The sequence below is a fragment of the Bombina bombina genome, chromosome 1 (assembly GCF_027579735.1).
Source record: "Bombina bombina isolate aBomBom1 chromosome 1, aBomBom1.pri, whole genome shotgun sequence".
NCBI lineage: Eukaryota > Metazoa > Chordata > Amphibia > Anura > Bombinatoridae > Bombina > Bombina bombina.
This window is the reverse complement of record NC_069499.1, coordinates 205,245,428-205,389,606: the sequence shown is the minus strand read 5'-3', so window position 1 is coordinate 205,389,606 and position 144,179 is coordinate 205,245,428.

Below are 144,179 nucleotides of genomic sequence, written 5' to 3'. Positions count from 1 at the left end.
ACCACAGCCTCCCAGACACTGTTCAGAGAGGTGTACTGTTTTCCCTCCTTGTAAATTTCACATTTGATGATGGACCACAGGTTCTCAATGGGGTTCAGATCAGGTGAACAAGGAGGCCATGTCATTAGATTTTCTTCTTTTATACCCTTTCTTGCCAGCCACGCTGTGGAGTACTTGGACGCATGTGATGGAGCATTGTCCTGCATGAAAATCATGTTTTTCTTGAAGGATGTAGACTTCTTCCTGTACCACTGCTTGAAGAAGGTGTCTTCCAGAATCTGGCAGTAGGACTGGGAGTTGAGCTTGACTCCATCCTCAACCTGAAAAGGCTCCACAAGCTCATCTTTGATGATACCAGCCCAAACCAGTACTCCACCTCCACCTTGCTGGCGTCTGAGTCGGACTGGAGCTCTCTGCCCTTTACCAATCCAGCCACGGGCCCATCCATCTGGCCCATCCAGACTCACTCTCATTTCATCAGTCCATAAAACCTTAGAAAAATCAGTCTTGAGATATTTCTTGGCCCAGTCTTGACGTTTCAGCTTGTGTGTCTTGTTCAGTGGTGGTCGTCTTTCAGCCTTTCTTACCTTGGCCATTTCTCTGAGTATTGCACACCTTGTGCTTTTGGGCACTCCAGTGATGTTGCAGCTCTGAAATATGGCCAAACTGGTGGCAAGTGGCATCTTGGCAGCTGCACGCTTGACTTTTCTCAGTTCATGGGCAGTTATTTTGCGCCTTGGTTTTTCCACACGCTTCTTGCGACCCTGTTGACTATTTTGAATGAAACACTTGATTGTTCGATGATCACGCTTCAGAAGCTTTGCAATTTTAAGAGTGCTGCATCCCTCTGCAAGATATCTCACTATTTTTGACTTTTCTGAGCCTGTCAAGTCCTTCTTTTGACCCATTTTGCCAAAGGAAAGGAAGTTGCCTAATAATTATGCACACCTGATATAGGGTGTTGATGTCATTAGACCACACCCCTTCTCATTACAGAGATGCACATCACCTAATATGCTTAATTGGTAGTAGGCTTTCGAGCCTATACAGCTTGGAGTAAGACAACATGCATAAAGAGGATGATGTGGTCAAAATACTAATTTGCCTAATAATTCTGCACTCCCTGTAGTGGCGGCGGTGTAGGGGGGGAGATTAGGGGTTAATAAATATAATGTAGGTGGCAGGGGGTACGGGAGCGGTGGTTTAGGGGTTAAACACTTTATTTAGTTGCAGTGGGGTCCGGAAACGGCAGGATAGGGCTTAATAACTTTATGTAGGTGGCGGCGGTATAGGGGGCCGAAGATTAGGGGTTAATATGTATAATATAGGTGGCGGTGGGCTCCGTGAGCGGCGGTTATGGGGTTAATACATTTATTAGACTTTTGGTGGGCTCCGGAAGCGGCAGTTTAAGGGTTAATAAGTATAAAGTAGGTGGCAGCGGTGTAGGGGGGCAGATTAGGGGTGTTTAAACTCGGGGTACATGTTAGGGTGTTAGGTGTAGACATTCCCTTTGGAATCAATGGGATATCGGGTAGCAGCGAACATGAGCTCTCGCTGCTTTCTGACTCCCATTGATTTCTATGGCATCCGTGGCCTCCAGGGCGGCGGATTGAAAACCAGGTACGCTGGGCCGGAAAAGTGCCGAGCGTATCTGCTAGTTATTTGATAACTAGCAAAAGTAGTCAGATTGTGCCGAACTTGCGTTTGGAACATCTGGAGTGAGGTAAGCATCGATCTGTGTCGGACTGAGTTCGGCGGATCGTATGTTACGTCACTGAATTCTACTTTTGACGGTCTGTAGGGTTTGATAATTAAGGCGAATCAGGCTCGCCACAAATACGCTGTGGAATTCCAGCGTACTTACGGTTGACAGCTTGATAAATAGAGGCCAAAGTCTGGTCTACAGTTTTGGTATGATAAAATAAAAAAAATGCACTCACACCTCTTGTTAGAGTAGTAATTAAATACTGTAACAAAATAAGGTTAAAACATATAATAAAAGGTCACCACCCAACATTTAGAAGTAAAGTCCTTGAACTGTATAGTGAGGGAGGAGACTGGTAAGAAGATCAGGGTCACCTCAGGATGAGGTCTGCATAACCCAGGAATAGAGCCAGGATGTCCAGGGGAAATATTGTTCTAGAGCAGTGTTTCTGAAATCCAGCACTCAAGTATCCTTAACATACCAGATTTTTATTTTATTTTAACTAGAACACAGGTGAAATAATCAGCTGATGGGTGAGAGCAGTTTAATAGCAATGGTTAATAACCATGGTTACTGATTAGCTGATTTTTTTCACCTCTTTTCTAGTTAAGATATTAAAATCTGGCCTGTTAGGGATACTTGAGTGTAGGAGTTGAGAAACAATTCCAGAGTATAGTTTGGGTATTTCTTAGTGGCGTTTCAGAGGTCTCATATATCACTGAAAGAAACTGGAACATAAATACAGGGAGGAGGAAACTTTTTTTGGAATTTTACTTACTACTGCTGTGCAGATTGTACTGGAGTGCTGAACAGCTGGAAAGAGCTGCCATATTGGGAATGTGCGAGTGTTATGCCATCTTCTGGGAAGTATATTTAAATTTTATTAACCGTACTTTTGCATTGTAAACAATGTAAGAGAGCATCACAGAAATGTTAAATATACAAAATCCAGAACATTCTAAAATACTAGAAGTACTGGAGTGAGCACTCCTAGCATAGTAAAAAGACAATGTAAAAATCAGGAAATTAGTAGATTATTAGTAGATTTTTTGACAAATTTTAAAGTTAGTTTTTCCTTCCCCTTGCATCACATGACAGTCATCAGCCAATCAAAAAATGCATAAATGTTATACTGTGAATTATTGAACATGCACAGTAGGAGCTGTTGTCTCAAAACATTTGTATATAAATAGTGTGCATATTGTAACAATGGAAGTGATTTGGAAAGTTGTTTACAATTGTGTTCAGTTAATCTTAATCATGAAAGTTTAATTTTGACTTTAGTATACCTTTAATGGGATGGGAGCTACATGATGTCTCAGTTTAAATGTATACATCATCAAGATGTCCCACTTTACATACACAAATATATAAATACTAGTCCTAAAGCCTGTGTACATGGGTCATTTTTTGCAGTACAGTGGTTCAACCCCTTGCTCTCCCCCCCCTCTTCTGTTCTCTCTCACCCCCTCTCTATTTTGCTCTCTCTCTCTCCCCCCTCTCTTTTGCTCTCTCTCCCCCTCTCTTTTCCTCCCTCTCTTTTGCGCTCCCCCCTCTTTTGTGATATCCCCCTCTCTTTTGATCTCGCTCTCTCTCTCCCTCTCTTTTGCTCTCTCTCTCTCCCCTTTCTTTTGTTCTATCCCTCCTCTCTTTTGTTCTCTCTCTCTGTCTTTTGCTCTCTCTATCCCCCCTCTTTTGCTCTCTCTCCTCCCTCTCTTTTGCCCTCTCTCCCCCTCTTTTTTGCTCTCTTTTCCCCTCTATTTTGCTGTCTCTCTCCCCCTCGCTTTTGCTCTTTCTCTCCCCCTCTCTTTTGCTCTTTCTTACCCCCTCTCTTTTGCTCTTTTTCTCCCCCTCTCTTTTGCTCTTTCTCTCCCCCCTCTCTTTTGCTCTCTATCTCTCCCCTCTCTTTCCCCATCCTCTCTTTTGCGCTCTCTCCCCCTCTTTTGCTGCCTCTCTCCCTCTCTTTTGCTCTCTCTCTCTCTCCCTTTCTTTTGCTCTCTCTCTCTCCCTTTCTTTTGCTCACCCCTCTCTTTTGCTGTCTCTCTCCCTGTCTTTTGCTCTCTCTAACCCCCCATCTTTTGCTCTCTCTATCCCCCCTCTCTTTTGCTCTCTCTCTCCCCCTCTCTTTTGCTCTCTCTCTCCCCCCCTCTTCTGTTCTCTCTCTCCCCCTCTCTATTTTGCTCTCTCTCTCCCCCCTTTCTTTTGCTCTCTCTCCCCCTCTCTTTTCCTCCCTCTCTTTTGCGTTCCCCCCCTCTCGTTTGTGCTACCCCCTCTCTTTTGCTCTCACTCTCTGTCTCCCTCCATTTGGCTCTCTCTCTCCCCCCTCTCTTTTGCTCTCTCTCCCCCCTCTCTTTTCCTCCCTCTCTTTTGCGCTCCCCCCTCTCTTTTGTGCTACCCCCCTCTCTTTTGCTCTCACTCTCTGTCTCCCTCCATTTTGCTCTCTCTCTCCCCACTTTCTTTTGTTCTATCCCCCCTCTCTTTTGTTCTCTCTCTCTGTCTTTTGCTCTCTCTATCCCCCCTCTTTTGCTCTCTCTCTCCCCCCTCTCTTTTGCCCTCTCTCCCCCCTCTCTTTTGATCTCTCTCTCTCCTTTGCTCTCTTTCCCCCTCTCTTTTGCTGTCTCTCTCCCCCTTGCTTTTGCTCTTTCTCTCCTCCTCTCTTTTGCTCTTTCTCTCCCCCTCTCTTTTGCTCTTTTTCTCCCCTCTCTTTTGCTCTTTCTCTCCCCCCTCTCTTATGCTCTCTCTCTCCCCCTCACTTTTTCTCTCTCTCCCCCTCTCTTTTGCACTCTCTCTCCCCTCTCTTTTGCTCTCTATCTCTCCCCTCTCTTTCCCATCCTCTCTTTTGCGCTCTCTCTCTCCCCCTCTTTTGCTGTCTCTCTCCCTCTCTTTTGCTCTCTCTCTCCCTTTCTTTTGCGCTCTCTCTCTCCCTTTCTTTTGCTCACCCCTCTCTTTTGCTGTCTCTCACCCTGTCTTTTGCTCTCTCTAACCCCCCATCTTTTGCTCTCTATCCCCCCTCTCTTTTGCTCTCTCTCTCCCATCTCTTTTTCTCTCTCTCCTCCCTCTCTCCCTCCCTCTTTTGTGCTCTCTTTCTCTCCCCTCTTTTGCTCTCTCTCCCATCTCTTTTGCTCTCTCTCCCCTCTCTTTTGCTCTCTCTCCCCTTTCTCCCCCATCTCTTATGCTCTCTCTCACCCTCTCTTTTGCTCTCTCTCCCTCTCACCTCTCTTTCCCCCCTCTCTTTTGCACTCTCTCTCCCCTGTCTTTTGTGCTCTCCCCCTTTCTTTTGCTCTCTTTCTCCTCCCTCTCTGCCCCCTCTCGTTTTTGCTCTCTTTCTCTCCCCTCTTTTGCTCTCTCTCCCCTTTCTCCCCCTCTCGTATGCTCTTTCTCACCCTCTCTTTTGCTCTCTCTCTCCCCTCTCTTTTGCTCTCCCTCTCTCTATCTCCCCTCTCTTTCCCCCCTCTCTTTTGCACTCTCTCTTCCCTGTCTTTTGTGCTCTCCCCCCTTTCTTTTGCTCTCTCTCTCTCTCCCCATCTCTTTTTCTTGCTCTCTCCTCCCTCTCTCCCCCCCTCTTTTGCAGTCTCTTTCTCTCTCCTCTTTTGCTCTCTCTCCCCTCTCTTTTGCTCTCTCTCCCCCTTCTCCCCCTCTCTTTTGCTGTCTCTATCTCTCTTTTGCTCTCTCTATCTCCCCTCTTTTGCTCTCTCCCCTTTCTTTTGCTCTCCCTCCCCCTATCTCTTTTGCTCTCCCTCTATCCCCCATCTTTTGCTCCCTCTATCCCTCCTCTTTTTTGAGCTCTCTATGCCCCTTTTTTTTAGCTCTCTCTCTCTGACATCCAAACGCCCCATACAGCCCTGCCCACATCATGCCCGCCCCCGCCCATGTCACGACCGGCCCCGTCCATCCCTGCCCACATCATGCCCAGCCCCACACCATCACACACGGTCATCCCAGATGTCATGCCAGCCAGGTCAGTCTTCTCGAAGGCCAGGTGTGTTTGTCCTTGCGCAGTTTCTACTGTGCATGACAGCTTCTGACAAACACACTTGGCATTTTATAGAATAGGATTATAAAAGACAAAGTATTCCAAAATAAAAACCTTTTACAGTCCCAAACAGTTTGGGTAAAGAGTTTTGTACCTGCAGCACAGTGACATATTTATTGAACTGATAAGGCTTTACAAAGACACATGCCATTTACTTACATAGAACCTCACTATGGTCTAGAGTACAAATGGTGCTTTATTTCACTTTCGCTCACACACAAACACCATCAGAAGCACATTTTTAACATGTGAGTTAGCATGCATATTACAAGCTGAAAGTAAATGGTTTGCATGTAAGTAAAACCCGGTGCGAGCTAATTTCAGGACCTCATATATAGAAAAACGTATCGCTTGCACGCTAACCTGAACGTAGTTATAATTATTTTACATTACAATGTTCTTCACAAAGAAAAAAAATTCTTTTTTATTTTTAAATATGTATAAATCACATATTAAATATTTACATTGAATAAAACTTATTTTTTATGTTTTAAGGTATTTGAGTGAAGAGGGCTCAAAAGTATATTTTTTTCTGGGGGAGGCAAACCCCCTATAAATATGTGTGTGTCCCATCTTTTGCTCTCTCTCCCCTCTCTTTTGCTCTCTCTCCCCTTTCTCCCCCTCTCTTTTGCTCTCTCTCTCTCTCTCTCTTTTGCTCTCTCTATCTCCCCTCTTTTGCTCTCTCCCCTTTCTTTTGCTCTCCCTCCCCCTATCTCTTTTGCACGCTCCCTCTATCCCCCCTCTTTTTTGAGCTCTCTCTCTATGCCCCTGTTTTTGAGCTCTCTCTCTCTCTGACATCCACATGGCCCATACAGCCCTGCCCACATCATGCCCACCCCCACCCATGTCACGCCCAGCCCCGTCCATCCCTGCCCACATCATGCCCAGCCCCACCCCCATCACACACGGTCATCCCAGATGTCATGCCAGCCAGGTCAGTCTTCTCGAAGGCCAGGTGTGTTTGTCCTTGCACAGTTTCTACTGTGCATGACAGCTTCTGACAAACACACTTGGCCTTTTATAGAATAGGATTACAAAAGACAAAGTATTCCAAAATAAAAACCTTTTACAGTCCCAAACAGTTTGGGTAAAGAGTTTTGTTCCTGCAGCACAGTGACATATTTATTGAACTGATAAGGCTTTACAAAGACACATGCCATTTACTTACATAGAACCTCACTATGGGCTAGAGTACAAATGGTTTTATTTCACTTTCGCTCACACACAAACACCATCAGAAGCACATTTTTAACACGTGAGTTAGCATGCATATTACAAGTTGAAAGTTAATGGTTTGCATGTGAGTAAAACCCGGTGCAAGCTAATTTCAGGACCTCGTATATAGAAAAATGTATCGCTTGCACGCTAACCTGAATGTAGTTATAATTATTTTACATTCCAATGTTCTTCACATAGAAAAAAAATTCTTTTTTATTTTTAAATATGTATAAATCACATATTAAATATTTATATTGAATAAAACTTATTTTTTATGTTTTAAGGTATTTGAGTGAAGAGGGCTCCAAAGTATGTATGTATATACATGGGCGTCTGCAGAATTTTTTCTGGGGGAGGCAAAACCCCTATAAATATGTGTGTGTGTGTGGATATATATATATATATATATATATATATATATATATATATATATATATATATATATATATATATATATATATATGTATATATATATATATATATATATATATATATATATATATATATATATATATATATATATATATATATATATATATATATATATATACAGGGAGTGCAGAATTATTAGGCAAATGAGTATTTTGACCACATCATCCTCTTTATGCATGTTGTCTTACTCCAAGCTGTATATGTGGTCTAATGACATCAACACCCTATATCAGGTGTGCATAATTATTAGGCAACTTCCTTTCCTTTGGCAAAATGGGTCAAAAGAAGGACTTGACAGGCTCAGAAAAGTCAAAAATAGTGATATATCTTGCAGAGGGATGCAGCACTCTTAAAATTGCAAAGCTTCTGAAGCGTGATCATCGAACAATCAAGCGTTTCATTCAAAATAGTCAACAGGGTCGCAAGAAGCGTGTGGAAAAACCAAGGCGCAAAATAACTGCCCATGAACTGAGAAAAGTCAAGCGTGCAGCTGCCAAGATGCCACTTGCCACCAGTTTGGCCATATTTCAGAGCTGCAACATCACTGGAGTGCCCAAAAGCACAAGGTGTGCAATACTCAGAGACATGGCCAAGGTAAGAAAGGCTGAAAGACGACCACCACTGAACAAGACACACAAGCTGAAACGTCAAGACTGGGCCAAGAAATATCTCAAGACTGATTTTTCTAAGGTTTTATGGACTGATGAAATGAGAGTGAGTCTTGATGGGCCAGATGGATGGGCCCGTGGCTGGATTGGTAAAGGGCAGAGAGCTCCAGTCCGACTCAGACGCCAGCAAGGTGGAGGTGGAGTACTGGTTTGGGCTGGTATCATCAAAGATGAGCTTGTGGGGCCTTTTCGGGTTGAAGATGGAGTCAAGCTCAACTCCCAGTCCTACTGCCAGTTTCTGGAGGACACCTTCTTCAAGCAGTGGTACAGGAAGAAGTCTGCATCCTTCAAGAAAAACATGATTTTCATGCAGGACAATGCTCCATCACACACGTCCAAGTACTCCACAGCGTGGCTGGCAAGAAAGGGTATAAAAGAAGAAAATCTAATGACATGGCCTCCTTGTTCACCTGATCTGAACCCCATTGAGAACCTGTGGTCCATCATCAAATGTGAAATTTACAAGGAGGGAAAACAGTACACCTCTCTGAACAGTGTCTGGGAGGCTGTGGTTGCTGCTGCACGCAATGTTGATGGTGAACAGATCAAAACACTGACAGAATCCATGGATGGCAGGCTTTTGAGTGTCCTTGCAAAGAAAGGTGGCTATATTGGTCACTGATTTGTTTTTGTTTTGTTTTTGAATGTCAGAAATGTATATTTGTGAATGTTGAGATGTTATATTGGTTTCACTGGTAAAAATAAATAATTGAAATGGGTATATATTTGTTTTTTGTTAAGTTGCCTAATAATTATGCACAGTAATAGTCACCTGCACACACAAATATCCCCCTAAAATAGCTATAACTAAAAACAAACTAAAAACTACTTCCAAAACTATTCAGCTTTGATATTAATGAGTTTTTTGGGTTCATTGAGAACATGGTTGTTGTTCAATAATAAAATTAATCCTCAAAAATACAACTTGCCTAATAATTCTGCACTCCCTGTATATATATGGCAAAATTAACAAGTGGAGTACAAAGATTTGCACCCCTAGCGATAAGAGATTTATCATGGGTGTTTGCGCTCATTGTGTTTACCGCTCGTATTACAAGTTGAAGGTAAACTTAATCAGTTGAGCGCAACTGCAATTTATGCTTGAATGATTATCGTGACTTCAAAGTTCTAGTTAACTGTTTTGGGAAATGAAAAAGTTGCACAAAACACACCAAAAATACATTACAAAGTAAACTTACCCTTATATTAACACCATCTAATAAAAAAATATAAAAAAAAAAATTTGCACAAAACATTTATAAAGGCTGAAAGATTTGAGATCTCAGGTGCTAGAACAAAAAAAACAGGCAATGTCCTTTAACATTGAGATATATACATATACATGTCTAAATATGTATATATATATGTATGCATATGAAAAATATAAAGGAAGGATCAGTGCTCAGTTGTTCCACCAAAAGGTAGGTAAGATTATTACTGAGAAAGTGTAAATAGATTTCTACACCTAGCTGTGAGGTATATACAGGTGAGATGTATATGTTCTCTGTAAGCTTGATGGGTGTAGGTATGTGAGCTGCTTGAACAAGTACGATACAGTGTACCCCTAACACTGACAGAAAAAATAAAATACAAGCGGAATGTCGAAAGAAGTTCAGCGCTACAAACACGTGGAATACAAATACAATGTTACTATGTCCAATTTGCTGAATGTCTTTCAGATATGATAGACAATTGTTCTATCTATCCCACTGGTTCTATATGAACCAATTTAAGACAAAGTCCGGTGAATATAAAAGTTCAACAATAGTAGTGCAATGATTAGAATTGATAATACTAGGTGGAACTCAAATTACAACAATTGCAACAATGGTGCTGGGGGATAAGTGGTATACCCTTACCAGAGGGTACCTCAATCTTATGAGGTAATGTCAGCGCGTCTGTTTGGATTCTCTCCAGTCAGTCTTGGATTTTCCTCCTGTGTGTGAAAAGATCCAGGTCTTTACATTCGTGCCAACTTGTGTATGGTGCTTTCAAACTAGGAACTTCCTTGTTCTTTATATCACTGGCTTGGTATCTCCTCGTAGTATGGTGGTTCCGTCTGGACCTTGGCTCTCACCGTATTTAAAGGGATAAAGCAAAGAAAAGGAAAGAGCACATAGCGTGATACTGTATAATAAAAATTTATTACATACAAGAATGAGATAAGAAATGCACTCACATTCAACAACCTCAATCCTTATGAGGTAAGTAAGAACTTGTACATATATTTTTATACACCTTACCCAGGTGTTGCTATGCCCGGTGTCGTTACAGTTCACTTGGTGGTGGTTTAGACTTCACTCAGTGTGGACTGTTAGAGTTGAAACAGTAGTGATAAAATAGGATACTGGTGGTTGATAGGGCCTGTCGCCAGGTATCGTGACAGTTCACTTAGTGGTGATTTGCACCTGATTCAGTGTAGACTGTTCAAGTTGAAAACAGTAATGATAGATTGGGATACTAGAGCATGATAGGGCCTGTTGCTGATAGAATTACAGCAGCTGCGGTCTCAGTTATACAATAAAGAGACTATATAGAGACAGAGAGCCTATCCCTCAGATTTATGACACTGGTCAACCGGCAGAGTTAAACCGGAATAAATTAAATGTATCAGAGCCTGCTGTGTGAAGTTGGTTAAGGCTGCTGTTTTGTCAGGACCTATCTGGTAATTAAGTAGGCAGGTCTGTGTTTGCAACTACGATAGCCAAATCAGTGGCTTGGTGTGTATTGCGCTGATTATGTGTGTATGTAGGTGAGAATAAAATGTCAAAAATTGCAAAGTATCAAAACTCCAACTACTGGTGTGTATATAGTGGAGAGATAGCACTCTAGGACGTGCCTCTAGTGTCGGTCAAATGGACGAGCCGTGTGAGTATCGTCAGGGACCGCTGTGAGTCACTGTGCAGATGTCAGCCGCTTCGGAAACAAAGAACAAAGCCACTCTCAAATATTGAAATCCTTACGCGTTTCGAAGCGTGCAAGATGCTTCTTCATCAGAGGGAGTTTGTGGCTTGTTTGCAGAAGTGGCTGAAATTTAAAGGGCTGTGAGTGGGCGTCTTGGTTCCGTCTGACGTTGTGCGTCATAGCGTTTGCGGCTGCGGAGTGACAGAGACTCACGTGTTGTCTTGGAAACAGTTTGTGTGTATATGAATTCCTTATGTGTGCGGACTTGGTTGATAAATAGAATTGTATTTTTCAACTGGGTAGAGAAAGGGAAAATATATAATTTTTCATTATTGGTATATATTATTCCCTCGAAATGATTGTGTCCTAAGTTTTATAAGTGCAGACTAAAATGAAATGAGATATTCTAAAAAGCGCTTGTTATATAAATTGCTAATAGAGACTCACTCATGTTTTTTCAGACAGGTGTGAGTGTATACATAAAACCATAATCATTGGTCTTAATGGTTACTATGGGGGTTTATTCAAATTAAAATTGAAATTAAATTCTAGTGGCCGGCTGCCCGATTAATGTTTGAGCCTGTATAAAAACTTATTCTTCTCCTTTTTCCCCCTATTTTGCGAATGCCTTTGATGGAGGAGTTGGAGGAATGTTCTATCATTTCTATAAGAATAAAAAACTAGAATAATGAGAATAACCACTTTCTGAGATGGAAAGAGGGTTTTTTTAGGGGATTTTTTAGACCTATGGGGAGTGTTAAATATGTTATACTATGCCAACCCCCCTTTTTTCCAAAACTCTAAAAACAAATACCATAATTACAGTATTTGTGTAGTGAGAGATAAAAATGTGCTGTCGAATGGATCAAGAAAAGATAATAATCAGGATGTGACCCCTTGTGAGATATGGACAGCATAAAGTTACTAGTTAAAAGTATGTTTGTTTTGGATAGAGAGAGTACTGGTTTAAAGTGTGATTAATGTTACTGTTTATAGGAAAGCAGCTAGATCTATATCTTCATTCATACCCCTTGGGGTCATGGTGCCCATATAGTGTATCCAGTATGATTCTCTTTGTCTTAATTTTTGAAATCTGCCCCCCCCCTCTATCTGGGGCCAAAACCTGTTCGAGAATAGTGCCCTTTAGAAGTGTAGGGTTTTGTTGATGGAAATGCTTAAAATGTCTGGATAGGCTATGGTCTTTATAGCCTTCTTCAATGTTTTTCAGATGTTCCAATAGGCGAGTTTTGTAAGTCCTTTTCGTGCGTCCGATATATTGGAGTTTACATGGGCATTCCAATAGATATACCACAAAGCTGGTTTTACAGTTAGTGAGTCTGTTGATATTGCATTTCTTATGTGGAAATGTACGAGACTGTACTATTTTGGTGGGTTTCTTTGGGTCATATGCATGTTCACATCCCTTGCAATTCAGGCGGTTACATTTGAAGAAACCTTTGCTTTTTGCTGTTAACCAATTTTCTCCAGACTTCTTTTTAATTTGAGTGGGGGCCAGCATTTGTTTAAAATTGAGATTTTTCCTAAAAATTATTTTTGGTGCTGGACCTATGGCATTTTTCAAAAGTTTGTCCTGCTGTAGTATTGGCCAAAATTTTCTTAGGATCTTTTTAATCTCTGGAGCCGCTTCATTGTATGTTGTGATCAACGAGATCTTTTGAGGTTTATAAGAGTTGTTTTTTGATTGACCTTGTAATAATTTTTTTCTTTCTAATTGTCTCACTTTTTTTCGGGAATTCTCAATCAATTTTTTTGGATATTTCTTTTCGATAAATTTGGTTTTCAGGATGTCTGATTCAGTGTTGTAATCTTGGATCTTGGAACAGTTCCTTCGCACTCTTTGGAACTGTCCGAACGGAATGTTATTTATCCATGGTCGGTAATGACCACTGTCGGCTCTTAAATAGCCATTGCAGTCAGTTTCTTTTGTGTATAATTTTGTTAGAATCTCTTCATTTTCGTGGAATAACACTAGATCTAGATATTCTATACTTGTATCTGAGATTTTAGATGTAAACTTCAGATTATAGATATTTGTGTTTAGGTAATTGATGAATTCACTAGTAGTTTTTTCGTCTCCTTCCCATATGACCACGATGTCATCAATATACCTTCCCCACCAAATCACATTATGCTGGAAAGGGTTGTTGGTATAAATGTATGCTTTTTCCCATTCCCCCATGTAGAGGTTTGCATAGCTGGGGGCCATAGTGGTCCCCATAGCTGTCCCACTGATTTGTAGAAAAAATCTGCCATCAAAAAGAAAATAGTTTTTTTCAAGGACAAACCTAATGCTATCTAGGATGAACTGTTGATGTATATCTGTCAGGGATGTCTCTTTTAATACTTGTGACATTGTCTGTATTCCCAAATTATGCGGAATACAAGTATATAAGGAAGACACATCTAGTGTCATCCATTTGTATGTATTTTTCCATTCCCTTTGTCCCAATTTTGAGATTAGATCCGTGGAATCTCTTATGTATGAGGTTAATTTTGGAACCAAAGGTTTCAAGAAATAGTCGACATATTGTGATAATCTTGCAGTCAGGGAGTCAATTCCTGACACGATCGGACGTCCTGGTGGGTTTTGCTGGTCCTTGTGTATTTTTGGCAGGTGGTAAAAGATTGCCTTCCTGGGATGTTGGTGGGTTAAGAATTTTAATTCATTTGTGTTGAAAAGTTTGTTAAACTGCGCAGTGTCTAAAAGAGAGTCATATTCTTTTAGGAATGACTCCGTAGGGTCTCCTCTAAGTTGGACGTATGTAAGAGGATCATTCAGAAGTCTATATGCTTCTTTGATATAGTCAGTTTTATTCTGGATGACCAGACCCCCTCCTTTATCTGCTTCCCTTAGGATAATGTCATCCATATCCATAAGAGTTTTTAGGGCCTCTTTTTCTTTTTTGCATAAATTATCATGTCTGATTTTGAAGTTTGTACAGAGGTTGTCTAGTTCTTTGGTTACTAGATCATTAAATGTTGGAATGAAGTTTCCTTTGGATTGTGTCGGATAGAAAATGGATGAAGGTTTTAGATTAGAGTTATTGTTCGTGTTGATAATAACATCTTCTGGGTTATTGTCATTATTGGAGTATAATTCTTCCAGAATGTTAAGTGTTTCGTAGTCCATTTCTTCTAGTTGTTCTCTCACATTCGTGTTGTCTTTTACTTTGATTTTTTCAAAGTGTCTACAGAGGGTGAGTTTGCGGATGAACTTGTTGAAGTCAATAAATAAAGTAAATGGATTTGGGCCTCTTGTAGGTGCGAAACTGAGGCCTTTGGATAATATTTCTAGTTGTGTATTAGAGAAGTTACTGCTGGAGAGGTTAAATATTTTTAGAAATCCCTCTCCTGTTTTCCTCTCTTTGGGGTTCTCGGCACTTTGTTTCTTCCTTCTGGATTCCACCAGCCCTCTTCCTCTTCGTCCTCTTCTGGTCCTTTTCTTTTTCTGTTTTGGTCCCTGGACCATTGTGGTCTGAGATTTACTTCGTAATTTGTGGATTCTATCCTGTTTCTTTTTGGTATCTCTGTAGTATTTTGTCTGATTTGTGGATGATGGTAGCCTGTCCATTCTTCCTCTAAAAAATTCCGTTTGTATTCTCCGTTATTATGTGTTCTATACATGTTATCTTCTTGTCTGTGTGTGGTATACCCACTCGGACCTGGATTCGAATTTCTCCAGTCACGTTCAGGATTTGTCTGGTATCTATGTTTCTGGTTTTGGTATTGTTGGTATGTAGTTTCTTTCTTATTGTGTACATTTTGATAGTGATGTTTATTATATGTATGGTCCATGTTGCTGGTCTGTCCCCTTTGTTTTCCATTATGGTTATTGGGGTTCCATGTAGTTTGTTTCGATGGGTAATGAAAGTTATCTTTGGTTTTGTTTTTATTGAAATTGGGATATTGATCTCGCCGCTTTCCATTGGAATGAAAAGTATCTGAATTAGTACTGTTTGTGCGAGTGTTGTATTTAAAATGATTTGTAGAAGCTTTGGTGCTGTCTTTTCTTTTTATACCTTTTGGAGGGAGTTTAAAATTAATTTGTCTGGTGCCCTTATGATTTTGGTTATTGTTAGAATGTGGTGTAACCTGGGTATTTGTTGCGGGATTATCATTACCTGATGTTTCTATGGACGTAATGTCTTCCCATATGTTGTCTTCCCCATCAGGACCCCTAGACTCTTCCCCCTCTTGCATGTCTAAATAGTCTCTCAGAAATGTTTTTCTTTTTTTTGCTTCTAGAGTGGTTTCGAAGCGAGAGATTTTTTCTTTATTTATTTCATCTAGTTCTTTTACCCCTGGGTCCCCTTTGAATTTTTCCAAACTACTTTTTAGTTCTTTTATCTCTTCCGTAATATTCCCTATTTTGTAATTACGGTACTTGGAGGCAATTTTTATTAGAGTGATAGAACACTCCTCCAATGCTGTATCCCACTCAGAGAGATACTCTACGTCCTCAGGGTCAAAAATGGACGATTTGTAAAGTTTTAAGCCTTTGGGGACTATCTTATATTTAAGGTATCTTTCTAAGTTCAAATTGTCGTACCAGTGTGTTAGTTGTTTTTTACTTAATTTCTCTAAGTTTTCGAAGATTTCTTTGGGATTAGCATTTTGTTCTATTATCAATTGACTTTCATCGTCCAAATTGAACGATAATTTTTTAATTTTAGTAAATGGGTCAAAATAGTTTCCAAATTCGAAGTTATTGGAATTCATAATTATTATTGGTTGATTAATTTACCTGTAAGTGTTTCAACGAGCTGCTGATTAGGGTACACCACTCGAAAGTGGCGGATTCGATGAAAAATATAAAGGAAGGATCAGCGCTCAGTTGTTCCACCAAAAGGTAGGTAAGATTATTACTGAGAAAGTGTAAATAGATTTCTACACCTAGCTGTGAGGTATATACAGGTGAGATGTATATGTTCTCTGTAAGCTTGATGGGTGTAGGTATTTGAGCTGCTTGAACAAGTACGATACAGTGTACCCCTAACACTGACAGAAAAAATAAAATACAAGCGGAATGTCGAAAGAAGTTCAGCGCTACAAACACGTGGAATACAAATACAATGTTACTATGTCCAATTTGCTGAATGTCTTTCAGATATGATAGACAATTGTTCTATCTATCCCACTGGTTCTATATGAACCAATTTAAGACAAAGTCCGGTGAATATAAAAGTTCAACAATAGTAGTGCAATGATTAGAATTGATAATACTAGGTGGAACTCAAATTACAACAATTGCAACAATGGTGCTGGGGGATAAGTGGTATACCCTTACCAGAGGGTACCTCAATCTTATGAGGTAATGTCAGCGCGTCTGTTTGGATTCTCTCCAGTCAGTCTTGGATTTTCCTCCTGTGTGTGAAAAGATCCAGGTCTTTACATTCGTGCCGACTTGTGTATGGTGCTTTCAAACTAGGAACTTCCTTGTTCTTTATATCACTGGCTTGGTATCTCCTGGTAGTATGGTGGTTCCGTCTGGACCTTGGCTCTCACCGTATTTAAAGGGATAAAGCAAAGAAAAGGAAAGAGCACATAGCGTGATACTGTATAATAAAAATTTATTACATACAAGAATGAGATAAGAAATGCACTCACATTCAACAACCTCAATCCTTATGAGGTAAGTAAGAACTTGTACATATATTTTTATACACCTTACCCAGGTGTTGCTATGCCCGGTGTCGTTACAGTTCACTTGGTGGTGGTTTAGACTTCACTGAGTGTGGACTGTTAGAGTTGAAACAGTAGTGATAAAATAGGATACTGGTGGTTGAACAGTCTACACTGAATCAGGTGCAAATCACCACTAAGTGAACTGTCACGATACCTGGCGACAGGCCCTATCAACCACCAGTATCCTATTTTATCACTGTTTCAACTCTAACAGTCCACACTGAGTGAAGTCTAAACCACCACCAAGTGAACTGTACCGACACCGGGCATAGCAACACCTGGGTAAGGTGTATAAAAATATATGTACAAGTTCTTACTTACCTCATAAGGATTGAGGTTGTTGAATGTGAGTGCATTTCTTATCTCATTCTTGTATGTAATAAATTTTTATTATACAGTATCACGCTATGTGCTCTTTCCTTTTCTTTGCTTTATCCCTTTAAATACGGTGAGAGCCAAGGTCCAGACGGAACCACCATACTACGAGGAGATACCAAGCCAGTGATATAAAGAACAAGGAAGTTCCTAGTTTGAAAGCACCATACACAAGTCGGCACGAATGTAAAGACCTGGATCTTTTCACACACAGGAGGAAAATCCAAGACTGACTGGAGAGAATCCAAACAGACGCGCTGACATTACCTCATAAGATTGAGGTACCCTCTGGTAAGGGTATACCACTTATCCCCCAGCACCATTGTTGCAATTGTTGTAATTTGAGTTCCACCTAGTATTATCAATTCTAATCATTGCACTACTATTGTTGAACTTTTATATTCACCGGACTTTGTCTTAAATTGGTTCATATAGAACCAGTGGGATAGATAGAACAATTGTCTATCATATCTGAAAGACATTCAGCAAATTGGACATAGTAACATTGTATTTGTATTCCACGTGTTTGTAGCGCTGAACTTCTTTCGACATTCCGCTTGTATTTTATTATATGTATGCATATATATATATATTTATAAATGTGTACATATGTATTTATGTATTTATATGTGTATATTTTTATTTATATACATATATACACATATAAAAACATAAATACATATGTACCCATACATAGACATAAATAGAAGTGAATTGGAGCCCTTTTCGGTTAAGTAGATAAAAATGTGTTATGCTATGTATTTAATATAAACATTTCACATTCCAGAGATCTGCACATAAGTATCTTTTAAAAAGACATTTATTTATTTACATGTATATATATATATATATATATATATACACACAGTATATCTATATATACACAAATCAGTGACGTGCAGTGATAGGAGGCAGGAGAGGCAGCACCTCCCCTGTCAAATCATAAAAAAATAAGTTTTTATTAATTAATTTAAAAATAAAATAATTGTGTAGTGTTGTGCATGAACTTGAATCTGACCATGTCCCCCAGGTACACCCCCTGCCACCACCAGGTGATGCGATGATTGCAATCCATGAATCTATCTCATCCATGTTGCACAATAGGATGCGGCAGTGAGCCTTTCAGCTGCCCTCCATTGATTGCGCAAAATGTATGCTTGATAAGCTTACCATCTCACTATGAGCTAGCGCCAACCAGTGGTTTATCTTGTGGCTCAAACACGCTCCAATGGAAGCGGCTCTCCAAACCGCCTATATGATGGAGCTAAAAGGCAGCTAATTGAGTGACCATCATCATGATCATGTGGTGATGGTCTCTCTTGTCTGGGAGGCGTGCCGGGCATGGACGACGTGACGTCACGTGAGTTGGACATACTGACAGGAACTAAGTGAAGAAGGGAGCTGCAGTGCTGACTCATGTGTGTGTGTGTGTGTGTGTGTGAAGAAAGTCCAGAGACATGTGAGTCACATGACGCCGGGGGTTGCACTGCAGGAGAGAGGGTGCCAGTTGTGGTGTGGAGCTACTGCTGCCCAGTTCCCAGCCAGGAGGACTGACAGTAGTCACTGAACAAAGTAGGAGGACAGAACTTGAGTTACTCAGAGTCAGGTGAAGAAGACTAGAGAAGAGTTCCAGAGATGCTCAGTCTGAGCCTGCCCAATCCCAGTCAGTGTGACTTAAAAGCAGTGTGCCAGGCCAGTAGAGGCAGCCAGACCACACGACCCAGTGCCACTTTGACTGACTGCCTGGGCGGCTGGACTCAGGATGCCTCACAGCACAAGTCACGCCGTTAAGGTAACTTAACTGTCACTGACTGTGTCACAGTATCTGGAGCTCATTGCATCATCAAGCCCTGCTTTAATTTATGGGGCTATGCTATGAATTGCTGTAGGTTGACATTTCTTAGAGGTCATAATAGAAAATGTTTACCAGGCCAGCAAAAACATCTTACATAACTAGAGAAAGCAAACATAAATGTGTGCTGTGCCACAGTTAAATGCAGTGTTTGTAAAAAAAAATGCACACCTAATGTTATGTCAACCAATTACGGTCAACCCAGAATGTTCTCAATGTGCTCTCTGAGGTTCTAATGCAGTACATATTTTGCCTAATTGCCTGTATTAGTAAAATTGAAGCTATAAATATTTATGTGTCTATAGTAAAGTCACCAGCTCCTATAAAATATGCCACCCTGCATCTGTTTGTGTCTTCTTGTCACTGTGGGTGTGCCACCCTGCATCTATCTATGTCTCCCTGCCACTGTGTGTGTGCCACCTTGCATCTGTGTCTGTGTGTCACCCTCTATCAGTATCTATGTCTCCCTGCCACTGTGTGTGTGCCACCCTGCATATGTCTGTATCTCTCTGCCACTGTGTGTGTGCCACCATCCATTAGTATCTGCGTCTCTCTACCACTGTGTGTGTGCAACCCTGTATCTGTGTGTGTGCCACCGTGCCACTGTATGTGTGTGTGTAATCCTGACACTGTGTTTGTGTCACCCTGCCTGTGTGTTTGTGTGTGGATCACTATGCCTGTGTGTGTCACCCTGCCTCTGTATGTGTATTTTATGTATGTCTCACTGCCTATGGGTGTGTGTGTGCCACCCTGCCTCTATGTGTGTATTGTATGTGTGCCTCCCTGCTACTTTGCGTGTCTCCCTGCCTATGGGTGTGTGTGTGTGTGTGTGTGTGTGTGTGTGTATGTGTGCCACCCTTCCTCTGTGTGTGTTACACTACCTGTGTGTGTGCCACCCTGACTGTGTGTGTGTGTATCACCCTGCCACTGTGTGTTTGTGTCAACCTGGCTCTGTGTGTGTATCTCACTGCTACTTTGGATGTCTCCCTGCCTCTGGGTGTGTATTAGTTTGTGTGTCACCCTCTGTGTGTGTATGTGTGTGTGTGTGTGTGTGTGTCAACCTGCTTTATGTATGTGTGTCTCCCTGCCTGAATGTGTGTGTCAGCCCTATATTCCATTGAGTCCATATAATACATTATACACTTATATATGTATGTTAATTTTGTTTTCTGGCAGTAGCTCCTGTTATAATCCTTTAAACTAAAATCAGATGTTTACTAAGGTGACCAGTTTTCAAAGACCCAATTTAAAGAGACATGAAACCCACATTTGTTCGAAAGAACATGCAATTTTTTTTTTTACATCTTTTATTTATTATCAGCAGGGATAACATTAGACTTCATAGTAACAAAGAGTTCATAACATAATATTCTTCTAAAAAGATAACATATGATAAGATATTAATTTCATATCAAATACATCAATTCGATAAATAAATAAGAAAGACAAAAAAAAAAAATTCTAATCTTGAACCGTTGATATGAGTTACTACTTAGTTCAATCTGACTAGATATAAGTCTGCTGGATTTTCCTTTTAAAATAACAAAAATAAACCAGAGAGATAATATTCCTGGAATGGATTATCTATTTCTTGTGTTAGATTGTTTGCTTTCCTTTTTCTCTTTCTCTCCTTTTACTTTTGAATGTATCAAATTATGTCCAGAGCTGAGGGGGAGAGGGAAGGGAAGGGGGAGAAAAAAAAAAAAAAAAAAAGGGCTGTTTGTTGTTCAGATAAGATAAGTTAAGTTACCATATGTCTAATAACACAATTTCGGTATTCCGAAATGGATAGATTAAAGTATCAATCTCGCTAGGGGGGAATATCCTAATAAATCTTGACCACTTTCGAAAAAAACTAGTTATCTCTTGCTCCGAATTCAAGTTCATTGCTAGTTGTTCAACTATACATTGTTTCCTAAGATAGTTTTTAATCTCTGTTATTGATGGTTTAATATTCTGCTTCCAGTCCTTAAATAACAAATTTCTAGCTGCTAAAATGATTAGATTTATTATTCTTATTTCTTTTAAAGTTGGACTCTTATCTTTCAAGAAAATTATATCTATGCCTGTAAGCTTTAGAGGAGTTATTTTTAAGACTTTTTCTATGCAAAATTCTATTTTAAGCCAGAGTTGTTGCAGTTTAGGGCAAGACCATAATACATTAATTATGTCGGCCGCTGGTAATCTACATTTAGGGCAGCTATTAAAGTTTGTATTATGCCATTTATAACCTTTATCTGGGGAATAGTATGTTAAGTGTATGAGTTTCACATGGGACTCCCTCCAAGTCTCAGCTATTGTGGTCTCAAAAAGAGACTATAGAGACTATAGAACGTAAAACCTGCTTCTTATGATCAATATTAATCATAAAGAGGTTTGTCCATTTTTTAGCTATTTGTTTGACACACTCTTCACCCTTAAACCCTACCATATATGTGTACAATGGAGAGATAGAGGTAAGTCCGGCTTTAATCAGAACTGGCCAATTCCCTAACCTACCCCATGTCCAGTTCCATGGGAACTTATGAATTAATTGCGTTACGTAGTGTCTAACTTGCAGATATGTAAAAAAGTCACGATTATCCAAGCTATATTCTTGTTTTAAGTCTTCAAAGGATTTAATGTTCCCTGTCTCAAAATTAACCACTTGTCGTGCATAGTATATTCCCTGCCTCTTCCATTTCATCAGAATGGATGAAGAAGTTCCTTCTTGGAATTCTGGATTACCAATAAGGGTTTGATGTTTAGGTATATCTGTGTTAATTCCAACTTTTGCTCCAATCTTTTTCCACGCCTTAATGATTATAGAGATAGTTTTAAACTTCTTTACTTGTTTAGGAATAGAATTATAAGACAAGTGCAGCAAAGATAGTGGAATTAGAGGGAATATTATGTTTGCCTCAAGATCATTGTCTGTGAAATAATCTGCTTCTGCTATCCAGTCAGAAGCTATACGACCTAGAAAAACAAGATTATAGGAATGCAGATCAGAGAGTGCCAGTCCGGCATATTGTTTAGGGAAGGCTAGTTTTTGAAGTGAAATTCTAGGTTTTTTTGAATACCATATAAAACTTCTAAGAGTAGAATTAAATTTCTTTATATCATATATTTTAATCAGAACAGGAAGGTTCTGCAAGATGTAGAGAATCTTGGGAAGGATAGTCATTTTGTAAAGAGCTATTCGCCCTGAGATGGAGAGTGGCAGATGTTGCCAATTCTTCATATAGCTCAGAGCTTGTTTTAATATAGGAGATATATTTAGAGAGTACCAATCTTTAGGATTATCTGATATTATGATTCCTAGATACCTAAAGGAACTTCTAACTAGTTTGTAAGGATGTTTTGTGCAGGAATCTTTCGTTTTCCTCAGCCACAATAGTTCAGACTTTGTGTTCTCTATTTTATATCCTGAACATCGACCGTATAGATCTACTATTTTATTAAATTTGGGAATATTTGACGATGTGTTTGAGATGTATAGTAGCAGGTCATCTGCATATAGGGAGACCTTCACCTCTTTTTTTATGAATTTTTATTCCCTCAATCTGATGTCTAACTTTCAATGCAAGTGGTTCAATTGCTAGGTCGAATAATAGAGGTGAAAGAGGACATCCTTGACGGGTTCCTCTTTCCATTCTAATTGTATCTGATACATGCCCATTAATAACTAGACTCGTGGATGAATATAAACGTATATTTTCCACCAGTTTATAAAATTTGTTATCAATTCCAAAGCATTGTACGGCATCTAATAAGAACTCGTGATTAACACGATCAAATGCCTTTTCGGCGTCTACCACTAATATTGCGGCATCAGACTGTTCTTTCAATGTACTCTCTTCGACATTCTTAAAGTAGTCAATAATTAGAAGTAATTGCCTAATTTTTGCTGCTGAACTGCGGTTGCGAATAAAGCCCACTTGGTCTTTATGAATGACATCTGCTATCCCCTCTTGTAATCTTGCTGCTAAAATTGATGTGAATATCTTATAATCAGAGTTTAACAGTGCTATTGGTCTATATGAGTCCCTGTTCGCTGGATCTTTCCCAGGTTTAAGTAGAAAGATAGTATTAGATTCTAAAAATGTATTTGGTATTTGGACCTCACCTGAGAAATATTGGTTAAAGAGTTTAGTTAAGTGGGGAATTAAGGTAGGTGCCATGATTTTATAAAAATCGTTAGGCATTGCGTCCGGACCTGGAGCTTTCTCAAGTTTTAATGATTGGATAGCTTTTGAGACTTCGAGCTCAGAAATGGGCCCATTTAGTTTCTGGCTGAACTCAGATTTGAATTTCGTGATCTTTAAGTCTTTCCAGAACACATCCCTAGCCAACTTATCCATAGGTGTAGATGAATAAATTATTTTATAATGTTGGTAAAAAGATTCCAATATGTCTTCTGGGGCATTCAAATGACTATCCTTGATCTGTATTGATTCTATTGTTGGTGATTGTTTAAAGTTTTTTACTAGTTTAGATAGCAGCTTACCTGATTTATTTCCATATTTATATTAGTTCGCTTGATATTTTAGTTCTGATCGAATTGTTGAGGCTGTTAAGAAGGAATCCCGTTCTTTTTTCAATTTGGCATATCTAGTCCAGTTTTCTTCTGATTTAAAATTTAAAAATCTGTTATAAGCATTACTTACTGCTGCTGTTAGTTACTTTTCCTTTAATCGAGAATTACGCTTGCCCCTCGCCATATAGGCGATGATTTCTCCCCTTAATACCGCTTTCGCTGTCTCCCAGACAACTGAGAAGTTAGATCATGATCCAATATTAAACTGAAAAAATTCTTCTAGTTTATTTTTTAGCCAATTACTGAATTTCAGATAGTTATTTAAATATTTTGGATAGAAAAAATGCGCTCTTCTTGTAGATAGATTATTTACTGGGATATCTAGCATCACAGGGGCATGATCTGAGATACAAATTTCTGAAATGGTAGCCCTGGCTCCTCTTTGATATAAGCTATAATTTACTAAAATAAGATCAATTCTGGATAATGATTTAAATGCCTTTGAATAACATGTATAATTTTTTAAATCCGGGTTTTGGACCCGCCAGATATCTCTGACGGCTAGATTTTGAAAGATAGTGTTAAAAAGTTTTGCTTCCAAGTTATCTTTTTTAGTTTTTTTTGCGCAGTACCTCTTTTCAGTCTATCGAGGGGACATCGGGGTGCCATATTAAAATCACCTGCAACTATTACATAACCTTCTGCTACTTGAAGTAGTTGAGATTGAAGGGAGTCCCAGAATTCTGGTTTAATTGTGTTGGGGGCATATAAGTTACATATTGTATATATAGATCCTGCTATTTTCAATTTTAGTATTAAATATCTGCTTTCTAAGTCTACTATTGTGAGTAGTTTGTCATATACTAATTTTTTTCCTTGTAAAATAGCTACCCCGTTTTTTCTATTGGAGGTCGGAGCGCAAATTACTTCTGACACCCATGTCGATTTAAGTTTCATGGATTCCTCTAGATTTAAATGTGTCTCTTGAATTAGTGCTATTGATGTATTAATCCTTTGTAGGTGTGATAAAATCATTTTTCGTTTAATAGGGGATGTAATTCCCCCTATGTTCCATGTTGTGAGTCTAAGATTTTTACCCATCTAGTATATATTTATTAGTGTAAGTAGCAGATATGCAACAAAAAAACAAAAAACAAAAAAAAAACCCCATAAATAAATAAGGAGAAAAAAGGAAAGAAATAAAGGTATCCCTCAGCTCTGGAATTACAAAAAGTTTATCTATTATTAATATCATGGTATAGATATGCAATAATTTATTGATGGTATGGGAGAAAAAGAAACATAGAAAAATTTTATCTAAGCGATGGTTAAAACCCATGCTCTGCTAATTTTTTCTCTGCCTCGGCTACTGTTTTAAAAAAAATATTTGACCTTCTACAGTTACCTTGAGCCTAGCAGGATAGATAACTGTGGCTTGCCAGCCGACCTTTAGCATTTTTCCACAGACTGGTAGTGATGTCGCAAACCTAAAATTTTCGGTTCGCGAACCGCGGACTCGAACTTCCGGTATTGTTCGCGAACGCGCGAACCGCGCGAACCGCGCGAACCGCCATTGAATTCAATAGGCAGGCGAACTTTGAAACCTACAATGACTCTTTCTGGCCACAATAGTGATGGAAAAGTTGTTTCAAGGGTACTAACACCTGGACTGTTGCATGCTGGAGGGGGATCCCTGGCAAAACTCCCATGGAAAATTACATAGTTGATGCAGAGTCTGCTTTTAAGCCATAATGGGTCTAAATCAACTAACATTCCCAAAGTGGCTGTCTCAAAACATCCCGGACAGAAGATAGATTGATAGTGATAGATAGGATAGATAGATATACATAGATTGATAGTTAGATAGAATCGATAGAAGAGAAATAGATATATTTGTTAGATATATAATTACCCTAATTAATTCTAATAATCAAACATGCGTTCTTGGACCCAACTAGCTTGTGTCAATTAGTACTTTTCTTAGCACTTTAATCCCTGTCCCCCCCCCCCCTATCGGGGGAGTTCTATATGGCCTGCCAGATTACCCTGAAAAATTATAATAATAAGACATGTGGTCTGCTACCTATTTTAACGAGGTTGTGTTTTAAGTACTACCATTCTTAGCACTTTAATCTCTGTAACTCCCCCTATTTGGTGAGGTCTATACGGCCTGGATGATTACCCATACAAAATATAATAATAAGACATCTGCTCTTGGTCTGCGACCCATGGTAACTATGTTGTGTTAATTAGTAATGTCCTTCGCATTTTAATAGCTGTTACTCATACTCACCCTATCGGTGGAGGTCTATATGGCCTGCATGATTACCCTTACAAAATATAACAACCTCTGGGACCCATGGTAAATAGGTTGTGTTAAGTAGTACTGTTCTTTGCATTTTCATACCTGTTACAACACCAAATGGTGGCAGGTCTATCTGGCCTTCATGATTAGCTGCACCCAAACCCAAAAAAAAGCTGAGTGGTCTTAGACTAACACCCATGGCTAACTCTGTTGTTTCAATTAGTACTATTCTTAGCACTTTCATCCCTGTTACGGGCGGTCTACATGGCCATCATGATTAGCCGAACAAAATACTACAATCCAACCTTTGCTCAGTCTTCATAGGCCCTTCATTGGCTGTATTTTGATAGTACAGTTCTTATTATTTTTATAGCTGATACAACACCGAATTTTGTCAGCTCTATATGGCCTGCATGATTAGCTGCACCCAATACAAAAATAAATCCAAGCGGTCTTGGATTAACACCCATGGCTAACTCTGTTGTTTCAAGTAGTACTAATCTTAGCACTTTCATCTCATCATCCCTGTTACTTCCAGGACTCTCAGTGGTGGTGGTCTACATGGCCATCATGATTAGCCTAACCAAATACTACAATCCAACCTTGGCTCAGTCTTCCTAAGGCCCTTCATTGGCTGTATTTTGGTAGTACTGTTCTTATTACTACATGGTGGTCTACATGGCCATCATGATTAGCCTAACCAAATACTACAATCCAACCTCGGCTCAGTCTTCCTAAGGCCCTTCATTGGCTGTATTTTGGTAGTACTGTTCTTATTAGTTTAATAGCTGATACGACACTGAATGTTGTCAGCTCTATATGGCCTGCATGAATAGCCGCACCCAAAGCCAAAAAAAAGCCAAGCGGTTTTGCACTAACACCCATGGCTAACTCTGTTGTTTCAAGTTCTAATATTCTTAGCTCTTTCATCTCATCATCCCTGTTACTTCCAGGACTCTCGGTGGTGGTGGTCTACATGGCCATCATGATTAGCCTAACCAAATACTACAATCCAACCTTGGCCCAGTCTTCCTAAGGCCCTTCATTGGCTGTATTTTGGTAGTACTGTTCTTATTAGTTTAATAGCTGATACGACACCGAATGTTGTCAGCTCTATATGGCCTGCATGAATAGCCGCACCCAAAGCCAAAAAAAAGCCAAGCGGTTTTGAACTAACACCCATGGCTAACTCTGTTGTTTCAAGTTCTACTATTCTTAGCTCTTTCATCTCATCATCCCTGTTACTTCCAGGACTCTCGGTGGTGGTGGTGGTCTACATGGCCATCATAATTAGCCTAACCAAATACTACAATCCAACCTTGGCTCAGTCTTCCTAAGGCCCTTCATTGGCTGTATTTTGGTAGTAATGTCATCCGTACTGTCATCCTTTTGAATAATAGATTACAGGAAAGGCATTGATTTTAGAATCCCAGAGATCATTTATATGACCCGTGAAATCCAAAAAAAAATTCATTAGATACCCGTTACACAATTATTTATCCTCAGGCCTTTTTAATACGAGGGTCCCGGAGCCTCAACCAAAACAACAGCATGAAAGACGAGATATGTCATCCTTTTGAATAAAAGATTACAGTAAAGGCATTGATTTTAGAAACCCACAGATCATTATTTGCAACCGTGAAATTAGAAAAAAACATTCATTAGACAGCCGTGACACTTATTTATGCTCAGGCCTTTTTAATACGAGGGTCCCGGAGCCTCAACCAAAACAACAGCATGAAAGAGGAGATATGTCATCCTTTTGAATTATAGATTACAGGAAAGGCATTGATTTTAGAAACCCACAGATCATTATTTGCAACCTTGAAATTAGAAAAAAACATTGATTACACAGCCGTGACACTTATTTATGCTCAGGCCTTTTTAATACGAGGGTCCCGGAGCCTCAACCGAAACAACAGCATGAAAGAGGAGATATGTCATCCTTTTGAATAAAGATTACAGTAAAGGCATTGATTTTAGAAACCCACAGATCATTATTTGCAACCGTGAAATTAGAAAAAAACATTGATTACACAGCCGTGACACTTATTTATGCTCAGGCCTTTTTAATACGAGGGTCCCGGAGCCTCAACCAAAACAACAGCATGAAAGAGGAGATATGTCATCCTTTTGAATAAAGATTACAGTAAAGGCATTGATTTTAGAAACCCACAGATCATTATTTGCAACCGTGAAATTAGAAAAAAACATTGATTACACAGCCGTGACACTTATTTATGCTCAGGCCTTTTTAATACGAGGGTCCCGGAGCCTCAACCGAAACAACAGCATGAAAGAGGAGATATGTCATCCTTTTGAATAAAAGATTACAGTAAAGGCATTGATTTTAGAAACCCACAGATCATTATTTGCAACCGTGAAATTAGAAAAAAACATTGATTACACAGCCGTGACACTTATTTATGCTCAGGCCTTTTTAATACGAGGGTCCCGGAGCCTCAACCGAAACAACAGCACGAAAGAGGAGATATGTCATCCTTTTGAATAAAAGATTACAGTAAAGGCATTGATTTTATAAACCCACAGATCATTATTTGCAACCGTGAAATTAGAAAAAAACATTCATTAGACAGCCGTGACACTTATTTATGCTCAGGCCTTTTTAATACAAGGGTCCCGGAGCCTCAACCGAAACAACAGCATGAAAGAGGAGATATGTCATCCTTTTGAATAAAAGATTACAGTAAAGGCATTGATTTTAGAAACCCTGAGATCATTATTTGCAACCGTGAAATTAGAAAAAAACATTCATTACACAGCCGTGACACTTATTTATGCTCAGGCCTTTTTAATATGACGGTCCCGGAGCCTGTAACGGAAACAACAGCATGAAAGAGGAGATATGTCATCCTTTTGAATAAAAGATTACAGTAAAGGCATTGATTTTAGAAACCCACAGATCATTATTTGCAACCGTGAAATTAGAAAAAAACATTGATTACACAGCCGTGACACTTATTTATGCTCAGGCCTTATTAATACGAGGGTCCCGGAGCCTCAACCGAAACAACAGCATGAAAGAGGAGATATGTCATCCTTTTAAATAAAAGATTACAGTAAAGGCATTGATTTTAGAAACCCACAGATCATTATTTGCAACCGTGAAATTAGAAAAAAACATTCATTAGACAGCCGTGACACTTATTTATGCTAAGGCCTTTTTAATACGAGGGTCCCGGAGCCTCAACCGAAATAACAGCATGAAAGAGGAGATATGTCATCCTTTTGAATAAAAGATTATAGTAAAGGCATTGATTTTAGAAACCCACAGATCATTATTTGCAACCATGAAATTAGAAAAAAACATTGATTACACAGCCGTGACACTTATTTATGCTCAGGCCTTTTTAATACGACGGTCCGGGAGCCTCAACCGAAACAACAGCATGAAAGAGGAGATATGTCATCCTTTTGAATAAAAGATTACAGTAAAGGCATTGATTTTAGAAACCCACAGATCATTATTTGCAACCGTGAAATTAGAAAAAAACATTCATTAGACAGCCGTGACACTTATTTATGCTCAGGCCTTTTTAATACAAGGGTCCCGGAGCCTCAACTTAAACAACAGCATGAAAGAGGAGATATGTCATCCTTTTGAATAAAAGATTACAGTAAAGGCATTGATTTTAGAAACCCTGAGATCATTATTTGCAACCGTGAAATTAGAAAAAAACATTCATTACACAGCCGTGACACTTATTTATGCTCAGGCCTTTTTAATATGACGGTCCCGGAGCCTGTAACGGAAACAACAGCATGAAAGAGGAGATATGTCATCCTTTTGAATAAAAGATTACAGTAAAGGCATTGATTTTAGAAACCCACAGATCATTATTTGCAACCGTGAAATTAGAAAAAAACATTGATTACACAGCCGTGACACTTATTTATGCTCAGGCCTTGTTAATACGAGGGTCCCGGAGCCTCAACCGAAACAACAGCATGAAAGAGGAGATATGTCATCCTTTTAAATAAAAGATTACAGTAAAGGCATTGATTTTAGAAACCCACAGATCATTATTTGCAACCGTGAAATTAGAAAAAAACATTCATTAGACAGCCGTGACACTTATTTATGCTAAGGCCTTTTTAATACGAGGGTCCCGGAGCCTCAACCAAAATAACAGCATGAAAGAGGAGATATGTCATCCTTTTGAATAAAAGATTATAGTAAAGGCATTGATTTTAGAAACCCACAGATCATTATTTGCAACCATGAAATTAGAAAAAAACATTGATTACACAGCCGTGACACTTATTTATGCTCAGGCCTTTTTAATACGAGGGTCCGGGAGCCTCAACCGAAACAACAGCATGAAAGAGGAGATATGTCATCCTTTTGAATAAAAGATTACAGTAAAGGCATTGATTTTAGAAACCCACAGATCATTATTTGCAACCGTGAAATTAGAAAAAAACATTCATTAGACAGCCGTGACACTTATTTATGCTCAGGCCTTTTTAATACAAGGGTCCCGGAGCCTCAACTTAAACAACAGCATGAAAGAGGAGATATGTCATCCTTTTGAATAAAAGATTACAGTAAAGGCATTGATTTTAGAAACCCTGAGATCATTATTTGCAACCGTGAAATTAGAAAAAAACATTCATTACACAGCCGTGACACTTATTTATGCTCAGGCCTTTTTAATATGACGGTCCCGGAGCCTGTAACGGAAACAACAGCATGAAAGAGGAGATATGTCATCCTTTTGAATAAAAGATTACAGTAAAGGCATTGATTTTAGAAACCCACAGATCATTATTTGCAACCGTGAAATTAGAAAAAAACATTGATTACACAGCCGTGACACTTATTTATGCTCAGGCCTTGTTAATACGAGGGTCCCGGAGCCTCAACCGAAACAACAGCATGAAAGAGGAGATATGTCATCCTTTTAAATAAAAGATTACAGTAAAGGCATTGATTTTAGAAACCCACAGATCATTATTTGCAACCGTGAAATTAGAAAAAAACATTCATTAGACAGCCGTGACACTTATTTATGCTAAGGCCTTTTTAATACGAGGGTCCCGGAGCCTCAACCAAAATAACAGCATGAAAGAGGAGATATGTCATCCTTTTGAATAAAAGATTATAGTAAAGGCATTGATTTTAGAAACCCACAGATCATTATTTGCAACCATGAAATTAGAAAAAAACATTGATTACACAGCCGTGACACTTATTTATGCTCAGGCCTTTTTAATACGAGGGTCCGGGAGCCTCAACCAAAACAACAGCATGAAAGAGGAGATATGTCATCCTTTTGAATAAAAGATTACAGTAAAGGCATTGATTTTAGAAACCCACAGATCATTATTTGCAACCGTGAAATTAGAAAAAAACATTCATTAGACAGCCGTGACACTTATTTATGCTCAGGCCTTTTTAATACGAGGGTCCCGGAGCCTCAACCGAAACAACAGCATGAAAGAGGAGATATGTCATCCTTTTGAATAAAAGATTATAGTAAAGGCATTGATTTTAGAAACCCACAGATCATTATTTGCAACCGTGAAATTAGAAAAAAACATTCATTAGACAGCCGTGACACTTATTTATGGTAGTAATGTCATCCGTACTGTCATCCTTTTGAATAATAGATTACAGGAAAGGCATTGATTTTAGAATCCCAGAGATCATTAATATGACCCGTGAAATCCAAAAAAAAATTCATTAGATACCCGTTACACAATTATTTATCCTCAGGCCTTTTTAATACGAGGGTCCCGGAGCCTCAACCGAAACAACAGCATGAAAGAGGAAATATGTCATCCTTTTGAATAAAAGATTACAGTAAAGGCATTTATTTTAGAAACCCACAGATCATTATTTGCAACCGTAAAATTAGAAAAAAACATTCTTTAAACAGCCGTGACACTTATTTATGCTCAGGCCTTTTTAATACGAGGGTCCCGGAGCCTCAACCGAAACAACAGCATGAAAGAGGAGATATGTCATCCTTTTGAATAAAAGATTACAGTAAAGGCATTGATTTTAGAAACCCACAGATCATTATTTGCAACCGTGAAATTAGAAAAAAACATTCATTAGACAGCCGTGACACTTATTTATGCTCAGGCCTTTTTAATACGAGGGTCCCGGAGCCTCAACCGAAACAACAGCATGAAAGAGGAGATATGTCATCCTTTTGAATAAAAGATTACAGTAAAGGCATTGATTTTAGAAACCCACAGATCATTATTTGCAACCGTGAAATTAGAAAAAAGCATTGATTACACAGCCGTGACACTTATTTATGCTCAGGCCTTTTTAATATGAGGGTCCCGGAGCCTCAACCGAAACAACAGCATGAAAGAGGAGATATGTCATCCTTTTGAATAAAAGATTACAGTAAAGGCATTGATTTTAGAAACCCACAGATCATTATTTGCAACCGTGAAATTAGAAAAAAACATTGATTACACAGCCGTGACACTTATTTATGCTCAGGCCTTTTTAATACGAGGGTCCCGGAGCCTCAACCAAAACAACAGCATGAAAGAGGAGATATGTCATCCTTTTGAATAAAAGATTACAGTAAAGGCATTGATTTTAGAAACCCACAGATCATTATTTGCAACCGTGAAATTAGAAAAAAAACATTCATTAGACAGCCGTGACACTTATTTATGCTCAGACCTTTTTAATACGAGGGTCCCGGAGCCTCAACCGAAACAACAGCATGAAAGAGGAGATATGTCATCATTTTGAATAAAAGATTACAGTAAAGCATTGATTTTAGAAACCCACAGATCATTATTTGCAACCGTGAAATTAGAAAAAAACATTCATTACACAGCCGTGACACTTATTTATGCTCAGGCCTTTTAATACGACTGTCCCGGAGCCTCTAACGGAAACAACAGCATGAAAGAGGAGATATGTTATCCTTTTGAATAAAAGATTACAGTAAAGGCATTGATTTTAGAAACCCACAGATCATTATTTGCAACCGTGAAATTAGAAAAAAACATTGATTACACAGCCGTGACACTTATTTATGCTCAGGCCTTTTTAATACGAGGGTCCCGGAGCCTCAACCGAAACAACAGCATGAAAGAGGAGATATGTCATCCTTTTAAATAAAAGATTACAGTAAAGGCATTGATTTTAGAAACCCACAGATCATTATTTGCAACCGTGAAATTAGAAAAAAACATTCATTAGACAGCCGTGACACTTATTTATGCTCAGGCCTTTTTAATACGAGGGTCCCGGAGCCTCAACCGAAACAACAGCATGAAAGAGGAGATATGTCATCCTTTTGAATAAAAGATTATAGTAAAGGCATTGATTTTAGAAACCCACAGATCATTATTTGCAACCATGAAATTAGAAAAAAACATTGATTACACAGCCGTGACACTTATTTATGCTCAGGCCTTTTTAATACGAGGGTCCCGGAGCCTCAACCGAAACAACAGCATGAAAAAGGAGATATGTCATCCTTTTGAATAAAAGATTACAGTAAAGGCATTGATTTTAGAAATCCAAAGATCATTATTTGCAACCGTGAAATTAGAAAAAAACATTCATTAGACAGCCGTGACACTTATTTATGCTCAGGCCTTTTTAATACGAGGGTCCCGGAGCCTCAACCGAAACAACAGCATGAAAGAGGAGATATGTCATCCTTTTGAATAAAAGATTACAGTAAAGGCATTGATTTTAGAAACCCACAGATCATTATTTGCAACCGTGAAATTAGAAAAAAACATTCATTAGACAGCCGTGACACTTATTTATGCTCAGGCCTTTTTAATACGAGGGTCCCGGAGCCTCAACCGAAACAACAGCATGAAAGAGGAGATATGTCATCCTTTTGAATAAAAGATTACAGTAACGGCATTGATTTTAGAAACCCACAGATCATTATTTGCAACCGTGAAATTAGAAAAAAACATTGATTACACAGCCGTGACACTTATTTATGCTCAGGCCTTTTTAATATGAGGGTCCCGGAGCCTCAACCGAAACAACAGCATGAAAGAGGAGATATGTCATCCTTTTGAATAAAAGATTACAGTAAAGGCATTGATTTTAGAAACCCACAGATCATTATTTGCAACCGTGAAATTAGAAAAAAACATTGATTACACAGCCGTGACACTTATTTATGCTCAGGCCTTTTTAATACGAGGGTCCGGGAGCCTCAACCGAAACAACAGCATGAAAGAGGAGATATGTCATCCTTTTGAATAAAAGATTACAGTAAAGGCATTGATTTTAGAAACCCACAGATCATTATTTGCAACCGTGAAATTAGAAAAAAACATTCATTAGACAGCCGTGACACTTATTTATGCTCAGGCCTTTTTAATACGAGGGTCCCGGAGCCTCAACCGAAACAACAGCATGAAAGAGGAGATATGTCATCCTTTTGAATAAAAGATTACAGTAACGGCATTGATTTTAGAAACCCACAGATCATTATTTGCAACCGTGAAATTAGAAAAAAACATTGATTACACAGCCGTGACACTTATTTATGCTCAGGCCTTTTTAATACGAGGGTCCCGGAGCCTCAACCGAAACAACAGCATGAAAGAGGAGATATGTCATCCTTTTGAATAAAAGATTACAGTAAAGGCATTGATTTTAGAAACCCACAGATCATTATTTGCAACCGTGAAATTAGAAAAAAACATTGATTACACAGCCGTGACACTTATTTATGCTCAGGCCTTTTTAATACGAGGGTCCGGGAGCCTCAACCGAAACAACAGCATGAAAGAGGAGATATGTCATCCTTTTGAATAAAAGATTACAGTAAAGGCATTGATTTTATAAACCCACAGATCATTATTTGCAACCGTGAAATTAGAAAAAAACATTGATTACACAGCCGTGACACTTATTTATGCTCAGGCCTTTTTAATACGAGGGTCCCGGAGCCTCAACCGAAACAACAGCATGAAAGAGGAGATATGTCATCCTTTTGAATAAAAGATTACAGTAAATGCATTGGTGTTAGAAACCCACAGATCATTATTTGCAACCGTGAAATTAGAAAAAAAACATTCATTAGACACCGGTTACACTTATTTATCCTCAGGCCTTGTTAATACGAGGGTCCCGGAGCCGCAACTGAAACAACAGCATGAAAGAGGACATATGTTTTAGAAACACTGAGATAATTACTTGCAACCGGGAAATAAAAAAAAACATTGAACAGACACCCAGTACACTTTATTATCCATAGGCCTTTTCAGCAGAGGCTCCAGGACCCTTAACAAAAACAAGAGCAGGGAGCTGGGCATAGGAGTACAATGGAGTGTAACAATAATAATCTGAAGGTGAAGATAGTTGTGGCATTTTAATTTTGTTATCGTGGGAACTTAGTACTTGCAATGACCTTGCTCTGGTGAATCCATATCGCAAATGTGTTATTTAAGGCACTGTTTGTCTACTTTTTTTGAATATCAGCATTTGGTAAATGAAGCTCAACTTAAGGCTGAGAAACTACCTTTCTTCTGGCTGTTTGCAAATGTTGTGGCTCTGGACAAACATGTGAATAAGGGGCCATCAGCCATATTCTGCACGCAACCCCTTTGATGATTGACGATAAACATGTGTCACCTGCAAGCAGAGTTCGTTACTTCTGTCTAAATCATCTTCCTGGTATGGACAGGCCACTGTTTCCCACAGCAAGTATGAATATTGAAATACAAGATTGTTTTGAGTATGGTAGGAAACCAAAGTTTATTTAATTCTGTACTATCTATCACCACAAAAAATGAACTTCTTGAAGCAACGAAAATGCCAGCAATTTCATGTGCTTATGGATGACAAGGACGTCCTGTCCCGTGGTGCACAGAGATGGAGACAATTTTTGCCCTCCCTGTACACTACCCAGATGTCTCAAACATCACCAGAAACACAATACAGCCACTCTTGTGAAGTTCCTGGAGTGTTCCGGTAGCCATCTCTTTGCGCTCCTAAAGGAATACTTTATCAGTGTTTTTGTATACATCCGACAACAGCTTCGGAGACTGTGGTGACGCACATGTTATTTACTGTTGTTCCAGCTGTGGCAATATCAATTGGCATGAAAAAGTTAAGATTTGTGGGTGGCGGAGCCTATAGCTGTTGCAGTAGGACGTGTGTTTGAGGAGCTCCAGGTCTTACAAATTACTTTGGAGTTAGTTTTCAACCTTAATTTAATTTTCTTTTTGGGATTCATAGTCACACTTTCTGGGGCTATCCAAGAGGAGCCTGGTAAAAGCAGTAGTAGTCACCCCTTATATCAACGGGTACGGAGACCTGTTTTTTGCATTTCCAATATTGCGTCGGTCCACAAACTAATCCTGAATGAAAAAAAACCCTTAAAATTTGGACTAGTGACGCACATTTTATGCACGCTGTGGCAATTGCAATTTGCAATAAAAATAATCTGTTAACAACAACCACTACCTACGACCACACCTGACTCCTGAAGTCATGCTTCAGTTATTAAGTCAAGTTAAATAAAAAAAATAAAAAATTATGCTCAGCAGAGGCTCCAGGACCCTCGACAAAACCAGCAGCAGGAAAGAGGACATATGGCATCCTTTTGAAAAAATGATTATAGGAAAGGCATTGATTTCAGAAACACAGAGATCATTAGTTGCAAACGGTAAATAGAAAAAAACATTGATTATACACCCAGTACACTTATTTTTCATTAGGCCTTTTTAATAAGATTATGAGGCTCCCGGAGCCTCAACAGAAACAACAGCATTAAAAAGTACATATGGCATCCTTGTGAATAATAGATTACAGGAAATGCATTGATTTTAGACACCCGTGGATAATTTTTTGCAAACGTGAAATCTAAAAAAACATAGATTATACACCCAGTACACTTCTTTATCCTTAGGCCTTTTTAGAAGAGTGTCCCGGAGCCTCAACAGAAAGAACAGCATGAAAGAGGACATATGGCATCCTTTTGAAAAATAGATTACAGGAAAGGCATTGATTTTAGAAAGACAGAAAAAAATTGTTACAAACGGGAAATCTAAAAAAACATTGAATAGACACCCAGTACACTTCTTTATCCTTCGGCCTTTTTAGCAGAGGCTCCAGGACACTCAACAAAACCAGCAGTAGGAAAGAGGACATATGGAATCCTTTGTGAAAAAAAGATTATAGGAAAGGCATTGATTTTAGAAACCCGTGGATAATTTGTTGCAACCGTGAATTTGAATCAAAAAAATTGATTGGATGGACACCCAGTACAATTCTTTCTCCCTAGGCCTTTTTATAAGAGGGTCCAGGACCCTCAAACAAAACACCAGCAGGAAAGGGGACATATGGCATACTTTTGAACAATAGAGTAAGAGTACAGGAAAGGCATTGATTTTAGAAACCCATAGATAATTTTTTGCAAATGTAAATTTGAATCAAAAAATTATTCGATGGACACCCAGTACACCTCTTTCTCCTTAGGCCTTTTTATAAGAGGGTCCTGGACCCTCAAAAAAAACACCAGCAGGAAAGAGGACATATGGCATACTTCTGAAAATTAGATTACAGGAAAGGCATTGATTTTAGAAACACAGAGATCAGTTATATGACCCTGGAAATAGAAAAAAAACATTGATTGAACACCAAGTACACTTCTTTATCCTTAGTCCTTTTTATAAGAGTGTCCCGGAGCCTCAACAGAAAGAACAGCATGAAATAGGACATATGGCATCCTTTTGAAAAATAGATTACAGGAAAGGCATTGATTTTTGAAAGACAGAAAAAAATTAGTTACAACCGGGAAATCTAAAAAAACATTCAATAGACACCCATTACACTTCTTTATCCTTAGGCCTTTTTAGCAGAGGCTCCAGGACACTCAACAAAACCAGCAGTAGGAAAGAGGACATATGGCATCCTTTGTGAAAAAAAGATTATAGGAAAGGCATTGATTTTAGAAACCCGGGGATAATTTTTTGCAACCGTGAATTTTAACTAAAAAAAATGATTGGATGGACACCCAGTACAATTCTTTATCCATAAGGCCTTTTTATAAGAGGGTCCAGGACCCTCAAACAAAAAACCAGCAGGAAAGAGGACATATGGCATACTTTTGAACAATAGAGTACAGGAAAAGCATTGATTTTAGAAACCCATAGAATTTTTTTTTTAAATGGAAATTTGAATTAAAAAAAAGATTCGATGGACAGCCAGTACATCTCTTTCTCCTTAGGCATTTTTATAAGAGGGTCCTGGACCCTCAAAAAAAAACACCAGCAGGAAAGAGGACATATGGCATACTTTTGAACAATAGAGTACAGGAAAGGCATTTATTTTAGAAACCCATAGATAATTTTTTGCAAATGGAAATTTGAATAAAAAAAATGATTCGATGGACACTCAGCACACCTCTTTCTCCTTAGGCCTTTTTATAAGAGGGTCCTAAACCCTCAAAAAAAACACCAGCAGGAAAGATGACATATGGCATCCTTTTGAACAATAGAGTACAGGTACAGCATTGATTTTACAAACCCAGAGATCATTTTGGTCAATTGTTAAATAGAAAAATAAAAATGAGTGGCCAACCAGTACACCTCTTTCTCCTTAGGCCTTTTTATAAGAGGGTCCTGGACACTCAAAAAAAACACCAGCAGGATAGAGGACGTATGGCATCCTTTTGAACAATAGAGTACAGGTACGGCATTGATTTTACAAAACCAGAGATCATTTTGGTCAAATGAGAAATAGAAAATAAAAATGAGTGGACACCCAGTACACCTCTTTCACCTTAGGCCTTTTTATAAGAGTGTCCAGGACCCTCAAACAAAATACCAGCAGGAAAGAGAACATATGGCATACTTTGGAACAATAGAGTACTGGTACGGCATTGATTTGTGAAACCCACAGATAATTGTTTGTAAAAGTGAAATAGCCCCAAAAACCATGCTTGGACTCCCACTCCAGGTTGTTCTCCTTCAGCTTTTTTATAAGAGGGTCCAGCACCCTCAACAGAAACAACTGCAGGAAACACCACCACATATGCCATCCTTTTGCACAAGCGAGTACAGGTATGGCATCCATTTTAGAAACCCAAAGATAATTGAGAGGAACCAGGAACATTTTTCTAAAAACTGGATGGGGCACCCATTACTACAGGTCGTTCTCCTTCAGCCTTTTTATATCATGGGTACGATCCGCAACAGGCACAACAGCATGAAACACAACATATGCCACCCTTTTGCACAATAGAGTACAGGTATGGCATAGATGGAACACAGAGATAATTTAGAGCAACCAAGAGACGGATAAAGATGCTTGGTAGGTCCTACTCTTTCAAATTTGTTGCATTTTGCATTCAATTGAATGGTCCACCAGATATGAGTGGTGTGTAAAGTTGTACAATTTGTAAAAGTTTAATCACTAGTGTTATGTGCCTTATTTTTTTTATTTGAGTTTTGTACCCACAGAGATGCAGCAGAGGTCAGAAAAATTAGGAATGTACAAATGACTGAAAAATTGGGGTATTGTTGTAGCAACTGCTGTAGCAGCGGCCAGAAAAATCAATGTTTGTAAAACATTTATAAAGTGCCCTAAAAGCTTGTGGCTTGAACACTAGTTGTTGGCGGATAAGTCAAGCAAGTCCTCCGTCTTTATAACCAAAAAAAAAAGGCCAGCCTGTGTACCAGTTGTAGCCCAAGCCAGCTCATATCATCATCAGTAGTTTTTTATTCAAATGTATCGCCCAATGTCAGTCCCTTCGGTATCCAGCCCTCATTCATTTTTATAAAAGTGAGATAGTCAAGGCTTTTTTGACCTAGGCGACTTCTCTTCTCAGTGACAAAACCTCCTGCTGCACTAAAAGTCCTTTCGGACAGGACACTTGAAGCGGGGCAGGCCAGAAGTTCCATTGCAAATTGGGATAGCTCAGGCCACAAGTCCAGCCTGCACACCCAGTAGTCAAGGGGTCCATCGCTCCTGAGAGTGTCGAGATCCGCAGTTAAAGCTAGGTAGTCTGCTACCTGTCGGTTGAGTCTTTCTCTAAGGCTGGATCCCGAAAGGCTCTGATGGTGCATGGGAGTTAAAAAAGTATGCATGTCCTCCATCAACAAGACGTCAGGAAATGCCCGGTCCTTGCCGCCGTGGTCGTGGGAGGGGGAGGATTAATTTCATCTCTTCCCCTGTTACATTCCCGTGGTGCTGTGACATCACCCTTATACGCTGTGTAAAGCATAGTTTTTAATTTATTATGAAAATGCTCCATCCTTTCCGACTTGCGGGAATTTGGTAACATTTCAGGCACTTTATGCTTATACCGGGGGTCGAGGAGCGTGGACACCCAGTACAGGTCGTTCTCCTTCAGCTTTTTTATACGAGGGTCCCTCAACAGGCACGACAGCATGAAAGAACCCATTTGAACAAGGTTGGATGCTGAGCTAATCATGTCGCGTTCCTCCTCCTCACTGATCTCACTGATGGTATCTTCTTCCCTCCCAGCCACGTACAACACCACGGGTACCAGAGAGGTGACAACAACGAGCACCCTGGGATGACTGTTGTGCTCGGTCTTCCTCCTCCTTATCCTCCCCAAATCCACATTCTTCCTCTGACTCCTCTTCCTCACAATCCTCTTCCTGCGTTGCCGCAGGTCCAGCAAGCAATGCTGATTCGGCTGTTTGCGGGGGTGATGGACACCACAACTCTCCCGCTTCCTCTTCACGCTCATCTACTGCCTGATCCAGCACTCTTCGCAGGGCACGCTCCAGGAAGAAAACAAATGGTATGATGTCGCTGATGGTGCCTTCGGTGCGACTGACAAGGTTTGTCACCTCCTCAAAAGGACGCATGAGCCTACAGGCATTGCGCATGAGCGTCCAGTAATTTGGCAAAAATATCCCCAGCTCCCCAGAGGCTGGCCTAGCACCCCGGTCATACAAATACTCATTAACAGCTTTTACTTGTTGGAGCAGGCGGTCAAACATTAGGAGTGTTGAATTCCACCGTGTCGGGCTGTCGCAAATCAAGCGCCTCACTGGCAGGTTGTTTCGACGCTGGATATCAGACAAGTGCGCCATGGCCGTGTAGGAACTGCTGAAATGGCCACACACCTTCCTGGCCTGCTTCAGGACGTCCTGTAAGCCTGGGTACTTATGGACAAATCGTTGTACAATCAGATTACACACATGTGCCATGCACGGCACATGTGTCAACTTGCCCAATTTCAATGCTGCCACCAAATTACTTCCATTGTCAGAAACAACCTTGCCAATCTCCAGTTGGTGCGGAGTCAGCCACTGATCCACCTGTGCGTTCAGGGCGGTCAGGAGTGCTGGTGCGGTGTGACTCTCCGCTTTCAGGCAAGTCAACCCCAAGACGGCGTGACACTGCCGTACCCGGGATGTAGCATAGTACATGGGGAGCTGGGGGGGTGCCATAGATGTGGAGCAAGACGCAGAAGTTGAAGAGGACTCAGCCGAGGAAGAGGTTATGGAAGAGGATGGAGTAGGAGGAGTAGAGGAGGTAGCAGCAGGCCTGCCTGCAAGTTGTGGCGGTGTCACCAACTCTTCTGCAGAGCCACGCATTCCATGCTTGTCAGAAGTCAGCAGGTTTACCCAATGCGCAGTGTAGGTGATATACCTGCCCTGACCATGCTTTGCAGACCAGCTATCCGTGGTCATATGGACCCTTGCCCCAACGCTGTGTGCCAGACATGCCATAACTTCCTTTCTCACAACAGAGTACAGGTTTGGGATTGCCTTTTGTGAAAAGAAATTTCTGCCAGGTACCTTCCACTGCGGTGTCCCAATAGATACAAATTTTTTGAAAGCATCAGACTCCACCAGCTTGTATGGTAAAAGCTGGCGGGCTAAGAGTTCAGACAAGCCAGCTGTCAGACGCCGGGCAAGGGGGTGACTTTGAGAAATTGGCTTCTTACGGTCAAACATGTCCTTGACAGACACCTGACTGTGGAAAGATGACCAGGAACTGCTACGTAAGAGAGACTGAGTGGAGGATGGTTGAGAGGGGGCAAGGAGGACAGCACTGGTTGACGTGGCTGAAGATGCTGGAGCAGGAGGAGGAGGGCGGCTTTCACTTTGTGTGCTGCTTCTACTCATGTGTTCTTCCCATCGGCCTTTGTGATGGGAGACCATGTGCCTTCGCAAAGCAGTTGTACCTAGGTGGCTGTTGGACTTCCCATGACTCAGTTTCTTTTGACACAAGTTGCAAATGGCATCGCTGTTGTCAGAGGCAGACACACAAAAAAAATGCCACACTGCTGAGCTCTGCGATGACGGCATTCTGGTGGTGGCAACAGCATGCGTTGATGGGCGTCGGCGGGCTGTCTGACTGACCCCTGGTGACGATGCATGCTGTCTGACTGTGCCACTAGCTCCTTGAGACGACCTCCCCGTGCTTCCAAATCGTCTCCTCCTCCTCCTCCTCTCTGTCTCCCCATCTGAACTTTCCCCCTCTTCTTCTTCTCTTCTAGCAGGCACCCACGTGACATCCACCGACACATCATCATCAACCGCTTCACTTGTATCTGAAACATCAAGAAAGGAAGCAGCAGCGGGTACAACATCATCATCATCATCACACCGTACCTCCATGTCGGTAATGCTGCCTGACTGAGACTGATCACTATTATCTACATCCTCTGTCAATGATGGTTGCGCATCACTCATTTCTTCAAAATGATGTGTCAATAACTCCTGTGACAGATCAAGTGAAGCGGCTGTGGTGCTAGTGTTGGTGGTGGCGACAGGCGGCGGAGTGGCACTGGTCACTTGAGACCTGCCCAAAGCACAGCTGGACTTAGATGGTGCGTCAAGGTTAGGAGGACTAGCAGCGGAAGCTGAAGAAGATTGGGTTTCCTGTGTTAGCCATTCAACTAGGTCCTCCTCAGAAGTTTTTGCATCCCCCCTGGCACCCGGCGTCTGAACAATGTGCATATTTGTAGGGTCTAAAGGAATCACAGCACCACGACCACGACCACGGAACCTGCGGGGTGGCCTGCCTCTGCCTGTCATTTTTTTTTTAATGGACACTAACAATACTATTACACCAATTGAGTGGTGGCACTGTGAAAGTGGGCACAGTATACGCTGTGAGACTGACAACAACAAAAAAGACAGATGTTTTAAAAATCACAAATTGTTAATTTTTTCAAATATTACTAGTACTGTGGCAACAAATATGATTGTTTGGCACTATTTGGCAAATGAGCCTGTCTGGCACACACGCTGGGAGAAAGGAAACTGCAATTCAATGGCAATAGGAGACTGAAGAATCACAGTCAAAACAGTTATGATTAACAAAAATTCCAATCCTGTTACAATAAATATGAGTGGTGGCACTAATTGGCTAGTTGGGACTGGCACACAGGCAGGCAGGCAGGAGGAAAATGCAATTCAAGGGCACTAGTAGACTGCAGATTGACAGTCAAAACAGTGTTGATTGACAAATTTTGCAATACTGTTAAAAGAAATATGATTTATTTTAACAGTATAGTTGGATAGTTGGGCCTGGCACACAGGCTGGCAGGCAGTAGAAAAGTGCAATTCAATGGCACAAGCAAAATGAGGATTAAGATCAACAATCAAGATTTTTTTTATTTTAATTAGTAACTATACTGTGACAACAATTAAGATTGGTGTAAATAGTTGGCAAGACGGCCTGGCACAAAAGGATGGCAGGCAGGAGGGAGATGCAATTCAAGGACACTAGGAGACTGATTACTGACAGTCTAAACAGTGATGATTGACAATTTTTGCAATACTGTTAAAAGAAATATGATTGCTGACAAAAATTGGCTAGGTGGGCCTGGCTCACAGCAGGCTGCAAGGCAGGAGGAAAGTGCTATTCAATGGCACCAGCAAACTGAGGTTTCAAATCACTGCAACTATTACCAAAAATTTTAATTTTTAATTATTAGAATACTCTCACAACAAATATGATTGGTGTAAATATTTTTTAAGTAGGCCTGGCACACAGGCTTGGAAGGCTGTAGAAAAGTGCTATTCTAGGGCACGAGCAAACTGAGGATTAAGATCATCAACAATAAAGATTTTTTTAATTGTAATTAGTAACTATACTGTGACAAAAAATTAGGATTGGTGTAAATAGTTGGCAAGACGGCCTGGCACAAAAGGATGGCAGGCAGGAGGGAGATGCAATTCAAGGACACTAGGAGACTGATTACTGACAGTCTAAACAGTGATGATTGACAATTTTTGCAATACTGTTAACAGAAATATGATTGCTGACAACAATTGGCTAGGTGGGCCTGGCTCACAGCAGGCTGCAAGGCAGGAGGAAAGTGTTATTCAATGGCACCAGCAAACTGACGATTCAAATCACAGCAACTATTACCAAAAATTTTAATTTTTAATTATTAGAATACTGTCACAACAAATATGATTGGTGTAAATATTTTTTAAGTAGGCCTGGCACACAGGCTTGGAAGTCTGTAGAAAAGTGCAATTCAAAGGCACGAGCAAACTGCGGGTTAAGATCATCAACAATAAAGATTTTTTTAATTGTAATTAGTAACTATACTGTGACAAAATATTTGGATTGGTGTAAATAGTTGGAAAGACGGCCTGGCACAAAAGGATGGCAGGCAGGAGGGAGATGCAATTCAAGGACACTAGGAGACTGATTACTGACAGTCTAAACAGTGATGATTGACAATTTTTGCAATACTGTTAACAGAAATATGATTGCTGACAACAATTGGCTAGGTGGGCCTGGCTCACAGCAGGCTGCAAGGCAGGAGGAAAGTGCTATTCAATGGCACCAGCAAACTGAGGTTTCAAATCACAGCAACTATTACCAAAAATTTTAATTTTTAATTATTAGAATACTGTCACAACAAATATGATTGGTGTAAATATTTTTTAATTAGGCCTGGCACACAGGCTTGGAAGGCTGTAGAAAAGTGCTATTCTAGGGCATGTGCAAACTGAGGATTAAGATCATCAACAATAAAGATTTTTTTAATTGTAATTAGTAACTATACTGTGACAAAAAATTAGGATTGGTGTAAATAGTTGGCAAGACGGCCTGGCACAAAAGGATGGCAGGCAGGAGGGAGATGCAATTCAAGGACACTAGGAGACTGATTACTGACAGTCTAAACAGTGATGATTGACAATTTTTGCAATACTGTTAACAGAAATATGATTGCTGACAACAATTGGCTAGGTGGGCCTGGCTCACAGCAGGCTGCAAGGCAGGAGGAAAGTGCTATTCAATGGCACCAGCAAACTGACGATTCAAATCACAGCAACTATTACCAAAAATTTTAATTTTTAATTATTAGAATACTGTCACAACAAATATGATTGGTGTAAATATTTTTTAAGTAGGCCTGGCACACTGGCTTGGAAGGCTGTAGAAAAGTGAAATTCAAAGGCACGAGCAAACTGAGGGTTAAGATCATCAACAATAAAGATTTTTTTAATTGTAATTAGTAACTATACTGTGACAAAAAATTTGGATTGGTGTAAATAGTTGGCAAGACGGCCTGGCACAAAAGGATGGCAGGCAGGAGGGAGATGCAATTCAAGGAAACTAGGAGACTGATTACTGACAGTCTAAACAGTGATGATTGACAATTTTTTAAATACTGTTAACAGAAATGTGATTGCTGACAACAATTGGCTAGGTGGGCCTGGCTCACAGCAGGCTGCAAGGCAGGAGGAAAGTGCTATTCAATGGCACCAGCAAACTGAGGATTCAAATCACAGCCACTATTACCAAAATTTTTAATTTTTAATTATTAGAATACTGTCACAACAAATATGATTGGTGTAAATATTTTTTAAGTAGGCCTGGCACACAGGCTTGGAAGGCTGTAGAAAAGTGCAATTCAAAGGCACGAGAAAACTGAGGGTTAAGATCATCAACAATAAAGATTTTTTTAATTTTAATTAGTAACTATACTGTGACAAGAAATTTGGATTGGTGTAAATAGTTGGCAAGACGGCCTGGCACAAAAGGATGGCAGGCAGGAGGGAGATGCAATTCAAGGAAACTAGGAGACTGATTACTGACAGTCTAAACAGTGATGATTGACAATTTTTGAAATACTGTTAACAGAAATATGATTGCTGACAACAATTGGCTAGGTGGGCCTGGCTCACAGCAGGCTGCAAGGCAGGAGGAAAGTGCTATTCAATGGCACCAGCAAACTGACGATTCAAATCACAGCAACTATTACCAAAAATTTTAATTTTTAATTATTAGAATACTGTCACAACAAATATGATTGGTGTAAATATTTTTTAAGTAGGCCTGGCACACAGGCTTGGAAGGCTGTAGAAAAGTGCAATTCAAAGGCACGAGCAAACTGAGGGTTAAGATCATCAACAATAAAGATTTTTTTAATTTTAATTAGTAACTATACTGTGACAAAAAATTAGGATTGGTGTAAATAGTTGGCAAGATGGCCTGGCACAAAAGGATGGCAGGCAGGAGGGAGATGCAATTCAAGGACACTAGGAGACTGATTACTGACAGTCTAAACAGTGATGATTGACCATTTTTGCAATACTGTTAACAGAAATATGATTGCTGACAACAATTGGCTAGGTGGGCCTGGCTCACAGCAGGCTGCAAGGCAGGAGGAAAGTGCTATTCAATGGCACCAGCAAACTGACGATTCAAATCACAGCAACTATTACCAAAAATTTTAATTTTTAATTATTAGAATACTGTCACAACCAATATGATTGGTGTAAATATTTTTTAAGTAGGCCTGGCACACAGGCTTGGAAGGCTGTAGAAAAGTGCAATTCAAAGGCATGAGCAAACTGAGGGTTAAGATCATCAACAATAAAGATTTTTTTAATTTTAATTAGTAACTATACTGTGACAAAAAATTTGGATTGGTGTAAATAGTTGGCAAGACGGCCTGGCACAAAAGGATGGCAGGCAGGAGGGAGATGCAATTCAAGGAAACTAGGAGACTGATTACTGACAGTCTAAACAGTGATGATTGACAATTTTTTAAATACTGTTAACAGAAATATGATTGCTGACAACAATTGGCTAGGTGGGCCTGGCTCACAGCAGGATGCAAGGCAGGAGGAAAGTGCTATTCAATGGCACCAGCAAACTGACGATTCAAATCACAGCAACTATTACCAAAAATTTTATTTTTTAATTATTAGAATACTGTCACAACAAATATGATTGGTGTAAATATTTTTTAAGTAGGCCTGACACACAGGCTTGGAAGGCTGTAGAAAAGTGCAATTCAAAGGCACGAGCAAACTGAGGGTTAAGATCATCAACAATAGAGATTTTTTTAATTTTAATTAGTAACTATACTGTGACAAAAAATTAGGATTGGTGTAAATAGTTGGCAAGACGTCCTGGCACAAAAGGATGGCAGGCAGGAGGGAGATGCAATTCAAGGACACTAGGAGACTGATTACTGACAGTCTAAACAGTGATGATTGACAATTTTTGCAATACTGTTAACAGAAATATGATTGCTGACAACAATTGGCTAGGTGGGCCTGGCTCACAGCAGGCTGCAAGGCAGGAGGAAAGTGCTATTCAATGGCACCAGCAAACTGACAATTCAAATCACAGCAACTATTACCAAAAATTTTAATTTTTAATTATTAGAATACTGTCACAACAAATATGATTGGTGTAAATATTTTTTAAGTAGGCCTGGCACACAGGCTTGGAAGGCTGTAGAAAAGTGCAATTCAAAGGCACGAGCAAACTGAGGATTAAGATCAACACTAAAAAAATTTTTTATTTAAATTAATAACTATACTGTCTGACTGTGACAACAATTATGATTGGTGTATATAGTTGGCTAGACGGCCTGGCACAAAAGGCTGGCAGTGGCAGGCAGGAGGTAAATGAAATTCAATGGCACTAGGAGACTGAATATTTGCAGTCCAAAAAATTATGTTTTTTTTGTTTTTTTTACTGTTACAAGAATTGTGATTGGTGCCACTAATTGGCTACTTGGGCCTGGCAGGCAGGCTGGCAGATATGAGTCGTGGATGGTAGGTAGGGCAGCAATTTAACACAGTATGCTGTGTAAGTGGCAAAAACACAGGACTGATAGAAAATTAAGTTACATTACACTAGCAAAATATTTGAAAATTTTAGAATTTAAGAAGTGCAATGCCCATATGACTCTATGAGTGGTCGCACTGGCTGGCTGCTACGTAGGGCAGCAATTATAACAACAGTATGCTGTGTAAGTCAGATAGACAGTTAGACACAGGCCTGATAGAAAATACAATTAGATTACACTAGCATAATGATTTAAAGACTTAAAAGGTTAAAGGTTAAGCACATACATATGAGTCGTGGCTGATAGCCTTGGAAGGGCAGCTATTAAAAACAGTAGGCTCTGTATGTCGGATACACACACGCCTGATAGAAAATACTATTAGATTACACTAGAAAAATGATTGAAATTATTTTTTTTGGGGGGGGAATTAAAAAAAGGTTAAACACATATGAGTCGTGGCTCATAGACTAGGGAGGGCAGCAAGTAAACACAGTAGGCTCTCTATGTCAGCAAAACATACAGGCCGGATAGAAAATTATATTAGATTACACTAGCAAACAAATTTAAACTTTTTTTTTTTTATATTAAAATTAAGGTGAAAGAAAAATAGATATGAGTGCTGGGTGGCTGCCTGGCACAGACCAATTAACCAAAAGACTTAAAAAAAAAGAGGTATATTAATGCTGAGTGAGCCTGACAGACACAGGCATGATAGTAAATGTAATTAGATTACACTAGAAAAATATTTTTTTGTGGTTTTTTTTTAAATTAAAAAAAATGTTATAAATGGATATTAACACTGCTGGCTGCTGGCTGGCACAGAGCAATGAACCAGAGTATATGCTGTGTGACACTGGCCTGAAAGAAAATGAAAAAAAATTACACTAGAAAAATAATTATATTTTTGGGTTAGTTAAATTTAAACTAATGTTGTTAGGGAGATATCAGTGGTGGCAGTAGTCACAGCATATGCTGTGAGCCTTAAACACACAGCTGAAAGCCAGGCAAATGCTAATAAAAAAAAAAAAAAAACGGCACGAAATATAGCCCTAAAAAGGGCTTTTTGGGGTGCTGTGCTTGCAGCAGAGATGAGTGGAGTCCTTCTGGACTGTAAATACACTAGCCTAGCTATGTTTTTCCTATTAATGTCAGGAGCAAAAACACAACACGTCCTCTCATTAAAAAAGCAAGGTCGTTATGAGTCTAAAATGGCAGATTCCAAGTAGCTGGGAGTGTCTGTGAGGGAGTGTCTGATGTTGATTGGCTCTAATGTGTCAGGCGGCTGTGACATAAAGGGTCAAAGTTTCCACAATGATGACACATAGGGGCTGATCGAACATCGCCATGTGTTCGCCCACAAACGCGAACGCGAACAACCTATGTTCGCTGTGAACCGTTCGCGGGCCAACAGTTCGGGACATCAATACAGACTGGGGAGAGATCCTTTCTCTTACAAGATATCTCCATAGAGAAATCTTGAAATAACAATATCTTTGAGCCCTCATAGACCAGGAGCTGCTTTTTTCGGTAATATTGCATAAACAGCAATTTATCCTGATAATTTAAAAATTTTGCGATAATTGGTCTTGGTTTATAGACATTTGGAGATCTCCCCAATCTGTGAACTCTCTCTATCAGAAAAGGCGTGAGTGGTGGGGGAATGTTCAGCAAATGAGGGAGTGTGAGTGTCATGAATTTCATTAGATCTTCTTGCTGTACAGATTCTGGGTATCCTATAATTCTTAAATTATTCCTCCTTGCCCTATTCTCAAGATCATCTATTTTAGCTTGGAGTTTATTTATTAACTTTTGGTTTCCCTCAATTTTTGGGGTCTGAATATTTGTCTTATCCTCAAGATCAGAAATTCTCTGTTCTATTTCTTGTAGTCTACCAGCGAACTGTTTCACTTCTATTGCTAGTGATGCGATGTCCTGCTTTATTTCATTTTTAGGGAATCAAATTTAGGTGATATGGCCTCTAGGATACTAGAGACTAAAGATTGTGTGTTTTGAGATTCTATGGAGCTTATGCTCTGTGATTGAGCAATAGAGTCGTGTGGTGCTACAGGGGTCTCTATGGGGTTTTTTGTTCTGCGCTCCTTTGATTTTGCTGCCATACCTGGATTAGTTTTGGGAGTGCAAGTGGGGAAAGTGATATATTTGTCCATATACTCAGAAAGAGAGAGAAAAGCAAAAGGGTTCAATCAATGTGTGTGCGTGTGAGAGAGGAAAAAAAAAGAAAAAAAAAAAAGAAGAGGTGCTGAGAGTGAAAAAAAAAAGTGCTGGGAGGGAGTGTGGGGATAAAAAAAGAGAAGGGGTGATTAATATGTTCTTATGTGAGTTTGGACCAGAGTTGGCAGGGAATGTAAATAGAGACTACTGTGCTAAAGAAAAGAAAGATTCTCATTAAACCATGAGCTATTAATTAACACAGCCAGTTCACTAGCTCCAAAGAAAAAGGCAGAGATCTCATGTAGAAGCCTTTTCTAATTGCTTATACGATTTTGGAATACTAAATTTCAACTTTGTATGCTTAATATAGATCTGTTCTTTAAGAGATATTACAGCCTCTGCAGCAAGATCTTAATTTTTTGAGTAACTATTGTATCAGTATTCTTACAGGTGCTATGGTTTATAGTGTGACAGATTTCTGGCCCTTTAGGCTCTCAATTAGTTAAAATACAGACTATTTGTAAGTTATATATCACCCCTATAAATCTCACCTCTATAGTTTTTCCTTTAAATATCTAGTAAAGAAATTTACGGCTAGATTTGGAGTTTTGTCGGTAACGACCCGAAAAACCAACGCCGGCTTTTTTCTGGCCGCACCATAAAAATAACTCTGGTATTGAGAGTCCACATAAAGGCTGCGTTAGGCTCCAAAAAAGGAGCGTAGAGCATTTTTAACGCAGCTTCAACTCTCAATACCAGAGTTGCTTACGCAAGCGGCCACCCTCAAAAACGTGCTCGTGCACGATTCCCCCATAGGAAACAATGGGGCTGTTTGAGCAGAAAAAAAACCTAACACCTGCAAAAAAGCAGCGTTCAGCTCTTAACGCAGCCCCATTGTTTGCTATGGGGAAACACTTCCTACGTCTGCACCTAACACCCTAACATGTACCCCGAGTCTAAACACCCCTAACCTTACACTTATTAACCCCTAATCTGCCGCCCCCGCTATCGCTGACAACTGCATTTTATTTTTAACCCCTAATCTGCCGCTCCGTAAACCGCCGCTACTTACATTATCCCTATGTACCCCTAATCTGCTGCCCCTAACACCGCCGACACCTATATTATATTTATTAACCCCTAATCTGCCCCCCTCAATGTCGCCTCCACCTGCCTACACTTATTAACCCCTAATCTGCCGAGCGGACTTGAGCGCTACTATAATAAAGTTATTAACCCCTAATCCGCCTCACTAACCCTATAATAAATAGTATTAACCCCTAATCTGCCCTCCCTAACATCGCCGACACCTAACTTCAATTATTAACCCCTAATCTGCCGACTGGAGCTCACCGCTACTCTAATAAATGTATTAACCCCTAAAGCTAAGTCTAACCCTAACACTAACACCCCCTAAGTTAAATATAATTTAAATCTAACGAAATTAATTAACTCTTATTAAATAAATTATTCCTATTTAAAGCTAAATACTTACCTGTAAAATAAATCCTAATATAGCTACAATATAAATTATAATTATATTATAGCTATTTTAGGATTAATATTTATTTTACAGGTAACTTTGTATTTATTTTAACCAGGTACAATAGCTATTAAATAGTTAAGAACTATTTAATAGCTAAAATAGTTAAAATAATTAAAATTTACCTGTAAAAGAAATCCTAACCTAAGTTACAATTAAACCTAACACTAGACTATCAATAAATTAATTAAATAAACTACCTACAATTACCTACAATTAACCTAACACTACACTATCAATAAATTAATTAAATACAATTGCTACAAATAAATACAATTAAATAAACTAGCTAAAGTACAAAAAATAAAAAAGAACTAAGTTACAAAAAATAAAAAAATATTTACAAACATAAGAAAAATATTACAACAATTTTAAACTAATTACACCTACTCTAAGCCCCCAAATAAAACAACAAAGCCCCCCGAAATAAAAAAATGCCCTACCCTATTCTAAATTACTAAAGTTCAAAGCTCTTTTACTTTACCAGCCCTGAACAGGGCCCTTTGCGGGGCATGCCCCAAGAAATACAGCTCTTTTGACTGTAAAAAAAAACATACAATACCCAAGCCCCCCAACATTACAACCCACCACCCACATACCCCTAATCTAACCCAAACCCCCCTTAAATAAACCTAACGCTAAGCCCCTGAAAATCATCCTACCTTGTCTTCACCTCACCGGGTATCACACCGATCCGTCCAGAAGAGCTCCTCCGATGTCCTGATCCAAGCCCAAGCGGGGGGCTGAAGAGGTCCATGATCTGGCTGAAGTCTTCATCCAAGCGGGGCAGAAGAGGTCTTCCATCCGATTGAAGTCTTCATCCAAGCGGCATCCATCCGGAGCAAAGCGGCAGCATCCTGAAGACCTCCACCGCGGAACATCCATCCTGGCCGACGACTGAACGACGAATGACGGTTCCTTTAAATGACGTCATCCAAGATGGCGTCCCTCAAATTCCGATTGGCTGATAGGATTCTATCAGCCAATCGGAATTAAGGTAGGAATATTCTGATTGGCTGATGGAATCAGCCAATCAGAATCAAGTTCAATCCGATTGGCTGATCCGATCAGCCAATCAGATTAAGCTCGCATTCTATTGGCTGATCGGAACAGCCAATAGAATGCAAGCTCAATCTGATTGGCTGATTGGATCAGCCAATCGGATTGAACTTGATTCTGATTGGCTGATTCCATCAGCCAATCAGAATATTCCTACCTTAATTCCGATTGGCTGATAGAATCCTATCAGCCAATCGGAATTCGAGGGACGCCATCTTGGATGACGTCATTTAAAGGAACCGTCATTCATCGTTCAGTCGTCGGCCAGGATGGATGTTCCGCGGTGGAGGTCTTCAGGATGCTGCCGCTTCGCTCCGGATGGATGCCGCTTGGATGAAGACTTCAATCGGATGGAAGACCTCTTCTGCCCCGCTTGGATGAAGACTTCAGCCGGATCATGGACCTCTTCAGCCCCCCGCTTGGGCTTGGATCAGGACATCAGAGGAGCTCTTCTGGACGGATCGGTGTGATACCCGGTGAGGTGAAGACAAGGTAGGATGATCTTCAGGTGCTTAGCGTTAGGTTTATTTCAGGGGGGTTTGGGTTAGATTAGGGGTATGTGGGTGGTGGGTTGTAATGTTGGGGGGCTTGGGTATTGTATGTTTTTTTTTACAGTCAAAAGAGCTGTATTTCTTGGGGCATGCCCCGCAAAGGGCCCTGTTCAGGGCTGGTAAGGTAAAAGAGCTTTGAACTTTAGTAATTTAGAATAGGGTAGGGCATTTTTTTTATTTTGGGGGGCTTTGTTATTTTATTAGGGGGCTTAGAGTAGGTGTAATTAGTTTAAAATTGTTGTAATATTTTTCTTATGTTTGTAAATATTTTTTTATTTTTTGTAACTTAGTTCTTTTTTATTTTTTGTATTTTAGCTAGTTTATTTAATTGTATTTATTTGTAGCAATTGTATTTAATTAATTTATTGATAGTGTAGTGTTAGGTCAATTGTAGGTAATTGTAGGTAGTTTATTTAATTAATTTATTGATAGTCTAGTGTTAGGTTTAATTGTAACTTAGGTTACGATTTCTTTTACAGGTAAATTTGTAATTATTTTAACTATTTTAGCTATTAAATAGTTCTTAACTATTTAATAGCTATTGTACCTGGTTAAAATAAATACAAAGTTACCTGTAAAATAAATATTAATCCTAAAATAGCTATAATATAATTATAATTTATATTGTAGCTATATTAGGATTTATTTTACAGGTAAGTATTTAGCTTTAAATAGGAATAATTTATTTAATAAGAGTTAATTAATTTCGTTAGATTTAAATTATATTTAACTTAGGGGGGTGTTAGTGTTAGGGTTAGACTTAGCTTTAGGGGTTAATACATTTATTAGAATAGCAGTGAGCTCCGGTCGGCAGATTAGGGGTTAATAATTGAAGTTAGGTGTCGGCGATGTTAGGGAGGGCAGATTAGGGGTTAATACTATTTATTATAGGGTTAGTGAGGCGGATTAGGGGTTAATAACTTTATTATAGTAGCGCTCAAGTCCGCTCGGCAGATTAGGGGTTAATAAGTGTAGGCAGGTGGAGGCGACGTTGAGGGGGGCAGATTAGGGGTTAATAAATATAATATAGGGGTCGGCGGTGTTAGGGGCAGCAGATTAGGGGTACATAAGGATAACGTAGGTGGCGGCGCTTAGCACTCGGCAGATTAGGGGTTAATAAGTGTAGGTAGCTGACGGCGACGTTGTGGGGGGCAGGTTAGGGGTTAATAAATATAATACAGGGGTCGGCGGTGTTAGGGGCAGCAGATTGGGGGTACATAAGGATAACGTAGGTGGCGGTCGGCAGATTAGGGGTTAAAAAAAATTATTCGAGTGTCGGCGATGTGGGGGGACCTCGGTTTAAGGGTACATAGGTAGTTTATGGGTGTTAGTGTACTTTAGAGTACAGTTGTTAAGAGCTTTATGAACCGGCGTTAGCCCAGAAAGCTCTTAACTACTGACTTTTTTCCTGCGGCTGGAGTTTTGTCGTTAGATGTCTAACGCTCACTTCAGAAACGACTCTAAATACCGTAGTTAGAAAGATCCCATTGAAAAGATAGGATACGCAATTTACGTAAGGGGATCTGCGGTATGGAAAAGTCGCGGCTGAAAAGTGAGCGTTAGACCCTATTTTGAGTGACTCCAAATACCGGCGGTAGCCTAAAACCAGCGTTAGGAGCCTCTAACGCTGGTTTTCACGGCTAACGCCAAACTCCAAATCTAGGTGTTAGTGACTACAATAACAGGGATAAGCCATTCAACTATACAATTATTATAAGTTGTAACAAATTCTGGTATTTTTTCTAAAGAGTAATACAAATTCCCTTTTTAGTGAGGTTAACAGGCTTACTGGAAAGAATGGGTTCTATGTTTGCCAATAAGTAGAAAATATATCATGTTATAAAGATAGAAAAAAAAAGGCTGCACAGATACTTAATTTTTAGATATTAAAGTAATACCCAGTTCCTGATTTCGTTTAAAAAATAATCTAAATTCCTATAGGCCAAAAAGCCTTGCTGCAGTTCTTACTGAGATTAATAAATACAAAGGTAGTTCTTATGCCAGTTACATATGAATCTAGCTTTTAAGCATACTTTAGTTCGTTATCAAGGCAAAGATAGAAAAGAGTTCTTATAGTTTTTGTAGATAATTTTGCTTCCTTGATATACCTTTTATTCATAAAAGGGGAAGTTGTTCTCGTAGTAGCTTGATTTTAACTTCTTAAGCAGGTTTTTTTTTTTTTTTTAAGCAGCAAAACTTGTAGGATAGAAAAGTCAATTTCAGTTAAATGCCTTCAATATTTCAACTTTAGCATAAGCCAGAGAACAGAGTTCTGCCAAGTATGGATCAGGTACAAAGACACAGATTATTCCCCCTTACCCCAATATGTTCCTTGTGCTTCAAGTTGAAGTTGGGTATGGAGCAAAAAAGAAAGTTTGTTCTGAATTCCAACATTTCAAACTCTTTGCAATCTTTAGACGCTTACCGGGCTTAGCGGGGTGTCCTTCCAGCTGGTCTCAGCAGGTCCCGGTATGCTGAGTGCCTCCGTCTCCGAATCCCTCCGCGCAGTTCCGGGGGTGGAGAGGAGGAAATGAAGCCAGGTTCACTATCCTCTGCGCTGAGCTCAATGATCCATCCGCTCACCACACGCAGCACCGGTGGGTGGGAGCGGGCTTGATTGCCCCCGAGGCAGGTTAGGTGCCGGTAAGTTGCTGTGAGGGTCCGCGCTTCAGTTTAGCAAGGGGGAATAATTCAAGGCAGGCTGCTTCTTGGTGCTGTTATGCTGCAGATTGCTAAGGCTGGTTAGCCCGGCATTTCCTCCATCCAGATTTGTAAGAAAAAAAAGTCAGCGCTTCCCTTGTGCTGCTAGCCAGGGTATTATTCTTTCATTAAGGTAAGTTTACCCAGTAAAATGCACAAATGGGTTATTAGTCTCTCCAGAGAAAGGTCTTTTATCTTAAGCGTATGATATCAGTTTACACTGTGGAGGGTAGCTGGTGTGTTGGCTTTAACCAGCTGCAGAATTTCCTTCTAACATGAAGGATCCAAGCGCTACAAACCGCCAAGGTGTAACTGCAGGGGAGTGGTGTCTGTACAGGTGCTCAGGTGCACTAATGCACAGGTGCAGCCTATGCACAGTCTCCTCCTCTTCCTCCAGTTAGCTCAGGGCATGTCCAGAACATGCAATTTTAAACAACTTTTCATTTTACTTCTAATGCCTAATTTCCTTTGTTCTCTTGATATCCTTTGTTGAAAATCATACCTAAATAGGCACAGTAGCTGCTGATTGGAGGCTGCAAATAGATGCCTTGTGTGATTGACTCACCCATGTGCATTGCTATTTGCTTCAATCTAAAGAATGAAGCAAATTTGATAATAGAAGTATATTGGAATGTTATTTAAAATTGCATTCTATATTTAAACCATATAAGAAAAATGTTGGGCATCATGTCCCTTTAAGGACACCTCAGTCACAAATTCTGGACAAATTCTGGATTTTGAGGAGATGGTTAAAAAATTCCTGTTTCATTGTATACAGGCATGTGAAAATAGTTTACCTCCAATTAAATACAGTAATAAGAGCTAAGCTACCTCTATTGAGTTCATATATGTGCTATTCGGGCGTATCATAGCTAGTGCCTCACTAGCCTCTGACCTCACCGCACCTCACTGATATACATATATGTAATTATATATATATATATATACATATATATATATATAGTGTACCAAAAAAATACAAATATGTATTTATGAATAAATAAAGAACATATTATTCTATGCTTAGAACATTGGAATAGGAAATATTAATATTTTCATTTCAGGTTTTTTTTCCACATTTTTTCTCCATTGACTTCTATGGGGGAATACGTGCTCATGCAAATGATATTCTAAGTTTGGCTTTTAGTGCTCATTGAGTTACACGCGAGCTATAACAGCTTAATTTCAATTTATAATACGAGTGCAACCCGATGACTGCAAAAAGCTTACTTCTAGCACAGTTAACAGTCATGCGGGAGCATTAATTAGAGCTCCACTTGTAATCTGCCCCATAATGTCAAATGTAGTAGCATATACCACACTAGCTAAAAAAAAAAAATCTTCATATTTTATTTACATATTCTGACATTTCACCCCTTCCTCCCCTTCCTTGTACATATGCAGTCACCAATCAGCAGCTAGCTCCCAGCATACCTAGGTATGCTTTTCAAGAAAGGATACTAAGAGAACTAAAAATTAGATAATAGAATTAACATTTTGGGTTTCATGTCCTTCGAATGTGACCTCTTAAACATTTCAAATAAGACTCAAGATTAAAGGGACAGTAAAGTCAGATTTAAACTTTCAAGATTCAAATAGCTACCCAGGGTGCTGAGCCAAAATTAGGCCATCTCCTAAGTTTACATTCATGCTTTTTTTTAAAAAAGATACCAAGAGAACAAAGAAAAATTGATAATAGGAGTGAATTAGAAAGTTGCTTAAAATTGAAAGAAATCATTTGGGTTTCATATCCCTTTATTTGCTGGTTTCCAGATGGATGGATATCTGTATGTAAATTACATACAGATATCATGAAGCAGCAATCACTGAATTGTCCCTCCCACGTGACACCTTGATCCACACGGAAGTATATCTAGAGATATTAGCACACAGAACAAAATTAACCCTATGGATGCCAAAAAGAGCTGCAATAGGGACAATTTGAATGATCTTACTTTTTTTTAAAGTAACAGTGAATCTACTGCTGTAGGATTTTCTTGCACACCACTTCTAATTTGTAGTAGTTTGTTATCTATTACATACCACCAACATAAAGATGATAAGATCATTTTGATCATTGATGTTGAGGGAATATAGGACTAAGCTGTATAGGCAGTACCCTCCCAGATTTTAAATCTGAAACACAAATAAAAGAAACATTAATAAATAACTAAAGAGTTGGCAACAATCTTGTACTTGCTTTTTAGCAGATGATTTCTGAACTTTGGTTGGTATTGCCAGTGTGTTTTTCAGTGCTCACAATCCCAAAATGCTTCTGCCATTAAAACCACTCAAGCATGAAATTGTGCATGATTAAAAACAAACCAAAATAGATTTTGCCAGTTAAAGGGACACTGTACCCAAATTTTTTCTTTTGTAATTCAGAAAGAGCATGCAATTTTAAGCAACTTTCTAATTTACTCCTATTATCAATTTTTCTTCGTTCTCTTGCTGTCATTATTTGAAAAAGAAGGCATCTAAGCTTTTTTTGGTTTCAGTACTCTGGACAGCACTTTTTTATTGGTGGATGAATTTATCCACCAATCAGCAAGGACAACCCAGGTTGTTCACCAAAAATGGGCCGGCATCTAAACTTACATTCTTGCATTTCAAATAAAGATACCAAGAGAATGAAGAAAATTTGATAATAGGAGTAAATTAGAGAGTTGCTTAAAATTTCATGCTCAATCTGAATCACAAAAGAAAATTTTTGGGTACAGTGTCCCTTTAAGTAATTACACAACTTACTATATGACCTCTATGTTGACTGATTGATTTTTATAGTGTGCATAAACTTTAATAGGTGGCATGTGTGCAATAAACCTGTTGTGCTCCAAATCCTTAGAAATATGTGTGTATGTCTGTTTAAGGGATTTGAACAGGAACATTATTGGTATAGTGGTAGGCTTACCAGAAGTCCCAGTTTTACTGGGATTGTCCCGGTTTGGAGGCACTGTCCCAGTGTCCCACCCAGTTGTTCATTCTGTCCCAGTAGGGTTGCCACCTCCAGGTTTCAAATCATGTGTCCGGGTTTCAGACCACCTGAAACCCGGACACATTATTCAAAATGACTGGACTGTGGCTCTCCAGCATAGTTGGATGCTGGTACTTTGTTACATACAGCCCTGCTTAGCTTAACGTTCGTGTCCTTCAAAGTTTACATTTAGTAATACAGGCTGAGTGAGCAGCGTAGGGTTTTTTTAAATTTTGTAGTACTACTTGGTTTATTTTTCTAAGAATTTAACACCCCAAGACCCCTGGTGACATTGCCGGTAATACACCTTTCTTTAGGGGAATCATATGGGTATGACTAGGAAGTACAGGCAGGCAGGATTTTTAGCCTTGATCTTGCTTTACTTCATGCAGGATAGCATTTTGGCTATAATCTTCCTGCATTATGGTATAGAGTAGCCTCTTAAACAGCTTTAGCAGGTATGTGTTTCTTTTTTACTTTCATTCAATGTTGTATTTATGCCTTATCAGTATTTGGCTCTGTTCCTTAGACACATAAAACACATATTACACTGCAGATATTAAATTGTGAAATTGATAAAGTGATAATTATGCTTGATGTTTGGCATTATTTAGAATCTGAGATTTAGATTAATGATTTATTTGCCATGACAACGCAATGGTGCCTTTTTCACTAGGGGGTGGTCTTATGGTCTATTTAAACTGTGTGATTCACTTGTTTGACTGAGGAAGGGTAGAGTATCCACAAAACATTACACACATAAAAGCTACTACTTTAAAAGGACCGGTAATTGCCACGCCCCCTTGACCACGCTCCTGACCACACCCCCACTGGCACCGCACCAGGTGGTCCCAGTTTCACCTCTAAAAATTATGGTAAGCCTATATAGTGGGCATGTGAGTTTGCTTATTTATTGATTTTGCTATTTCTTGCTTATAATTAGAGGGATAGAAAGTACAACATTGAAATGTGCATGAGTGAATTTCAGTTTTAAATAATGCTTCCATTACTCCTCTAGTAAAAATATGATTAATCTTGAGATAAAAAAAAAAAAAAATCTATTATGAAATCAAAGATTACTTTGAAATATCCATAGGGTTGCTGTCAATAGAAATAAAAGGAATTATGTTTTACTATTTTTATTATAGAACTGATGTCAAATTATAACAGAATAGAAATAAGGTCACAGGATGTGATCCAATTGCCCATTATACCAAGAATAATAATAACAATGACTAAAGTTTAGAAAAAGTTTTACATGGAACAAGATTGCTGTCAAAAACGCAAGTGTGTGTGATGCTTTAAATTGTGACATACAAATACAAATTTAAAGTTAGAAATACAATTGTATTTTTTTTTTAACACAATTTTTTTTTTTAGAATACAAATGTTCAATTTCTTTCTTTCTTTCTTTCTTTTTTTTTTTAAGTAAAAGCTTTTTTGGAAGTACAATTCTTTTTGTATCAAAATAGGCTAGTTCCCATTTTGCTAAATGACTTATGATGTCACAGCAGGAATTTCAGCAGCTTCACTGGGTACTAGAGACTGATTTGCTTTCAATTAAAGTGAAGGTAAAGTTTTGTTAACTAGCAATTGTATTTATGTACCTTTTACTCAGTCAAATCCAGTCGCTAGGTTTGTTTTTAAAAAAAAAATGTATTTATTTAGGTATATTTTTAACTTTATTTTTCATACCGTTCCCTGCAGAATCTCCTCCCATCCTCCATTTCCTGGTTTATGATACTGTGACGTATAGGGTTGCCACCCATCCCTTTAAATACGGAATTGTCCGGTATTTCTGGTTAAAATACTGCGTCCCGTATTGAATCAATACGGGACGGGGTTTGTCCCGTATTTGAAGTTACTGGATAGATTGGATCATTTTCTTCCTGCGCTGCCTGCGCCTGTGACCTGCGTCGACTACTCGACTCGTCTCTGACTGCTGAGAAGAGTCCTGACTCAGACTGTGGTCCGACGTCAGGTTACCAGGGAAGCTGTTACCAGGTAAGCTGTTGAGGCTGCGAATGGTTTGCTGGCGCTGTTACACTGCGCACATCACTTGCATTAGCTCTCAGTCCTAAGCCTCCATAGTAGGCAGCACGGTAAGTTAGTCAGTAGCTGATACAGGTAACAGGACAATCACATATACTCTGTAATTAATTACCTATTACAGTTGCTACTTGCTAGCAAACGCTGCCCGCCCACGTTACCTAAATACGTTGTATTATTTTCAATCATGAAATAAATGCTTATCCCGCAGTGCACTAACATGTTTTTACTTTAGCGTTGTTTGTGGTGGGGGCCTGGGGGGTTCGTACGAGTTAGCTTAATAATAGTTTCCCCCTCTCTCCATATCATTTAGTACGTTTAACACACACAACCCTTGGCATTTGCAAGATAACTAACACCCCCAAAAACTGCCTCTAGTCCTCTGGCTACGGTTGTTCAGGTATCACCAACATGCCAAAAAATAACATGGATTAATTTATAAAGTAAAGTTGTGTCATTGAACACAGCCTTTGATCATCTATCCTAAAGTGCATGACTAAGATATTAGCAATTCATATATTTAACCGAGTGGACTTAAAACATTCAAATATCTATCTAATCTATCTATTATCTTTGTAATTGGTGAATTGTTAACAAGTTAGGTTATATATTTCACTAAGTAGACTAGTAGTAAATATTAGATATGGTTGAAGTGTGGTACTGTACAAGTTAGGGACTTAAAAAACTAATCCCCACTGGGTATGCAAAATATTAGCTTCTTTAGGTTTCTTGCCATTATTTTAACTCCTTCCTAATTTCATGCTGTACAGTAGTTAGTTACCTGAAAGGCACACACGCACGCACCTGACCTGCCATCCCCTCCCCGGGCCCTCCTGTCCTGTCACTGCCACCATTACCGTTAGGACTAGACAGTCCTTCCGAGTCCGACAGCAGCCCTTCACTAATGGCACTAAACCTACTTATCCCTTCATCTACCCTTCTGGATTATTCTCCCTGGCCTGCACTGACAAGATATTATAATGTCTCCCTGAAGATGTCATAGTAATCACTATAGAAAGCCAGAGGTGATCCTGAAAATGTCTTCTCCTTAGCGGACTGCGCTGCCTAAAGAGGTATGATAATGATGATGACTGATGATGTGATAAGATGAGACAGGATTTGTCATTGTGTGGCAGTACAGTTACAAGATGTGGCAAAGTGTGACAAGAACATGGTGTAAGAAGATGTGATATGGTGTAAGAAGATGTGATATGGTGTAACAAGATGTGATATGGTGTAAGAAGATGTGATATGGTGTAACAAGATGTGATATGGTGTAACAAGATGTGATATGGTGTAAGAAGATGTGATATGGTGTAACAAGATGTGATATGGTGTAAGAAGATGTGATATGGTGTAAGAAGATGTGATATGGTGTAAGAAGATGTGATATGGTGTAACAAGATGTGATATGGTGTAAGAAGATGTGATATGGTGTAACAAGATGTGATATGGTGTAAGAAGATGTGATATGGTGTAAGAAGATGTGATATGGTGTAACAAGATGTGATATGGTGTAAGAAGATGTGATATGGTGTAACAAGATGTGATATGGTGTAAGAAGATGTGATATGGTGTAAGAAGATGTGATATGGTGTAAGAAGATGTGATATGGTGTAAGAAGATGTGATATGGTGTAACAAGATGTGATATGGTGTAACAAGATGTGATATGGTGTAAGAAGATGTGATATGGTGTAACAAGATGTGGCATGTGTTTTGACAGAATATGTTATGGTGACAGGATTCTTCTTTTTTTTTCCTTCAACATAAATGTTGTGCAAAGAAAAATTTCATCTTGTCTATTTTCTGATAATCTCTGTGCTAACTACTACATGGAAAGCAGAAATTTCTGGGACATACTTCATCATCTATGCAGGCCATCTGATGCCTGATATAAACTGGCTGTTAGTATAAATCAGCTAGAATACGGAATCTTAAGTAATAGCACAGTACTAAAGTATATATCTATAGATAGATACATAGTAGTGACATTAACTGTTCTACCAGAAAATAGACAAGATGACATTTTTCTGTGCACAACATTTATGTTGAAGGAAAAAAAAGAAGAATCCTGTCACTATATATTCTGTCAAAACACATGCTACATCTTGTTACACCATATCACATCTTCTTACACCATGTTCTTGTCACACTTTGCCACATCTGTAACTGTACTATGCCACTGTCTTGTCACACCATTCAATGTCATCATGCCACACAATGACAAATCCTGTCTCATCTTATAATATCATCAGTCATCATCATACCTCTTTAGGCAGCACAGTCAGCTAAGGAGCAGACATTTTCAGGATCACCTCTGGCTTTCTATAGTATTTACTATGACGTCTTCAGGGAATCATTATAATATCTTGTCAGTGCAGGGACAATAATCCAGAAGGGTAGATGAAGGGATAAGTAGGTTTAGTGTCATTAGTTAAGGGCTGCCGAGGAAGGACTGTCTAGAAGGACCATTAAGCGGAACATCTAGCGGAACATTGCATGCTCATACCCAGCTGTTATGCCGCCTAAAAGGCATTATTCATAACAGTTCTTCCCACTCAAATACAGTCTGTGACATATTTTGACCTAGTGTCAAAGGACCAGTAAACACAGTAGATTTGCATAATCAACAAATGCAAAATAACAAGAGAATACAATAGCATTTACTCTGAATTTCAAATGAGTAGTAGATTTTTTTCTAACAAATTTTAAAGTTATGTATATTTCCACTCCCCCTGTACCATGTGATAGCAATCAGCCAATCACAAATGCATATACGTATAGTCTGTGAATTCTTGCACATGCTCAGTAGGAGCTGGTGACTCAAAGTTTATTTTATTTTTTGTGTTTACATTTTGTTAATGGAAGTAAATTGGGAAGTTGTTTAAAATTGCATGCTCTATCTGAATAATGAAAGTTTAATTTTGATTAGAGTGTCCCTTTAAGTTGTGATTTACTACTGGCATGTCATCGGTCCTGTGATCATCATCGTGGTCCAGAGGGGTGTGGCCCCCGCTGCGGCAGGCGTCCCTTATTTTATTGTATTGAAGGTGGCAACCCTAGTGACATATAGAGCGGTCCCACCCGCTCTATATGTGTCTAGTAAGCTTGTGCACATCGAGCATGGAGTAACTGCGCATGCGCACAATTTTTGGACATGGATAATCCAGAATATGCAGTTATTATTATAATGAGCAATACAATTGTTTCCCTTTTGTTGCCTTTCATGTTGAGATGGGCTTTCCCTGTGCTTGTCAAACAAATGTCTTTGTGCGCATGCGCGAAACGAGGATGCGTTCGCTTGGCCGCAAAGAACTACAAAAGGCTACGCATGCGCATACTTAACTAAACCATGTGGACATCAATTGACGGCCGCCTAACGGCCAGAGAATCAATTGGCTCTTCAAACAACGTGATCGTTGTATAGAAAAAAACAAAAAACGGGTTGATTTACTGGGAGCCGGATCGATGATAATGATCTAAGATATCTAAAGTTATATTGAGGTATAAAAATAATGATGAATGAAAGTACTATTATTTTGCATTGAGATATTGATTTCTTTAAAGGGCCATAATACCCACATGTTTAAACACTTGAAAGTGATGCAGCATAGCTGTAAAAAGCTGACTAGAAAATATCACCTGAACATCTCTATGTAAAAAAGAAAGATATTTTACCTCAAAAAATCCTCAGTAGCCACCTCCCATTGTAAAGGATTTCTAAGCAGCATATTAGTGTGTCTGTCCCGGGACAACTGAAGGGATGAGCATCGTGAACTCTCATATTATTTCACCAATCAGGTAAAGGAAGCTTACTATGAAATCTCATGAGAGTTAAGTGAAATCTCATGAGATCACAGTAAGAGTTCATTACCTCAGCACTGCTGATGCTGATTGGCTGCTGTTCATTTCTTCATTTTTTAATTTTTTTTACCTGCAGCTGGGAGCAGCTGAGTATAACTTTTTACACAGAACTAACTCTACTGAGCTGAGGAAATTGTGAGGTAAAATATCTTCCTTTTTTACATAGAGATGCTCAGGTGATATTTTCCTGTCAGCTTTTTACAGTTATACTGCATCAGTTTCAAGTGATTTAGCATATGAGTATTATGTCCCTTTAATACAGTACGTTTTACTTTACCTTCACTTTAAATGTGAAAAAATAGCTGACAAGCCCAGCACATCAACATCGGAGAAAAACTTTGTAACATTTATCATGTAACATACAACATGGCTTAATATGTCAAGGGATTATTCTCATTTGCATAATACAACACTATACTGATGTAAATTGATTTTGATGTTTTAATTACAGTTTTCATAGCAGCAGGAAAACTCACTGTAGTTTGTGATCTTCTTTCAAAATATAACAAGATATGCTAGGTGCAAAAAGGAGCGAAGTTAATATCTATAAGAGGCACCAAGCTGTACAGTGATGGGCAATGTCACGATAACCTATAAATATAGTGTATAAAATTCCAATAATACCTATATGAAATAGTATGTGTGACTTTGCCTATATAAAATATGTGTGACAAGGTATAAGGTATGTGACAGAGTGATGATACGTCACAAGATACAAATATGCACCACAGATACACAGTATAAGCAACCAGGTTTAAAAACAAAATATGAATATAAAGCCGAAATCAACATCAAATGGACGCAGTGATAGTGATAGCAGTTCAAATAGGTATATAAGTATTAGACCTGGGTCAGAATGTAAAATATGAACTTCAGTCCAAATATATATATGAATGTATTTTTTTTTAATTGTCTGAGGACGGGGTCACTCCCCGAAAACGTTCACAAAAATACACTTTTTTTTACACAAAAACAACGGCGAGTGCTCTCTTTTGCCATATATATATATATATATATATATATATATATATATATATATATATATATATATATATATATATATATATGTATATATATATATATATATATATTCCACAAGTTAGACACCACACAAAGCGCAAAAAATCTCCTCAATAAGATAAAACTTCCTTTATTGTAGCCAAAAGTAAAAACATAATAGCTTAAACACAGCTGTAATAAAGCACTAAAAATCTTGTAACACAATGTCAGCAATCCAGACCACACGCAGACATGTTTCGTGCAGTTGCGCACTTGATCACTGCTTGAAAGCAATCCTGACCGCTCATTGTTTTATAGCACTTTTCTTAAAGAGACACTTGCAAATTTGAAAGACATTGTGTCAATTAGTACTATTCATTACCTATCCTTTGTTGAAAAGCATGCAAAAAATCTTTTTCATTTTAATACAATTAATTTAGGTATTTGAAATACTATCATATGTATTAATTAAACAGTATATAACTGTCCTAATTTTATATTCACTTGTAATTTGATTCAATAATAATTCCTTTCATTATAAATTGAATTCCTTGAACACTTTGATGTTAATTTCTTTATATAAGGGGATATAATTCTGTATTAATAAAACTTTTAAAGTGTAAACATAATTGGATTTTAGCATTATGCATTACAGACACCTTTTCATAGTTTCTAAGTTTTTAAATTCTTCGAAAGAAAATTATGTATATTATGTAGTTATACATATATATCAAATTGTATTTACTCTACTAGTTGTCATAATAAGATAGCTATTGTTATTAGTTTCATTAGACCTGATGGTTAGTTTATTAGTAAGAAAAAGTGTTAAATTTTTTTAATTTTTTGATCCTTAATTTACAAATAGATCTAGGTCCTGCGCATGTTTAACCCTTGTGGATTACATGTTTTTAGTGTGAAAATCCAAAAGACTTCACGTTTGTTGAGTTTGTCTTCTCTGTCTCCTCCACGTTTCCATAGGGGAACATGATCTATACCTTGTATTTTAAGCAGCGATGCATCTGAATTATGTTGGGTTTTAAAATGCCTTGACACTGGTGTATCTGTGTCGTCATCCTCAATTGATCTGAGGTGCTGTAAGAACCTATCTTTAATACTTCTCTTGGTTTTACCTACGTATTGGATGTTACACAGATCACATGTTAATAAATATACTACATGTGTAGTAGAACAATTTATGTAGTATTTAATTTTGTATTCTTGCTGTGTTGCATATGAGGTAAAGATATTACCCTCTGTTACATGGTTACAGGTTTTGCATATGTTTCTTCTACACCTGAAAAATCCTTTCCTTTCTATCAGCCAACATGTGCTTTGTTTAGTTGGTAAATTAGCCACAGCTGCAGATCTCCGCCTTACTTCTCTCATTTTGCTCCCCATCGTGACTGAGAACAACAAACAAGCTACAGGTACTACAGATTTACATTTGTTTATATAGGTACTGTGAGCGCTTTTACTTTGATAGTGTTCTGTTGTATACTTTGTCTGTTGCAAATAGTATTAGCAGCCACAAGAGTACCGGCATATTTGCTTTCCATGTAAGCACGAAGTTATAACAAGGTGCAAATTGTATATAAATTACTGACTACGGATATAAAGGTTTTTCATACGGAAAGCTATATTAATTACACCTGTAAAAACTGTGAAATACGATCTCAGAAAAGGGGAGACAACACAACAATAGACGATACAGGGGATTACAATTTTTTCTTTTTTATTTACACCACAGTAATTGGAAATATAGATAAATTACTGACATTTATCTATAAGAGTACTGTTATATTTGCTTTCCATGCAAGCACGAAGTTACAAACAGGTGCATTTGGTAAATAATTACCGATAAAGGACACAAAAGTTTTACATTTGGGAAAGCTGTATTAACCATATCTGCAGTATACAGTAAACATTTGAGTGAAACCGTTATATTTGTTTTCCATGCAAGCACGAAGTTACAAACAGGTGCACTGGGCAAATAATTACCGATAAAGGACACAAACGTTTTATACGTGGGAAAGCTGTATTAACCATATCTGCAGTATAAACATTTCAGTGATACCGTTATACTTGCTTTCAATACAAGCACGAAGCTATAAACAGGTGCATTTGGTAAATAATTACCGATAAAGGACATAAACGTTTTACCTTTGGAAAAGCTGTATCAATCATATCTGCAGTATAAATATTGTTGTGAAACACGATCTGATAAAAGAAAATAGCAGACCATAATAAATTAATAAGGGATAAGAAAATCATTATAAGCTTTTCACATTATAGTGATTGAAGAGACATTTATAATTCCCTGGTCTGACAATAATAGTAGCCAAACACATAATAAAGCACTTATACACTAATATTGTGTATATTACGGAAAAAAAAAAAAATTTCTACCCCTTTTTTTCACTGTTCTATTGCCTTGAATTAAATGGATAATTTAAGAGAAGAAAGTTATGTATTAGGGGATTTTCAAGATGACATCTCTGAAGCATACAATCAAATTGTACATACTATAGACAGCCTATTTTTTTAAATGGACGCTTTAAGAAAAAAAGATATTAAACTAGACTTAGATCTTAAATCTTTCTCTATATATAAATATGATAAAAGGATACCCAGAGGTCTTCGTATTAAGAAGTTTCCATCTTTTGTGGTTATGGATATAGAATTTGTCTCCAAATGGAATAGCATTTTAGATGCATGTTCATTCGCACTAATTGATTTGCTCATAGAACATAAGAGAAAGCAAAGAACAGAGCTGTTACAGGAGATGAGAGAGGTACAAAACAAACTCAAAGATTTCCAACACCACAAAGATTTTAAAGAGTATGACAAGAAGTTTGAAACAACAATGCATACCTTTAGACAAGAAATATGGCAATTCAAATCAAGAAAAATAACAAGAGATAAGAAGGATTACTATCAGAAGCAAGTTTACAGATGGACGCAAGAGGAATATCCTAAGAGATTCCATAGAAGACAACAAAGAAGAGCAAACAAAGGAGGAAAAACAGTAACCTTCTCAGATACGGAATATGAATTTGACTCATCCGATAATGATACTCAAATTGAGGAAGATATACCAGCAGTTTTTCAGGAATTGGAAGAACAAGCAACAACATCAAGATCTCATAAGGAATCAAAAAACGAGAATCCACAGACTTTCCCAAGAAAAACAAAAAAAAAACCACAGAGGAAGAAGGGGCAAGGGGAGAAAGTGGCAACAGATACAACAAACAACATCAGAAGAAAAGACAACAGAAGAAATACATCACAAGATCACAAGGACAGAACAAACCAAAATAAATGATGATATGAGTGTCTATAATCTATCTGACATTACTCTGGGTCATACAGAAATCAAACTGTTATCTAAAGGTCTCAATTTTGTGCCATCAGCCCACTTCAATCTGTTTGAAACAGTACTAGATGTAAATAAGTTTGTGCGCAAACTTACTTTGAAAAAGCATTTTTTTTCTACTAGTGAGCATATGACACAAGATGGGACCAAAGTTTTAACTAATGAGAGTAACACGATAGCCATTGAAGATGATCTGTTATTTACGGATTTATGTGAATTAAAGATCTACAAGATTTAGCAGAAGAGAGTAATAGGGAATCTGCTGATAAGATAGCAGAAGAAGAAATTATGTTTAGTCATCTAAAGAAAAAAAGCACCTTTTATCCAGTACATACTAGACCAAAAGTGCTGGATATCTTTCAGAAAACAGTAGAAAGTAAGCTAAGAATTTTACATGAAAAAAATCTTAAATGTAAAAAAAAGAAATATTCAAATTTAACAAACAAAGAAAAGGCAGCTTTGCTGGCCCTTCAGGAAAATAAAAATATAATGATCCGTCCTTCAGATAAAGGAGGAAATGTGGTCATTTTAAATACTGTAGACTATCTGAAGGAAGCTAAAAGACAGCTGTCAGATCAGGAAGAATACATTAAGCTAGATGGAAATCCTACAAGAGAATTTAGGAAAGAACTAATAAAAATAACCAAGATAGCGAAACTGAATAACATCATAACACCTTCATTGGAAGAAGTTTTAACTCCATCTAATTCAGTAATCCCAATATTTCATTATTTCCCTAAATTACATAAAGATCTAGTGTGTCCACCAGGACGCCCTATAATTGCAGGGATTAATTCATTGAATGAACCGTTATCTGACTTAGTGGATAGTTTTCTCCAGCCTCTGGTCAAAAATTTATTAAGTTATATACAAGATAGCACATCCCTTCTAAACAAATTACAGAAAATCAAGTGGAAAGAGAACTACAAGTTTTTGGTAGTGGATGTATCATCTTTGTATACATGCATAGACCACAATTTAGGATTAACGGCCATTGAGTATTTTCTAAACCAATATACTGAATATGAACCAGCCACGAAAGCATATATACTCAATGCAATTGAATATCTTTTGTCTCATAACTTTTTCATGTTCGGAACAGATTTCTTTCTCCAGAGACGTGGAACAGCTATGGGGGCAAAATTTGCCCCATCCTACGCCAACCTATTTATGGGTTGGTGGGAGCTGTTCCACGTCTTTGGAGAGAGAAATCCTTACAGAGAGAAGGTTATACATTTTTTTAGATACATAGATGATTTACTTTTCATCTATGAAGGTGACACAGAACAAATTGAGGAATTTTGTATATACCTAAACAACAATAGATGTGGATTGAAATTTATAGGAGAACATAGTTCAGAATCAATAAATTTTTTGGATCTAACGTTAAAAGCTGATGTAGAACAAGAGAAAATAGTATCTACATTATACAGAAAGCCAACAGCAGGAAATTCCACACTTTTGTATAAATCGTGTCATCCAAGACACGTCCTAAGAGGTATACCGAAGGGTGAATTCATTAGGGCCATAAGAAATTGCTCTAGTGAGGATGACTACATTAAACAATGTGCAATCATTAAAGAAAGATTAAAACAGAGAGGATATAGTGAGGAAACCCTTAACAAAGCAAAAGAAAGTGTACAACAGAGAACAAGGGAGGATTTACTCACATACAAAAAGAAGGATACCAAAGTAAGGGACAAAGTGAAACCTAGGTTTATTACAACCTATAGCAAAGATTTCAAAAATATTAGTAAAATCATTAAAGACACTATCCCCATACTACACTCAGATCCTATACTGAAAACAATAACTTGTGAGGGAGTTGATGTAATATCTAAAAGAGGAAAAACGCTCTCTAATTATCTTTCTCCATCTAATTTACCAACTTAACAAAGCACATGTTGGCTGAAAGAAAGGAAAGGATTTTTCAGGTGTAGAAGAAACATATGCAAAACCTGTAACCATGTAACAGAGGGTAATATCTTTACCTCATATGCAACACAGCAAGAATACAAAATTAAATACTACATAAATTGTTCTACTACACATGTAGTATATTTATTAACATGTGATCTGTGTAACATCCAATACGTAGGTAAAACCAAGAGAAGTATTAAAGATAGGTTCTTACAGCACCTCAGATCAATTGAGGATGACGACACAGATACACCAGTGTCAAGGCATTTTAAAACCCAACATAATTCAGATGCATCGCTGCTTAAAATACAAGGTATAGATCATATTCCCCTATGGAAACGTGGAGGAGACAGAGAAGACAAACTCAACAAACGTGAAGTCTTTTGGATTTTCACACTAAAAACATGTAATCCACAAGGGTTAAACATGCGCAGGACCTAGATCTATTTGTAAATTAAGGATCAAAAAATTAAAAAAATGTAACACTTTTTCTTACTAATAAACTAACCATCAGGTCTAATGAAACTAATAACAATAGATATCTTATTATGACAACTAGTAGAGTAAATATAACTTGATATATATGTACAACTACATAATATACATAATTTTCTTTCGAAGAATTTAAAAACTTAGAAACTATGAAAAGGTGTCTGTAATGCATAATTCTAAAATCCAATTATGTTTACACTTTAAAAGTTTTATTAATACAGAATTATATCCCCTTATATAAAGAAATTAATAACAAAGTATTCAAGGAATTAAATTTATAATGAAAGGTATTATTATTGAATCAAATTACAAGTGAATATAAAATTAGGACAGTTACATACTGTTTAATTAATACATATGATAGTATTTCAAATACCTAAATTAATTGTATTAAAATTAAAAAGATTTTTTGCATGCTTTTCAACAAAGGATAGGTAATGAATAGTGCTAATTGACACAATGTCTTTCAAATTTGCAAGTGTCTCTTTAAGAAAAGTGTTATAAAGCAATGAGCGGTCAGGATTGCTTTCAAGCAGTGATCAAGTGCGCAACTGGACGAAACATGTCTGCGTGTGGTCTGGATCGCTGACATTGTGTCACAAGATTTTTAGTGCTTTATTTCAGCTGTGTTTAAGCTGTTATGTTTTTACTTTTGGCTACAATAAAGGAAGTTTTATCTTATTGAGGAGATTTTTTGCGCTTTGTGTGGTGTCTAACTTGTGGAATACATATTGCTCTTCTTTGGATGCTGATTACAGACCGGCTCTGACGCCACAGCTGCAGATCTCCGCCTTACTTCTCTCATTTTGCTCCCCATCGTGACTGAGAACAACATACAAGCTACAGGTACTACAGATTTACATTTGTTTATATAGGTACTGTGAGCGCTTTTACTTTGATAGTGTTCTGGTATATATATATATATATATATATATATATATATATATATATATATATATATATATATATATATATACAGGGAGTGCAGAATTATTAGGCAAGTTGTATTTTTGAGGATTCATTTTATTATTGAACAACAACCATGTTCTCAATGAACCCAAAAAACTCATTAATATCAAAGCTGAATAGTTTTGGAAGTAGTTTTTAGTTTGTTTTTAGTTATAGCTATTTTAGGGGGCTATCTGTGTGTGCAGGTGACTATTACTGTGCATAATTATTAGGCAACTTAACAAAAAAACAAATATATACCCATTTCAATTATTTATTTTTACCAGTGAAACCAATATAACATCTCAACATTCACAAATATACATTTCTGACATTCAAAAACAAAACAAAAATATAGCCACCTTTCTTTGCAAGGACACTCAAAAGCCTGCCATCCATGGATTCTGTCAGTGTTTTGATCTGTTTACCATCAACATTGCGTGCAGCAGCAACCACAGCCTCCCAGACACTGTTCAGAGAGGTGTACTGTTTTCCCTCCTTGTAAATCTCACATTTGATGATGGACCACAGGTTCTCAATGGGGTTCAGATCAGGTGAACAAGGAGGCCATGTCATTAGATTTTCTTCTTTTATACCCTTTCTTGCCAGCCACGCTGTGGAGTACTTGGACGCGTGTGATGGAGCATTGTCCTGCATGAAAATCATGTTTTTCTTGAAGGATGCAGACTTCTTCCTGTACCACTGCTTGAAGAAGGTGTCTTCCAGAAACTGGCAGTAGGACTGGGAGTTGAGCTTGACTCCATCCTCAACCTGAAAAGGCCCCACAAGCTCATCTTTGATGATACCAGCCCAAACCAATACTCCACCTCCACCTTGCTGGCGTCTGAGTCGGACTGGAGCTCTCTGCCCTTTACCAATCCAGCCACGGGCCCATCCATCTGGCCCATCAAGACTCACTCTAATTTCATCAGTCCATAAAACCTTAGAAAAATCAGTCTTGAGATATTTCTTGGCCCAGTCTTGATGTTTCAGCTTGTGTGTCTTGTTTAGTGGTGGTCGTCTTTCAGCCTTTCTTACCTTGGCCATGTCTCTGAGTATTGCACACCTTGTGCTTTTGGGCACTCCAGTGATGTTGCAGCTCTGAAATATGGCCAAACTGGTGGCAAGTGGCATCTTGGCAGCTGCACGCTTGACTTTTCTCAGTTCATGGGCAGTTATTTTGCGCCTTGGTTTTTCCACACATTTCTTGCGACCCTGTTGACTATTTTGAATGAAACGCTTAATTGTTCGATGATCACGCTTCAGAAGCTTTGCAATTTTAAGAGTGCTGCATCCCTCTGCAAGATATCTCACTATTTTTTACTTTTCTGAGCCTGTCAAGTCCTTCTTTTGACCCATTTTGCCAAAGGAAAGGAAGTTGCCTAATAATTATGCACACCTGATATAGGGTGTTGATGTCATTAGACCACACCCCTTCTCATTACAGAGATGCACATCACCTAATATGCTTAATTGGTAGTAGGCTTTCGAGCCTATACAGCTTGGAGTAAGACAACATGCATAAAGAGGATGATGTGGTCAAAATACTCATTTGCCTAATAATTCTGCACTCCCTGTATATATATATATATATATATATATATATATATATATATATATATATATATATATATATATATATATATATATATATATATATATATATATATATATATATATATATGAGAGGGAGTCCTTGAATAGAAAAAAACTCAATCCGATGACCAAGGAATTCCACACCTCCAGGCAGCTCCTCTAAAGTGTCACACCAAAACACAGGAGAGAAATTCTAAAATGCAAAAGATAGAGGGCACCACATAGTGCAAATCAGCTGATAAACCTGACAGTTGTAATAAGACAAAGTCAATCCTACTCACGTGAAGAAAAGCACAAAAGTGCTAGACAGGCAGACCGGATCCAAAAAGTCATCCGGCAGACTCTTTTGCACAACTGGAGCAGGGGATATCCTCGTGCCAAAGAGATAGGGAGTCCAGAGAATCACTAGGAGCCACAGCCTGAGGAAACAGTGCTGTGCCACTGAGAAACACGTTGCTGTTGTTTTAAGATTTTTTTTAAAACTTTTAAACTTCATTCATCTCGCTGCTGCACTTAATTTCATCCTGGATTATTGCTTGCTGACCTCTGATTTCTGTCTGTTGCTGATTGCTGATCTGCTGCCGGGTGCCTACTGTGGATCCTAGTGATTATCTCTGGACTACTTATCTCTTTGGGATGAGGATATCCCCTGCTCTAGTTGTGCCTAAGAGTCTGCCGAACTACTTTTTGGATGTACTAATACTATACACCATGCTTTCTCTGTCTAAAGTGCTTATTTTATTTATTCTGCCGTGTGTTATATAATAATGCACTAATAATATAAACCATGCTTTATATGCAATATAATGAACCAAAGCATATGTAAAAAAGCACCCAGAAATGGTTTAAGACAAAGCGCTGGAGAGTACAGAACTGGCCAGCAATGAGTCCAGATCTCAATCCCATAGAGCATAGAGAGATCTCAAAACAGCATTTAGGAAAAGGAACCCTTCCAATCGGAGAGACCTGGAGCAGTTGGTGAATGAAGAGTGGTCCAAAATTCCAGTAGAGAGGTGTAAGAAACTCATTGTTGGTTACAGGAAGTGATTGATTTCAGTTATTTTTTCCAAGGGGTGTGCTCCAAATATTAAATTGAGGGGGCTAATAATTTTGTCCTGTCCATGGATTTTTGCGTGGAATTTGTCATATTTGGCTTTTTTTCTCCACTTTTTTGTGTCATACCAATACAAACAAAATAAATAAACATGAGACAGATATGCAGAGGTGCCAATATTTTTGGCCATGACTGTGTATATAAAAGTCTCAGTTTGAGTTATAATACTTTATTCACACATATATATATAGTAGATTAAAACACCTGTGGAGGCATTTTCACTATGGCCCTGTTGATCAATACACTATTAACCCCATAAGCGCCAATGCTAACTAAAAATTCACAAAAACCTAAACAGATTTAAAAAAACATTAAAGGGACACTGAACCCAATTTTTTTCATTTGTGATTCAAAAAGAACATTCAATTTCAAGCAACTTTCTAATTTACTCCTATTATCAAATTGTCTTCATTCTTTTGGTATCTTTATTTCATATGCAAGAATGTAAGTTTAGATGCCGGCACATTTTTAGTGAACAACCTGGGTTGTTCTTGCTTATTGGTGGATAAATTCATCCACCAATAAAAAGTGCTGTCCACAGTTCTGAACCAAACAAAATATTAGATGCCTTCTTTTTCAAATAAAGATAGCAAGAGAATAAAGAAAAATTGATAAAAGGAGTAAAATAGAAAGTTGCTTAAAATTGCATGCTCTATCTGAATCACGAAAGAAAAAAATTGGGTTCAGTGTCCCTTTAACTAAAAGTTACCACAATAAACAAGAAATTGAAAGAACAACCATAGGGGTTAATTTATCAAGTTCCTTACGGAGCTCAATGCCTGTGTTTCCAGCAAGCCTTCAGGCTCGCCGGAAACAGAAGTTATGAAGCAGCGGTCTAAAGACCACTGCTTCATAACCTGTCTGCCTTCTCTGAGGCGGCGGACAGAAATCAACCCAATCTGTTACGATTGGGTTGTTTGACACCCCCTGCTAGCGGCCAATTGTTCTTAGTTCTTAGGTAATTATTGAAGTTTATCATTTAGTAGGCCTTAATCACCTAACCACCCCACATAATTGTATTGGGTTGATTAGGTTATTAGGTGCATATTCTTTTAAGTATTGTATATAAATTAATATGTCATTGTTTTTTCTTGTTGTGTTTATTATACACACATGTACACAGACGACACAGTAATCTATGCAAAGAATTCCGATCTGCCGCAGCTTGAAGCAGTGCTCCAAGACCAATTCACAGAGGTAGAAAAATGGATCTCAAAAAACAAACTCTTCCTAAACACTGACAAAACTGTCACAATGATCTTTGGAACGGGACCAAAATTACACAAATTACAAAATTCCCATCTACGCATCAAAACAAAATCCAACTGCACGCTGACCGCAGTCCACTCTTTCAAATACTTGGGTATGTTGTTAGACCCCAATCTATCTTTTGGCCTCCACATAGAAAAACTTGCATCTAAACTTTACCCAAAACTAGGTGCCCTGTACAGAAACAAATCCTGCCTCAGCCCTAGAGTAAAGGAAAAGATTGTACAGCAAATGCTGATGCCTATCATGGATTACGGGGACGTAGTATACGCACCTGCACCGCAAACTCACCTTAATAAACTTAATACTTTGTATAACTCGTTCTTCCGCTTTGTGCTACAATGTAACTACAGGACCCACCATTGTGACATGCTAAAAGAACTAAACTGGCTGTCACTGGAATCCAGACGCACCCTCCATCTTTCCTGCCTTGTGTTTAAGAGCCTTTCTGGGAAGCTCCCACCCTACCTGAGCAGAATGCTCTCCCCGGCTATTCCCACCTCCTATAACCTCCGATCCAATACCAGCACATTATTTAGTTTGCCTCAATACAAAAAGAAAGCAGCTCGATCCTTCTTTTCCTACAGAGCACCACAATTATGGAACAACCTCCCGCACACTTTCAAACCTTCCCCAAGCCTAATATCCTTTAAGAGATCCCTCTCTACATATCTCAAAACAGAATGCACCTGTCATGGTTGATTAATTACCTGTTCTATGTTAAATTTTGTATATATTGTGTATTAATATTGTTTTTGTATTTTATTGTACCCTATTGTATCAATGCAATGTCTTGTGGACCCAGGACATACTTGAAAACGAGAGAAATCTCAATGTATCCTTCCTGGTAAAATATTTTATAAATAAATAAATAAATAAAATTATTGTACACAAAAAATAAATATTTATTTTAACATTCATATTTATGTTACAAAATAATAACACACAAGAATATCTACATTTTAATTTATATCCAATACTTAAACTAATATGCATTATACATGACCATGCAATTTGTTTTAAATATTGTATATAGAATGTAGTCAGGCTTTGCATTGGTATTCAATATTTAAAATAGTATGCATGTTCATGTATATTGCATATTATTTTAAGTATTGCATATAAATTAAAATGTATCTATGTTAGCTTGTTGTTTTTATTAGTTATAACAAAGATATATATGTTAATATACATTTATGTTATAGTAGTCAGTAGCATTAAATTATATTTTTATGTAACAGTCATGCAGTTATGTAGAACTGGAATTTAAAGTATACTGTATTTAATAACAAATTATAAACACAACAAGCAACAATAAGTACATTTTAATTTATATGCATTTTTTAAATAATATGCATTCTACATGCATCATTTTAAATATTAAATATTTATGTGTAGGGTCTTAGCATCTACAGTTCGAATTTTTATGGCGGTTTAGGGGTTTAAATGACATGCATAGTCATTTACAAAGCATATTGTTTAAAGTATTGTATATATCTTTAGAGTAGAAAGTATTTAATGTTGCTTTCTTTTATTTTAAACATAAGCATATTTTTTCAAAAATATATTTATATTTGAAATAATAAACACAGCAGCAAACATAAATCCATCTTAACATATCTACAATACTTTTAATAATCTACATTGTACATGTCAATGCATGTTTTGTCATGGAGATGTGGTAAACGCCGGAGGGCCTGTGAAACCTCGCCAGGCTAGACGGCCTCCTGGAACTGAGCTCCAGACTATATTTGAGCCCCAGTCTGCTGCGTGTTAAAAGGGATGCCGATCAAGCAGGTTTTAGCATATCTCCATGACACATCATTTAAAAATTGCTTATAATTTTATTGACATAGCTCCTATAGTTATAATGGGAGGGTTTACTATTTAGTATAGTTTATTATAGTCAGTTATTTTTCAGACAGTAGACAGTATGAGGAAGTTAGCTGGGGCATTCCAGGAAAGTGTAGGTTAGACATTGCATATATGTAGGCAGTATTAGGGACTTAGCTGGGCATTCCAGGGGTATGTAGGTTGAGCATGACATACAGTAGGTGTAGGTGGTAAGGGGGAGTTAGCTGGGTGGTGAAGGGGGAGTGTAAGTTAATTCTGACACATGTGTAGGCGTTTGGTAGTAGATAGCGAGGTGGGGAAGGGGAGTGTAGGTGAAATGTGAGGTATAGGCATTGAGGGGAGTTAGTGGTGCTTGCTACTAGGAGTAAGTGGCACTTTGATTCTGACATATTGACACAAGGAGGGTAGAGGCCATGTTGGTCTCACCAGCTATAAGCTGTTAAGACTACATCCCCTGAGTTAGTAAGCGTATGTGTAGTACAACTTACTGTAGGTCCTGCCGGCAATATCTGGAGTGTGCCTACATAGAAACTATTTTTAGTTTGGGTGAGCACACTGTCTGCTGTGTGTAGGCCCACTTCAAATAGGGACCATCACATGGCTGCAGCAAAATGCTGATGCCCCTGCACTGCTCAGCCACGCCCCTTTTCTTTGAACAGACTGTGAGCCCAACGAGGCTAGAAAGGCACTTTCTCCTCGGTCTGTCTGAACACCGGGGCCTTAGTTTTAAGACAGAGATTTTTCTGATTCTGACATTGAAACTTTGGTTCATGCCCGTAAACCTGTGAAAAGGAATATTTATCACAAAGTATGGAATGCTTTTATTTCATGGTGTGTGGAATGTGGGTTCAGTTGGCATTCTTTTCAAAATCCTACAATTCTTCAGGATGGTTTGGATAAGGGTGTATCCGCTAGTTCCTTAAAGGCCCATATCTCTGCTCTGCCTGTCTTGCTTCACATATATTGGCTAAGATTAAGCCTGCAATTTAACTATTTTCTCCTCTATGGAATCTTAATTTAGTTTTAAGAGTTCTGCAGGTTCCTCCTTTGAACATGCATGATTTGGATATTCATCATTTGTCTTGAAAGGTTTTGATTATTTTGGCTTTTTCTTCTGCTACAAGAGTTTCTGAATTGTCTGCTCTTTGTTTTGAACCTGTATATTTTGTTTTTCATCAGGGTAAGGCAGTTTTGAGAACTAATTTTGACTTTTTGTCTAAGGAGGCTTCTTCTAATAATATTAATCATGAGATTGTTGATCCCTCTTTTTTCCTAATCCAAAGAATTCCAAGAAGAGGATTCTCCATAATTTGGATGTGGTCAGAGCTTTGAAGTTCTATTTCTAGGCTACTAAGGATTTTAGACAATATTCTAGCTTGTTTGTGTTTTTGTTTCCAGAAAGGTTCCAAAGGCTACTGCCATTTCATTAGCCTCTTGATTTAAGCTTTTGAGTCATAAAGATTACTTGGAAGTAGTGATGTTGCTAACCTAAAAATTTCGGTTCGCGAACAGCAGACTCGAACTTCCGTGACTGTTCGCGAACCGGCGAACCACCATTGATTTCAAAAGTCAGGCAAACTTTAAAACCCACAGGGACTATTTCTGGCCACAATAGTGATGGAAAAGTTGTTTCAAGGGGACTAACACCTGGACTGTGGCATGCCGGAGGGCGATCCATGTCAAAACTCCCATGGAAAATTACATAGTTGATGCAGAGTCTGGTTTTAAGCCATAAAGGGCATAAATCACCTAACATTCCTAAATTGTTTGGAATAACATGCTTTAAAACATCAGGTATGATGTTGTATCGATCAGGTAGTGTAATGGTTACGCCCGCTTCACAGTGACAGACCAAACTCCCCTTGTAACGCACCACAAACACGATTTGATAGATAGATACATAGATTACATAGATCAATAGATGCAATATACATTTGATAGATACAAATTACATAGATCAATAGATGCAATATACATTTGATAGATACGAATTACATAGATTAATAGATGCAATATACATATGATAGATACAAATTACATAGATCAATAGATGCAATATACATTTGATAGATACGAATTACATAGATCAATAGATGCAATATACATTTGATAGATACGAATTACATAGATCAATAGATGCAATATATATTTGATAGATACGAATTACATAGATCAATAGATGCAATATATATTTGATAGATACGAATTACATAGATCAATAGATGCAATATACATTTGATAGATACGAATTAAATAGATCAATAGATGCAATATACATTTGGTAGATACAAATTACATAGATCAATAGATGCAATATACATTTGATAGATATGAATTACATAGATCAATAGATGCAATATACATTTGATAGATACAAATTACATAGATCAATAGATGCAATATACATTTTATATATACAAATTACATAGATCAATAGATGCAATATACATTTGATAGATATGAATTAAATAGATCAATAGATGCAATATACATTTGATAGATATGAATTACATAAATCAATAGATGCAATATACATTTGATAGATACGATTGATAGTTAGATAGATTTGATAGATAAATAGATAGATTTGATAGATATATAATTTCCCAGACAGAGATTTACAAGACGTGCAGTCTGGGACCCATGGTAACGTTACTTCCTTTTGCAAAATCGAGTACAGGTTGGGGTCCGGGATTGCCTTTTGTGCAATGAAATTGTGGCCGGGTACCTTCCACTGCGGTGTCCCCTATCAGGGGACGTGTATATGGCATGGATTTTAGGAACCGGGAGATGGAAAAAGATGCTTGGACACCCAGTACAGGTCGTTCTCCTTCAGCCTTTTTATACGAGGGTCCCCGACCCTCAACAGGCACGACAGCATGAAAGACCCCATATGCCATGACTTCCATTTGCACAATCGAGTACAGGTATGGCATCGTTTTTAGGAACCGGGAGATGGAAAAAGATGCTTGGTCGGTCCTCCTACTTCAAATTTGGGGCACTGCGCATGCAATCTACTGTGCCACCAGATATGAGTGGTGTGTTAAGTAGTACTATTCTTAGCAGTTTAATCTGTCATGCTCGGCTGAGTAGGTTCATGAGTTTGGAGCATGTGCAAGGTGATGGCTGAGTTAAGCTGAGAGGATGTGAAGAGGTGAGTAGGACTCAGTATACCAGAATGGAAACACAGAACAAAGAAGTGTTTTTGTTAAAGTAACTTTACTAAGGTAATGCAAGGAAAACAAGAGGTAAAGCACATCGAGGTTATATTCCAAACTGATAATAAACAAATGAAAGTCTTGTAAAAGAACAGTTCAAGCAGAAGTCCTTCAACAGACACAGACGACCCTTACGAGTACTTGATATTAGGATCAAAGTGGGCATACACGGGTATTAGAGCCAGGGTACTTGGTATCATATACCAGTATCTCGGTAAGGCAACTTGGTTTCAGGAGCGGGCCGAGCGGCGAACATACGCCTATATCTCGGTAAGGCAACTTGGTTTCAGGAACGGTCTGAGCATACGCCAGTATCTCCGTAAGGCAACTTGGTTTCAGGAAGTGGCCGAGCTTACGCCAGTATCTCGGTATAGCAACTTGGGTTCAGGAAGGGGCCGAGCATACGCCAGTATCTCGGTAAGGCAACTTGGGTTCAGGAACGGGCCGGGCGGTGAGCATACGCCTGTATCTCGGTAAGGCAACTTGGTTTCAGGAACGGGCCGAGCATACGCTAGTATCTCGGTAAGGCAACTTGGGTTCAGGAACAGGCCGAGCATACGCCAATATCTCGGTAAGGCAACTTGGGTTCAGGAACAGGCCGAGCATACGCCAGTATCTCAGTAAGGCAACTTGGGTTCAGGAACAGGCCGAGCATACGCCAGTATCTAGGTAAGACAACTTTGGTTCAGGAACAGGCTGAGTATACGCCAGTATCTCGGTAAGGCAACTTAGTTTCAGGAAGACAAATGTCACAGTAGAGTTGCTAAGACTCAGCAAGCAGATAAACAAACAGTTCTTACAGCACTGGAGTTTAGTACCAACAGCCAAGGAAGTATACAGGTACTCACAGCAGAGGTACTTGGCTTCAGGATAAACAGATGTCACAGTATAGTTGCTTAGACTCAGCAATCAGATTAACATACAGTTCTTACAGCAGTGGAGTTTATTACCAACAGCCAAGGAAGTATACAGGTACTCACAGCAGAGGTACTTGGCTTCAGGATAAACAGATGTCACAGTATAGTTGCTTAGATTTAGCAAGCAGATTAACATACAGTTCTTACAGCAGTGGAGTTTAGTACCAGCAGCCAAGGAAGTATACAGGTACTCACAGCAGAGGTACTTGGCTTCAGGATAAATAGATGTCACAGTATAGTTGCTTAGACTCAGCAAGCAGATTAACATACAGTTCTTACAGCAGTGGAGTTTAGTACCAACAGCCAAGGAAGTATACAGGTACTCACAGCAGAGGTACTTGGATTCAGGATAAACAGATGTCACATTATAGTTGCTTAGACTCAGCAGGCAGATTAACATACAGTTCTTACAGCAGTGGAGTTTAGTACCAACAGCCAAGGAAGTATACAGGTACTCACAGCAGAGGTACTTGGCTTCAGGATAAACAGATGTCACAGTATAGTTGCTTAGACTCAGCAAGCAGATTAACATACAGTTCTTACAGCAGTGGATTTTAGTACCAACAGCCAAGGAAGTATACAGGTACTCACAGCAGAGGTACTTGGCTTCAGGATAAACAGATGTCACAGTATAGTTGCTTAGACTCAGCAAGCAGATTAACATACAGTTCTTACAGCAGTGGGGTTTAGTACCAACAGCCAAGGAAGTATACAGGTACTCACAGCAGAGGTACTTGGCTTCAGGATAAACAGATGTCACAGTATAGTTGCTTAGACTCAGCAAGCAGATTAACATACAGTTCTTACAGCAGTGGATTTTAGTACCAACAGCCAAGGAAGTATACAGGTACTCACAGCAGAGGTACTTGGCTTCAGGATAAACAGATGTCACAGTATAGTTGCTTAGACTCAGCAAGCAGATTAACATACAGTTCTTACAGCAGTGGGGTTTAGTACCAACAGCCAAGGAAGTATACAGGTTCTCACAGCAGAGGTACTTGGCTCCAGGATAAACAGATGTCACAGTATAGTTGCTTAGACTCAGCAGGCAGATTAACATACAGTTCTTACAGTAGTGGAGTTTAGTACCAACAGCCAAGGAAGTATACCGGTACTCATAGCAAAGGTACTTGGCTTCAGGATAAACAGATGTCACAGTATAGTTGCTTAGACTCAGCAGCCAGTTAAGCTTACAGTTCTCACAGCATGGTGATAGACACAGTAGCCAAGTAAGCATACAGGATACAAAGAATTGTCAGAATACAAGCCAAGGGTCAGTAGCCAGGAAAGCAGTCCAATCTTTCATAAAGCAAAAAGGGGAATCCAGAAAAATGGTCAATCAGCAAGCCGAGTTCAGATGCCAGGGATCCAACAACAAAACAGGAATGCATGAAACAGAAGCAGCTCATCTCATCAGGTCTTTTTTACTCAAATGTATCGCCCAATGTCAGTCCCTTCGGGAACCACCCCTCATTCATTTTAATAAAGGTGAGATAATCAAGACTTTTTTGACCTAGGCGACTGCTCTTCTCAGTGACAATACCTCCTGCTGCACTGAAGGTCCTTTCTGACAGGACACTTGAAGCAGGACAGGCCAGAAGTTCGATTGCAAATTGGGATAGCTCAGGCCAGAGGTCAAGCCTGCACACCCAGTAGTCAAAGGGTTCATCGCTCCTCAGAGTGTCGAGATTAGCAGTTAATGCAAGGTAGTCTGCTACCTGTCGGTTGAGTCGTTCTCTGAGGCTGGATCCCAAAGGGCTGTGTCGATGCATAGGAGTTAAAAAGGTCTGCATGTCCTCCATCAACAACACGTCTGGAAAGCATCCTGTCCTTGCCGGCGTGGTCTTGGGAGGAGGAGTATTACTTTCATCTCTTCCCCTGTTAGATTCCCGTTGTGCTGTGACATCACCCTTATACGCTGTGTAAAGCATACTTTTTAATTTATTTTTGAACTGCTCCATCCTTTCCGACTTGCAGGAATTTGGTAACATTTCAGTCACTTTATGCTTATACCGGGGGTCTAGTAGCGTGGACACCCAGTACAGTTCGTTCTCCTTCAGCTTTTTTATACGAGTGTCCCTCAACAGGCACGACAGCGTGAAAGACCCCATTTGCACAAGGTTGGATGCCGAGCTACTCATGTCCCGTTCCTCATCCTCAGTGATGTCACTGAAGGTATCTTCTTCCCCCCAGCCACGTACAACACCACGGGTACCAGATAGGTGACAACAACGAGCACCCTGGGATGCCTGTTGTGCTTGGTCTTCCTCCTCCTCCTCAAAGCCCCATTCCTCCTCTGACTCCTCTTCCTCACAATCCTCTTCCTGTGTTGCTGCTGGTCCAGCAAGCGATGCTGATAAGGCTGTTTCTGGTGGTGATGGAGACCACAACTCTTCCTCTTCCTCTTCAAGCTCATCTACGGCCTGATCCAGTACTCTTCGCAGGGCACACTCCAGGAAGAAAACAAATGGTATGATGTTGCTGATGGTGCCTTCGGTGCGACTGACTAGGTTTGTCACCTCCTAAAAAGGACGCATGAGCCTACAGGCATTGCGCATGAGCGTCCAGTAACGTGGCAAAAAAATCCCCAGCTCCCCAGAGGCTGTCCTAGCACCCCAGTCATACGTTAACAACTTTTTCTTGTTGGATCAGGTGGTCGAACATTAGGAGTGTTGAATTCCAACGTGTCGGGCTGTCGCAAATCAAACGCCTCACTGACAGGTTGTTTCGCCGCTGGATATCTGACAAGTGCACCATGGCCGTGTAGGAACGCCTGAAATGGCCACACACCTTCCTGGCCTGCTTCAGGATGTCCTGTAAGCCTGGGTACTTATGCACAAAGCGTTGTACAATCAGATTACAATCAGATTACACACATGTGCCATGCACGGCACATGTGTCAACTTGCCCAATTTCAATGCTGCCACCAAATTACTTCCATTGTCAGAAACAACTTTGCCAATCTCCAGTTGGTGCGGAGTCAGCCACTGATCCACCTGTGCGTTCAGGACGGACAGGAGTGCTGGTGCAGTGTGACTTTCTGCTTTCAGGCAAGTCAACCCCAAGACGGCGTGACACTGCCGTATCCGGGATGTTGAATAGTACCTGGGGAGCTGGGGGGGTGCCGTTGATGTGGAGCAAGACGCAGCAGCAGAAGAGGACTCAGCCGAGGAAGAGGTTATGGAAGAGGATGGAGTAGGAGGAGTAGAGGAGGTAGCAGCAGGCCTGCCTGCAAGTCGTGGCAGTGTCACCAACTCCTCTGCAGAGCCACGCATTCCATGCTTGTTAGCCGTCAGCAGGTTTACCCAATGCGCAGTGTAGGTGATATATCTGCCCTGACCATGCTTTGCAGACCAGCTATCAGTGATCAGATGGACCCTTGCCCCAACGCTGTGTGCCAGACATGCCATTACTTCCTTTCGCACAATCAAGTACAGGTTGGGGATTGCCTTTTGTGAAAAGAAATTTTGGCCGGGTACCTTCCACTGCGGTGTCCCAATAGATACAAATTTTTTAAACGCCTCAGACTCCACCAGCTTGTATGGTAAAAGCTGGCGGGCTAAGAGTTCAGACAAGCAAGCTGTCAGATGCTGGGCAAGGGGGTGACTTTGGGACATTGGCTTCTTACGCTGAAACATGTCCTTGACAGACACCTGACTGTAGGCAGTTGACCAGGAACTGCTACGGAAGAGAGACTGAGTGGCGGATGGTTCAGAGGGGACAAGGAGTACAGCAGTGGTCGACGTGGCTGAAGATGCTGGACCAGGAGGAGGATGGCGGCTTTGAGTTTGTGTGCTGCTTCTACTCATGTGTTCATCCCATCGTCGTTTGTGATGTGAGATCATGTGCCTTCGCAAAGCAGTTGTACCTAGGTGGGTGTTGGACTTCCCACGACTCAGTTTCTTTTGGCACAGGTTGCAAATGGCATCACTGTTGTCAGAGGCAGACACACAAAAAATGCCACACTGCTGAGCTCTGCGATGATGTCATTCTTGTGGTGGCAACAGCATGCGTTGATTGGCGTGCTGTCTGGCTGACCCCGGGTGCCAATGCTGTCTTACTGTGCCACTAGCTCCTTGCGACGACCTTCCCCTGCTTCCAACTCGTCTCCTCCTCCTCCTCTCTTTCTCCCCATCTGAACTTTCCCCCTCTTCTTCTTCTCTTCTAGCGGGCACCCACGTGACATCCATGGACGCATCGTCATCATCAACCGCTTCACTTGTATCTGACAACTCAATAAAGGAAGCAGCAGTGGGTACAACCTCATCATCATCATCACACCGTACATCCATGTCTGTAATGCTTCCTGACTGAGACATATCACTGTTATCTACATCCTCTGTCAATGATGGTTGCGCATCACTCATTTCTTCCAACTGATGTGTCAATAACTCCTCTGACAGATCAAGTGAAGCGGCTGTGGTGCTAGTGTTGGTGGTGGCAGCAGGCGGACGAGTGGTCACTTGAGAGGTGCCTGAAGCTAAGCTTGAGGTGGATGGTGCGTCAAGGTTCTGAGCAGAAGCTGTAGAAGATTGAATGTCCTGTGTTAGCCAGTCAACTAGGTCCTCCTCCGAACTTTTCGCGTTCATGGTACGTGGCCTCTGAACACTGGGCATTATTGTAGGGTCAAAGGGAATCACAGCACCATGACCACGACGGCACCTGCGGGGTGGCCTGCCTCTGCATGTCATTTTTTTTTTTTAAATGTACACTTACGCAAGTGGGCACAGTATACGCTGTGAGCCTGACACAAAAAAGCAGACTGATGTTTCACAATCCAAAAAGTTTATTTTTTTTAAATGTACACTTACACTACTATTAAACAAGATATGAGTGGTGGCACTGGCCAAGTGGGCACAGTATACGCTGTGAGCCTGACACAAAAAAGCAGACAGAGGTTGCACAGTCAAAAAAGTTTATTTTTTTAATATTTACACTACTGTTACAACAGATATGAGTGGTGGCACTAGTTGGCAAGTGGGCCTGGCACACACGCTGGCAGGCAGGCAACTGCAATTTGATTACACTAACAGACTGATGTTTCACAGTCAAAAAAGTTTTTTTTTTAAATATTTACACTACTGTTATAACAAATATGAGTGGTGGCACTAGTTGGCAAGTGGGTCTGGCACACATGCTGGCAGGCAGGCAACTGCAATTAGATTACACTAGAAGACTGATGTTTCACAGTCAAATTTAAAAAAAAAATATTTATACAACTGTTACAACAAATATGAGTGGTGGCACTAGTTGGCAAGTGGGCCTGGCACACACGCTGGCAGGCAGGCAACTGCAATTAGATTACACTAGCAGACTGATGTTTCACAGTCAAAAAAGTTTTTTTAAAAAAATATTTACACTACTGTTATAACAAATATGAGTGGTGGCACTAGTTGGCAAGTGGGCCTGGCACACACGCTGGCAGGCAGGCAACTGCAATTAGATTACACTAGCAGACTGATGTTTCACAGTCAAAAAAGTTTTTTTAAAAAATATTTACACTACTGTTATAACAAATATGAGTGGTGGCACTAGTTGGCAAGTGGGCCTGGCACACACGCTGGCAGGCAGGCAACTGAAATTATATTACACTAGCAGACTGATGTTTCACAGTCAAAAAAGTTTATTTTTTAAATATTTACAATACTGTTACAACAAATATGAGTGGTGGCACTATTTGGCAAGTGGGCCTGGCACACACGCTGGCAGGCAGGCAACTGCAATTAGATTACACTAGCAGACTGATGTTTCACAGTCAAAAAAGTTTATTTTTTAAATATTTACACTACTGTTACAACAAATATGAGTGGTGGCACTATTTGGCAAGTGGGCCTGGCACACACGCTGGCAGGCTGGCAACTGCAATTAGATTACACTAGCAGACTGATGTTTCACAGTCAAAAAAGTTTATTTTTTAAATATTTACACTACTGTTACAACAAATATGAGTGGTGGCACTAGTTGACAAGTGGGCCTGGCACACACGCTGGCAGGCAGGCAACTGCAATTAGATTACACTAGTAGACTGATGTTTCACAGTAAAAAAAGTTTTTTTTTTAAATATTTACACTACTGTTACAACAAATATGAGTGGTGGCACTAGTTGGCAAATGGTCCTGGCACACACGCTGGCAGGCAACTGCAATTAGATTACACTAGCAGACTGATGTTTCACAGTCAAAAAAGCTTTTTTTAAAATATTTACACTACTGTTACAACAAATATGAGTGGTGGCACTAGTTGGCAAGTGGTCCTGGCACACACGCTGGCAGGCAGGCAACTGCAATTAGATTATACTAGCAGACTGATGTTTCACAGTCAAAAAAGTTGTTTTTTTTAAATATTTACACTACTGTTATAACAAATATGAGTGGTGGCGCTAGTTGGCAAGTGGGCCTGGCACACACGCTGGCAGACAGGCAACTGCAATTAGATTACACTAGCAGACTGATGTTTCACAGTCAAAAAAGTTTTTTTTTTTAATATTTACACTACTGTTACAACAGATATGAGTGGTGGCACTTAGCAAGTGGGCCTGGCACACACACTGGCAGGCAGGCAACTGCAATTAGATTACACTAGCAGACTGATGTTTCACAGTCAAAATTATTTTTTTTTTAAATATTTACACTACTGTTACAACAGATATGAGTGATGGCACTGCAGGCAGGCAACTGCAATTAGATTACACTAGCAGACTGATGTTTCACAGTCAAAATTACACAGGCAAAAAAAAATGACTGATGTTCTAGCCTTAAAAAGGGCTTTTTGGGGTGCTGTCCAAACAGCAGAGATCAGATGAGTTCTTCATGACTGTAGTGGACACTGAATACACTAGCCTAGCTATCAATTTCCCTAAAAAATCAGCAGCAGCTACACTGTCCCTCCTCTCACTAACAATGCAGGATCAGAATGAATCTAAAATGGCTGCTGTCCAGGAGCTGGGAGGGTCTAGGAGGGAGTGTCTGCTGCTGATTGGCTGTAATGTGTCTGCAGACTGTGAGATACAGGGTCAAAGTTTACTCAAAGATGACGAATAGGGGGCGGATCGAACATCGCATATGTTTGCCCGCCGCTGCGAACGCGAACAAGCTATGTTCGCCGGGAACTATTCGCCGGCGAGCAATTCGCGACATCACTAAATATAACTCTATCATAAATTTACTCTCAAAAGAGCGATGCTTAGAAGGTAAATACTTAGGACTCTGTGATAGACTCATTCGGTAAGTCCAGTTCCCTATTTAGGGATGATACCAATATTGTTGATTGTCTTTACCTATGTTTTCTATGCATTGCACATATTATGTTCTTAATTACATAAGTGGCAATTTGTATATATATATTGCTTAAGGAACTCTATTAATAGCATACACCTATAGGAGGACAATTTCACATACAAATACATACTCGCAGGTATTCATGTATATGTCTTTATTATTTGTTCAATATCACTGGTCTATGCAATGAGAGATCTGTTCAACAGACTTTCTTTATTGTTCTGTGTGAATTTTTGATGTGACATATTCATGTTAAATTACTCACGAGATGATAATATTATATGTCAGATATTGATAATGGGTTAGTACTGTAATGTATCATGCTGTTGCAACTTTTGTATACTGAGTTTAGCGCCATTTATTTGTTTTAACCAATCAATTTTGAGCATAGCGTTTTTAAGGATACCAGGATGTGCACATATCAGGCTATGATTACGGGTAATACCCCGAAATGCGTAAGCCGTTGTGCTGCACTCCTCAGTGCTATTTGGATTGATGGCTTGTTACGATTTTAATGCAACCAAATAAATGCTATTTTTTATATATTTGAAAGGAGCGTGTCACCCTTTTCTTTTCTTGTATCTGTATGTTAACATATAACATGAGCACAATTTAACCGGCACACAAACGATTGTAAAGTCCAGAGCACAATTGTTTGCACACCACTTGTAATCTAGCTCGTTATACATGGTAAAGCTAATTATTTTTTTTACAACTAATCTACAAATCTTTTAAGAATAGCATAAGTTAGCAATAAATGGAATTAAATAATTGAACATACAATTTTGAGCAGTGTATTTGAATTTATATTTTTAATAAGTATTTTTTAATGTATTTAATGATTGTCAAGTGTTACACATTTAGGGGTATATTTATTAATGTGCGAGATGACATGATACGATGTAGCGTATCATGTCCGCTGCACATCGCTAAATGCTGACAGCATACGCTGTCGGCATTTATCATTGCACCAGCATTTCTTGTGAACTGCTGTTGCAATGCCGCCCCCTGCAGATTTGCAGCCAATCGGCAGCCAGCAGGGGGTGTCAATCAACCCAATCGCATTCGATCGGGTTGATTTCTGTCCGCGGTCTCAGAGCAGACGGACAAGTTATGGAGCAGCTGTCTTTAGACCGCTGCTTCATAACTTCTGTTTCCGGCTAGCCTGAAGGCTCGTGGAAAACAAGGGACATCAAGCTCCATACAGAGCTTGATAAATCAGCCCCTTAGATTAAAAGTTGTATTGTTGTTTATTTTCTAGCTTCTTTGAAACTTTTCTGAAAACTCATCTCTTTAAAGAGACATTCACATATTTATTTTTCTTTAATTATCTTAACAACTTTTGTACAGTCTGCACCTTTATTGCAAATGTACTTACACAGTCTTCATCATTCTCATGTCTTTTTTTTCTTCCTCCCTTCAAGCTCTTTAGAGGAGGAACATTTAAGCAGAATATTTGTGCAAGGCATTCTGAATACATATTACAAAGAATCCTTTGGAGCTGAAAAGAGCACTTGTACAAAGCTTCAGCCTTGAACGAAGACATGTTCTTAAAATAATAGACTATTAAAGTTAGGGTACAAATGGTGAGAAATCTATTATTTTTTTTGTTTACTGGAGTCTGTAGCATAATGCTTGTGTGGTCATGATTATATACTTTAAAATATGTTGGAACCTTTTCATCTTCCTTTATTAAATATAAATAAAATGACTTTCTTTCTGGAAACACTGTCAACTGTTTCAAAAAGAAGATGCTGTGTACTTTCATACTAATGGGAATATTTACTACAAAAAATGTATTGTTTGGTAAAGAATAATAGTAGAAAGTTTATAGATTTTAAACTAAAGGAGTGTTTAAAACCCCATTTAAATAAGAATAGGTTTAAATATGAGGAAGCAGAGGGAAAAGGAAATGCAAATATGTTTTGAGTGACATAACAGGCATAATCAACCTGTCATACTGTTGCAGATAAAGTTGAAACAGGGAGAGGCCTGCTCTAGGGATACAAAGAATAAGGGGTTCCCCTAAGGAAGCATGCTTGTCATTGAACATTGTAAGGGCTTCATTTATTAAGCAGTGCTTCAGAGACCCATTGTTCCAAGATTTGCTTTGTTCTGTTTGTTTTTTTGTATTTTTTTCCATGCCACACAGCCAGGTTAATCAAGGTGTGGATGGAGGACAACCAAATCAGGACTCTGTCAAGGCCAGTCCAATCTCTAGACCTGAACCTCATTGAAAACCTCTGGAATGGGATAAAGAGGAAGATGGATGGTCACAATCCATGAAACAAAGCTGAGCTGCTAGAATTTTTGTGTCAGGAGTGGCATAAAGTCACTCAACAGGAATGTGAAAGACTGGTGGAGAGCATGCCAAGATGCATGAAAGCTGTCATTGAAAATCTGGTTTATTCCACCAAATATTGATTTCTGTACCTTTGCTACATTTTCTTTGCAATATTCAAGGTCTGAAATCACTGCATCTTTTTTGTCATTTCTGCAAATAAATGCTCTAAATGACAATATTTTTATATAGAATTTGGGAGAAATGTTGTGTGTAGTTTTTCCAGAACTGTATTTAAATCAATATGTGCTAGATTACGAGTGAAGTGCATATGTTTGCGCACAATCAAAATCGGGTTTTTACGATCGTTTGTGTGTAGGTTAAATTGTGCTTGTATTACAAGTTGAAAGTAAATGATTGAGTACAATACAAGCTAATGCTCATCGGGTTAATGCATACTCAGAGCTGTGGTTAACTGTTTCACACAAAAAAAGAAAGGCAAAATGCTTTAACATTGACATCTCTTCATGTCGTGTTAGTGCCCTTGAGAAAATGTGTTTGGGTTAGCGCACAAGTAGGGTTTAAGGTGTTTTTTCCCACTTTTTTTTTCATTGACGTCTATGTGAAATACATTATCACGCGGCAGGTTAGCACGATCGCGATAACTTTTTACTTTCAACTTATAATATAAGCAGAACCCAACTAACGCAAAAAGATTACTTCAAGCACAATTAGCTCTTTAGTGAAAATGCTAAATATCACTCCATTCATAATCTGGCCCTATTTTCTTAAAGGATTTAATAAAGTTGAATCTTAAATCATTAAAAACGAGCCAGACCAGAGACGGTCATGACCTGAGATTTGATGGTGGTAGGTTGTGGAGTAATATGCAGAATCACTTGAGTGGCTGATTCATAGAACAGAACAGAACAGAACTGAACAGAATTATGCCAGTGCTTGGTAAGAGTATAAATGATTTCAAGAATTCCTAGTATACACATGCATACAAGCCTGAGAATGAATGAATTAATTGTGTTACATATATTGACGCAACTAGTCTAGGTCATTATGTTTGGTGTGCTTTTCATTTACACTGCTTCTCATTTTATATAATAGTACTTTCATTTGCTTGGAGCTCTTTGTTGATATAGTTATACAGGGGTTCCCTTGTATATTCTAATATTCTGTTTCCTTACTTTTTTCATCATTTACCAAATTTCCTTGTGATTCTGCTCCAGTTTGTTCCAGATTGTCTCTTCTGGCTTCGAGCTTTGAATACAAATTTGGCTTGTGATTTGGTTCTTTTTAGCCTGCCTCACTATGCTTCTGTATAACCTGCACTGTGGCCAAATATTTACTACTATATTCAGGATCTTTAATACACTGCTATCCTGTGGAATGTTACCCCTCAAACTTTAGTTGCATATGGATTTACGCAAATGGATTTATGGAATAAATAGAATTGCAAATGTATTTACAATTTAGTAAAATTCTTGTTATTAAACACAATAGAGCAATAATGTTATGGAAGCTAGAATTCAACTTTTAGAAATTGTGAAACGTGAACAGATGGTGCTGAATCACATTTTTTAAAAAATTTTTGCAGCTCTTAAATAATAGCAGGTTGCTTTAGGGACATAAAACTCTATAAGGTTACAGTCCAATGGCCCAATTATCTAAGGCTTTCTTGTCTGGCAAGATTCTATAAGATTCCTGAACAGTATTACAAGGTACCTGAGGGATTATGGACAATGTTTTTTGTTGGGAACTTTGTATTTCCTTATGGCGAGCAAACAAATATTTTTTTATCTAAAGGAGAGACACTACTTTAAAACATAATGCTTAACAAAATGAAATTATTTCTCTCTACGCCAGCGAGTTTTTGAGAATTGTGCCCCAAGTGTTAATATAGCGCATAGTAAGAACATAAGCATTTGTTAAATAATTAAGGGCCATATTACAAGTGGAGCAGTATTTAATGCTCATTGCGTGCTTGCTAGAAGTAAGCTTTTTGCACGCGTATTGGGTAACGCCCGTATTACAAGTTGAAAGTAAATGGTTTTTGTTTCTGAGCTAACCCAACGTGAGTAAAAAGCAGAAACACCCTACTCACCTGCAGATCCAATTTCATTTTCTCAAGTGTGCTATAACGATTGAATATTTCCCATTCCAATGTTCTTCACATAGCAGAAAATGTTCTATTTATTCATAAATACATATTTTTATATGTATTTGGTAAAAAATATATCCATATTTCTATCTATCTATAGCTATACTATACTATATATATATATATATATATATATATATATATATATAAATAAATATATATATATATATATATATATATATATATATATATATATATATATATATATATATATATAGTAATGCCTATTTGCAGAATATTTGAATGTGAAATATTTACAGCAAATGCAACATTAAGGTGACTAATGGTTTAGTAGAGACGTTGCAATAGTATATGCCAATTCCAGAGAAAAGTTTGTATTTACCTTGTAAGATCAGTAAATGATCTGTCAGGGGTATGAGACCATTCTTCCATAGTCTGAGGTACAATATACAAGGTTCGGATGCGATGAAGTAGTTTGGAGGAGGAGACTTCTACTTGTGTCGGGTTCTGAATCACTTCCTAGATGTTGAGGTCAGAAGTTCAGCAGAGATGGATCTTTCCTATCTGCAATAAACAAGGTTATCAAAGTATCGAGTATTTCAGGTAAGTTCAGTTATTCACATGATACCTTAAAAGGGAACTGAAATAATGGTGTCCTCCGATATATAGTTTAGAACAGAAACTGCCTCCAAACCATGCAAGGAGATAGTGTGAATACAATCCAAAGATTCTACTGCAGTAAGAATACTGAATAGCAAAGTTGTTAACAAAGTTATAAATCCTCCTTAACTGAATACTCTTTAGAGAATCAGGAATGTGATTGATCTCCCAGAAATAAGGTTTCTTTGTAATCCAAAATAGAGGAGCTCAGTAGTAGAGCAGTTGCTTGATGCTACAAAAACAAAATACTAAGCATCAGCTTTAGATTGCACGGTTAATTTAAAGGAAGAGTGGGCAGGGCTGTGATGTCAGATACTTGTTAGTGGAAAATTAAAGGTATAGCAACCAAGGTAGCTATAATTCCTGATAGTGGCCCTCTCTGCATCGTCCAGCAATGGTGCTGATCATTGTTGGCATGGGAGGGATAGCAGGGAGGTGGGTGGGCAGCCCATAACTTGAGCAGTTCCGGTGAGCTGGGATCTGAGATCCGTGAGTATGCGCAAGGGGGCGGGAGCATGCGTGAGGGGGCGGGAGCGGGTGAAACCGCTTCAGTATAATATAAAGTGCAAGGGAAGGAGGGAGAGGGAGGGGGGAATAAGTGTTAGAAAATAGATCTGGGAGGGAGAGGGGGTAGGGTATTGAAGGGGGGGCAGCTACATTTCAGTGAGAAACTTAAAGTTTGTTAAAAAGTTAACAATTTATTTTTATCGTATTTGGCGGGGAAATGGTGGCATGAAATATACCAAAATGGGCCTAGATCAATAATTTGGGTTGTCTGCTAAACAAAATATATACATGTGACGGGTTGTTCAGGGATTCCTAACAGATATCAGTGTTAAAATGTAACTATCGCTTATTTTTGAAAAAAAATTGTTTGGAAATAGCAAAATGCTGCTTGCACTTATTTCCCTATAACTTGCAAAAAAGTAAAGAACATGTAAACTTTGGGTATTTCTAAACTCAGGACAAAATTTAGAAACTATTTAGCATGGGTCTTTTTTGGCGGTTGTAGATGTGTAACAGATTTTGGGGGTCAAAGTGTATTTTTTTTAAAAAAAAACATTTCATCATATTTTATTTTTTTTATAGTAAATTATAATATATGATGAAAATCTTTAGAAAGTCCATTTAATGAGCATTGTCCTGCATGAAAATCATGTTTTTCTTGAAGGATGCAGACTTCTTCCTGTACCACTGCTTGAAGAAGGTGTCTTCCAGAAACTGGCAGTAGGACTGGGAGTTGAGCTTGACTCCATCCTCAACCTGAAAAGGCCCCACAAGCTCATCTTTGATGATACCAGCCCAAACCAGTACTCCAGCTCCACCTTGCTGGCATCTGAGTCGGACTGGAGCTCTCTGCCCTTTACCAATCCAGCCACGGGCCCATCCATCTGGCCCATCAAGACTCACTCTCATTTCATCAGTCCATAAAACCTTAGAAAAATCAGTCTTGAGATATTTCTTGGCCCAGTCTTGACGTTTCAGCTTGTGTGTCTTGTTCAGTGGTGGTCATCTTTCAGCCTTTCTTACCTTGGCCATGTCTCTGAGCATTGCACACCTTGTGCTTTTGGGCACTCCAGTGATGTTGCAGCTCTGAAATATGGCCAAACTGGTGGCAAGTGGCATCTTGGCAGCTGCACGCTTGACTTTTCTCAGTTCATGGGCAGTTATTTTGCGCCTTGGTTTTTCCACACGCTTCTTGCTACCCTGTTGACTATTTTGAATGAAACGCTTGATTGTTCGATGATCACGTTTCAGAAGCTTTGCAATTTTAAGAGTGCTGCATCCCTCTGCAAGATATCTCACTATTTTTGACTTTTCTGAGCCTGTCAAGTCCTTCTTTTGACCCATTTTGCCAAAGGAAAGGAAGTTGCCTAATAATTATGCACATCTGATATAGGGTGTTGATGTCATTAGACCACACCCCTTCTCATTACAGAGATGCACATTACCTAATATGCTTAATTGGTAGTAGGCTTTAAAGCCTATACAGCTTGGAGTAAGACAATGTGCATAAAGAGGATGATGTGGTCAAAATACTCATTTGCCTAATAATTCTGCACTCCCTGTATATATATATGTTTATATGTGTATATAAATACATATACTGTATACACATATAAATACATAAATAGATACGTACAAACATATAAACTCTCTCACACACACACACACACACACACACACATATATATATATATATATATATATATACATACATACATATTTAGAGTGTATGTATTTCTATGTTAAAATCATTTGACTGCCCTTTTTTTTTTTCTAACACCTGAGACCTCATATCATACAGCAAATGTTATTTTGTTATCTTTTTCTCTCTATTTCCATAATCATATAATTATTTTAGAAATATCAGATTTATTCATAATTTAAAATTAAACATATTAATAGCAAAATTATTAAAATTATTAGAAGCTATCGGTACAGGGTTTGAAAGAGGAAAGTTTACTTATTTACACTGATACTGAAAGGATTCTAAACCTCTGTACATACAATTAAAGCATATAAACATATTCAAAATACTTTTTTTTCAGCATTCAACTGGGCCTAAAATACTACTTCATCACTGACCAGTGGCGTCACTAGGGTTGGTGTCACCCGGTGCGGTAAGTTATGGTGTCACCCCCCACCCCCCCAGAAAGCAGACACACACAAAAACACAGGCACAGACACATACAAACACTCAGACACACTTAAAAACACACTTAGACACACACACAAAAACACACACACACAAACACTGAGACACACACACACATAAACACTGAGACACAGACACACATAAACCCTGAGACACACACACACAAAAACACTTAGACACACACACACAAAAACACTGAGACACACACACACACACTCAAAAACACTGACACACACACACAAAAACTCAGACACACACATACAAAATATGTAAACTGCACTGCATTAATTATAAAGCGCATGCCTAGAGCTGCTCCCTGGCTCAGCAGAGCATCAAATGAAAGATAAACAGAGCACTCTAAAATAATTTACTGAAGAAAAGGTTTAGGCGCGGAAACTATGAAAATTCTGCTCTCTTACTCTGTTCCAAGTCTGTCAGTGCACAGCCCCGAGCCGCGTGCCTACCGCTTCTTATGGCCAATCACCTCTGCACTCTGCCCACCCCCAGACCCCCGCCCACCCTCCCCTCCTACCTCTTCACTGTGCACTTAGTGTACCGTAACTGTACCGGTCTGGTGGGCATCATACGTGGCTCCTTCACTTTAGAGAGAGTGTCAGACAGTAATGCGGTCAGGTGCCAGGCATCCCCTCACATTTTCCCAGTTCCCGTTTAGAGAGACAGCACAGCAGTGAGTGACTCCACTGCTCCACACGTCACTGAGCAGTGAGCACAGATAGGCAGGCAGGTTTAGGCTAGAAGCGCAACTTTGCAAGCAAAAGCAGCCAGGAAAATGATTTGTTGAAATTGCAGTGCTGACTCAAGGGGCAGAAAAATTAAGTGTCTACAAGTTCCCCATTGCTTCTAATGTTGACAAATGCCGGCCCCTCTAATAAAAAAAAAAATCTCTGCATCTCTACATTGTATTTCATTGAATTTCAATAAAATTAAAAAAAAAAATTGTGGTGTCACCCCCTGGAGGGTGTCACCCAGGTACCCCCCTAGTGACGCCACTGTCACTGACTACTTTATCCAGATAAAGTTTTCATATATGTGTAGTGTTACCTAGGCTACTGGAGTTAAAGGGTCATGTTAAAGTATGTTCATTGTTTAAAGCAACTGCAGGAGCACCTTATCATATAAACTGGTCTTAGTCTCTCCAATGGGAGACTGATTTCTCCTGTCACCTCTTGTTTAAATAATTTTTCTATAGTAAATACTGCAGTACTGACATTTTCAGCATAGATGGCAGTTTTAAAAGGCAAAGGCAGCTACTTTAAATGACAACATAGGTAAAAGAGCTATTTGTAAAATTAAAAAAATATATAAACCTTGCTAAAAAAGCTAATTAACACAACCATATCCTGTTGTTTTATTTAAAACATGCATACAAAAAAAGAGTTAACTCCATCATTTTTTAGCAGGGACAATCCTGCACATTACACAGCATCAGTGAACAATATCCATATTGTCTATGTAAGCGGTAGTCCGCCACTAGTTATAATGTATCTTATGTATCTCTGTATCTGTCTGTCTATCTATATATTATCTATATCTCTATCTGTCTTAATATGCCTGCACTTTGTCTGTGTTTGGGCTTTAATAATGGAATAATACTAGTGAGCAAAGAAATAGGTATAAGAATTCTCTCTTTAGGCTCTTCCTTTCCTTTGGCTCTAGGTCAGTTTAGGACTCCCCATATTTACTAACAGCACATCTTGGGGAAAAGGGAACCGGCAGAAATTGAACTGCAGAAGTGAACAAATAAATTAATATATTCCATTAATATGCTCTAAATGAATTTGTTTTCTTAACTAAATGTATCTTACAAACCATGGATTTTATATATGGAAGTGATTCAATAACATTGATCAACCAATTCCATACACTTTAATTAGTATGTTTTCAATTAAAAAGTAATAGATATATAGATATAGTAAGTAATTTACTGGAGACTCCCACTAGGATAAGCTTGATAAATATCCTTTACTGTAAGGGTGAACAAATAGAATCTAGGTTTAAGATCATCCTCATTTTCCAAAATATTGTTCATGTATATGTAAATGAACTCTGAACATTACACATACAGGTCATTTGTTATTTCTATACTTTAATGCACTAAATTATTTTTTTTTCTTAACTAAATGTATCTTACAAACCATGGATTTATATATGGAAGTGATCCAATAACATTGATCAACCAATTCCATACACTTTAATTAGTATGTTTTCAATTAAAAAGTAATAGATATAGTAAGTAATTGACTGGAGAATCCCACTAGATGAAGCTTGATAAATATCCTTTACTGTAAGGGTGAACAAATAGAATCTAGGTTTAAGATCATCCACATTTTCCAAAAAATTGTTCATGTATATGTAAATGAACTCTGAACATTACACATACAGGTCATTTGTTATTTCTATACTTTAATTAAGTAAAGTATTAATGTCACAAAAGAAGTCATGCATTTAAGTTAATAGTAAAATTTATGTTATAGGATCAGGGATTTGTAGTACTACTTTCAGGTGGAATCCATTATCATATTTTAAAAGGTCATTTATTAGGTTACTTTTTAAATTAATGTTTCCAGCCAGATGTATATTTCTAAAATTGCTTAGCAGAAATGTATAAACATGTTAATCCCATCACATGCTAGAAGGTCTTATTTGATCGTCAAGCTAGATTACACAAATATAAATGTTTGTACCTGACGTGTGAGATGGTTATTTCAACAGATGCACTGGTGGGAAAAAAATGTTATCTTCATTTACAGATAGATATTCGCTATCACATATTAAACAGTCTAGTTCTGTATCAAAGGAACTGTGTGGTCAAAGAATTTCTTTGTTTCATCTTAAAAATGGGCATTGTATGCAAGAATCATTCATATGGAAAGGCTGTTTTTAAACTTGATGTTACAACATGTTTTTGATACTTAAAGACACATTTATGGGGCCATTTTTCAGTAACTGAATTCCATAGCTAAAAGGACCCCAGACAACACTTTTTCAACTAGATTACAAATGGCTCTAACTGTTGCCCGCACGCAATATCTATTTTTGCGCACAACGGAAATGGAACTTATATTACAAGTATAAAGCTAATGCAATAATGAAAGTGCTCGTCGGGTTAGCATGACTGGAAACCTTCCTTAAGGATAGTGCGTTTTAAAAAGTTGCACTAAACACAACATAAATACATAGAAAATTGCAGTTACACTCATATAAATACTATCTGATAAAAATTATTCATATAAATATTTTTAAAAAAAGTTTATAAATGTATAGTATATGACAAGGTGTTTTAGTACAAAGGGATATATTGTTTATATACATATAAATGCAAGTCTAATTATGTATTATATATATGTGTGTGTGTGTGTACATATGTATTTACATGTTTAAATGTATATGTTCTTCATGTACAGGAAAATGCTATTTTTATTGTAACTATATATTTGTATGTGTGTGTATATATATATATATATATATAAATATATAAATATATAAAACTATACATCTTTTTCTATACGTATAAATATATAGGCATAGATATCTATTTTACATGAACATTATAAGATATATTTAGAAATATATATTTAATAATAAAAAATATATGTTTTTAAATGTAAAGAACACAGGAATGTGCTCAAACGTAACACATTTCGGGCTTAAAATAATGTGGTATCTGGTTAATGCACATGAAGGATTAGTAATTTTAAATATTAGTAATAATTATTAAACGTTGTTGCAAATACTGTAAAAAACCTCTAAATAATCCATAGAAAAAATAAATATATATATATATATATATATATATATAGTGCCACCTTGGAAAATATAAGCAAAGTAGACCGTGAAAATGTGTCTTTATTGTTTAACCTCTTGATCTTTTGTTAAAAAAATACACAAAAATACTCTGCTTTCATGGACATAAAATAATTGCAAACATAACATGCTTATTTTAAAAATAAATCTTTGTTAAATATATGTGTGGCATAATTATTGGCACCCCCATGTTTTCATGAGAAAAATATATTCCCATTGATATTTTACGTTTTTTATTTTTTTAGTACACCTGGGTGACTAGGAACAGGAAATTGTTCAACCATTACTTTAATTATGAGGTACATATAGGCCAAATTCCCTTAGCCATTCATCACAATGGATAAGACCAAGGAATTTAGTTGTGATGTGCGGCAAAAGGTTGTTGAGTTTCACAAAATCCGAAGTGGCTATAAGAAAATAGCAAAAGCATTGAAAATGCCAATTTCCAAAATCAGGGTAAAAATTAAGAAGTTTCAGTCAACTGGAAATGTTATTAATCAACCTATAAGAAGATGTTTGTCTAAATTGTCTCAATGCACTGTGAAGAGTGGCCAAAATAGCTCTAAGGATCACAGCTGGAGAACTGCAGAAATTAGATGTGTCTTGTGGTCAAAAAGTCTCTAAAACTACAATCCAATTTTACCTTCATTACCACAAGTTGTTTAGAAGGGTTTGAAGAAAAAATCTTCTTCTCTCATCCAAAAACAAACTCAAGGGTCTGCAGTTTGCCAGACACTACTGGTTCTTCAAATGGGACCAAAATAGAGCTTTTTGGCTAGAGGTGGGTTTGGCGCTCACAGAGAGGTTGCCATAGTTAAATATGGTGGTGGCATTTTAATCTTTTGGGGCTATTTTTCTACCAGAGGACTTGGACATTTTGTTAGGATACATGGCATCATGAACTCTATCAAATATCAAAAGATATTAAATGAGCACCTGAATGTCTCTGACAGAAAGCTTAAAATGGGCAATAGCTGGATCTTCCTGCAGGACAATAATCCAAAAACATACATCAAAATCAACACAAAAATTGTTTTCTAACTACAAAAGCATGGTCGGGTGATGGCCAACCCAGTTCCCTGACTTGAACCCCATAGAAAATCTGTAGGGTGAACTGAAAAGGAGAGTACACCAGCATTGACTTCGAAATGTGAAGGATCTGGAGAGATTCTGTATGGAGGAATGGTCTCAGATATTTTGCCATGTAATCTCCAACCTCATAAGGCATTATAGGAGATTATAGGTAGTTAGTTAATTATTTTTTTTGCATCCTTATTTAAAACTTTGTCCTAAAATCTGCAAAGTCCAAAAAATAAAATAAAAAATAAAAGCTGTTTTAATAACGCCTATGTTACAAACTAAAGCATTCAGATTTTTATGATGGGGTAGTTGTAGGTAGGGGGTCTATGCATTGGGGTTTTGGGAGTGTAGTGATTTTTACATTAGGTTTAGTACTTGTATGAACTTGTATTTTCTTGCTTGTTATTATTATGTGTATTGGCACACAAAGCTCAACTTGTAATATCAAAGTAAATGTGGCCAGGGCGCTAATTAACTCTTCCCATTTTAAGGCCTAGATTTAGAGTTCGGCGGTAGCCGTCAAAACCAGCGTTAGAGGCTCCTAACGCTGGTTTTGGGCACCCGCTGGTATTTGGAGTCAGTGATTAAAGGGTCTAACGCTCACTTTTCAGCCGCGACTTTTCCATACCGCAAATCCCCCTACGCCATTTGCGTAGCCTATCTTTTCAATGGGATCTTTCTAACGCTGGTATTTAGAGTCGTTTCTGAAGTGAGCGTTAGAGCTCTAACGACAAGATTTCAGCCGCCTGAAAATAGCAGGAGTTAAGAGCTTTCTGGCTAACGCCGGTTCATAAAGCTCTTAACTACTGTACCCTAAAGTACACTAACACCCATAAACTACCTATGTACCCCTAAACCGAGGTCCCCCCACACCGCCGCCACTCGATTAAAATTTTTAACCCCTAATCTGCCGACCGCCACCTACGTTATATTTATGTACCCCTAATCTGCTGCCCCTAACCCCGCCGACCCCTGTATTATATTTATTCACCCCTAACCTGCCCCCCACAACGTCGCCGCCAGCTACTTACAATAATTAACCCCTAATCTTCCGACCGCAAATCGCCGCCACCTACGTTATCCCTATGTACCCCTAATCTGCTGCCCCTAACATCGCCGACCCCTATATTATATTTATTAACCCCTAATCTGCCCCCCTCAACGTCGCCGACACCTGCCTACACTTATTAACCCCTAATCTGCCGAGCGGACCTGAGCGCTACTATAATAAAGTTATTAACCCCTAATCCGCCTCACTAACCCTATCATAAATAGTATTAACCCCTAATCTGCCCTCCCTAACATCGCCGACACCTACCTTCAATTATTAACCCCTAAACTTCCGATCGGAGCTCACCGCTATTCTAATAAATGGATTAACCCCTAAAGCTAAGTCTAACCCTAACACTAACACCCCCCTAAGTTAAATATAATGTTTATCTAACGAAATAAATTAACTCTTATTAAATAACTTCTTCCTATTTAAAGCTAAATACTTACCTGTAAAATAAATCCTAATATAGCTACAATATAAATTATAATTATATTATAGCTATTTTAAGATTAATATTTATTTTACAGGCAACTTTGTAATTATTTTAACCAGGTACAATAGCTATTAAATAGTTAAGAACTATTTAATAGTTACCTAGTTAAAATAATAACAAATTTACCTGTAAAATAAATCCTAACCTAAGATATAATTAAACCTAACACTACACTATCAATAAAATAATTAAATAAACTACCTACAATTACCTACAATTAACCTAACACTACACTATCAATAAATTAATTAAACACAATTGCTACAAATAACTACAATTAAATAAACTAGCTAAAGTACAAAAAATAAAAAAGAACTAAGTTACAGAAAATAAAAAAATATTTACAAACATAATAAAAATATTACAACAATTTTAAACTAATTACACCTACTCTAAGCCCCCTAATAAAATAACAAAGCCCCCCCGGCATCTTCGATCTTCTTCCATCCGGTGCGGAGCGGGTCCATCTTGAAGCAGGCGACGCGGATCCATCCTCTTCTTCCGATGTCTCCCGACTAATGACGGTTCCTTTAAGGGACGTCATCCAAGATGGCGTCCCTCGAATTCCGATTGGCTGATAGGATTCTATCAGCCAATCGGAATTAAGGTAGGAATTTTCTGATTGGCTGATGGAATCAGCCAATCAGAATCAAGTTCAATCCGATTGGCTGATCCAATCAGCCAATCAGATTGAGCTCGCATTCTATTGGCTGTTCCGATCAGCCAATAGAATGCGAGCTCAATCTGATTGGCTGATGGGATCGGCCAATCGGATTGAACTTGATTCTGATTGGCTGATTCCATCAGCCAATCAGAAAATTCCTACCTTAATTCCGATTGGCTGATAGAATCCTATCAGCCAATCGGAATTCGAGGGACGCCATCTTGGATGACGTCCCTTAAAGGAACCGTCATTAGTCGGGAGACATCGGAAGAAGAGGATGGATCCGCATCGCCTGCTTCAAGATGGACCCGCTCCGCACCGGATGGAAGAAGATCGAAGATGCCGCTTGGAGAAGATGTTTGCCGGTCCGGATGTCCTCTTCTTGCCGGATAGGAGGAAGACTTTGGAGCACCGGATTATGGATCGCCAACCCCCGCTTGGGTTGGATGAAGATCTTGGAGCCAGGACGGATCGGTGATACCTGGATGGTGAAGACAAGGTAGGAAGATCTTCAGGGGATTAGTGTTAGGTTTATTTAAGGGGGGTTTGGGTTAGATTAGGGGTATGTGGGTGGTGGGTTGTAATGTTGGGGGGGGGGGTATTGTATGTTTTTTTTTACAGGCAAAAGAGCTGAAATTCTTGGGGCATGCCCCGCAAAGGGCCCTGTTCAGGGCTGGTAAGGTAAAAGAGCTTGTAACTTTTTTAATTTAGAATAGGGTAGGGAATTTTTTATTTTGGGGGGCTTTGTTATTTTATTAGGGGGCTTAGAGTAGGTGTAATTAGTTTAAAATTGTTGTAATATTTTTATTATGTTTGTAAATATTTTTTTATTTTCTGTAACTTAGTTCTTTTTTATTTTTTGTACTTTAGCTAGTTTATTTAATTGTAGTTATTTGTAGCAATTGTGTTTAATTAATTTATTGATAGTGTAGTGTTAGGTTAATTGTAGGTAATTGTAGGTAGTTTATTTAATTATTTTATTGATAGTGTAGTGTTAGGTTTAATTATATCTTAGGTTAGGATTTATTTTACAGGTAAATTTGTTATTATTTTAACTAGTTAACTATTAAATAGTTCTTAACTATTTAATAGCTATTGTACCTGGTTAAAATAATTACAAAGTTGCCTGTAAAATAAATATTAATCTTAAAATAGCTATAATATAATTATAATTTATATTGTAGCTATATTAGGATTTATTTTACAGGTAAGTATTTAGCTTTAAATAGGAAGAAGTTATTTAATAAGAGTTAATTTATTTCGTTAGATAAACATTATATTTAACTTAGGGGGGTGTTAGTGTTAGGGTTGGACTTAGCTTTAGGGGTTAATCCATTTATTAGAATAGCGGTGAGCTCCGATCGGAAGTTTAGGGGTTAATAATTGAAGGTAGGTGTCGGCGATGTTAGGGAGGGCAGATTAGGGGTTAATACTATTTATGATAGGGTTAGTGAGGCGGATTAGGGGTTAATAACTTTATTATAGTAGCGCTCAGGTCCGCTCGGCAGATTAGGGGTTAATAAGTGTAGGTAGGTGTCGGCGACGTTGTGGGGGGCAGATTAGGGGTTAATAAATATAACATAGGGGTCAGCGATGTTAGGGCAGCAGATTAGGGGTACATAGGGATAACGTAGGTGGCGGCGTTTTACGGAGCGGCAGATTAGGGGTTAAAAGTGTAGTGCAGGGGTCAGCGATAGCGTGGGCGGCAGATTAGGGGTTAATAAGTGTAAGGCTAGGGGTGTTTAGACTCGGGGTACATGTTAGGGTGTTAGGTGCAGACGTAGGAAGTGTTTCCCCATAGGAAACAATGGGGCTGCGTTAGGAGCTGAACGCTGCTTTTTTGCAGGTGTTAGGTTTTTTTTCAGCTCAAACAGCCCCATTGTTTCCTATGGGAGAATCGTGCACGAGCACGTTTTTGATGCCGGCCGCGTCCGTAAGCAGCTCTGGTATCGAGAGTTGCATTTGCGGTAAAAATGCTCTACGCTCCTTTTTTGGAGCCTAACGCAGCATTTGTTTGAACTCTCGATACCAGAGTTAAATTTATGGTGCGTCCAGAAAAAAACCCGCGGAGCGTTAACAGCCCTTTTACCGCCGAACTCCAAATCTAGGCCTAAGTATGGTATGCGTAACAAAACAAGTGTTAATTTTTGTTACCAGTGACTCGTAATACCAAATTGAGTGCTAATGATTGCTCAAGGTCAAGTGGAAAATAATACACATACAATCAATAAGGCTTCACAAGTATCCTAACCCTTTATATTTTAGAATTATGTTCGTTATGTTATTTTCTACTTAAAGAGACAGTCTACTCCAGAGTTTTTTTATTGTTTAAAATAAAGATAATCAATTTTTTACCCATTCCCCAGATTTGCATAACTAACACTGTTATATTAATATACTTTTTATCTCTGTGATTACCATGTATCAAAAACTCTGCCATCTGCCCCTTATTTCAGTTCTTTTGAGAGACTTTCATTTTAGCCAATCAGTTCTGACTCATATGTAACTCAATGGGAGTGAGCACAAAATTATCTACATGGCACAAATGAACAAGCGCTGTCTAGCTGTGAAAAACTGTCAAAATGCACTGAGATAATAGGGAGCCTTCAAGGGCTTCAAAATTATCATATGAGCCTACCAAGGTTTAGCTATCAACAAAAAATACCAAGAGAACAAAGACAATTTGATTATAAAAGAATATTGGAAAACGGTTTAAAATTGCATGCCCTATCTGAATCATGAAAGTATAATTTTGACTAGACTGTCCCTTTAAAGTAAAGTATTAGAGTAGTATTTTGATTCCTTCATTCCAAGGGAGAAACACAAGGCAGGTGAGTTGATTGGGACCCTTTTTAACTGTACTAGTACATTGGTACATGTTTCTGTCTATCAGCTTTGAGTGTGCAAAAACTATATAATAAAATTAGTACTTTACACATATTACTCAGTTTGAATATTTACCTGTCCAATTCAAGTGCTTATACTTTAGGAACATTCATACACATTTCAATATAAAGATTTAAAAAAATGCATTTATAGAGATTCAAAAGTCGGTAACCACTCAAATACCTATATGAAATATTTAAAGGATTATGAAACAATACTTTTAAGTACATAATTAAATCACATAGGGACAGATTACAAGTGGAGTGTTATTTAACGCTCTTGCTTGAGTGTTAACTGTGCTAGAAGTAAACTTTTTGCATGCATTGAGTTGCGCTCGTATTGCAAGTTGAAAGTTTTTGCTCCCATGCTAACCCGACACGCGTAAAAAGACAAACTTACAATATCATGCGTGTGATAACCTATTCCCCCATAGAAGTCAATGGAACAAAAAAGGGAGAAAAAAACCCTACTCATGCTCTAACACAATTGCATATTCTCAAGTGCGCTAACCCGACATGAAAATATGAATATTTCAAATTCCAGTGTTCTTCACATAGAAGAATATGTTCTATTTTTTTAGAAATACATATATATATATATACATATAGATATAGATAGATAGACAGACAGACAGACAGACAGACAGACAGACAGACAGACAGACAGACAGACAGACAGACAGACAGACAGACAGACAGACAGACAGACAGACAGATAGATAGATAGATAGATAGATAGATAGATAGATAGATAGATAGATAGATAGATAGATAGATAGGAATATCTATTTCATAATACTTAGAATGTATTCCCCTATGTGAAATTTTTAAAGTAAATACATAGTTGACACCTTTATTAAATATACAGTTTCGCATTAATAAGATTTTTCATGTTTTCATCTACTAAATTGCAAAGGGCTCTAATTCACCTCTATATATGTCTGTATATGTGTACATATGTATGTATGTATGTGTTTGTATGTGGACATATGTCTGTATACACATATATAAACATGTAAATACATATGTACAGATACATATTACCTGAACGCAAAAAGCTGTCATAATCCAAGTTGGATTAATAATATTCGCTATGGCCAGTTTCAGCGTCTCAGGAGAAATTGCAGTAAAATAGAGGACTTTATAGAGGAGGCAATGATACTAAAAGAAAAATTTTGTGCTAAAGGGTATTCTGAAAAAATAATTGATATAGCATATAACAAAGCTAAGGATTTGTATAGGAATCTTTTACTATTTGGGGATACTCAATCACAAAAATTCAAAGATAAAACACAAGGAATTGAAATTAATAATAAGGAGACTAGGAGAAAAATGACAGGAGTGAATATGATCACTACATATAATGAGGGAGCTGCAGATATTAGAAAGATCTTTAAAAAACATTGGCACATACTAAAGAAAGATACATTACTTGATGATATAACCACTATAGAAAACCAACATCTACAAATAATATAATAAGTGCTGACATCTTCCACCATCCCAATACCATCAAAAGTCTACCCATGGGGGAATACCTCAGAATTCGCAGAAACTGTTCCTCTGTAGAATCCTTCAAGAAAGCAGCAGACGACTTGAGGTTGAGGCTACTACAAAGAGGTTACACTAAGAAAGCTCTAGCCAAAGCTTACAATAGAGCCTTAGGAAGAGATAGAGCTGAACTTTTAAAACCTAATAATAAAGAATCCTGCAATTCTCTCAGGTTTATATCTACATATACCAATCAGAGTCAATCAATCTCCAGCATTGTTCAGAAACATTGGCATATTTTAAAAGCAGATGAAATACTGGAAACTGTCATTCCTGATAAACCACTCTTTACATATAGAAGGGCAAACAACTTAAGTGACTGCCTAACAACCAGTCACTTCTCCAGAAATGCGAAAAAATTACCCTTATATAAAGGATCAATCGCTTGTGGAGATTGTAGTGTATGCCCACATATGATAAAAAAGAAGTTTATATTTGACAGATTCCATAAAAAATGGATAATCAACAGTCATATTAACTGCAAAAGCACCAATGTTACATACTGTGTATCGTGTGAATGTAATTTAATTTACGTAGGAATGACGACCAGATGCCTCAGCACAAGAATAATAGAGCACATGAGCAATATTAGATCTGCCAGTAAGACTCTAGAGAGAGGCAAGAAATTAACCAGTGTAGCGAGACCCTTCTTACAACACCATAATGGCAACACTAAGTCTTTCAAATGCTGGGGATTAGAAACTACTAAACCTGGGATTAGAGGAGGGAACATCGAACAAACTCTGTGATGCCCCACGGCATGAATGAAAATAATAATTTCTGGGTTTATTTGTAAACTACTAATCTAAGATACTTATTACATAGTGGACTATTACATGAACATATTACTATATATGTGGGCAAATATTAATTTCCATATGCGAGTAATATGGGTGAATTATACACAGGGGACCCACTATGATATAAACATTACTACATTGGTGGATGAATAGCTACGCCCATCTGACATTAATATGGGATTGTATATATTAATCCAGAATGATAGTTGTTTTCCACTGTATATTGTATCAATGCATCATCTTATTATTTTTTAATCCGTAATTGAGAATATGCAATTAGGATAACTCTGGGAAGAGAAATTTATGATGATATACATATCATGATTTAGTATATAGTAAACCCTTAATATAGGGTATGCACCCCGAATTGACTTTCCATTATGCAATGAAAAGTGTACAATGCTTAGAATTGACAAGATTAAAAAAGTCCCTATCTGAGCGTGTTAAACACATAATAAATTTGACTGTGAGAGCCACTTCATGGAGCTATAATAATGTAGAGTGAATTGAGTAAGGTAACTTGTGCATACTGCACACACGTATTTCATATTACTTTAGCTCATGAAGCTATAAATTCATATGGTGCATACTTCCTACATATTTGTATTTATAATTATTATTTATTCAAATATTCATGCGTATACCCAGGATGATTAAAATTATACAGATCTGACTATATCACATAATCAACACACCGACCCAATTTGGAAAGATATGAAGCCTTATATGATTTCAATAACTGACAAATACATAAGTAAGGATAATATATCCATAATGTATTCATTGGTATTAGTAGCTGAAATGATATATTCTATACTAACAGCAGTTTTTCAGATGCCATGGAATATATGTCAACAAATAGTTAATGTTATGATTACATAGGAGTACATATCATTGAATGAAGACTTATACAATAATAGTCAGTTGTTTTTTTTGTTTGTTTGGTTTTTTTTTTGGTTTTTTTTCCAGAGGTGTGTACTGAATAGTAATTTATGAGAGGAATAGACTGTGACAGTTTTCATCCAATTAGGAGACTGCTACCAACCACAACTAGGACTCAGATAAACTGAGGACACTGATAGGTTATCCTAGAGGCGTGCACTACAGCCTTCAGTTGATTGGTTTAGCATCTCCTTACCTAGGGGTTAAAAGGCAGCACCTGGCAGTGAATCAGGTTTGTCAGTTCACTTGCTGAATCACATTGAGAAAGGCTGTGCAACAGCTGAAACATGTTTGTGTAGGTCAACTTGTTTTTAAACCACTTTTTTTACTTAACTTATACCACTTATAATTATTTTTGCTGCATTAACTGTTGCCTCATGCTACCCCTGGCACCTGAAGCCGACGGTTCCTGATATCGGCCAGGAATACAGGGGGGTGACATGATAGCAGCAGTGCAGTAATTGTGGTGTACCTTTAGGTAATATATCTGTGTGGGTAATGATAGGTGATGTTTATCACCTTAGTCATTCATTTTTAAATAAATTCCTTAATAAAGATTATAGGTTTTAATACCAGTATATACATTTATTATTCGCTAGCAGATATTTCATGCTGTAATTTTACAGCTTATTACAAGTGATAGGTGTAAGAGTGCTTAATATCCCCTCTATACTCTCCCATTTCCTTTTCCTATTTTTTGATATTAATTTAAAGGGGCAGCACCGAGGCTATATACATTACCTCCTCTATCCTATCTTTACTCATTGATACTGTGTCTATATTTGACTTTAAAAATAACCAGTATGGGACCAAGTATGATCTTTAGAAAAAACAAAAATCTAAAGTCACTATTAGCTCCTAGTAAATTAAAGAAACCTACTACCAAGACAAATTGGTTGGAAAAAAGATCAATCGGTTTCTTTAAATGTAATAGAGCTAACTGTATGTCATGCAGCCACCATTATTCAGGCAATAAAGTGACTAAAAAGGTGGTCTCGAACTCCAACAATAAAGAAGTAGAGATCAATACACTTGTGAATTGTAGAACCGACTTTGTCGTGTATCTACTCCAATGTGGGTGTGGCCTACAATATGTAGGGCGCACGACACGCCCCTATAAAAAACACCTATTAGAGCACATTACAAACATAAAAAATGGGGAAAAGTCACACAATTTATCTGCACATTATTTGTCCTTTCACAATAAAGATCCATCTGGTCTTAGAGGCGCTATCATTGAATTCATTAATTCTGTTTCAAATGAAGATAGGGAATTGACTTTAAGGAAACGAGAAACATATTGGATCCATACCCTATATACCAAGATACCAAAAGGTCTTAATAAAGACATTGATCTGGCTGCGTTTTTAGTGTAAGGTATATTATGTCCTATTCCACCTTAATTGGAAACATATATTGTATTTTAGATTAATTTAATTTTAATCTAATTCTTAAATTTAAATTTTATTAAATTTTAAATTTTACATTTGTACTGGTTGTTATACATGTTCCCATTAGAATGACTATTTATTTCCATTAAATATTTTACCTATGATTCTATATATGAATAGATAATATGATATTTTAAGAAATATATGTATTGTTTAGAGGATTTTACCCACTGCAAATGTTTAGTGTTTTATTTCTTTTATAGGTATATACGATTTTTATATGCTATTTATTGCTACATATGAAAATACTCATATATTATATGTTTTATATTGGTACTTATATTTATATATTTATATTTACATTCATTTAGGTATTAAGCTTATTTTATTATGTGGTATAGAGTGGTCACTTTGATTTTTGATTTGTGCTTTCTATTTATTTCTTATATATATATTTTTATCCAATTGTGCTATGATCCTCCCGATGCGATATTGGTCCACCTTAAATATCTGACAAGCACAGACTAACGGGTCACGTGATTAACTCACATGACCGTTTTCTGACCAATCATGCAACGGAAGGCTAATCCAATGAACCGCAAGATAGTGTAACCAATCAGAGAATGGGAATTACGTTCGTGGTCACACACCGCTGGTTTTTAAATCGCTCTTCACTGTCATATGTAAGTTATTCCGTACTTCTATCCCTCTGAGGAAGAAGGCAACTTCGAAACGCGTCAGGGATGCAGTACGGGTACAGTTTGAGTGATTAATATCCTTAAGGCTGGTGCAATATTCGATTTCGCTATTTGATGTTTTTATTGGGTTTGTACTTACCTCATAACGATTGAGGTTATTTTGTGTGAGTGGGCTGACATCTGTGGCTTATGTGTATGTTTGTCATTAATAAAGGCATACTTCACTATTGTTTGGCCCTTCTGTCTGTTCCCTTTCTCCCATATATCCTGAGACATCACACTGTGTGGCGAGGATTCTGCACTCAACCTTGATCTACAGCACATTGGATACACTGTTCTACTTACACCAGTGAATCAGCCTATGGATGACAACCAACACTGATCCTGGAGAAATATATATATATTCTGGTGATTACTTACCTCATAAGGATTGAGGTTGCTTGAAGTAAGTCCCTAGGTATAGGGGAGATATTTGCCCCATAATTTTTATTTTTACCACAGAAGAAAGGCGCAGAATATAAACTCTTTTGTTGTATATATATATATATATATATACTATGAGGAATATTTAAGAAATGTCTTGTGGACCTGATCCGACAGTGCGGATCAGGTCCGCAAGACATCGCTGAATGCGGAGAGCAATACGCTCTCTGCATTTAACATTGCACCAGCAGCTCACAAGAGCTGCTGGTGCAACACCGTCCCCTGCAGACTTGCGGCCAATGGGCCACCAGCAGGGGGTGTCAATCAACCCGATCGTACTCAATTGGGTTGAATTGTTGCGATTCCTGTTCGCCTGCTCAGAGCAGTTGGACAGGGTTATGAAGCAGCGGTCTTTGTGACTTCAATTGCGCTTAAGCAACAACGTTTACTTTTAACTTTTAATACGAAAAAACAGGCAAACATCCATGATAAACTCCTTATCATTTGCACGTAACTGCTAACGCCCATAATCAGGTTTAGATCAATAAAAGGAACAAAGCTTAGTTACTTATTTTACAAAAAAAAGCTTCTAAATGTTTTAAAAATTAAATAGAATATCTCCCAAAACCATTAACAAGACAGCCAACAAAAGAGGATGATCTAGAAGAAATCTGACAAGTCAATCACAAGTCTCTATTTTGCATATGTATATTGCTATATCAGTTTACATATATTAGAATATTTTATAGATCATATTTTATTTCATAAATATAGATATTGTGCATGATGAATAACTGATCAATATCAAATGCAAGCATATCCAACAAAGATTTACATTATAATAAAGCACATAAAATAAAAACATATTAAAACTGTAATAAAATAAGATGAACTCAAGAACATTGCCATTCTATAGCTGGACTATAATAATTGTTATAATAAGAACAAAGTTTTAAAATAAAGTAAGCATGATTTTTTTTTTAAATAAATGATATTATTAAAAGATGTCCTATAATCTTCTATTTCATTAATGTATTGCTATTTAGTCCTGGGAATGATTATAATGAGACCACAATACTTACTTAGATCGCTGCAGCTCCGCTCTATCAACAGGCTTAAAGGGACAGTAAACGTTCAAAATAATGTTAAATAATTCTGCACACAGTGCAGAATTATATAAAATTATTTTAGCGGTAACTTCAAAAATTAAAAGTATTTGCTGATTTTGTAGTGTAACGTTGAACTCCACTCCAGGATCTACTGAGCGGGTCTTGGATATTGAAAGCGCTTTGCGGGCTTGCTGGCTAGTCACAGCACGCCCGGTCGCGCTATTGGACTAAATGTAGCTCGCTCCCGCTCTGATCTAGTAGCGGGATTTTTTTTTATCCTATCCGGCCATAGCTCTGATTGTGATGTTGCATGCTGCATATACACATGGGCATTAGCAATAGCAAGTACTTTCTCCCGGTTCCTACCCAGGTAGACCCCCAAGATAGGACTTGCGTAATGAGTCCTATGATGGTTTTAGAAAATTTAATTTTTTATTAAAAGGTTGAGAGACAACGAGGGATAATTAATACAGGAAGGTGATAGATTAAATAATTGTCATGTAATGATCTTTATTTTTAATATTTTTTTAACATTTTATACACCTTTAAGAAGCATGCAAGATAGTGGAGGTCCCATGCTGAACAGCTGAACATGCTGTGATCTGAGATGTCATTGCAGAAAATGCAGCACAATCTTTTTTTTTCTCTGCAGCTACTTTGTAGTGCAATTTTCAACCGCTGCAATGTATTATAAAACTTTAAAAATTGCTTTGTTCTCCAGTTAATCAACACATTTCAATTGAGCTGGTGCTTTATTGTAACTGCCTAATTTAAAATTGTATTGTAAAAAAAAATCTAATTGCACAAAATGAGAAAAAGTTCTGCCTCTGGGGTGGAGGCATTAGGTTACATTCATTTTATGTACTATCTAGTGTATAACATAATGATGATATTAATCGAAGATTAAGAGTCTGACTTTTGACTCACCCTGTTTGTACAGTTACTTTAATAGGAGTAGTTTGTGTCTTGCTGAGTTTAAGCATTATGGCTTGTCTGTTCAGTGTAAGGAAATTACATACCTTTTCAGTGTATCTTTCATTTTCTACACATTGTAATATCTTTTATGTTAAAATATAAATTAACAATACATTTCTGAAAGTGTATTTTATAATGAATATTTATTTGTCAGTAAAGAAAGCAAAGGTTAGATAAATGTGTAATGATCTTCAACAGCATTTGTATAAAAGTAATACTTTTAATAACTAACTGCAAAGGAGGAGGTTAAAAGCTTTCATTTCTTCTTCAGTCGACAATGACCTTGAAGACCTTATGACTTTTTCTTTGAGAAAATGTTTTTCTTGTGCCTAAAGAAAGGGCTTACTCTACTGGAAAGCTAGTTATCTTGAGCTTTTGTTACCCACACATCTCTATTTATATCAATAAAAGTTTTACTGCATAAATAATTTATAGTGTTCAACTATCTGATCTACTATAAATCATATCAAAACTATTACTTATGGCTTGTTTGGCAAGTGATAAAGAATATCAATGAACACAAGAAATCACAACAACAACAAAAAATATATTTTCCAATTTTCATATTTATCCCTTTCAGGAAAAGAGCAAATAGATTGGAACAAAGATCTGAAGTAATCAACTGGAAAAACAGAAGTTACAGTAACTGATCATTGCTGTGATCATGAGACTCCAACACCACTGATTGGATCCTGGGGGACTGCCTACATTGTGTCAGGGTACCAGGAGTCAGACTGAGATGTGAAATGCAAAAACAAACACACCTTTATTAATATTAACAAAAAATAAAAAAGAGTTCAAAAGCCAAACGACAAGCCAAGAGTCAAAGCCAGAGCTGATAGTCAGACAAGTCGGGTCAGGAGCCAAAGTGAGTAGTCAGACGAGCCAGGGCCAGAAACTAAGAGATCATCTGAGTCAGGAACAAGCCAGGGATCAGAAACCAGAAGGGACGTCAAACAAGTCAGGTTATACACAGGAACTGGAACACAGGAACTCACAAAGAAGTCTGAGACAATGCAAGGGCAAAGGCAGACTGAACTGAGGCACTTTAAATAATAAGTGATGACATCAAAATTCTGGGACTGCAACCAGTCTCTCACTGATGATGTTCTCCAGTTTGGCCATAAGAAGGTGCCTAGGTGTAGTGAGCAGCATTATACACTCTGCAGCAGGCGAAGGGAGAGATAGGGGTGTAAAAATAGCAGCCAGCAGCAAATAAAAAACGAATGCAGGGTGAAACCCTGGCACTTTGACAGGTACCTCTTCTCATCAACTCTTCAATATACTGATCGAGGAGGGGAGCAGGACATCGAAAAACTACTAAGTCCAGCACGGTTACGATGGCATGGAAAGTCTTAAGGGAATAAAGGGGTTATCAAAAACTGTAGAAAAGTAAATGGTACTTAAATTATGTGGTAGGTTTTAAAACATGTTTTAGTCATGAATTTTTATTTTTAATTATAATTAAAATAAACATCGCCACCACAATACTAAAGTTATAAACCCCTAAACCTAAGTCTAACCCTAACACCCCCTAACTTAAATATAATTAAAGGGACACTGTGCCCAATTTTTTTCTTTTGTGATTCAGATAGAGCATGCAATTTTTGGCAACTTTTTAGTTTACTCCTATTATCAATTTTTCTTCGTTCTCTTGCTATCATTATTTGAAAAATAAGGCATCTAAGCTTTTTTTGGTTTCAGTACTCTGGACAGCACTTTTTTATTGGTGGATGGATTTATCCACCAATCAGCAAGGACAACCCAGGTTGTTCACCAAAAATGGGCCGACATCTAAACTTACATTCTTGCATTTCATATAAAGATACCAAGAGAATGAAGAAAATTTGATAATAGGAGTAAATTAGAAAGTTGCTTAAAATTTCATGCTCAATCTGAATCTGAAGAAAATTTTTGGGTACAGTGTCCCTTTAAAAGAAATCTAAAAGAACCCTACTATTAATAACTAAATAATTCCTATTTAAAAATAAATACCTGTAAAATAAACCCTAAGATAGCTAAAATATAACTAATAGTTACATTGTATCAAGCTTAGGTTTTATTTTTATTTCACAGCTAAGTTTGTATTTATTTTAACTAGGTAGAATAGTTACAAAAATAGTTATTAACTATTTACTAACTACCTAGTTAAAATAAATACAAATTAATACAAAATAAAACCTAAATACAATTACCTAAATTACAAAAAAACAAAACACACTAAATTACACAAAATAAAAAAAGAAATTATCAGATAATTAAACTAATTAACCTAATCTAATAACCCTATCAAAATAAAAAAATAACCCTAGCCTAAACTAAACTACTAATAGCCCTTTTGTGGGGCCTGGCATCAAAGAAATCAGCTCTTTTACCTGTAAAAACAGTAAAACCCACCACCCACACAAGCAATCCCCCAAATAAAATCCTAACTAAAAAACCTAAGCTTCCCATTGCCCTGAAAAGGGCATTTGGATGGGCATTGCCCTTAAAAGGGCATTTAGCTCTTTTTTAATTGCCCAAACCCTAATCTAAAATGAAAACCCACCCAATAAACCCTTAAAAAACCTAACACTAACCCCCGAAGATCCACTTACAGTTTTGAAGACTGGACATCCATCCTAAATGAAGCCAGGAGAAGTCTTCATCCAAGCCAGCAGAAGCGGTCCTCCATACGGACAGAAGTCTTCATCCAGACGGCATCTTCTATCTTTATCCATCGGGCGTGGAGCAAGTCCATCTTCAAGACATCTGGCGCGGAGCATCCTCTACTTCTGATGACTAAAGACGAATGAAGGTTCCTTTAAATTACGTCATCCAAGATGGTGTCCTTTTAATTCGCCAATCAGAATTAAAGGTGAAAAAATCCTATTGGTTGATGCAATCAGCCAATAGGATTGAGCATCAATCCTATTGGCTGATCCGATCAGCCATTAGGATTGATCTCACATTCTATTGGCTGTTCCAAACAGCCAAAAGAATGCAAGCTCCATCCTATTGGCTGATCCGCGCCGGATGGATGAAGATAGAAGAAGCCGTCTGGATATCTATCTATCCTTGTATTTTTGTGCATTTTTTATATAGAAGAGTTTTTTTTTTTAAATATAGATTATATTTAGGGATTAGGTAATTGGCACATATTATTTTTATTTTATAGAGTGTTTTGTTTTTAGTTATTGATAGTAGTAGTGATAGCATTAGAAGGAGGGGTGGAGATAGGTAGGGGGTGGAGGGGGTAGAAGTGGACTAGGGCGCATGGAGCAGGGTTAGCTAATGGCAGGGATATTATGGGCGAACTGTTAGGGTTAGGTCATGTGGTAGCTAGGGGAATTGACAGAAGGAGGGATAGAGTAGGGAGTGGCAGTGGCTTCATGCAACATAGTTGGGTAGGACAAGAGGGGAGGGCAAAGCAAGTTAGAGTGTTCCACCATAGGATAGAAGGAACTAGAGTAGGGACAGAAGGAGGGTTGCCGGGGTCTAGGTCTGTAGTAGGTAGGGGAGGGGTTAGGAGGACTCTGGTATTAGAAAAAGACTAGGGAGAGAAAGCTGGTGTCCCATCACAGGCAGGAGGGCATGAGTCTTCTGGGCAGCCTCAGAAGGCCAAGAAGAGGTAGGAGCAGTATAGCAAGGCTGAGAAATTGGTTTTGATGGAGGTGTATTTGCAACAGTAGAGGCAAGATTTGGCCAGCATCATAGAAGTAGGCTATGGGAGGAAATCAGGGAGGCCTTTGTATCTATCTATTTATCTATCTATCTCTTGGGTTCTTGTAAAGCGCGGCTATTCACCCGTAAGTGTCTCAAGGCGCTGAGGGTTGCAGTTCAGTCGAAGAGCCAGGTCTTGAGGTCCTTTCTGAACTTAGTTAGGGCGGTAGCTTGTCTGAGGTGCAGCGGGAGGGTGTTCCAAGTCTTGGCTGCCTGGTGAGAGAAGGATCTGCGTAAGAGTAGCTAATCGCCAATGTACCATGGCAAGCATTAAGCACTGATGCAGAGACTGCCATCGGATGGTGAAAGAAAAGCTGGGAATGGAGTGTTCAAGTCAACCTGAAGGCCCACGCCATGTCTATAGTGTTTGGAGGAGCTGCTGCAAAAATTCCCAGAAGAAGAGACAACTGCTTTTGAAAGACATTTGTTTAAGTATAAAATGTCTTAAGTATTTGTATATATACAGTATATTTTTTTAATTAAAAAATCTCACTTTAAAGGGATTTTTTTTTTTAATTTATCAGAGAAAGGAAAAAAAGGTTATTACATATATAGCCTCTTTTTTAAATTAGTTTTCTTTAAAAAAAAAAGGCATACATTTGAAATTTACATTTCCAAAAATTTAATTTTTATGATTTAAATAGAGAAAATAACTTTACAAAGTTATAAAAATTCAATTTTATAATCTTTATTAAGTACTATGGTTATGTTCTCTTAAAGTACTTACATAACAAGGTTGTTACGTAAGGAATCTGTGCTTAAAGGGACACTGTAGCCACATTTTTTCTTTTGTGATTCAGATAGAGCATGACATTTTAAGTAACTTTCTAATTTACTCCTATTATCAAATATGCTTCATTCTCTTGGTATCTTTATTTGAAATGCAAGAAAGTAAGTTTAGATGCCGGCCCATTTTTGGTGATCAACCTGGGTTGTTCTTGCTGATTGGTGGATAAACTCATCCACCAATAAAAAAGTGCTGTCCAGAATCCTGAATAAAAAAAAGCTTCTTTTTAAAATATAGATAGCATGAGAACGAAGAAAAATTGATAATAGGAAAAAAATAGAAAGTGGCTTAAAATTGCATGCTCTATCTGAATCATGAAAGAAAAAATTTGGGTGCAGTGTCCCTTTAAACAAAGGGTACCAATGGTAAACATTAAGGGATAAATTACAAGTGGAGCGCAAACGATTTTGTGAGGGTTTCCGTGATTGTGCTCCTTTTTAATTTTGCTGATGTTACAAGTTGAGCTAGCGCAATTGCTATTTACTCTAGAATCATTACCACAATTTCAGAGCTGTGATTAACTGTTTTCCGAAACTAAAAAGTTTAAAAAAGACATAAACAATACAATACATAGTACACTTACACTTCTAATAACACTATCTATTAAAAAATATTTTTTATAAAATATTGCACACAAAAGTTATAAGGGCACAAAGATATGAGATCTTGAATGTTAGAAAAAAAAAGCAGACAAAGGGCTTTAACATAGAGATACATACATATAAATTGCTAAAGATGTATATGTATATATATATATATATATATATATATATATATATATATATATAAAATGTAGCAAAGAAGCACTCACTGAACGGTTCCAACTGTGACAAAAAGTTTTAATTCAAACTAGTGACGTTTCGGGACAGTAACAGTCCCTTCCTCTGACAAATTAACAATGTGAAAATGCAGGCCTTAAATAGGCACCAAACTGCCCTCCCCACGAGAAGATAGGATAACATACCGACTGAGACGTGAACGTAGATACACCAAGAAATCGATGACAACGGTGGATACTAGTTCTGGTGATAGTTCAGGCACAGAAACCCCATTGGAAAGTTCCACCTCCACTCAAAGAGGGGTCATGACCCGCTCAAGGGGCAATAGAGGTGAATGGGAGACCTCTAGTGCCAATCGAGCAGCTTTACCTCCATTGGCGGCTCATCCAACAGCCAACCGTTTTTTAGGAAGAGGCGGAGGCCACACACGAGGCGGGGGGGGGGCATTGCCCGCTGCCACCAACAACGGAGAACATAGAAAATATTGTGATCAACATCAGTTCACGCACTTTGACTGAGTCTGAGTTGAGCTTATTGAATAAGGGCCTATCCTTTGTGCCATCCATTCGGATTAATGAGTTTGATGCCTATATAGACATTCAGAGATTTGGCAGAAACTTAAGACTTAGAGAATTCTTTAACCATGATCAAGAACAAGAATGTGCATTTAGAGCTAAGGGTTCGTTTGATCCCTCCTCCAACAACTCCACTATCCACACTCTTACAAATTTCCTCACCAAATCCATCAAGGATAGACCAAAAATGAGGATTAGAGACAACCTCACCAAGAGTGAGAGGACAGCCCTTAAATCCTTGAAAGAAGACACCTCAATAGTGATTCGCCCAGCCGATAAGGGTGGGGCGATAGTCCTGCTGGACACCACATACTATAAGCAAGAAATCCTTGGACAACTTTCTGATAAGAAGACGTACATGCCACTCAGGGGTGATCCAACATTGAAGCTTAAGCTGAAAATTGACACCATACTAATGGAGTTCAAAGAAAGGGCACTTATCACACAACAAGATTACAATTTTTTATGCCGTAAACATCCAATAATCCCCTTGCTATATACTCTACCTAAGGTGCATAAAAATGCCAATAACCCCCCAGGGAGACCTATTGTCTCAGCGAGGGGTTCGCTACTCCAACCACTAGCACAGTTTGTCGATTATTACCTACAGCCTCTAGTTCAATCTATGCCATCATATATACGTGATTCGAATGACTTCATCACGGGCATCAAGAAGTTGGAGGATATCACTGATGGAGACCTTCTGGTCACTCTCGATGTGTCTAGCCTGTACACAGTAATCCCCCACCAAGATGGCATTACAGCTGTTACACAGGCACTTAGGAAGGCAGCATACATTGACCCATCAGAAGAGGTACTCATCTGTCTCCTCTCACTATGCCTTATGGAGAACTATTTTCTATTCGACTCTACATTTTATTTACAGATCTCAGGGACAGCGATGGGGTCCAATGTGGCCCCATCGCTGGCCAATCTGTTTATGGCATTGTATGAAACATCCATCATGAAGGTCTTCAATAACGACAACATCAGGTATTACTGTCGATATATAGACGACCTGTTTCTGATATGGTCAGATGGAGAAGATAGTCTAATACGATGGATTAAGCATCTGAATACCCTTGAGAGTCCTATTAAATTTACCCACACAATCAGCCATTCCACGGTGGACTATTTGGAAGTTAGAGTCTTCAAAGTGGATGGGAGATTGGGCACAACTTTATTCCGCAAAGCCACGGACCGAAATTCATTACTGCACGCCAAAAGTTGCCACCAACCCAGCCTTATACACAATATCCCCAAGGCCCAGTACCAACGGGTGATCAGAAATAATACCAATGGGATATTGTGCGAAGAACAACTATGGGACATGACACAGCGATTTATTGAAAGAGGATATAGGCAAAAGGATTTGCTAGAGATGAAATCATGTGTGCTATCAGCTGTGGAACCAGGAGAGGAGACTCCATCTAAACAAGATGATCAACTCACTTTCGTGACTACATATTCACCAGAGATCATACCATTAACCCATACCATTAAGGAAGAATGGAAACTGATTGAAGCAGATCACACTCTGCCTTTCAAGAATTGGAAGGCACCGAGGATAGGGTTTCGACGAGGAAGGAACTTGAGAGATCATCTTGTTAAAGCAGACGTCAACCCTGAAGGGGGTGCACGGACATGGCTGAGGACAAACAAGAAAGGGTGCTATCGCTGTATTAGCTGTGTGACTTGCAGTGGGATGATTACTGGCTCTAACTTTCATCATCCGGAAAGCAACAAGACATACGAGATCAAGTACTATCTAACTTGCACTACTCAATTCGTAATATATCTTCTGAACTGCCCCTGCGGGAAATTCTACATTGGCAAAACAACTGACGATGCTAGGACGAGGATGGCCAACCACAGGTCCAGCATTCGCTTGGCCAAGCGAAAAGGCAGACCAGCCGGTGGCAAGACATTTCTTGGAGGCAGGCCACACCGTCAATGATCTGAGATTTCGACTGATCGACCATGTACCGATTCCACGGAGGGGAGGAGACAGAGATAACATGCTACTACGCAAAGAATCAAGGTGGATCTATGAACTGGGTACCCTCAGTCCCAGGGGTCTCAACACCCACACAGGATGGCAATGTTATCTATGAACTTTGAGGTCCAGGTTATATGAACTTTGAGGTCCACTTCATTGAGAGTTCATGATCCATTAGTCCTTATTCTTTATTCTTCTCTCTCCTCCCCATCTATTTCTCTCTATATTTATTTCTCTCTATATTTCTTTATCTCTTTATTTATTTTTCTTTTCTTATTTGTTTCACAATTTTTATTTATGATTCCTTTTTTTTTCTTTTTCTTTTCTGTTCTTTCTCTTTTTTCTCTTTCTTTCTTTCTCTTCCTTTGTTTGGTTCAGCTTTTCATTCTTCTTCTTTTTTCTTTTTTCTCCTTTATTCTTTTTATTGTTTTTTTGTTTTTTTGTTTCTTTTCTTTTCTTTCATTTTCCTCCTTTTTTTATTTAATTTTTCTTTATATTTATCTTTTATTTTTTATTTTTATTCTTATTTTTATTCTTTATTTTTATGTTTATTTATATTTATTTTTATTTATTTTTATATTCATTTTTATTTATATTTATTTTTATTTTATTTAATTTTATTTTTATTTTTATATTTATTTTTATTTTTATTTATTTTTATTTTAATTTATTTATATATTTTTATTTATATTTATTTTCATTTATTTCTATATTCACTTTATTTTATTTTTATTATTATTTATTTTTCTTCATTTTTATTTATTCCTATACCTCGAGTACATTTGATTGAACTATGAGCACAATATTACTGATGATGATGCTGATTCCTCTGTCCCATATTGCCCTTATGAAAAAATCTATATGTGGCCCTCTCAACATTATGTTGTAATTTCCCTGTCCATTATATGGACTTATTGATTTTATCTTGTCTTATTCTATTTAATTTTATGTCTCACTTTTTTTGACACCCCGTGTTGCTTTTCATTTGGGTGGTCTGTCTCACCCCGAACTGACATTCAGCGCTATCTTGATTGTCAGATAGTTTTAAAGCCTGCAATGATTACATAATGTGCTGACAGTGATATACAGCTGACTTATTTGATATCATCCATTATGGGTGGGGAATGGCTGTCTTTTATTATGATAGAATTGACTTATTCCCTTTATTACTTGGCTTTAATTTTTGTATATAATTTTTGTATATATTTCACTTTAGGTTGGTGATTGATGCACTGGAGGTGAACCTGTATTCAGGTAGTTCATACATATAGATGGATCAAAATCACACTTAGGTGCCGTTATGAGACAAAGCACGTATATTTATATTATTTTTTGTAGAGCTGGTCTGATAATGCCATTTCTCCCTTTGTATGTTAAGGTGTGCATTTGATGATAACATAGCCAGTGCTAGCTACAAACAGATGAGTGGTAATGGTAAGAACTGACTAGGTGCGCTCATCAGTCATAGTGTGACACATAGATACAGTTAATACTCAGCGATGTTTTGACACGCCCATACGGGGGCGGACACACTACTGATAGGATAGTTTTCGGCATTGCATTTACTTTTGACAGAACGACTTTAGCTGAAGAACAGAGTGCGGTACTAACAGGGCTCACATATTGGTTTTAATCTGCGTGCATAGAGTTACAACTCTGATTTTGTAAGACACTGTCAGTTCGGTATCTGTGCGACCTAAGATGCTTGAGATGGTAGTTTTAACACTGATTCAGATCAATATTGGCTACATATTTAGATTTAACACTGTTTAGTTAAGGGCAGCCTCACTATTTTATTTGTTTATTATTGACATGCAGTGATCTGGTGAGTGCTATATTTGAGAGTTAGCTAGATGGGATATCCTTTGCTGCTGGAGGCAATATGCATCCCTAGTGACAGGTGGGCGTAGCTTGAACGCATGTAGCTATGACGTATCTGGCACTGAGTGCCATAATGTCGCTGATTGGTGCTACTATGATCTCTAAAAGCTAGAACACTGCTGGTTGGTGGGATTACAATCTCCATGGGCCAGGGCGACAATGATTGGTTGAATTACGATCCCCTTTTTTCACTGTCGATTTACTGTTTTGTTTACAGTTTTAATGATATTTAGCTGACTTTTATGTGTGGTTGGACTGAGATTGCCCCCCCCTCCTTATTGGCAACACGGAGTTTCATGTTTTAATTACTTTTCACTATCCACTTGAATCACTATATACACTAGTTTTGTATTATAGATAGCTATTGGTCACTTGGTAAGGTGTGTTATGTAACTTTGGCCATGATTGGTCAAACTTGTGGGGAGGGCAGTTTGGTGCCTATTTAAGGCCTGCATTTTCACATTGTTAATTTGTCAGAGGAAGGGACTGTTACTGTCCCGAAACGTCACTAGTTTGAATTAAAACTTTTTGTCACAGTTGGAACCGTTCAGTGAGTGCTTCTTTGCTACATTTTATCTTCTATCTCATAGCACCCTGACAAGTTGCAAAAGTTGGTGAGAGTGTATATACACCATTGCTTGGAATATATATATATATATATATATATATATATATATATATATATATATATATATATATATATATATATATATATATATATATATATATTTATATAAACCGGAACAAGAAGAAGTGGAATCACAGATTGTGCGCTCTTCCTTGGAGCGATAAAGAAACAGTTCTAAGGTGTGCGATCAGGACCACCCGGTTGCAGAGCTCGGTTGGCAAAGTGACAAAGTTTTAGGAGGGCACAGAAAATACCTCTACTCCTATGTGGGGGAAGTACAAGACTCACAGCTGCAGAAGACACAGGTACACGGGAAGCGGCTCAAGCCTCTTGGACATCCAAACAGCATGGCCACCGCCACGCTTGTTGAATCCGGGTAACACAGCCTCGTCCTCATTCCATCCGTGATTGCAGGTGTGCAAGTCGCCCAACACGTCCGTGACTTGTTCAATACCGCTCTGCCGTCCTGAAGTGGATAGTTAGAGATCTCCGCTCCTACACTTGAGCTGTGTGAGCTTTTTGGACTGCCTCAAACAAATATAGGCAATATGTATAATGTTCCAAAGTAAAATCCCAGGTATTTTCAAAGGGGAAATCAAAATAGATAGAAAAAAAGGCAAAATAGTCTGGAACTCTGAATAAAACATCCAAGTTTAATGGTCCATATTAAAAAGCATGAACAATAATCAGAAAGAAACATCTGACATGTTTCGGCCAGATGGCCTTACTCATAGACTGAGGTTCAATTTGATTATCACCTTATTTAAGAGCAATACTGATATGCTATTGGTCACTACTAATTAATTGTAATACATTGCATCTGGAATGGGGCTAAATTGGAAGCACTAACTGGTATACAAAAGTTAAAGAATCACAATAGATAATAACATTTATATTACACAAATAATATGATAACAGAAACAAAAAACATATGTTATATGTATTAATGTGATGTAAACACATACAGGCCCATTTAACAAGCTCCGTACGGAGCTTGAAGGGCTGTGTTTCTGGCGAGTCTTCAGACTCGCCAGAAACACAACTTATGAAGCAGCGGTCTAAAGACCGCTGCTTCATAACCCTGTCCGCCTGCTCTGAGCAGGCGGACAGGAATTGCCGGAAATCAACCCGATCGAATACGATCGGGTTGATTGACAGCTCCCTGCTGGCGGCCGATTGGCCGCGAGTCAGCAGGGGGCGGCGTTGCACCAGCAGCTCTTGTGAGCTGCTGGTGCAATGTTAAATGCAGAGAGCGTATTACTCTCCGCATTTAGCGAGGTCTTGCGGACCTGATCCGCAGTGTCAGATCAGGTCCGCAAGCCCTTTGATAAATGGGCCCCATAGTTAAAAAAGAAAAACACTCATTTAACTCTTTGTAGGTAAAGTAGCACAAAACATAATTTGAAAGTACAATTTGGAAGTGCAAAACTGCAGGAATACAAAAGTGTAAAAATACATATAAAGGACTCCTTTCCTAACAGTATAATAAACACATAGGTAAAATCAGTTACACAAACACTGTTATGGTTAACTTGATGAAACCACATATGTTGACAAAACATAATTTATACAATAGGATATCAATATATACTGCCAATATAATAGATGTATGTAAGTATACATATACATCGCTCAGTATATAAATGGTAACCAACAGAGTGATGTATAAAAGGATATGTATGTGTGTGTACATATATATATATATATATATATATATATACACTGTATATATGTCTATATAAGTGTACATATATTAATGTATTTGGATACGGTATGTATATATGTATTTACAGACACATATACACATATAAACACATTAATATATATGTATACATATTTAGACATATATATATAAGTGCAGTGGAGTATTTTCCCGTTAAGTAGGTGAAAACATGTAAAAAAAAATATGTATGCAATATTCCTATTTAATACTTTTTTTAACTATGTAATTACTGTAAATATTTCACATTACAATGTTTTTTACATAGCAGAATATGTTTTAAGTATTGCGTACGCGATATTCTAAGTTTTGATTTTTGCTCTAGTCAGGGACTGAGCGGGCCACTGGAGCAAAGAAAAGTCATTGTCATGTTCCAGAAACCATCCCATAGTTATGCGGATTTTGTGCACAGGCGCATTATCCTGCTAGAAGTAAACTTCTGCCTGAGGTCAGCAATTTTTTATGTATGCTGTGGCATCCAGACGTGAATCTATGGGTATATATGGATCCAACGTGTGCCAGGAAAACATTTCACACACTATAACACCACCCCCCACCACCTTGCACAGTTTTCATCATACATGATGGGTCCATGGATTCATGCTGTTTGTGCCAAATTCGGAGCCTGCCATCAACATCACGCACTAGGAACTTTGAGTCATCAGACCTGTGTTAAAAATGAAATAACATCTTTGAGGCTCATCTTGAATTGTTTGCCAAAGTGGAGGCCCACTGTTTAAGACTTTGAAAACCCTTAGTCTATGGCATGCTAACATCTGCATTTCAATTACATTTTATACTCTATGGGTGTGTGCAATAAAATGTAATTCTCGAGAACTAAGCAGAGGGTGCTCAAAGTTAATGGTGCACAAGTAGTGGATTTCTTCATGTAGGTCTGTGCTATACTATTAATAAAATAGTTTACTTCAGGTCTAAGAAGGTTTACTTCTCAAGTGAAGCACTTAACTTTAACCATTTGCAATAAGCACACTAAGGGCTCCATGTACTAAGCCGTCAATTCATCCGTCATTGTAGTCAGGGTACCAGGAGTCAGACTGAGATGTGAAATGCAAAAACAAACACACCTTTATTAATATTAACAAAAAATAAAAAGAGTTCAAAAGCCAAACGACAAGCCAAGAGTCAAAGCCAGAGCTGATAGTCAGACAAGTCGGGTCAGGAGCCAAAGTGAGTAGTCAGACGAGCCAGGGCCAGAAACTAAGAGATCATCTGAGTCAGGAACAAGCCAGGGATCAGAAACCAGAAGGGACGTCAAACAAGTCAGGTTATACACAGGAACTGGAACACAGGAACTCACAAAGAAGTCTGAGACAATGCAAGGGCAAAGGCAGACTGAACTGAGGCACTTTAAATAATAAGTGATGACATCAAAATTCTGGGACTGCAACCAGTCTCTCACTGATGATGTTCTCCAGTTTGGCCATAAGAAGGTGCCTAGGTGTAGTGAGCAGCATTATACACTCTGCAGCAGGCGAAGGGAGAGATAGGGGTGTAAAAATAGCAGCCAGCAGCAAATAAAAAACGAATGCAGGGTGAAACCCTGGCACTTTGACAGGTACCTCTTCTCATCAACTCTTCAATATACTGATCGAGGAGGGGAGCAGGACATCGAAAAACTACTAAGTCCAGCACGGTTACGATGGCATGGAAAGTCTTAAGGGAATAAAGGGGTTATCAAAAACTGTAGAAAAGTAAATGGTACTTAAATTATGTGGTAGGTTTTAAAACATGTTTTAGTCATGAATTTTTATTTTTAATTATAATTAAAATAAACATCGCCACCACAATACTAAAGTTATAAACCCCTAAACCTAAGTCTAACCCTAACACCCCCTAACTTAAATATAATTAAAGGGACACTGTGCCCAATTTTTTTCTTTTGTGATTCAGATAGAGCATGCAATTTTTGGCAACTTTTTAGTTTACTCCTATTATCAATTTTTCTTCGTTCTCTTGCTATCATTATTTGAAAAATAAGGCATCTAAGCTTTTTTTGGTTTCAGTACTCTGGACAGCACTTTTTTATTGGTGGATGGATTTATCCACCAATCAGCAAGGACAACCCAGGTTGTTCACCAAAAATGGGCCGACATCTAAACTTACATTCTTGCATTTCATATAAAGATACCAAGAGAATGAAGAAAATTTGATAATAGGAGTAAATTAGAAAGTTGCTTAAAATTTCATGCTCAATCTGAATCTGAAGAAAATTTTTGGGTACAGTGTCCCTTTAAAAGAAATCTAAAAGAACCCTACTATTAATAACTAAATAATTCCTATTTAAAAATAAATACCTGTAAAATAAACCCTAAGATAGCTAAAATATAACTAATAGTTACATTGTATCAAGCTTAGGTTTTATTTTTATTTCACAGCTAAGTTTGTATTTATTTTAACTAGGTAGAATAGTTACAAAAATAGTTATTAACTATTTACTAACTACCTAGTTAAAATAAATACAAATTAATACAAAATAAAACCTAAATACAATTACCTAAATTACAAAAAAAACAAAACACACTAAATTACACAAAATAAAAAAAGAAATTATCAGATAATTAAACTAATTAACCTAATCTAATAACCCTATCAAAATAAAAAAATAACCCTAGCCTAAACTAAACTACTAATAGCCCTTTTGTGGGGCCTGGCATCAAAGAAATCAGCTCTTTTACCTGTAAAAACAGTAAAACCCACCACCCACACAAGCAATCCCCCAAATAAAATCCTAACTAAAAAACCTAAGCTTCCCATTGCCCTGAAAAGGGCATTTGGATGGGCATTGCCCTTAAAAGGGCATTTAGCTCTTTTTTAATTGCCCAAACCCTAATCTAAAATGAAAACCCACCCAATAAACCCTTAAAAAACCTAACACTAACCCCCGAAGATCCACTTACAGTTTTGAAGACTGGACATCCATCCTAAATGAAGCCAGGAGAAGTCTTCATCCAAGCCAGCAGAAGCGGTCCTCCATACGGACAGAAGTCTTCATCCAGACGGCATCTTCTATCTTTATCCATCGGGCGTGGAGCAAGTCCATCTTCAAGACATCTGGCGCGGAGCATCCTCTACTTCTGATGACTAAAGACGAATGAAGGTTCCTTTAAATTACGTCATCCAAGATGGTGTCCTTTTAATTCGCCAATCAGAATTAAAGGTGAAAAAATCCTATTGGTTGATGCAATCAGCCAATAGGATTGAGCATCAATCCTATTGGCTGATCCGATCAGCCATTAGGATTGATCTCACATTCTATTGGCTGTTCCAAACAGCCAAAAGAATGCAAGCTCCATCCTATTGGCTGATCCGCGCCGGATGGATGAAGATAGAAGAAGCCGTCTGGATATCTATCTATCCTTGTATTTTTGTGCATTTTTTATATAGAAGAGTTTTTTTTTTTAAATATAGATTATATTTAGGGATTAGGTAATTGGCACATATTATTTTTATTTTATAGAGTGTTTTGTTTTTAGTTATTGATAGTAGTAGTGATAGCATTAGAAGGAGGGGTGGAGATAGGTAGGGGGTGGAGGGGGTAGAAGTGGACTAGGGCGCATGGAGCAGGGTTAGCTAATGGCAGGGATATTATGGGCGAACTGTTAGGGTTAGGTCATGTGGTAGCTAGGGGAATTGACAGAAGGAGGGATAGAGTAGGGAGTGGCAGTGGCTTCATGCAACATAGTTGGGTAGGACAAGAGGGGAGGGCAAAGCAAGTTAGAGTGTTCCACCATAGGATAGAAGGAACTAGAGTAGGGACAGAAGGAGGGTTGCCGGGGTCTAGGTCTGTAGTAGGTAGGGGAGGGGTTAGGAGGACTCTGGTATTAGAAAAAGACTAGGGAGAGAAAGCTGGTGTCCCATCACAGGCAGGAGGGCATGAGTCTTCTGGGCAGCCTCAGAAGGCCAAGAAGAGGTAGGAGCAGTATAGCAAGGCTGAGAAATTGGTTTTGATGGAGGTGTATTTGCAACAGTAGAGGCAAGATTTGGCCAGCATCATAGAAGTAGGCTATGGGAGGAAATCAGGGAGGCCTTTGTATCTATCTATTTATCTATCTATCTCTTGGGTTCTTGTAAAGCGCGGCTATTCACCCGTAAGTGTCTCAAGGCGCTGAGGGTTGCAGTTCAGTCGAAGAGCCAGGTCTTGAGGTCCTTTCTGAACTTAGTTAGGGCGGTAGCTTGTCTGAGGTGCAGCGGGAGGGTGTTCCAAGTCTTGGCTGCCTGGTGAGAGAAGGATCTGCGTAAGAGTAGCTAATCGCCAATGTACCATGGCAAGCATTAAGCACTGATGCAGAGACTGCCATCGGATGGTGAAAGAAAAGCTGGGAATGGAGTGTTCAAGTCAACCTGAAGGCCCACGCCATGTCTATAGTGTTTGGAGGAGCTGCTGCAAAAATTCCCAGAAGAAGAGACAACTGCTTTTGAAAGACATTTGTTTAAGTATAAAATGTCTTAAGTATTTGTATATATACAGTATATTTTTTTAATTAAAAAATCTCACTTTAAAGGGATTTTTTTTTTTAATTTATCAGAGAAAGGAAAAAAAGGTTATTACATATATAGCCTCTTTTTTAAATTAGTTTTCTTTAAAAAAAAAAGGCATACATTTGAAATTTACATTTCCAAAAATTTAATTTTTATGATTTAAATAGAGAAAATAACTTTACAAAGTTATAAAAATTCAATTTTATAATCTTTATTAAGTACTATGGTTATGTTCTCTTAAAGTACTTACATAACAAGGTTGTTACGTAAGGAATCTGTGCTTAAAGGGACACTGTAGCCACATTTTTTCTTTTGTGATTCAGATAGAGCATGACATTTTAAGTAACTTTCTAATTTACTCCTATTATCAAATATGCTTCATTCTCTTGGTATCTTTATTTGAAATGCAAGAAAGTAAGTTTAGATGCCGGCCCATTTTTGGTGATCAACCTGGGTTGTTCTTGCTGATTGGTGGATAAACTCATCCACCAATAAAAAAGTGCTGTCCAGAATCCTGAATAAAAAAAAGCTTCTTTTTAAAATATAGATAGCATGAGAACGAAGAAAAATTGATAATAGGAAAAAAATAGAAAGTGGCTTAAAATTGCATGCTCTATCTGAATCATGAAAGAAAAAATTTGGGTGCAGTGTCCCTTTAAACAAAGGGTACCAATGGTAAACATTAAGGGATAAATTACAAGTGGAGCGCAAACGATTTTGTGAGGGTTTCCGTGATTGTGCTCCTTTTTAATTTTGCTGATGTTACAAGTTGAGCTAGCGCAATTGCTATTTACTCTAGAATCATTACCACAATTTCAGAGCTGTGATTAACTGTTTTCCGAAACTAAAAAGTTTAAAAAAGACATAAACAATACAATACATAGTACACTTACACTTCTAATAACACTATCTATTAAAAAATATTTTTTATAAAATATTGCACACAAAAGTTATAAGGGCACAAAGATATGAGATCTTGAATGTTAGAAAAAAAAAGCAGACAAAGGGCTTTAACATAGAGATACATACATATAAATTGCTAAAGATGTATATGTATATATATATATATATATATATATATATATATATATATATATATAAAATGTAGCAAAGAAGCACTCACTGAACGGTTCCAACTGTGACAAAAAGTTTTAATTCAAACTAGTGACGTTTCGGGACAGTAACAGTCCCTTCCTCTGACAAATTAACAATGTGAAAATGCAGGCCTTAAATAGGCACCAAACTGCCCTCCCCACGAGAAGATAGGATAACATACCGACTGAGACGTGAACGTAGATACACCAAGAAATCGATGACAACGGTGGATACTAGTTCTGGTGATAGTTCAGGCACAGAAACCCCATTGGAAAGTTCCACCTCCACTCAAAGAGGGGTCATGACCCGCTCAAGGGGCAATAGAGGTGAATGGGAGACCTCTAGTGCCAATCGAGCAGCTTTACCTCCATTGGCGGCTCATCCAACAGCCAACCGTTTTTTAGGAAGAGGCGGAGGCCACACACGAGGCGGGGGGGGGGCATTGCCCGCTGCCACCAACAACGGAGAACATAGAAAATATTGTGATCAACATCAGTTCACGCACTTTGACTGAGTCTGAGTGGAGCTTATTCAATAAGGGCCTATCCTTCGTGCCATCCATGCGGATTAATGAGTTTGATGCCTATATAGACATTCAGAGATTTGGCAGAAACTTAAGACTTAGAGAATTCTTTAACCATGATCAAGAACAAGAATGTGCATTTAGAGCTAAGGGTTCGTTTGATCCCTCCTCCAACAACTCCACTATCCACACTCTTACAAATTTCCTCACCAAATCCATCAAGGATAGACCAAAAATGAGGATTAGAGACAACCTCACCAAGAGTGAGAGGACAGCCCTTAAATCCTTGAAAGAAGACACCTCAATAGTGATCCGCCCAGCCGATAAGGGTGGGGCGATAGTCCTGCTGGACACCACATACTATAAGCAAGAAATCCTTGGACAACTTTCTGATAAGAAGACGTACATGCCACTCAGGGGTGATCCAACATTGAAGCTTAAGCTGAAAATTGACACCATACTAATGGAGTTCAAAGAAAGGGCACTTATCACACAACAAGATTACAATTTTTTATGCCGTAAACATCCAATAATCCCCTTGCTATATACTCTACCTAAGGTGCATAAAAATGCCAATAACCCCCCAGGGAGACCTATTGTCTCAGCGAGGGGTTCGCTACTCCAACCACTAGCACAGTTTGTCGATTATTACCTACAGCCTCTAGTTCAATCTATGCCATCATATATACGTGATTCGAATGACTTCATCACGGGCATCAAGAAGTTGGAGGATATCACTGATGGAGACCTTCTGGTCACTCTCGATGTGTCTAGCCTGTACACAGTAATCCCCCACCAAGATGGCATTACAGCTGTTACACAGGCACTTAGGAAGGCAGCATACATTGACCCATCAGAAGAGGTACTCATCTGTCTCCTCTCACTATGCCTTATGGAGAACTATTTTCTATTCGACTCTACATTTTATTTACAGATCTCAGGGACAGCGATGGGGTCCAATGTGGCCCCATCGCTGGCCAATCTGTTTATGGCATTGTATGAAACATCCATCATGAAGGTCTTCAATAACGACAACATCAGGTATTACTGTCGATATATAGACGACCTGTTTCTGATATGGTCAGATGGAGAAGATAGTCTAATACGATGGATTAAGCATCTGAATACCCTTGAGAGTCCTATTAAATTTACCCACACAATCAGCCATTCCACGGTGGACTATTTGGAAGTTAGAGTCTTCAAAGTGGATGGGAGATTGGGCACAACTTTATTCCGCAAAGCCACGGACCGAAATTCATTACTGCACGCCAAAAGTTGCCACCAACCCAGCCTTATACACAATATCCCCAAGGCCCAGTACCAACGGGTGATCAGAAATAATACCAATGGGATATTGTGCGAAGAACAACTATGGGACATGACACAGCGATTTATTGAAAGAGGATATAGGCAAAAGGATTTGCTAGAGATGAAATCATGTGTGCTATCAGCTGTGGAACCAGGAGAGGAGACTCCATCTAAACAAGATGATCAACTCACTTTCGTGACTACATATTCACCAGAGATCATACCATTAACCCATACCATTAAGGAAGAATGGAAACTGATTGAAGCAGATCACACTCTGCCTTTCAAGAATTGGAAGGCACCGAGGATAGGGTTTCGACGAGGAAGGAACTTGAGAGATCATCTTGTTAAAGCAGACGTCAACCCTGAAGGGGGTGCACGGACATGGCTGAGGACAAACAAGAAAGGGTGCTATCGCTGTATTAGCTGTGTGACTTGCAGTGGGATGATTACTGGCTCTAACTTTCATCATCCGGAAAGCAACAAGACATACGAGATCAAGTACTATCTAACTTGCACTACTCAATTCGTAATATATCTTCTGAACTGCCCCTGCGGGAAATTCTACATTGGCAAAACAACTGACGATGCTAGGACGAGGATGGCCAACCACAGGTCCAGCATTCGCTTGGCCAAGCGAAAAGGCAGACCAGCCGGTGGCAAGACATTTCTTGGAGGCAGGCCACACCGTCAATGATCTGAGATTTCGACTGATCGACCATGTACCGATTCCACGGAGGGGAGGAGACAGAGATAACATGCTACTACGCAAAGAATCAAGGTGGATCTATGAACTGGGTACCCTCAGTCCCAGGGGTCTCAACACCCACACAGGATGGCAATGTTATCTATGAACTTTGAGGTCCAGGTTATATGAACTTTGAGGTCCACTTCATTGAGAGTTCATGATCCATTAGTCCTTATTCTTTATTCTTCTCTCTCCTCCCCATCTATTTCTCTCTATATTTATTTCTCTCTATATTTCTTTATCTCTTTATTTATTTTTCTTTTCTTATTTGTTTCACAATTTTTATTTATGATTCCTTTTTTTTTCTTTTTCTTTTCTGTTCTTTCTCTTTTTTCTCTTTCTTTCTTTCTCTTCCTTTGTTTGGTTCAGCTTTTCATTCTTCTTCTTTTTTCTTTTTTCTCCTTTATTCTTTTTATTGTTTTTTTGTTTTTTTGTTTCTTTTCTTTTCTTTCATTTTCCTCCTTTTTTTATTTAATTTTTCTTTATATTTATCTTTTATTTTTTATTTTTATTCTTATTTTTATTCTTTATTTTTATGTTTATTTATATTTATTTTTATTTATTTTTATATTCATTTTTATTTATATTTATTTTTATTTTATTTAATTTTATTTTTATTTTTATATTTATTTTTATTTTTATTTATTTTTATTTTAATTTATTTATATATTTTTATTTATATTTATTTTCATTTATTTCTATATTCACTTTATTTTATTTTTATTATTATTTATTTTTCTTCATTTTTATTTATTCCTATACCTCGAGTACATTTGATTGAACTATGAGCACAATATTACTGATGATGATGCTGATTCCTCTGTCCCATATTGCCCTTATGAAAAAATCTATATGTGGCCCTCTCAACATTATGTTGTAATTTCCCTGTCCATTATATGGACTTATTGATTTTATCTTGTCTTATTCTATTTAATTTTATGTCTCACTTTTTTTGACACCCCGTGTTGCTTTTCATTTGGGTGGTCTGTCTCACCCCGAACTGACATTCAGCGCTATTTTGATTGTCAGATAGTTTTAAAGCCTGCAATGATTACATAATGTGCTGACAGTGATATACAGCTGACTTATTTGATATCATCCATTATGGGTGGGGAATGGCTGTCTTTTATTATGATAGAATTGACTTATTCCCTTTATTACTTGGCTTTAATTTTTGTATATAATTTTTGTATATATTTCACTTTAGGTTGGTGATTGATGCACTGGAGGTGAACCTGTATTCAGGTAGTTCATACATATAGATGGATCAAAATCACACTTAGGTGCCGTTATGAGACAAAGCACGTATATTTATATTATTTTTTGTAGAGCTGGTCTGATAATGCCATTTCTCCCTTTGTATGTTAAGGTGTGCATTTGATGATAACATAGCCAGTGCTAGCTACAAACAGATGAGTGGTAATGGTAAGAACTGACTAGGTGCGCTCATCAGTCATAGTGTGACACATAGATACAGTTAATACTCAGCGATGTTTTGACACGCCCATACGGGGGCGGACACACTACTGATAGGATAGTTTTCGGCATTGCATTTACTTTTGACAGAACGACTTTAGCTGAAGAACAGAGTGCGGTACTAACAGGGCTCACATATTGGTTTTAATCTGCGTGCATAGAGTTACAACTCTGATTTTGTAAGACACTGTCAGTTCGGTATCTGTGCGACCTAAGATGCTTGAGATGGTAGTTTTAACACTGATTCAGATCAATATTGGCTACATATTTAGATTTAACACTGTTTAGTTAAGGGCAGCCTCACTATTTTATTTGTTTATTATTGACATGCAGTGATCTGGTGAGTGCTATATTTGAGAGTTAGCTAGATGGGATATCCTTTGCTGCTGGAGGCAATATGCATCCCTAGTGACAGGTGGGCGTAGCTTGAACGCATGTAGCTATGACGTATCTGGCACTGAGTGCCATAATGTCGCTGATTGGTGCTACTATGATCTCTAAAAGCTAGAACACTGCTGGTTGGTGGGATTACAATCTCCATGGGCCAGGGCGACAATGATTGGTTGAATTACGATCCCCTTTTTTCACTGTCGATTTACTGTTTTGTTTACAGTTTTAATGATATTTAGCTGACTTTTATGTGTGGTTGGACTGAGATTGCCCCCCCCTCCTTATTGGCAACACGGAGTTTCATGTTTTAATTACTTTTCACTATCCACTTGAATCACTATATACACTAGTTTTGTATTATAGATAGCTATTGGTCACTTGGTAAGGTGTGTTATGTAACTTTGGCCATGATTGGTCAAACTTGTGGGGAGGGCAGTTTGGTGCCTATTTAAGGCCTGCATTTTCACATTGTTAATTTGTCAGAGGAAGGGACTGTTACTGTCCCGAAACGTCACTAGTTTGAATTAAAACTTTTTGTCACAGTTGGAACCGTTCAGTGAGTGCTTCTTTGCTACATTTTATCTTCTATCTCATAGCACCCTGACAAGTTGCAAAAGTTGGTGAGAGTGTATATACACCATTGCTTGGAATATATATATATATATATATATATATATATATATATATATATATATATATATATATATATATATATATATATATATATATATATATATATATATTTATATAAACCGGAACAAGAAGAAGTGGAATCACAGATTGTGCGCTCTTCCTTGGAGCGATAAAGAAACAGTTCTAAGGTGTGCGATCAGGACCACCCGGTTGCAGAGCTCGGTTGGCAAAGTGACAAAGTTTTAGGAGGGCACAGAAAATACCTCTACTCCTATGTGGGGGAAGTACAAGACTCACAGCTGCAGAAGACACAGGTACACGGGAAGCGGCTCAAGCCTCTTGGACATCCAAACAGCATGGCCACCGCCACGCTTGTTGAATCCGGGTAACACAGCCTCGTCCTCATTCCATCCGTGATTGCAGGTGTGCAAGTCGCCCAACACGTCCGTGACTTGTTCAATACCGCTCTGCCGTCCTGAAGTGGATAGTTAGAGATCTCCGCTCCTACACTTGAGCTGTGTGAGCTTTTTGGACTGCCTCAAACAAATATAGGCAATATGTATAATGTTCCAAAGTAAAATCCCAGGTATTTTCAAAGGGGAAATCAAAATAGATAGAAAAAAAGGCAAAATAGTCTGGAACTCTGAATAAAACATCCAAGTTTAATGGTCCATATTAAAAAGCATGAACAATAATCAGAAAGAAACATCTGACATGTTTCGGCCAGATGGCCTTACTCATAGACTGAGGTTCAATTTGATTATCACCTTATTTAAGAGCAATACTGATATGCTATTGGTCACTACTAATTAATTGTAATACATTGCATCTGGAATGGGGCTAAATTGGAAGCACTAACTGGTATACAAAAGTTAAAGAATCACAATAGATAATAACATTTATATTACACAAATAATATGATAACAGAAACAAAAAACATATGTTATATGTATTAATGTGATGTAAACACATACAGGCCCATTTAACAAGCTCCGTACGGAGCTTGAAGGGCTGTGTTTCTGGCGAGTCTTCAGACTCGCCAGAAACACAACTTATGAAGCAGCGGTCTAAAGACCGCTGCTTCATAACCCTGTCCGCCTGCTCTGAGCAGGCGGACAGGAAATGCCGGAAATCAACCCGATCGAATACGATCGGGTTGATTGACAGCTCCCTGCTGGCGGCCGATTGGCCGCGAGTCAGCAGGGGGCGGCGTTGCACCAGCAGCTCTTGTGAGCTGCTGGTGCAATGTTAAATGCAGAGAGCGTATTACTCTCCGCATTTAGCGAGGTCTTGCGGACCTGATCCGCAGTGTCAGATCAGGTCCGCAAGCCCTTTGATAAATGGGCCCCATAGTTAAAAAAGAAAAACACTCATTTAACTCTTTGTAGGTAAAGTAGCACAAAACATAATTTGAAAGTACAATTTGGAAGTGCAAAACTGCAGGAATACAAAAGTGTAAAAATACATATAAAGGACTCCTTTCCTAACAGTATAATAAACACATAGGTAAAATCAGTTACACAAACACTGTTATGGTTAACTTGATGAAACCACATATGTTGACAAAACATAATTTATACAATAGGATATCAATATATACTGCCAATATAATAGATGTATGTAAGTATACATATACATCGCTCAGTATATAAATGGTAACCAACAGAGTGATGTATAAAAGGATATGTATGTGTGTGTACATATATATATATATATATATATATATATATACACTGTATATATGTCTATATAAGTGTACATATATTAATGTATTTGGATACGGTATGTATATATGTATTTACAGACACATATACACATATAAACACATTAATATATATGTATACATATTTAGACATATATATATAAGTGCAGTGGAGTATTTTCCCGTTAAGTAGGTGAAAACATGTAAAAAAAAATATGTATGCAATATTCCTATTTAATACTTTTTTTAACTATGTAATTACTGTAAATATTTCACATTACAATGTTTTTTACATAGCAGAATATGTTTTAAGTATTGCGTACGCGATATTCTAAGTTTTGATTTTTGCTCTAGTCAGGGACTGAGCGGGCCACTGGAGCAAAGAAAAGTCATTGTCATGTTCCAGAAACCATCCCATAGTTATGCGGATTTTGTGCACAGGCGCATTATCCTGCTAGAAGTAAACTTCTGCCTGAGGTCAGCAATTTTTTATGTATGCTGTGGCATCCAGACGTGAATCTATGGGTATATATGGATCCAACGTGTGCCAGGAAAACATTTCACACACTATAACACCACCCCCCACCACCTTGCACAGTTTTCATCATACATGATGGGTCCATGGATTCATGCTGTTTGTGCCAAATTCGGAGCCTGCCATCAACATCACGCACTAGGAACTTTGAGTCATCAGACCTGTGTTAAAAATGAAATAACATCTTTGAGGCTCATCTTGAATTGTTTGCCAAAGTGGAGGCCCACTGTTTAAGACTTTGAAAACCCTTAGTCTATGGCATGCTAACATCTGCATTTCAATTACATTTTATACTCTATGGGTGTGTGCAATAAAATGTAATTCTCGAGAACTAAGCAGAGGGTGCTCAAAGTTAATGGTGCACAAGTAGTGGATTTCTTCATGTAGGTCTGTGCTATACTATTAATAAAATAGTTTACTTCAGGTCTAAGAAGGTTTACTTCTCAAGTGAAGCACTTAACTTTAACCATTTGCAATAAGCACACTAAGGGCTCCATGTACTAAGCCGTCAATTCATCCGTCATTGTAGACGCGGATAAACTCGCCGTTACTCGCCGCGGGCGAAATGGTGTCCACTGTCGCTATGTACTAATATTCCCCCAATAAATAGACAAGTCTAGCCCGCCGTGAGCAGTTGCGGATTGTTGATAAATTTGACGCCTCGCTCGCCGCGACTAAGCTGATGGTACTTAACTTTCAGTTGAATTGTCTGGCCAATTATTAACACGTGACATGCAAGGTGTCACGAACATCATAGTAGTCGCGGGAATAGAATTTTGCTCCTATAAAAGTTCAACTTATCTAAACAACTTTATTATTGTTCAAAATTTTTTGAAGAGTGATAACAGAGCGTTATTTTTGTAATATTTATTTACAATTTGGATATGGCTTCATCTGGATCTGATAATATATAAATATTAATATAAAAATAATTATAAAGATTGACAACTAACAATACAAATTTAAATAGATTACTCTTTAATTACAGTCGACAAATTGGGCGCAATTTATGTACATGGAAATGAGAGACAAATTAGACGCCAGTTATGCTGTAAGTACAATGCTGATATTACTGCCTTTTATATATGTCTAGACTGGCGTCTAGATTGACTTTCCTATTGTTTTGTACCTTGCCCGCCACCTAAAAGGTGGCGAGGCAAAAATAGCGAGGTGGGAGCGGAAATTGTAGCGAGCGGACAAATAGATTTTTTAGTACATTCGTTTTTTGGCGAGTTGGTGGTCAAATGTGTCTAATTACAGTGAAAAATGGAGCGGTAGCGAGGTTTGGCGGATAAGTACGCTCGCAATTTTAAAGATGCGAGTTTTAACATAATTGACGGCTTTGTACATATCAGTTTGCGAGTTTTGACGCGAGATTTGTTGCGGGTAGCTCGCTGACTGCTTAGTACATGGAGCCCTAAGAGTGCTTCCTGCACTATCAATTAAATGTATAGAATGCACTAAAAATAAGCTTTGGCTGCATTAAGATGCTTTGGTCAAAACATTTAATCATTCACTTGTAATAACATTTTGTGAGTTATTTGTATCTAAAGGTTGCACAAAAAGATATTGTGTCCCACTTGTAATCTAGCCCATATTATGTATTAGATCTTTTTTTCAATATAATACTTGCTGATATATGCTTTGAATATATACAAATTAAGCTTTTATGTCCTTTTAAGTATTTTGCTTCCCTAGGGCAATAACAAATATGGCACATTATCCAACTCAAATGATTAGATTTTGAAATATTTATACAGCCACAATCCAAAGGAGTCACCACAAAGTAAGAATCATAGAGTTTGCTGCAATTTCAGTCCAAGGTTTAGTTCTAATTGGTCTATATATAAACACACCTCTACTTAGAGGGGCAAGAAAACCATCTTTTGATTAAAGGGTTATGAGTCTTCTTTAACATGCAGGTGATGCCCATAATTATGTATGTCTGTGCCAGGAAAATTCTGCATGTACTGGAATGAGACAATATCTACAAATTAATTGGTCTTTTTTTTCTAAAGAGTCATAAAAACAGCAAAAAAGTATTTAATTTACAATATGGGAAGATATTTATTTTACACTTCAAATACAGAATTACTTATTATAAAAAAATGTATTGGAAAGCATAAGCATACGATCCAAATTGTGGTGCTCTATAAGGGTGAATTTATGTTTTGTTTACCATAAATATTATTGCAATTTTTTTAATTCCTTATTTTTACTTAATAAAGCATGATTAATACATCTCATAAAATAATACAATTACTTTTGTCCTTTTGTTCATTACTTAAACGATGACGGTTCACCTTGCAATAAATTCCTCTAGCATTTTTTAAAGATTACTATCCTGTTTATATTAATTTATTTTATAAAGTTTGGAATAATTAATCACAAAAACTTCTCCAGTATCTTTGAGATTTTTTTTTAATAGTTTAAATCAATCACTTTACATTTAAAAATGGATTTTGTTATCTCGTTTGTTCCTTATAAATTACCAGAAACTACTGAATAACACTTAAAGTTACTGAGTGTTAGTTTAGCTGCAAACCAAATGTTAAAAATAAAGATAAAATAGAGTTTCTGAGTTTAATTAATTAAAAAAAAATCAACCTTGAAATATCATTGAAACAAGGTCCTTGATCAATTATAATAAAAGCAAAAAAGGTATTATTTAATGAAAAAATTGTATTGATTATATACTCTGAAGAATTTACATGCATTATTTTTTTCTTTCAACTTGTGTCTTTAACCCCTTAGTGACCAGAGCACTTTTCCATTTTCTGTCCGTTTGGGACCAAGGCTATTTTTACATTTTTGCGGTGTTTGTGTTTAGCTGTAATTTTCCTCTTACTCATTTACTGTACCCACACATATTATATACCGTTTTTCTCGCCACTAAATGGACTTTCTAAAGATACCATTATTTTCATCATATCTTATAATTTACTATAAAAAAAAATATAAAATATGAGGAAAAATTGAAAAAAACACACTTTTTCTAACTTTGACCCCCAAAATCTGTTACATATCTACAACCACCAAAAAACACCCATGCTAAATAGTTTCTAAATTTTGTCCTGAGTTTAGAAATACCCAATTTTTACATGTTCTTTGCTTTTTGTGCAAGTTATAGGGCCATAAATACAAGTAGCACTTTGCTATTTCCAAACCACTTTTTTCCAAAATTAGCGCTAGTTACATTAGAACACTAATATCTTTCAGGAATCCCTGAATATCCCTTGACATGTATATATTTTTTTTTAGTAGACATCCCAAAGTATTGATCTAGGACAATTTTGGTATATTTCATACCACCATTTCACCGCCAAATGCGATCAAATACAAAAAATCGTTCACTTTTTCACAAATTTTTTCACAAACTTTTGGTTTCTCACTGAAATTATTTACAAACAACTTGTGCAATTATGGCATAAATGGTTGTAAATTCTTCTCTGGGATCCCCTTTGTTCAGAAATAGCAGACATATATGGCTTTGGCGTTGCTTTTTGGTAATTAGAAGGCCGCTAAATGCCACTGCGCACCACAAGTGTATTATGCCCAGCAGTTAAGGGGTTAATTAGGGAGCTTTTAGGGAGCTTGTAGGGTTAATTTTAGCTTTAGTGTAGTATAGTAGACAACCCCAAGTATTGATCTAGGCACATTTTGGTATATTTCATGCCACCATTTCACCGCCAAATGCGATCAAATTGAAAAAAAAGTTAAATTTTTCACAATTTTAGGTTTCTCACTGAAATAATTTACAAACAGCTTGTGCAATTATGGCACAAATGGTTGTAAATACTTGTCTGGGATCCCCTTTGTTCAGAAATAGCAGACATATATGACTTTGGCGTTGCTTTCTGGTAATTAGAAGGCCGCTAAATCCTGCTGCGCCTCACACGTGTATTCTGGCTAGCAGTGAAGGGGTTAATTAGGGAGTTTGTAGG